Source organism: Enoplosus armatus, chromosome 6 (genome assembly GCF_043641665.1).
Source record: "Enoplosus armatus isolate fEnoArm2 chromosome 6, fEnoArm2.hap1, whole genome shotgun sequence".
NCBI lineage: Eukaryota > Metazoa > Chordata > Actinopteri > Centrarchiformes > Enoplosidae > Enoplosus > Enoplosus armatus.
Genome location: NC_092185.1, coordinates 3,567,001 through 3,711,179, shown reverse-complemented (window position 1 = coordinate 3,711,179; position 144,179 = coordinate 3,567,001). Strand labels below are relative to the sequence as shown.

Here is a 144,179-nt window from a genome sequence, read left to right as displayed (position 1 = left end):
CAGCATAAAGCGCCTCACACATCACCAACTGGCACTGCTCACTTCAGCCTTATAATAAAAATCTGAGTGCAGCCACAAAACCAGCGAGCGTCCATTTAATTTTTCCACAGCTACAAATTTTAAAGTGGACCCACTCTGCTCCAGTTTCCAGAACTTTGATTGAGACTAAATGAGGGCCTTCTGCAGGGAGGCACAAACACAACCACAGTAGGATGGTGGAGATTGTTGACTTCATAAAGTGAAGCTGTTTGGTGCTTTTTTACTTTCCACGGTTTTAGTTTTCTAAATACTGTTCTGTCTGCAACATTATGGGTTACCTGAGGTTACCTTCAGGTTCAATTTGTCTCAGTTTGTTGGATTGTTTTGCTTCTTCAGACTTCAGAGGGTTGTTTTTGTTTCTAGAAATGTTCATTTACTCCCGTGGTAAAGAGACAAAGACTTTTGTACAATATGGTCAACAGCGAGGATGTAAGGATGTTTTTGACAGAAGTCCACAATTTCAGGCAATAATTGAATCAAGAAATTCAATAATGATGACCAATTATAAGCATCTACGGCATAAAAAGCATTTAAAGTTATACTGGGTCAAAATGTGGACCTCAGTGGTCCAATCAGAGGTTTGACATGGAACAATGGAGTCTCGGGGTCAGCATGTGACCAGTCGGCAAGGCAACTGTATTATTGAGTAAATAAGGCGATGTGCTATTTCCAGAGCTCTATCTTCAGGCTGTCAACTACGCTTGAATAGACAAAGTGGGTCTCTGGAGGAGAAGGTCAGAGTGTGGCACATTAATGGACTCTTTTGTTGGTTTGAGGACTTTGGTAGTCAGGGCAAATGTTTGGTTTGGTTCAGGAGAGAGATTAGGATGATTGGCAGCGTAGACATACTGTATGTGACCAACAGGCACAGACTGCAGGCTCATTTCACAAATTTAAAAAGGACTTGTTTTGCATCAAAAAATAGTTTGAATATAGTGTACTTTTGATTTAGAAACATCTTCACAAAATAATGAAGTGACCACAAGTTTATATATCTTGTATTAAAGCTCTGAATGAATGAATGAATTCAACACATTACCCTGTTAGCTAATTTTTTCATTTAAGATACTTTTTGCTTATGTATTTCTCTGATATCATAAAACTACTTCAGTTGAACTTCACATAAACTCCTCTATAAAAAGCCTAATTTCAAGTTTTAGTAAGAACTAACTTGCCAAATATCTAATCGATTTTAATTAATCTGTAAAAAAAACAACTTTCTTGGATGCTTTCTTTGTGTGCTGCGACCCCCGTTTTGCATATATTATTTGTGATATATCCATAGTTTTGTTGAATTTGCATGACATTTGGATGGAAACAAATCCCAGTGCACTGACAGAGTTTCACAAGCGCCAGATGTCTCAACCCACAGAGGAGTGTGTAATCGTTTAGTTGTGATAAAAGCACAGAAATTGTCAAAACTGGAGGCGTGAGATTTTCACACAACAGTGACAATACATCTCTGATCAGATAAACATCCCAGAATGAGGTGGTCAAGTGTGATCAAGAGTCCACCAATCGCTGGCTTTGCAGTCCCAGAGGGAGTGTTCCATTCCTTTCAGTCTGACCTTCAGGACTTTGGATCTGCTGTCGGAGGTCAAACTTCTCTCAACTCCCTCTCAAAAATTGTCTCCAGTGGGGGCATTTTCTCTCCACTGACCTCCTCCTCTCTGCTATATAAAGACCCACAAATTCTCCAGAAGCAAAAACTCTTGCCGGGCAGAGTCCACATGCACGTCAGTGATGGAACTTGTTTGATGTGGCCAGGTGATTGAGGCCAGCTGCAGCAGTTACAGGAGAACAGCTTGTATTCCTTTGATTACAAGAATGCAGTGTGTGTGTGTGTGTGTGCGTGTGTGTCCGCATATACGCTACATGCAGTATGTCTGCATGCACAGTACACACATTTACGTGAGAGCACTGTACGTGGGGGTGTGTGTGGTCACGGTGGATTGCAGAGTGAGGGTTGCTGGAAGGGATTCCCCGCCTGTGCTTTTCATTGGGGCACACTAAACACACGCTTCCACTTGGCAGAACTGTTTCATTGACCTCAAAGCACCTCCGATCCGCAGTGCACTGTAAAAACGACAGGCTCATCAGAGTTTATTCTGAAATCCAGAGGGAAGCAGTGAGCACCTTTAGGTTCCTCACCGTAGAAAATAACGTATTTCTCTACGTGTGTCAGAGGTTCCTCCAAACTATCCGGGTTCGTTAAGTCGGTATGAAGGGACATTGATTGTTTTTCAAAATAGTTCAGAGCAGTGGTGGATGAAGTATTCAGAGCCCCTACTTAAGTAAAAGTGACAGCAGCACAATGTAAACACAGTCCTACATTCAAAATGTTATGTATTATCAGAAAAGATGCTCTTAAAGTATCAAAAGAACGGCATAGTGTCATATTGTTAGCAAATATAAGGTTGGATTGTCATTCATCATGCATTATGATGTAAGTAGCACTTAATGTTGTAGCTGGCTGAGGGTTTTTACAGTGTAGGCGCATGTGATTTCAGATAATTTCCCCAGAAGTCTGTTGAGTTGATTAGAGAGAGGCGGGACAATCATAAAGTTGCATTCTATTCTGAGACTGGAGGGAGAGTCTGACTCACTGTCACAGCGGAGGAGAAGTGGGAGGGAGAGACAGCAGGGGTGGTAGAAGACGTGGAGACAGAAGCAGAAAACAGGAAAAGTACAGCTTGAAGTTCATTTCCTTATAGAACTCAAAAGATTTTTTTATAATTTTCTTTATTCAAACTGTTGATGTGGTAGAACTGCAAGAAGGACATCTACCTGCCGGTCAGAGGCAACACATCCTCCGTGAAGCACTTCTACCTTCTTTTTTCCATAATCCAAAGCACCAAACGTCCCTTCTTTCACTTTATTTGTCACATTGATCACATTATGACACACGCGAAGCCACAGACATTTGACAAGTGACACACTCCCGAGTTAAAGGAACATGTGATTTGCAGACATCTGAAAAGTCACATTCACTTGCAAAAATGTGAATCTCACATGTGCTCTTCCTTCTCATTCTGACGACTTCTCACTTTAAGCGTCATCAGGAATTATTTCATATATGTACCTTTTTGTTTTTAGAGGATGTATTTACTTTGGTTTTGATCAGAACTTCACACTAATAAAGCTTAATTGAATTGAAATTAGCACAATCAGCACATTTTTAATCACCGGATAGTAAGAGGTTAAGAATCATTTGTCCAATCAACAAATGTCAAATTGTCAGTTATCATTTGGAACCTGACAGCAGCCTATAAAAAGCACATGGATATCTGCTTCTCTGACGCAACTAGGGGCATGTAGGGAGGAGGGGGGGAGGAGAGGACTAGAATGGGAGGAAAGAAGGGAGGAGAGATGGGGAGTGGTAAGGGATATCCCCTCAGACTAACCAGCTACTTGGGTGTTTCCCTGTTTTAACAAGGCAGAGTTCAGGCATTTCAAAGAGCTGACCCCTCCTGTCTCATGCAGCGAGCCGTTTGACCCCACTCTTGTGAAAAAAACTGTCCCAGCTGGAGAGGAGGGCGGCCGGCTCAGACAGCTGCTGCTCCCCGCTACCACACAGACGCGTCAGGTGGCTTCCAGCGCGCCACTCCTCTGCTGCTACAGCCTCTTCTCCCTCTGCTAACTCCTTTAAACAATAAACACTCCGGCTGCTCTCTTATGGAAAGAATTCTACTTTCCCAACAGCAAGGCGTGTGCAACAACAACTGTGGGAAATGTGTGTTCCAACAACAGGAAATTCGTAATGTTTCCTCTGTTGGAGCGAGGATGTTCAAGTTTTCAAGTCCGCTGCTTGTGCGGACGCGCAACATTTACACATGTGGATAACTTGCCATTGTATCGCCTCCAGGAGCTTTAATACCTCAGCAAAGCTACTTCCTAATAGGGGAAAGTCACTGAGGGGGAACACTGCTGGAACCACAGCGCGCAGTAAGGCGCGCAGAAGAACTGCCGTGCGCAACTGACGCGCACATCCGCAGATAACAGCTCCTAAACTTCGGCTCAGTTTCCCACAGTTTATTTCAGTTTACAGTGATTGTCAGATGGCTCCACTGAGCAGAAGTAAAGTGCAAACTCCTGCAGCAGGTATTCTGGTGAAGTTATGGTTTATGGAGAGAACGCTCACAGCAGCTGCACGTTTAACCCCAAATATAAAGCTGAAAGTTAACAGCCCTCCAGGTTTGACTCACCTTGACAACGTCGTCGTTAATGCGCTTTGGGTCCCGGTTGACCAGGTCGATCTCTTTGGTGTGGACATCCTCCATCGTCTTCTCGTTCAGACTGTCGTTGTCCATGTCTTTGTTGTTAGGTTTGTATATGTTCCCTTGTTTTCGGATGAACGGCGAATGCAGAAACTCCTGTCAGGATCCGGAGGAGGCAGAGAAAGAAGAGAGTGAAGAGGAGGAGGGATAGTGTGCAGTGCGCTGAGAGGGAGAGAGACTGGAGCTGCGACTCACCAGCCTGCCCCACAAACAGGGATGGGTTTAAATGAATAGAAAGTGAAGCACCACACCCCTCGATCCAGCCGCAAGGGGTCCTCACCACCCGGACAGAAATGTAGTACCCTGATCTGACATACAGTTGATTCAATGTGTGCCTGTGAGCATGGCACCATTTTAAAGACATGCGTAAAAGCGCATATTCCAAATATGAAATAATTCTCTCTTAAGTAGGCTTTTCTAAAGATATTTTGGATATCATTGAACAAATAGCGGTTATAAACTATATTTGACTTGTGAATATATGGACTCATTTATGTAAAGTATGTATAAACACGTGCTTCCGTGTCCATCGCTTTAGAAACGGAGTGCGTAAAGACCCCTGTTGTCCCCACAATCCTACTATGTCCTTTGTGAATCTTTTAAGCACATTCTCATTTATACAAACAACCACATGGCTTCGTGTGTTAGTGTTAAAGCATGTGCATGATGTATGATTGAAATCTTATATTAGAAAATGGTTGTGGATTTACTCTCTTTTGCGTTTTTACGCACGGAAATGTAAACTTTCATGGTTGATGCGTAAAAACCATAATCGGTTGTTCTGTTAATAAGTGTTTTAGCAGGTAAAATCTCACACCCGCATGGTAATGTAGACGCAATAGCCCTTCACATTCCCTCAGCGCGTGTTGGAGAAGCGTTCATGACTAGGTGCCAGAAAAAAAGATAAGGATTGAGACATAGCGCTCTGGATTTGGAAATACATCAACATTTCCTTCATGACTGCAAATTATGAGCGAGTGTAATCAGCTCCTCGATGAAGAAAAACCCAGTCAGCTAAAAGCTTTCAACTAAAAGTAGTGGCGGCGGTAAATGAGAGCCATACTGTACCTCGTCTGTGTCGCCGTCCTTCAGTCCTCCTGTCATGCTGTCCTCAAGTTTGAACAGATTAGTGAGGTGAAACAGACAAGAAGACAATATAGGAAGCCGTGTGGGAGGCGTGGAGGCAAACTGGGAGGACTGGGGCTCTTCTCAAGGACCTGTATAGCGGTTTAATTCCTGCCCTTTTCGCCGAACGTGACTAGAATTTAATGCCAGAGCTCTGAGGGATACCTCCTCTGTTTCTTCGGATCCCGCAGAGCGCGTCTTCGCGCCCGGGAGTCACCTGTGAGCAGAGACAGGAGAGCCACCGTGTAACCTGCCCGGCTGCAGGAGAGACTGACGTGATCTCAAACTAAAGGGGAGTTGTAACTGGCGTGGAATTACTTTAGTTGGGTATCAAGGCAGAGGATAATAACCTTTCTGTTCGGTGAAATGTGGGCGTTAATTGGGATTGGCAAGGTGTGGATTTATGCCATACCTTCGCCCGGGGGAGACAAATTCAAGTGGTAATGGATGGAACAGTTTTCAGAACTAATCAGAAGTGATGAAGCCTGACTGTCATCACGTGCTTCACCTTCCCTGCGTTTATACTCACATGTACACGTTTGATTGACCCGCATTTGGTGAATTGACAACAACAGTTGTTGTTCTCGGCTTTACAAGGCTGAGAAGGGTTGCTGGTCACTCTGGTTTGTTTACATTCCTGTATCAACTCACCTTGGAGTGACACCAGCTGACACACTCAGCTGTTTCAGCCAGTTTTGGGTGTGTCTGATGGGAGTAGCACTGAAATAAAGTGGCACTTAATGTTGTTTTCACATCTTTTAGAGGTATTTAAGAGCAGCATGCGTGTATTGTGTATTATGTTGAGCATTTTATTTGTTAACAAGCGTGGGTTGTCCTGTGGCTCTTGTGGACATCCTTCACTAGATTGATCACTGTGTTGTAGTTGCTATGGGGATGCTGATCTTTCGCTGATAAAGCAATGTGCCTTCCTGCCACAAGGAACAATGTAGGTCATTTTGTGGCAATTTCTAATAAGCCAACAATCCTGCAATTGTTAATGTCAATAAATTAGTAATAAATGGATTGTAGTCAAAAAGCAAGTGTCATGCTGAACACCCACTGAAGGGATTTTTAATAACCTGGGAACCCAAAGTTGTCCATATAAATGGCTTATAACTAATCCAAGACACATTGGAAAATGATTTACTGACCATTAATAAAGCCAATAGTTCAGACTTTGTGCGTATGTGCAGAGTACCGGAGGGATTTTTCATGATGAGAATTTGACACATTTCTGACATGTGGTGACACTGCCCCGCTACATCTTATGTCTACATGTTACCACACCTTCTCTTTGGAAATCTGCTTCATCTTTCCTATCTGTGTTTTTAATCGTCAGCTTCCTCAGTTATTCTTCTGCTGTCTGTAAGTAAACAGACAGCAACACTAAAAGGTTTAAAAGACTCTTATTGTTTGCATTTAACTTCTTTTTCTTTGTGAACCAGTTTGCTCTGTTTTGACATCAGTGATTTCGTCGATTTTTGATGCAACAATTGTGTGCAAATCTGCTCTGGAAAGGTGATGTACAGATACACGTACTTACTCAAATATTAGCATGCTCTGAAACACTCTGTATCTGTTAACGGCTCTAAAGTATGAGAAATATTGTTTTTGCAGAATATGAACAGCTTTCAGGATGCAAAATTGAGGAAAAGTAAAGATGATCATTTGATGTCAAAGTTGTAAGCAGGCATGGCTTGAGATGCAAAAACATTGCCAACAGTCAGGCTACGTGATGTAGAAAGTGCTGTCAGCTGCTGCGAGCTCTCCTGAGGCCTCCGCCATCCCGACACAACCACTTCATAATGGGAGCGAATCATAGTTCAATGGCAGAACAGGATGTGTGGCAATTTTTACGCTGAGGCAGTTTAGGTTTATAGACTATCCAAAACATGTAAATGTGTCAGCCAGAGCGGTGACAGAACAGGTTGTTAAACAGCCGGTTATGCCCCAGCACCAGTGGTGTTCTCGGTCAGGAGGGTGGTGCTGGAAGTGCTGCGTGATCACAGTGAACGCTCGACATCAGGATGAACTTTGTGACCTTGAAAAGTGGATGTCTGCTCTTTTAAAACAAGCGGTAGCTCAAGAGTGAAATAAATCAACCTTTGAAGGGATAGCAATGAGTCTGTCCAGCGTGATGAAGGTCTCAGACTGGATTCTTTACAGGCTTATGATGACGTTAACTACAGGGAAATGTGGTTAACTCACTGACTAAAACAAACACAACAGAGACAAAGTAAGAGCTGACGCCGTAGAAGGCACGTGATTTCTTGTCAGGTGAGTTTTTACCAACACACGGGATATGACTTACCTATCACAGGTGCTATGTTTAGCTCATTGAACTGTATTGCCTGTATTAATAATTTAGCAACAAAGGCACCAGTGAGTAAAGTACAGCTGGACAGTGCAATGGGAGGAGTTGCAGTAATAGAAGTCATTTTGGAGTAGCAGTGAAACAACAAGAAGCTGTTATTCCCCCCATATAACCACAGTGGTAGTGGTAGCAGTAAAAACTGTATAGTAGCAGTAAAATAAAATGAGTACAGCTGTAATAATAAAAACAGTTTACAATGTAGTACTGGTGGTAGAAACAAAATACTACAAATAGCAGCAGCAGCAACAGTAGTAGTAGTAACAGTAGTATAAGTACTCTCTAAGTTGCTCTAACTATATTCCAGTCAGAGCAGCTGAGCTTCACAGGGCAAAGCTGCACACTGAGCATGTTTCCCTTGTTTTATTTTAAAAAGAAAGTCAGTGACAGTAAATACTTTATCTTGGGGCTTGACATACAGTGGGGAATTTATGCCCTCATTTTAGCCTCTCAGGCAGCGCGTCCTCCCAGCTCGTGTGCCTGTGATTCTCGAGTCCGAACTGAACACCACTGAAGATGATATTGGGAATTTAGTGCTGACGGACATTGCAGCAGGGTATTAGTTGTAGTAAACAGCAGCATCAGTGGTCGTAGTGTCACAGCACTCTTAAAACATGGAGTAGGGAACATCACAAACTTACAGAAACACACAAAACCCTGCTGTTTAATGAATATTCTGTGCAGTGAAGTAGTGTAAGTGTAACAGGTAGAAATGCTGTGCAGGCCTGCAGGTCTAACAGCGGAGCCTCGGGCCATGTTCCATCAACCCACAGCTCATCTTTGTATTGGAAAGTGTCTTATGCAATCTCAGCAAAGTGATTTACGAGAGCTCTCTGGCACTCAGCTGCATGTCCCAACCACACTCATCTCCTGTGACAGAAGAAGAAACCACACACAGAAACATTCACTTGAGAAATAACTTTTTATTTTGGTCATGAAGAACACATTTGGCGTGTTACAGCAAAAGTTCCAAAACGAGTATATAACAGTAAAAATGATAAAGAAAATGAAACGCAAACAAATAAAAGGAGGATTTTTTTTTTCTTTTCTTTACTGACAGATGCATGTCACATTGTGATTTGTCTAAAATGGATGTCTAACTTTTGAGGAACAGCTGGGCTGAGCTGAGGTTGATTAGTGCTACATGGTATTGCTGAGAGAAAAAGCTTCAGCCACACACCTGTGGCTTCCACTGTTGCACAACCTACCTTGAATTGAAAAACGTAACACAAACATATTGGCTCGCAGCTTGTCAGCAGTCCAACATCAGCGAAAGGATTAAAAAGCTCTGACAGGACTGCCGGCCTTCAGTCGTCAGCTGGAAACAAAACATCACGTCACCTGAACCTGTGTGACTGATTCTGTCTGATCTGGTTTAGATGTTCAGCAGGTTAGCTCGCTAGCTTACAGCGCAATGTTGAGTAACAAGTTGTGATTGTCAAAAACGTAAATGTAACTGTTATTTACAGCTACAATCCCACTAGATGTGCTCCCTTTTCCCTGGAAAATCTGGCTGTATACTGTCTTCAACAGGCTTATTGGTTCATATGGCCGCTCTGTGACAATCTGTATCCTTTACTTAATGAAATCATAGAAGTTTGTCCACTTTACCATGGGGAGGATGCCCCGGCGCAACACATGGAGACACATATTGTAATGTAAAAGGTGTCGCTTGCAGTGATGAACCCACAGAGAATTACCAGCCAAGTCTGCAGCTCAACTGGGTCCTTTTTAGCTGCTTTTAGTTCATTGTTTTGGTTTAAGGGCACGGCCGCTGTACGTTTTGGTCACTGCAAACTCTCATCAACCACGTTTCAAGAAGCAGAAAACAAAAGTTAGCAACTAGCTTCAAATAAAAGTGGCACATCTGGCAAACTAGCAACTAAACAGCCAGATGTTTTTCTCAGGAGTAGAAAGCGAGACAGAAACACTCCACGTGAAATGTTGCTTTGTGTCTGCCGGATGTGGAAAAAGGAAGCTGTTTGCTAACATGTTGTATGTGTCTGTTCATCGGAGGTGGGTTCGCACTCACAGTAGACATCAGTGTAAGCATGTACCTGACACTCAGCTCCTTAACTGTTACACCGATTCTCTCTATGTCGCCTTCTAAATTTGAGATTGTGCGGCTCCTAGCGAGTGGGAACTGTGCAGGCTTGTACCTAAAACTCAACTTTATCAAATCCACTGAAAAAAACAAAATGGTAAAAATCATGTCGCCGTCTGATTCCTTCTGGCTGTAGAAGGATTTCAAAAACCCTGTTCACTAACTAGCCGTGCTGTAGAAAAACAACAACCTCTAAATTAAATATGTTTGTACCGAAGTCTCAGCTCAACCAAGGCTTCAACCAAACACAGTACGAACCGTGGTTCGCCCCCCCTCCACCGCCAAATGTCTGTGTTTGCCAATCAAGAATTGGTCGTTGCATAAATAATAAATTAGAAAGCCAGCGCTCGGATCGCATCTAATCCCGTTTTTTGACATAGTTCAGTAACATGTTATAACAACTCTATTGCGTATAGCTTAGGTCCATAAAAAAAGCAAATGCCCAATATTATTGCCGATGCTCTGTAAAATCAACACAGCAGTTACAGTAAAATAAGCCTGAAAATGTGCAACAAGCTGCATCTTAGCATTTAATATTCATATGAAGTTCTCTCAGACTGTCTGCTCTGATTCAGTTCATTACATTCAACTTCAAGCTGAATTATTTTTGCAATATATACAAAATATAAAGTGATGGAATGACAAGAATATTCTTTTGGTCACAATCAGCAAAGCAATTCCATTTTGGGTGGTGCACATGAGCTTTTCATAAAGTCCCAAATGGTATCACAACCGATTATTTTCCTGTAGTGACGCGACTAATGAATCTTAAATGCCCGTGTGCATTGATGTATTGATTTGCAGGTTAGATTACATCAAGGCATCTGGGCTAAAACTGCTGTGGATTTGTTTTAATGTGTGTTGTTTTAACAGCATTTAATGACTATACTTCAATATATGTCCGGCCCTAACCAGCCGTGAAATATTCTCGATTAAGTACTTTGAGCAGGACTCTTCGGGATTTCATATTTGACTTTATAAACAGCTCATGTATTCCACTACAAGCGTCGCTCACTCTTCTTTTCTTTGACTGCAATCGGTCCTACATTTCACGAATCAGTTCTCGGTGGTCTTCACTTGAATGAAGGACAGGCTCTTCCCCATGCTGTGGAAGAGCGGTGTTATGAACATGTCCGTCAGACTCCTCCACACCACCTGGACTGATGGTAAGAGCATCATGAAGCTCTGGATCACCGGCATCACCAACCTGCAGGGAAAAGGTCAAAAAAGTCACTTGAGAACAGATGCTGATAAATGGTGCTTTCAGAAAGTGCAATGAATGATCAGAGATCTAAATCTCCTTGTGCCCATGAAACCATCAGTCTCACTCCTAATTATATCTGTTGGAGGAAGACTGAGGCTCAGCTCTGCAGGTTTTTATTGGGTACCATCAGTGTTCAGTGGACACTGTTTTCACCTGACCAAATGATTTTGAGCAGTAGTTGAGATATAAAGAAGGAGAAAGACGAAGATTACACACAACTTTTATCCTGGGAATCCAAATCAACCTTTCCATCTAAAGCTTATCATTCTAAAGATTTTGTTATTAATAAAGTCATAACGCTGATTTGAATATTTGAATATTTTTAAACCATTTTCCAGTCCGTTAGATGGTTTTATGTGATGTTTTGACACATATTTGGCATATTTGTCTATAACCACGTTACCAATGAATGTCTGGTATTTCGTGTTATCTCCCAGCTACTGTTATTGTCTTATCTGCAAGGTGGTTTGTCTCTCTGTTGAGAGCCGTATCCTATTGTTACATTCCTGCAGCGGGTGATCTTCACTCCATATATAAAAAAGGTGTGTTGTGTGAGCTGAGTTCTCCTTTGAAGCAGCACCCCTCTGTGTGATCTCCCTTCCTGACGTTCCACATGCACCGACCGGGTCAGCGTCACCGCTCGGCCCTGCGCCGTTAAATACCTGCGTTGACTTCCTACTTCGAATGCTGCAGTCAAAGTAATCATCCTGTACTTGTGACCTCACTTAGGTGAAAGGTCATGCGAAAGTAACTTTGCAGCGCTCTATCTGCATCTGAAGAATGTCCCACTCAGGTCTGCAAATAGACCTATATTGCTGCTAGAATGCCAGTGATCTGGCAAAGGGCATGGGGCGTTTTTTTCCCCCCCAACTACTGGTGGAACTCAACTTTCCTCCCAACTTTCCATAGAGCGCTTACTTCTGGGCATAAAATGTTGTTTCATCAAGTGTTAATAAATGGACTCTTTGGGTTGTGGTTGGGAACGTATGTATTGCCGGGGGCACCTGGTTTAAGTTGATATGACATAAGCATGACATAATTATCCAAATAAAATTATAAAAACAAAATGCTGGTGTTTTAATGTTATTCTGCGTGTGACGTTGACTGTAAAAATAACTTGGGTCAGTGTTTTCCTAAAGAGGCAGAACAAGCATGCTGGCTAGCAGCAGTGGCCCCCGAGGAGAAGTCACATAATGTTCCTGTAATGTTTTTGTTTCTCAAAACAGACTTTAAGTGATGTTATCTTACTTCATTAGTATGTTTGCATCACTATAATACTTTTATAGCTTTATGATGCTCTTTAGATCTTTTGTATCACCACATTATAATGTGTTTATTTGACCTTTTAATCTCTTTGGAGTGCTTATACGTTTATCTTTTAACCCTTATCTTTTCCAAATAGACAACTGTAATATAAAGTATTTTATGTCCCATGGCATCACTCTAATATGATGTTTCTCTGCTATTTTCTGAAGAAACAAAAATCACAATTATTTTGGGCAACATTTGGCACCGCGCCAGATAACCCAGACTAAAAACAGCGCTAAACAGAAACCTGCAGGTTGAGGTCTTCCTACCAGATGTGGATGCAGCTGAGCAACCCGAAGACCACTCCGAGGAGGAAAGCCATGGGCACGGCCAGCAGCGTGGTCAGCAGGCGGTAAAAGATGAATTTGACCAGCTCAAACGCGGCGTGGCTTCCTATCCACACTCTGTCGAAGCTCTGCGTGGAGACGGGCTCCGCGATGACATCTTCAAAACCAACCTGCCAGGTCACACAAGTCAGGGGCACACAATGAGCTCTCTGCATAATCAGCACTGGCAGTGAAGTCTTGGGTGATGGATTGACGCGCAGCCAGCGACTTCCAGGTATTCACGCTGCAGATGACTAATGTCACACTTTGTTACATGAAAACAATGCGGTTTTATATTACTTGATAACGAGATCATTCAACCTGACAACCGCCACCTTGTGTAGTTTCACTTTCAAAGAGCAACTCCGCACATTGTACAGACTTTACCTTCAAGTGCGCGTTGATATCGTTTGGATCTCGGTCCGGCGCCGCCGCGTACACCTTCCCCTTCTTCGACAGGATGGGTTCTATCGACCTGTTGAACTCGTCTTCGTCCATAATTATACTGGTGTCCGATTTCTCCTTTTCCAGACCCATGTTGTTCAGTCAGACGGCCAGACGGTGCAGGGAGAGCAGCTGGTGACGGTGCGCTCTGCGCTGTGCGCCGGACTGAGCGGCACCCCGCCCCGTATGGAAAGCAGCGCAGCGTGGGGCAGAGGAGACACAACAAGCTCAAAGTCACTTCCCCAGACCGTTTCAAGACACTACTGTGCAGTGTGCTGGCCCCCAGTCATGAGCCATGGCGACCCAGGAGTCCTCAGGGTTTAATGCCAGCTGAATGCACCATGTGATCAGAACAACAGAGCCTCTTTTTACAAGTGAAGGACTCATCTTTCTAAAAAAGTGTTTAGTTGAGCGCAGCCATTTCTTTTTCTAACATAAATAGTGATGTTTTGGAAAATGTAACCACCTGTACTTTTGAATTATGGTGCAGAAAACATCAGTTAACAATCCCCCCCCAGGCTTTGTGTTTTGGAAAGAAACACCCTCATGTTTACCCACATACACCTTTGTAACTATAAAAGCCTGGTTGTTATTGTTGTTGTAGCTGAGCACATTCTTCTACCTGTTGAGTTGATTTACCACAACTTTTCTTTTCAGTCTGTGTGATTTTATGACTCTCTGGCTGTTTCATACTCTGAACGCAGCAACCAACATTGTTAGAATAACTGCAGGTCCTCAGATGTCTAAACAGGAACCACAACAGGAAGACATTTTCCTCCAGTGTTTCACATGGAGATGAATTCGTTTCTGAGGTTTGATCTGACCCCACGAACCCTCTGCAACGTATATGTTTGATATATGTTGCTTGAATATAAGTATGTCTGAAAATGAGACACATGTAGATGTAGGTCTATGTGTGCGTACACATCACATCTTTCATCATCTTCCAAAACCCTTTACTCAAAATGTCAACGTGGCATCAAACTGTGTTTTCAGAGTTCCTGAAAAGTGAATATTTTGGAGATTTATACTGTGCAACCGTCTACAAAATCACAAACAAACAAAGTGTTCAAACTGCAGAGCTGCAATGAAAAAGAAAAGGAATTCTCCTCAAAATATAATACAAATAAAAAACGACATTTTCATTTATTCACGTCAAGCAACAAAATGAACGAAAGAGAAGGTTTGGCTTCTCTGAACATGGATTGTCAGATGGGCTACCAAGCTAAGCTAACAGGCTAGATTACATTATTCAAGAGTTCTGAAGAGTTTGAAGGCTGCATTATATCGACCCCCTCCTCTCTTACTTGTTTTTCTCACTAATATTACACAACCATAAAGTCAGAAAAGCTGCAGTTCCTTGGTTTAAGCTTAACTTGACTGGTAAAATGTTTGTCTCACTAAAAGGCCAACCTGCTTGCAGTCCTCTCCACTTTGCATCTCATTTGTTGATGCAGCAGGCCCAGCATCCTGCCTATTGATGGGCAATCCGTAAACAACACCCTCTTTTGTTTAGACACCATAGCCTGGACATAACACACAGAGACAAAAAAAAAAGAAAAAAAGTAGGCCAGGACAGTGAGTGACAGCAAAGCAGAAACACAGCAGGCAGAACAGAGGCAGGCTGGGCATTCAGAGCGATCAGGGCGATCCCAATACAACGCCACAATACTCCTGGATTAACGCACAGAGAACCATTCTGACAGACAAGCATCAGCGAGGGGAGACCTGGCTGGCTGGCCTGAGGGTGAGGTGGGGGGGAGAGGACAGTGTTGACAGGAGAGTATGCGAGTGTGTGAAAGAGAGCGAGAGCAGCTGAGGAAGTTATTACCTTTGGTTTGTGTTACAGCTTGGATACCAACGGTGTGATGAGGTCATAAGAAGAGTTTTGTGCGGCCAGTGGCAGAGCCTAACAAGGATGCAGCTGGTTGTCAGTCAGTCTGTCCAAACGTTTCGGCCAGAACAAGACATTTGAACAAATACTGACAAGACTGACATTGAAGACATTTAGCTCAAGGCAAAACTTCCCCTCAACCGACACAAGGTCAAGCAGGAGACAGCACTGCACATCACAGAGGACCTTTATGCTCCCAAAGAAATGAACCATTTGAATTAATAACCCCAAGTCTCTTGACAGCCTTTACATTTTAGTCTCACTGTCTCACAGTCTCGATTATGAAGGTCTTAAGAATTGCATCGCACAGAATTAGCACCTGTTACTTTGTCTACCTCACTTACTTCTTACGCTATAATGCAACACAATACAATGACGTTACAAAATACAGCCTCAGGACTTCCATATAAAATTTACACCTCGCAAAATAGGTTATAAACACACAACATTATCGCATCACTCAGGTGGTATTTGTTGCAGGGCTATTATAGTTGTTATAAAAAACATTTCACAGGTGTTGATGTTTTTGTGTCCACTTCCTGTAGATAAACCTGAATATTTCAATGTTTCATGGTGTCCGACTAAGGAGGAGGGAAACGTCCGACTTGCAGTTGACTGAATTTCCAAGTTCAAACCACAGTGCTGCGATAAAAACACCCTTTGCATGCTTTATCAAGATCAGTGTGGTTGATCCCAGTATCTGCAGTTTGTATGAATATTCTACAAACACTAGAATAACCTCCTGCCCTCTTTGATGTGTTGCTTTTGAATGAGCTTCATTCTCATGGGCCAAGTCACCAATCTCACGTATCCTTGATTGCAAGCAAACCTCCAGGAACTTAAACCATCTTCTGTCTGCAGTGAAGAAGGTAGAATGACCTCTGCCACCGCTTGGACCTCGAAGACCCGCTGTTGTCCGAATGCTGCAGCAGCTCCACTACAGGTGTCACCGGCTGACCTTCCTCTGGCCTGCGAGCCTCTCGATCCTGCAGGTTAATATTTAATGAATTAACCAAACAGCCACATTCCAGGACGTCCCGGCCCGCATTCCCTTGAGGATCTGCGTCCTGATGGGGAACGGCGTGGAAAGTTTCCTCTGGTTTCATGGGGAACAAATGGATATTTGTCCAGGAGTTTCCAGGGGGAACAATGATATCAGCGCACCCGCAGCGCACAGGGATTTCCTGTTACACCCAAAGGACCCTCATCTCTAAGGTCTGAAACACACATCAGTTTAAGGACAGCGAGGGGAAGGGTGTGTGTGTACCTTTACTTGTGTGAATACTACAAGTGCTTATGTACAGTGGCGTGCTTGCCTTCACACATGGATGTATGTCTATGTATGTATGTGTGCATGTGTGTGTGTGTGCTGTTGAAAGGAAACACCCAAACTCAAATGTATTGAAAGTGTTCTGACTTAATCTCAGATTTGATCGTACAATAGTCTCAGAGGAATAAAAACAAACAAAAGATAGAACAGAAAAGAATAATACAAAATAGAATAGAAGCAATTCCATCACAGAAAACAACAGATCACAGCTACAAAACTTGCCAGCCTATGGCGTATTTTATGTTACTGTTATGTAACTGTTACCTAAAGCATGCATTCCCCAGATAATGAAGGGAATCACTTCTAGCTTTTGAAATCTCAAACTTAAATCAAGAGGATGTATGCTTCATGATAACTTTGTACGCAATAAATCAAGGATTTCTCTCAGATTTGAGCCAAACCAGAAACGCTGTGCGTGAAAACATATAATAAATGAGACCCAGAGCGCCGTATATATAAAAACTCAAACATTTCACCACTGTGAAAAATGAATACACAGCATGTCAGTTCAGGCTTTTATTGATGGAGCAGGTTTGTCTTACAGAGCAGCAAAGGTTGCAAATACAGACGTAGAGATAAAAGCAGCGCTTGTGTGATGGTCTGTGAATAAATACGTGTGTGTGTGTCTATATTTGTGTGGGAGCACACACACACGTGGTATATGCAGTGTATTTATCTTCACCCGTGCAGTGTTTGTATGAGGTTGTCTGTTTAATGTAAATTCTGCCGTGATTCTGTTTGTGAACGCCTGCAGAGCGGTATGCATGTGTTCTGCGTGTATTTACTTCTGTCGGTTCAGGCCCTTCTGGGCTGATACGTGGACAGCAGTGTCTGTTTTGGAGAGGGTTGCTGACTGTCCTGTACCACGAGAGTCACAAGTTTGATCCCAGCGTGATAGTGATAATCTGCAGTTTTCTCTGGTTAAATCAGATCAGCCCCTAAAATGTTTTGGGGTTTTTTTTGGGCAAGAGGGGGCGGGGTGAACCAGCCTGGCGTCTGGCATACCCAATGGCCATTTTCTCTCTGATGCTGCCGTCTCTGCGAGTGACTCATTCAAAATTCTTTCCAGTAATAATGAATATTGCTTTCTGGCAGAGAGCAGCTGGTAAAGAATTGGGTCTGTTAAATGAAGAAAATGACCCTAACTAAATCAAACCAAGGCCTTGTGTGCATCCGTCCCCCACAGAGACGTAACATTCAAATAGCATCAAGGACTCCTGACGTCTAATTTAGATAGCTGGGAAATACACAGAAGAAACAAAGCAGCAGTGATGTATAAAAGGAAATAAAAGCACGGACTTGCATGAAGACACTGGAATAACATGCACAGGCCTGTAATACAGTAACTCCATGACATGCATATGAGGCCAGTTTCTCACTGTTAAAGAACTCCTGTGTTTCCTGGAAAGTTAACAAACAATAACTAAAATCGTAAACCTGTCGAGTTGAGTCTCTTCATTAAGGCCGCCACGCCTCTCATCACTTGAGGAAGGCAACCTGAGAAAAGAGGATGTTCATCCTTCTTGAGGCAGATAAACACTGAATGCGCACTGTAAATCAAATTTGCTTAATATTTCACAAGATATAATGCAACACTGCTGTGTGTGCATGTTGAAATGTGACTTAGCTGCTTAATAAGAGACAGACAGACACTGATCATTTCCATACAGTGCAGTGCATACATACTTCAGTGGTACACTGAACACACGGAGCTCCCCGGATTCAGGATCAAAAATAGAAGTACATGTAGTATTTATATCGTTGTTTCTGCCCCTCTCCCCCTGCTCAGCCTTCAGATGTGGTGCATGGATGCAGAGATGAGAGGGGGAGAGGAGGGATGTCGGAGGGAGGAATGTCCTGACAGGCCCCGGCATCCTGAGGCCCTGACTATCACATTTGTTCTTGGCAGTGGAAAAATTTCACAACAAGCTTGAAAGCCCCTCAAACCATTTTCCAAAATAGCCCAGATCTGTCTCGCAATATATTGGAAAGCCATCTGTAAACTTTGTCACCTGTCCCTCTGTGACTTTTATATAGTCAAAGACAGGTTTTGCCACATTTGCAATACAAAAAAACTTGGAAATGGATTATGATATAAACACTGTCATTCACACATATTGGGGCGAGGGGGAGGCGAAGAAGTTTCAGTCGTAGTAAAAACAACACAAGAAATACGCAAAAGTCGAAATATTGCAAAAACGTTTTTACGCTTGGCTGATGTGGAGAAGTTGATGTATCGATAGAAACAGAAAAGAGGGATGGAAACACACTCAGCCAATAAATCATGACACAAAACGTGACTTAAATCTCACTGTGGAGTGATGAGGAGACTCTAACCTTCCTCATACATGAAATAAACATAATGTTTCCTGCACATTTTCAGATTTGACGGGCCACTCTTCCACATCTTCTCGTTACGCCGTCTTCTTAGAAGTTTAATGGCGCCGACTGTTTATCTTGATGTGCCCCAACACCTAATATTCCCTTAACACTAACATATGGAAACATTAATTCGCATTTTCTTCACTACTTTTCCGGAAATTTGGTTCTAAAATTTGCCCTACATTTAGATGGAAACCTGACTTGTGAGATCTTATTAATTCAAAGATAATGATTAGATTTGCTTTCAATAATAGAATCTATAAAATATGGTATTCTTGTGTCCCAGAAGCTTCATTGGTTCTCTTGGTGACATAATTTCCTGTTGTTTTGTAGGAAGTGAGCCGGCACCATCTGCTGCCATGACGAGTACAAAACAAACATCATAAAAGCTGATGGGAGCAGTTCTCTGTTGCATTATATATTTTTGATAAACCTGCATGTGTGTGCTTGTCACACAGGAAGTGAGCATCTGTAGCCCTCTGCCCTCAGTGTGAGAGGTTGGTTTATGGTTGGAGTGAAGGTAGCCCAAGTCAGCCAGAGCTGATTCATGTTTAACCATCGGTGTCATCACCCTCGGGCCTCCATCATGTGTCTCTGAGTGTGATCAAATGCATGTTGTTGGTTTATAGAGAAGGCACTTTCTCCCATAGGGACTGTGAGGTTTTTAGACATTTTCACACTTGGACTGATCCCAGAGGTTGTTTTTTTTTTCCCCCCCTGAGAGTTTGGTATGTTTGTTGAAGCTGTTGGGGAACTCAGGTGCAGCCCAGAAAAGCCTCTGGTCCAACTCAAAACATCAGTCTGGGGTTTGTCATATTAGTGTCATCTGTCACCTTCACAGTGTGAATGCTGCACTGACAAAACATCTGGTAACAGCTACAGAGTGTCTACCATGTTTAAAAAGGTCATGTGCTTCATGAATGTGACACAGAGTAGATAAAGTGTTGCTTTAGATGCATGTCGCGCCCTTGATCTGGATTCTCGTGTGTGAAAACAAACTGACAAACTGACAAACTATTGTGTGGAGCTGTGAATGAAACCATCTACCAAACCGCACTATAGGAGAGTCAGCATTGTAGCTTTGATCGCATAGAAAACAATTGCTGCCAGGAAAACATTTGAATAGGTCTTTGATCACCTTTCAGTTTGCCACCGATTGGGCTGGGAGCATTACGTGTATAACTGCTTATGTCATCACTCTAAAAATGGAAAATATTACCTCACGCGTGCACCTGTCACTGCTTTTTTCTCCTTTGCTGAAATATAAACAACCAAATCTGCAGGGACCCCGGGGGGGGAAATGATCACTCATGTCTTTGGTTGTTCGGGTTATTATGCTCCTATTTAGTGAAACTACAAAGTCACTAATGCAGCATGTATCTCAAAGACAAAATAGCAACAACATCATTTGCCCTGCATTCCCTCTAATCTTTTGGTAACACCCTGTCATCCCAGGACTGATAGAGATTTCACGCCTTGTGCCAAAGGGATGTAATTTCCTCTCACGGATGGCAGACAAAGAATTACTCTCTTAAGTGATGAGTGTTGGCTCCAACCAGGTGGGAGACACTGATGTTTTTCTCCCTCGTTGAAAGTGATTTTGTGGCTGCGGATCACGTGAACCTGAAGGATGACAGCACTGGAAGGTATGCAGAGCAGCTGTCGGGTCATGCACAGTACCACACTGGTACAATGTTTCTTGAGTCAGTCAGAGCTGACAGATAAACTGAACAAGTGGTAGCTCTTTCTTTTTTTTTTGGCCGTTTTGGAGAAAGGCATTTAGGCATGAAAACAAACTACAACAGTGTAGCTTCACGTTGGAGTGTCCACTTTCATTCCAGTAAACCTGAGATATTGATCAGATATGAGATTTTTGAGGAGGTGCTGAAAACAACGCGACCACCAAAACAGAGGTGAAACCTAAATCAATGCAGCCTCTCTGCAGCATTTTAATGTTGTGGCTGGTCCACATGGTGCCAAACTACAAAACTAGTATATTTTAGGTTGTTTAGCATATGTTTAGTATGTAAACATTCAATATACAGCGTAACTATATTTGACAAGTACATGCAGTATTGTAAAAAGTACAACATCTCATGTGAAAGGAGATGTTGTAGAGCAGAAGTATAAAATTGCATAAAAGTAGAAAAACCCAACAGAAAGTATCTCAAATGTATTAAATTTCCAAGTTCTGTAAGAGTGTTGCACATCTTTATCTTTATCATCTTTCAAGTCATGCTCTGAAATATGATCTAACTTGTTTTTCAGTGAAGAAGCCGTCATGTCTGGAGGTCAGACATCACAGTCAAACCTTTGTGCAACTTGAGTTAAAGGTGAAAATGTTTCTGAAATCACTCACTGGTGCAGCTGCAGCTTTTCACAATACAAGGGACTTAAATGGTGCCAGGTTTCTTCACCCTTGTTCCTTATCACTTATTTTCTCCACGTTTGCCAAAAGATACACTGCACGAGCTCTACTGCCCCTAGTCTGTCCTTGTCTGGCACAAAAGGTCTTAGTAGGTATTACATAATATGTTAATTCAAGACATCTCACACTTCAGGATTGGAAATAAATCGGCTATCGGTGGACCCACACTAAAACTTGTGTTTACTTGTGTTGCCTATGGAGTTTAACACTTAAAGGTATCTTTCATTACATGTCTTATTCAACGTTTGTTCAGGTTTTATCAGCGTGAGTTATGATATAACAAATGAGTCAAACCATTACTTGGGTTGTTTATTTGCGATGCCCTCCGTTTCTTTGGTCTTTTTTTTAGTCACATTTGTAAAACTCTTTGAAATGGGATCATCAGATCATGTTGGCCCGTTGTGGTGGTGGTGGACATGGCAACTGTAACTTCACATGATCTGATGATCAGTAGCCTCGCAGAAATAAATGAAGATATCTGTGATATCCTTGTCTGAGCGTGGCCTTTGGATTAGTGTTGGGAACAAACGCAAAGGGACACATGGGCTGACCAGAAGGGCATTTGGAGCGCACTTTGCCCACTGAAGTGCTGCTGTGCCATGTAATAACAGGGCTGACAGGATGCATGAACCTTGTTTATGTCACATGTGGGCCAGTTTGAATAAAAAGGGGGGGAAAAAAATCACATAATATCAAATCTAACATTTATAATACATAATAATGTGTCACAGTGTAGATTTTCCAGGAATAAGGATTATATAAGCTCCATCGCTCAGGAGGTTCCCGCTTCGTCTAACCATAAAGTCTTACTCATGCTTTCAACCCTGACACAAATACGGGCTGGGCTGGACACACCCAGCTCCTCCATGAGAATCAGCACATCCTCATCCACACACACTCACACACACACACACATCTGCACCAGCCCACATATCCCAAACCACAGCAGCTCTGACTGGAAGCTCTGAATAACTGTTTAAAGATGTCTGCTTCTTTCTTTCTTTTTTTTCTTTCTTCTTTCTTTGTGCTCTATCGCCCTCCATCAGGCAGAGGAATGCGAGGGCTTGGCCTTTACTTGGCAAAAACAAGATTTGCGAAACTATGCAACTGACAAAAATAGCAAACACATCAGAATGATCTACCGGACAGATGTGTTGTCATTCTGCTCATTTATGCGCGGCGTGTGGTTGTTTACTTCGGATCGAATATCCACAATAGAACATAACAGAACGGCAGACAAGAGGAGCAAAGAAGAGAATTGTTTTCTATACAACACAATATCGCTCTATTGATATGCTGCTCGTCCTGTTCAGGGTCATGAGAGGCTGGAGATGGGAGACTTCATGGACAGGTGTATCACATACATACATACATACATAGACAAAGACATTCACACCTGTGGGCAGAACATAAATGCGCATATAAGGTGTTTTTTCCCCACTCACTTGTGGCTATGTGTCATTTCATGTTTATGTACTTTATCTTTACAGATACCCCCCCTCCCCCCATTCAGTTTAACCTCTGATATGATTAAAAGGCATGAGAGCAACTGTGGATATGTAAACTGTGGGCTTGTGCTGGTAATTACACCCAGAATATCAGTAAAGCCACTGAAGACCAGACAAATCACAGCCAATGTTTTCTTTATTCTTTCAGAATAAAACCTCAATTCTCTTAGAATATTTGATTTGTGATTGTAACACTGCCACAAAAGTACACTCCAAGTACAATGAAGACGAATGGGGACATTTGACAGGTGTGCTGCTGTAAATCACAGTGATGTCAGTCATAGCTGAAATTGCTTATGTTGACAAATTGCACAGTTTAGCCCGGCTAGCTCAACCCTACTGGAAGACAAGAACATCAATGCTGGACGATTCTTCAAAACCTCGGAGTAAGTGTTATATATATATGTTATATAAATTTCCAATGCCAACTGTTTGTACCGTATTTCTCACTTTTTACACTCTCTGTGTGTACCAACTACTATATGGTTAAGGTAAGGGAAAGACAATGGTTATGAAACGCTACATGCTACATGCTACACACCCAACCACCACCTCAACATCCATGCTCTACCTCTCTACCTTGCTACATGTAGGCCACACTACTGCCTAGGGATACTGGACTGGCTTGCAAAATGTTAGATGTGAAATAAAGACCCAATTTCTATCTCCACTTTGTCATCTGTGCTATAAAATTAAAGAATTACTCTAGAATAAGAAGAAAGATGAAAATGGGGGGGAAAAATATTTGCAGATTTGAATGGCTAGAACTGTTCCCGGGTCAGTAGTTTGACAGCCTTGTGTTAGAAAGATAAAGCTGCAGATAAACCTTTAAAAACGCAGACTGCAGTGACTGAATGAGGTTCTCTGTTGCCTCTGTAAGTAACATCACCCTAAACATAACAAACGTATTGAGTTACTAAGTATTAGGCTTTTGTGTTGCCATTGTGACAAGCTGCTGTGGTGATAATAAAGGGATCAGAGGGCCTTACTGGGTCAATAAATTTGCAGATAAATCTTTACAAATGCTGACTGTACTGTCTTCTCTGTTGCCTTTGTAAGCAACATCACTGTTGTGCAGCTAAAAGGAGATATTAACGAGACCAATGCTGCAGATAACATATGGACACATGGAGTGTCTTACTGGGTCAATAAACCAGATAAACCTTTAAAAACACATTCTTTATTGACTGTGTAAGGTTCCCTGCTCTCAGTGTGCTGAGGTATTCTCATTCCTGAGGTACTTCCACACCTGACACACACATGGAGGGTGTGGTGAACTGAGGAGCCACGAGCCAATAGACACATTGGCTCGCTGACACACACGCAGTGCCTCCCCGGTAGTTTTCCACAGAAATCTAAGCCCGGGACGTGAATGATGCTTTCACACAAAATGGCCACCGCTGGACGGCTTTCAAAACGGCACAAAGCCTTCTTTGAACATGGCGGGGGGAAATCTCCGGTTTTAATGATGCTACTTTGTGGCAGGGTTTCCCCCTCAAGACAGAGCATGCGGCCCAGTCCACTTTCACAAATACAGCGCTGCATTGTCTGTAGCTGTCTGCGCCTACTTATCCTCTGTACTTCGCTTCTTTAATGGTAGATATATTCTGAGGTGTTTGCTTTGATTCTCATCCACTCAATCCATGTGCAGGAATTTGTCTTGGTGGCGTTGATCCAAAGACACATTTCACAGAGCTTTCAATACATTCATGGTATGGAAAGAGTTCCTGGAGACCTCGACAACTCTTGACAGTTTGTGGATGTTGGGGGAAAAAAAATAAGGCCTTAAAGGTTTGTGGAAATGAACGGAGAGCCTTGAGTCTGTGTGATTACTTTTCTTTTTTTATTGAACTTCAGCACTTCTCTTCATCCAAATATCACACTTCACCTTCTGGGAAAAACATTCTGATAGAGGTTTGAGTTGATACAGCAGCGATGTGAAAATAAAGGACTAAAATAAAAGATTAAATAGGAACAAATCCCTGTAGTGTGAGACGGCTGTGCAGTTTACGCTGCTCGGACTATAAGCTGGTGTTTTACACACAACATTTTCAGGCTTTGTACAGTTTATGGATGCAGAGGAAAAAACAAAAAGGTCTGAAAAGTGAAAATGAATGAATGGCCTTAAAATTTTTAATCAGACACCAAGATTCACTCAATAAATGTACTGTACTTTTGACTTTTCCTCATACTATTATCAACACTTTACATCCTGAGGAAAACACTGTGATGGAGGTTTGAGCTGCTGCAACAGCAATATGAAAATGAATGATAAAAATGAAGTTCATACGAGTCACGAGTGAAAGTTGAAGATGACCTTCATCCCCAAACATTCCAAATATAAGCTGCTGAATGGCACCAAACAATATCTGGAGTTTCATTCGTCAAGGATATCGCATACAGTGCATCAGGACTGGTTATACTTTGGTTGTTATCGTCTGTCAGCACTTCTAAGTTTTGTATATTTGAATGGCAGGCCCAGCCGGTTGCCATGGGAACGCTGATGATAAGGATAAAGTATCTGGTTCCCATTTAATCGAAATGATACGTTGTGCTGAGGAATCTCCCTGTGGCGGACAAGTGGAAGGAGTGGTTGCTATGCTGTGAACAGGCGGTTGCCATGTTGGGAAGCAACCACAGGGCCAGTCAAACAAACATCCCTTCTCTGAGTCACAGGCAGCCCTCCCCCCCCTCCCTCCCCCTCCTCTCTCCAGTCCACGGAGTTCCCTCGCTAAAATCATCCTGACTTGCCATTAGTCTGTAATTACGCCTGATTTCTCACTCGCTCACTTTCAGTTCCTCTCTTATCCTTCTCTCTCTACTTTTCTCTCACTCTCTCTCTTCAACCTCGCCATCCCAGCCCAGACACTGCCCACTCTGTTACCTTCTCTCTGCCTTTTCCTGTTCCCTCCACTCGCACGTCGCTTTGACAAAACAGCTCCTGGACGATATTTTTAGGGGGTCGCCCCCTCCCATTTTCTTTCCACCTTGTTCCACAAACAAGCACTCCACTCCACTTCTGGAGGAGGAAAACTCAATCCGCTCACTCATTACGGCCTCATCTGGCATGCATAGTTCAGCCCGCTGACCAAGCGCAGCTGTTTGTTTTGCCTTCTTCGTCAACAGACGACAAGATGAAGACCAGATCAGAGCAGAGTGGTGCCATGCTGGAAGAGAATCTGCTGCCTTCAAGACTGAATTTGCTTCTTACTTTTACGCTCTGTCAGAGATCCACTTGAGTGTCAGTAACTGTAGAAACTTAGGCAACAAGACACGAGGAGAGCAAAGGTCAACCTGCCCTGATAGGAGATTATAATAGATGAGACTAAAGGAGTTTCATGCATCCACATCCATCTATCGGGCGTGATAGAGACATTTTCCATTGAACCCCATTTGATAAGGCTTCAGGCCAAAGACTTCTTTCAATGCAAAGAAGCAATATCGCAGTGTAAACATATTTGATTTAGAAGTCCTGCATTTAAAATGTTATTCAAGTAAATATTCATAAATATTATCAGCAAAATGCACCTGAATATTAAAAGTAAAATGATGCATTGCTTCTTTAAGAGTTGAATATTGTAGCTGGTCGAGATAGAAATCATTTTAACTACTTTTTACACTTTGCCTGAGGTGTTGTTTTCTCTGCTATGTTCCTTTTGTGGTTTGTTCGGGTTTTAACAGAAAAAAATACTTCATGTACTTTTGGGTAGTTTTATTTATAACAAGGCTGCCATGCTATAGATTGCTTTGTCAAGGCACCACATATTATTAGCTGATCTTTTTTTTTATTTTTATAAATATTAATCTAATAATATCTGCTTTGTTACTAGTAACTACTGGTTTCAAAGACATTTTGTAGAAGATAAAACATTATTAAATGTAGTAAAGTAGATGTATTAAGTAAATAAAATGAAAATACTGAAGTAAAAGTACCTAAATGTTAGATTTCAAGTTTTTTGTAAGAGAACAAAAGACAAATGTGCAGTTATGTCATCGTTATCGAACAGAAGTGTTATGATTCTGTGCAACCACAGAATGAGGATAACTAATCTTATAAGTGTCAGATGTTCAGGATGAACTGGTTACATTCATTTTAACCCCAGTCAAAGGTCATGGGTTAAACTGTTTTGCACACAGCCAGTGTTCCACCTCACTGTCATCCAACCTTTGTGTTTGAGGGCGTGGCTCTGGCCTTTTGGGTCTCATTGTTACGTCCACGTAGCCAAGGAACATTCTTGGAAAAACAGGAGTGTAGAGAGAGCAGCAGATATCGGACCGCACATTTCCTCTGTTTAGGAACGCAACCTGCAGCGCTGGTGGGAGGATGGGATCGGCTCAGAGTTCAAAGGCCGCACCCGGTGAAAATATGGAGGAGAAGGAGGAGGAGATGGAGCGGTTGCTGTAGAGGAGCAGCGGGTCAGGGGTGCGCAAGGTGTCTGGAGAGAGAAGCTGGAGATAAGAAAGAGACAAATGGAAAAGACAAAGACAAGGACAAGACATGGAGTTGCTCCAAAATGACACATCCGCATAAAGTATGGAAGTCCATTCATGCCAGGACAAGAAAAAAAACGTTGAATTTCAATTTTGACTTATGTCATAGTTTTGACATGTTTCTTTTCCTGGCAGAAATTCTTCCATAATATAGCACAAAGCAAAAAGGATTGAGTCCACTGCTTAGAAGTCGTGGTTTGATGATAACACTTTGAGAGTTGATTCTCTTCATATCAAAGATGAATCAATGCAGAGAGTTTTTGGACTTGAACGCATCACACAGTAAGCTCCTCAGTCTTTGTGGTCTGATTTTGCAGTAAGTTGATTATCTTCAACTCAACTATTAAATATTCTGTATGCATTTTACATTTCTGGCCTTGTCAAACAGCAGCGGGACTTCTTGTGTGACAGTGGAATAAGCTTCATCTCCTAAATCATCAAAAAATCAGAGTCATGGCAGCCGAACAAAAACTCCTGGTACAGTCAGGTAGGAGAACTAAATGCCGGGCAAAGAGAGATGAAAGGATGAGGGTGAGATCAGGAAGGATTAAATCAATGTTTTCTATTTTCCTGCCCCTCAAAAGCCTCACGGGAAGCTTTGTTGTGTCGGCACGTCTCATTGGTTTTGAATGAAGGTATGACACAGTGGTTGAGCCTTATGAGGGGAAAAATCATTGCCTGAGGACATGGGCAAGTTGGAGGAACTGTGCTGACAAGTTGGCAGAGAAGTGCTGACAAACTGAGTGAAAACCTAAAGGAAGGGCGTGAACCTAAACTTACTTTAGGAGTGGCACACAGGGTGGGGTCATTTACATAGAGGGTTTTCAAGGAGCACAACTGCACCACAGGCTGATATCTAGATGCTTGTGAATATGTAGATAATTGCAGTTCATAAAAAAAAAGATTTTATTTAAGCACTACCTGAAATACTAAAAATGATGACTTTATATGATTACTAATAATACCTTGGAGTGTTTGTTATTTAAATATATACTGCCATGTACACTCAGCAGCACTACAACCAGTCACACTCCATAACGTACCTTATAGCTTTTGTTCATCTTACATAATAAGACATAATTTTATATATATATATATATATATATATATATATATATATTTGTACAATAATGTATTATAAAATATTGTTTTTGTATCGACCATTAGGTGTTAAAATGACTTTGTTTGCATGATGATGTTCTGGTGGTGCTGAGTTACGAATGGACACGGACGCTCTGTGCTGTACATAAACCCCACAGAAGATCATTTGACCAACTCACTACCTTTGCATGATATACACTTGCTAAATATAAATCTGGACTGACATCATCATGGTGTACCATGGAAACTATGTTGCCATACTCATAAATGGAAGAAAACCACTTTTATACCACACGCAGCTGCTGGAAATAACCAAATCTCTATTAAATGAACATTAAGTATATAATATGATGGCTGGTTATCAGACAAATCTGCTGGACGAGGGGGAAAAATTGCTGCGGCAGGCTGTTTATTTCCCATGTGAAATTATATCCCATCCCATCTTCTGAGTTTATCAGGAGTGAATTACTGTCAGAGGTTTGTATGTGACGTAAACAGCGCCTCTAGTGGAGAAAAACTAGAGAGAAACATCTGCTGGCAACATGAGCAGAGAGAGGGAGAGAATCTGTAACCTGTTTGGATTGAAAACATTTGTTTCCTCCTCAGGTTTATCCTTGCATGTGAGTGTGTGTGCCTTTGTGAGGGATAGACCTTGATAGTGCATTTAGATAGAATTAAGTAAAGGTTAAGGTAAGAAAATAGGGGCGAGGGGGCACAGGGGTAAGGGTGGTTAAGGTCAGGTATGGAGGTGGGGCTGTGGTTAGGGTTAGGGTAGCTGATATGGGATAAGGGATAAAACAATGATCCCAGCCTGGGTTATAGTTCGGATTAGTTGAGGCGGTTAAAGGATAAGGCTGGTCACATTCCATATTCTTCTTTGGGGTGTTAAGTACAGAACCCTGCATGTCCTTGTGTATGAAGTATCTGATGCAAATATAAGTTTTCCCTGACTTGAAATAGACGGAAAAGAGAACCTGCTGACCTCTGCTCATCACAGCCAGGCTGTTTGACCGACAGCTTTTCCTCACACAGGTTTGTCTTTGGACTGTGTTTCAGTGTCTACTGGCGCAGCGAGTGCAGCGAGTGCAGCGAGTGCAGCGCTGCCACACTGCGTAACGTCGCTGACGCCTGGAAACTGTCAAGCTGATTAGACGCAGCCATTTGTCCTGACACGAGTAGCACCTTACTGCAATTTGTACATGCGAGTGTTTGAGCATGTTGACATTTTATGTGTATACATGTGGGCGTTTGTCATCAAAGCCAATTTGTCTCAGTTAGCTTTCAGACTTTCTTTGAAACTTTGTTGAAAACTTTCATTTCATAATGGAATAAAAGGGCATGAGCAACACGATACTTAGAGCGAAAAGGTATATTTTAATTTCATCATGTACCTACATGCACCCATCACAAACAAATTACCCCTCTGCTTCTAATTTCCTCCTCTCAGTGTTTTGTTAAACAGTTGGTGAGTCATTATTCAAAGGGATGATCGCACTCTGACGAGCAGATGTAAAATGGCAGCAAACTAAAACATTCAGCTCCTTTTATAGAAGGCATTCTTTATACCTTCGTCATACGAAAAATTAACTCCGGCAGACACGTTGCACATGGACTCTGACATTCTGCTTCAAACTGTGTGTGAGAGAGTGTTTATTTTGAGTGTCAGCTATTTTTAGAGCAAATGCACTTGTCTCAAATTAAGTTCCACTTTTAACCCAAAAGGTCAAAACAGAGAGAGAGAGAGAGAGAGAGAGAGAGAGAGAGAGAAAATATATTGGCTGCTGGGAGAAGAAACACAATCTGTCATTTTCTGGGCAGATGAGACAAAAACACACTGGTTCACGTCCAAAGACTTCCAAAACTTACAAGACTGTCCAACTGGAATCTTTCATGTAAATTGATGATTTTCCTCCACATTGCACACATTTCAGACCAAAGGATAAGTATCTCTGGGAGTGTTTTGAGCTTTTCATCTGTTGTTTAGCTGACAAGGCTCCATGGACTGGATATTTAATGTTAGCCACCAGTACATCAGAACAAACATTTTTGCCTGAATGTGATTAGTTTTCCTGCTGGAATTCCAACCTCTTTTGGAAAATATCAAACCTTTTTTGGTTTTCTCATGGCACTTTGGGTCTGTCAGCTTCAATCCTATCATGTTTGGCTTCATTGCTCCCAACAGACAGATCATAAAGGCACACTGTGTTACTTATGAAATCATAAGCAGAACTATTTGTGACTGTAGGGACTGAATGCTAGTCTTTCAACACAAGGCTGCCCTGCTGCTGTCAGCAAGTACTCCACGTTATTTTGCAAAGAACATGAACGAGTTTCATGCCAAAATGAAATGTTTGTGATTTCATGAGTGGTACCTCCTGACACAATACTGATGGTACTGAAAAAGCCTCAAAAAGAACAATCACAGCATTTTTGAAATGATAGTAAGTAAGCCACTAATACATTATGACAAGTTAGTAATAATGCACAAAAGGCGTCCTGATGTACAAAAATGATGTAAACAACTCTGGAGGTGTTTGTTTTCCACACTAAATGAATGCGTCAGTGGACAGAAACAATTAGGCTAAGCTAAAGAGCTTAGAGGTGGTGTTATTTGTGTAACTGACAGACCAAAACCACACAGAAAATGAGAAGATGTGGAGGTGTCACAGGTGAAAGCGTGAGAGGAAATGGGTTCTGTTTATCACTGCTGTGTTACGCTCAGGATTTGAGAGCAATCAGTGAAATGTACTTGATTTTAACCTTTTTTAAGGAATTCTGAGGTACAGACGCTGTATTTCATGATATTTAAAACAGTAAAGCAAAAGCAAATGTTAGTTATACGAGTAAATGAACGTGTGAGATTTTGAATTTGATTGCAGTTGCCATTGAAGGTATATGCAGGGTAATGCCCTCTGACTGTAATAGACCACTGATTTAGAACCGTTATCAAACTGTTGACCAAATCTTTGTTTGATGTCCTGTTTTACAGTTTTAGCAGACAGCTGCCAGCCAATCAGAAAGAAGTATTTGCCTGATGAACTTGAATGAATGGATGGAACCCATTTTGAAAATGAACAGAGCAAAGTGTCTGAAAATGATCCCTTATGAAAATATAATAAAGGATCATCACCATCCACAGTTGTTCATTTGGAATTTAAAGTTTAAAACACACAAAACATATAGAGATATTTGAATTTCTCTCTCGCAGCTCTCTCGTATGTCATCTTGGCTGTTGTAATATGAAACTGATGCCAGTAACAGCTGCAAATCAGCATCACCACTGTACACAGTTAATTTGCTCCAGTTCAGTTAGGCACTTAAAACACTCTAAGCCTCGGATGAGCTCACTCTTCAGGAATCTCACCTCTTCTCTTTCAATCTGTCTCGCTCTCAAACAGAAACACACACACACACACACACACACACACACACAGAGCACCTCGCTGTGGGATATCAACATCGTGCCAGAGCGAGACAAGCCTTCCTCAACATTCCACTCAGGAAGTGGTGTAAAGCAGATAACAAGCGAATGGGAAGGGAGAGCAGTGTGTAGTTGAGTGTGCACGTATTTGTATCTGTGTGCACATCGGCCATTAAATCTTGGACAAGCAACACAAGCGGCCAAGCGAAAGGCTAATTAATAACAACCAGGAAGTGTGAGATTTGTTTTCTTTGTGCGGCTGAACATGAAATTAGAGGCGTTATCTCGGCCCCTCAGGAGCCTGGTCGTCATTTTTTAATTGATCCCTGTAGGAAAACTCAGGGTCAGAGGTCAGGCTGTGGAACAACAGCTGTGGAGCTGGTAGAGGTCTTGATGAAGGGCACTTCAGTTGGACAGGAGAGCTATAACCGTGGTTTAAGTTAGGCAGTTGAAAAGCTCCATCTTGATCTTCAACATGAAGTTGTTGGATCAGCCGCTACCCAAATTTCACATTTGTTCAGCAGTTCAAATGGGAAGCTTTCTACAGCTCTGTGGGCGGGAGCATGGGGACATAATGCCCCATCTTAGCTAGCTAGCTACGTAGCCACATCCATTACGAATTAAGACAGAAAATGGCCCCAAAAATGGTGACAAGCGTAGAAGAGATTGACAAGGCTGTACAAGATCGACTTACAGAAATAAAAACTCTAGAATATCTAGCTAACTAGCTAACTAGCCGGATATTTTCCTCAGGAGGTGGTGGAGACTATCCAGAACTCCGGATTAAATACTGAACTTACATCCATCCGGTGGCCAGAATCACCTGATGCTGAATGTGTAACGCTAACTGCTTGCTCACATGTTAGCATAACTTAAGATGAAAAAACGCCAAGGCTGTCAGCTTGTTTTGACAATCCTCTGCCCTCTAATGGCCAGAAATATATGGATGCAGCAATCCCATACATATTCATCTTTTTAAGAAAACGGAATAAGAAATGTTCATGGCTTATTTTAGCGTAATGCAAGTTGTCTTGTCTTGAAGCAATGTGGCCGTGGGTGGTGGGGGGTCAGGTAGTCTCACTCACCCATGGGTGGTTGAGGGACAGTAATGGCCCTCCATGTTTTTCTTTGTGCAGCCTGTCAGTCTGTGCTTCATTAACTGTCAATCTGTCTCTGCAGTTGTTTTGTTCTTCTGTCACTTTAAAGCCTCATTGCTCTGCTCTCCATCCTGTCACCTCTCCATTTCTGTCTCTCATCACCCTTTCTTTCACACACTCGCTTTTTGTTTCCCCCCCTCCCCCCACATTTTAAAAAATATCTCTCATTCCATCTTCATGTCCTGTTAGCGTTTAGCCACTAACATCAGCACACCGAGGTATAGCTGCATAGAAGTGTCTGTATAAAGTCCCCCCCCCCCCTTCCCACAATCCTCTCTGCCTCTGCAGCCTAACCGACCGACGCAGAGTTTCCTGGCCTCGGTTCAGGAAATTGTCGCTCCAAAGAAGGAGGAGGAAAAGGAGGAGGAGGAGGATGGAAACTTAGAGACGGCTGCTTTGCCTTGGATACAATAATAAAACACCCACAAACACACACACACACACACACTCACGCACACACTCAGACAGGGAAAGAGAAATGCACACTCGGCCTGCCTTTGTAATCAAGCAAACTATCTGGATGTCTCTGTTATCAGGACACAGTGTGGGGAAACCTATGAAGATCAAATGAACAAGGGAAGCAAAGGCAACATGTTGGAGGTGTTTGTCTCTTTTTATCCCTTCTTCACTCTGTGTTGCCCTCCTACCTAATTCTTGCTCTTCTTCCCTTCAACACTCTTCTCTCCAGCCCTTTTCATACACGAATCCTTCAACATTTCCGGCTCCACCTATCTGTTGAAGTAATGGCTCATGGCATTACAACATAGGCCTCCTCTATGTAAATGTTCCGTAACGGCTCTATTTCAACTGACTGGAGATTTACGGATATAGAGCTACAATGCTAGTGCAATATTTGGCACCTGGTGTGCGAGAGGGAGCAGTAGCACTGTTGGAAGAGTTGGAAAGTAAAAATATCAAGAATTAGGTCTCAGCTCAGCTTATTAACGCAAGCGGTTAAACACCTATTATGCCCACGAGGGATGCTTGCCCCTGCTTCTCATTTGTTTTACCAACCCAGATACAGAAATACATTTCATCATCAATGTTCCAATGACAAGATCTTCCATCCCTTTCTCCTTTATTTCTTACAGTAACTTTCTTTGTTGCTTCTTTCACACATCTCAGTCTTCTGTTTGTCTTCTGTTGTATTAACGGGGTCTCTCTCTCTCTCTCTCTCTCTCGTCTCCTTCCCTCTCTGCCCAACTTTTCTTTCTCATAGCCCTGTGGTCCTCAACGCTGAAAGAAGAATTGTGTATTTTCCTCTCTGGTGTTCCTCAGTGCTGGTGACTCAGTCTTGCCTTTGAATAACAGAGTTCCCTTCTTCCTTTCTGTAAAAACCGGCCAATACAGTATGTGTTTTTCAGTGTGTGCACACACTAACTCCAGATCCCTTCAACAAAGAGAGAAAAACAGAGGGCAGCGTGCGACGGAGGCTTTACTTTATATTATATTATATATACGATTCGTGATTGTTTGTTTCTTAAGATTTCTGGGGAGAAGTCTGACCTTCACCTTGGACATCAAATAACCGTGATTCTTGTCAATGGTCATCTTTGTACTAATGATTTGATCTTGGAGAGTTGTTTTGAAATGATGGATTCACAAAACTGTGGCTACAAGAGGTTGAAACTACTATAATTTTCTTTATGAACAGGGAGGGCTTTGGTGATGCTGGTTTACTGGAAGTGTCCTTCAACCAGGCATCCAGCAGCAGACATCTCTGGCTCTCGGTCCTCATCTCCTGATGCCAACTGGGCTTCCTCACTCCCCACGCCACGAAACCACAAGGCCTCGGTCCAAAAAACTCTGTCACACACAACCAACGCGTAGCAAGTCTGTATACACACATTCTCTCCGATATACACATAAAACTATAGCCGAATGTACTCACACACAAGACGTGTTTGCTAAACCCCTCAATGAGCAACCAACTTGCCAGATGCCCCCACACACACACACACTCACAAAGCTCACGTACACACATACTGACACGATCACTGTGAAACCACAACGCAGCGAGCCAGAATAGTCTGCAGATGACGTACGTCCTGCGCTGCCACGAATACCTCTCTGAGCTCCATTTTCTGTCAACACTGGTGTCTCCCCTTTTTCCTCTAGTTGTAACTTGTTGGCGGCGGGTTGCTATGACAACACTGGGTTGCCATGTCAACAGTGGTGAGGAGGTTACATAACCGAGGGACTGAGGGATGACCCCCCCCCCCCCCCCCCCCCCCCCCCCCGGCTATTCTGCGGGTTCGGAGGCAGGGTGGGTTTGGATACTGTACTGGGCTCTGGGACAACATGGGACAACTCACGCCAGAAGGATCGAGTGATCCAAAATAAATCATCAGAGGGGAAAGAAAACAGCTGTTTTATAGTTTACAGGCTTGATTCAAACTGTCCTGGATGGTATTTTTAACAAAGGTTGATTCCAAAATGAGAAATGTGTGACGGTTGTAAACCAGATAGACCAAAGCAGTGATGGTGCAGAGACTTCCAGCGGTATGGGAGTGGATTTTAGACGATGTCTGCAATAGATGAGTGTGAAAATGTATTCACTATATTGTGCCCTCAGAGAGTACATGGCATGTGCACTATTTTTACTAACTCGCTCCACATTTTATAGATGTGAAAATGACCTTTGTGCGACTAACAGTTGTCAGTAAATGATCAAAATCTCAAGTTACTCCTCACTATGGAGTTTTTATAGGGAGTAATAAATGAGTGAATGAGGGACTGGTTTGGGCCCAAGTTAACAGAACTACATGTTTGCCTTGCAGAGAGAGCCTAAATCATTCAAGCTCTGACTTTACAATGAGATAGTATTCTGGAAAACATCCACTGAGAATCAGCAGCTGGAAGGAGTGTCTTTACATGAATTTTAAGTTGGAACTGAACTCACTGCCTCATAACTCTACCTTGGGAACTACTTAAAAGTACTTAAAGCAGACAAGGCAGTTCATAGAGCTAGAGTCAAGCATACATTAGCAACAGCTTGGCATATATCTCAGCCCAAATGTATACAAAAGTGGATTTTTCTGAATGGTACAATTTATCAGCCTTCTCAACAGCCACAACTCCAACTTGAGAACCTCAAATGAGTCACCATCCAGTGAGTAGTGTGTTCGTCAAGAGGTTCATCACAAGAACATTTCATGATGATGCTTCAGCTAAGCTTTCAAGTCAAGAGTCAGCTGGTTAAAGAGTGATCCAGTTACAAATTACTTTTGGTTGCAGCTTATTTAATTTGCCTTGAAATACCCAATGGGGGTCTACCGGACCACGATGAGCAAAGTGAAATGTGTAGGGTAGCATAATGAGGCAAGTTGTAGCCTTCATTTTGAGCCATTATTAAAACTGCCACAAACCCGTGAAGCCTTCACAGAAATAGCCTACATTTTATACAAAATTCGTACAAATGCTTTATAATGAACACTGGAAGACAGTAAGGTAAGCTATTGGTTAGCATCACAAAGCAAGGTGCTTACTGTAACAGCACTGTCCTTACAGCACAAAGTGAGGCTTTCATTAACTAATAGAGAAGAGAGACTAATGAATGAACCAGCTTCTGAAACAGAACTAAAAGGTTTAATGTTTTTTGTTATTTAGTTTGAAAATATTGTATTCATAAGTAATGAGTCAGATCCTCTGAAGGGCACTTAAGGAAAGAATTCAGGATCCTTGTATATCAGGAACTCCACAGGAAAAAGGCAAGAGGCGGGAAAGACTAGCGATGCCGTCTGCCACATGTGAGGGAATTCCGTAGGATGTAGGGGAGTTTGTCAAACGCCTGACAGGGAAACCCTATCATCCCATGAAATTCCTTCCAAAGCCTCTCACCACACACACACACACACACACACACACAGAGGCATACACATGCAGACACACACACACACACGCTGAAACGTACAAAGATATGCATTCAGGAGGCCTCACACACATACTCACACACTCTTACACGTACACACAATAGAATTCAAATGAACCACATGCTAGGCAGTGGATGTAAGGGGGGAAAACCCATGGGAAAAAAAAGACCAGATAGCGGCAGTCGCTCAGCAAATGGCAACGTCAGCATCCCTGCATGTCTGAGGACACCCCTGTGGCCACGTGGTGCAGTCCAGATGGGCGAGTGAGCTGTGTGATGGAATATATTTTGTGTGGCTGGACATGTACGGGTCGGGAGCAGGGATTTCCTCTGCCTGTTAGTGGAACGCTGCTCTGCTAATGGGGCTTCAGCTGATGTGTGTAAATCTGGTCCACACCCTCATCCTCCGGCTCAGATTGTCCCATGTCAGAGTATTGTATGCCGCCTGGTAGCAGCGAGGATATGACGGCATGTTTTGGAGCTCTGGATGTGAAAACGATACTCCAGAGAGTGTTCTCTTGTTACCCAAATAGACCTTAGCTGGCTGCTTCCGTGTATTGTCACCACAGGAGGGGGATGGGGGGGTTACAGTAGAGAGGCTTGGCAAGGACTCCCCCGATGGATTCTCTTCAACAACTTAATCAGAAGGGAAAATATCAAAACATGGTGGGGGGGGATGATCCCAGAGGGTGTAAACTACACTGTGTACTTTTTCCTTTGAGCTGACAGAGGAAGCTGTGTCATGGATTGCAAAGAAAAGGTTTGATGTGATTGGACAGGCTTTCTTTGTGCCTGAAAACAGTCATCACAGAACAATCTGTGTCCTAATGACTGAAAGCTGAAGCCTTGCAGGGTTTCCCCTGAAGGGCTCTGTAGATGTAGTCGAATGAACCTTTTGGTTTGGGATCCATACCTGCGAGGTCCATTTGGTTCATTTATTGCAAGTAAGGCTCATCATTTCATTTCACTCATTTTAGTAAAATGAGTGCTCAAAAAAATGATGATGTGTTTTTTTCCAACCACGTCGGAAGGAAAAAGGTGTTTATAGCTGTTCCAAATGGCCATGCTCGAAGGAGGAGTGAAGAACTGGCCGTCTGTGGATGATGGTGCACACTTTCTGAGTCTTTCCTGGAAGGCATTCATAGTGTTGCAATCGGTTACACGTGTCGCATGTAAAGTGACAGAAATTGTTGTGAAAACAATGAAAAGAAAGAGCTTGCGAGAGAAGTTCAAAAACCTGCTTACTTTCTCACCTCCACATAACTGGCCAATCACTGTGAGAAGTGGGCGTGCTGGTCAGATTGTTGGTTTCGGTAAACGCACCTAATTTCGACATCAGAAAAATGTTTCAGACGCTGTTGATCATCCGACAAGCGTTTCTATTGGAGTATACTGACATCTTAAGGTTCATCCTACACTCAGTAGCTATCAGCCAAACGTTTAACCTCGTAAACAATCTGGAAGTGCAACAGAAAGTATGCGCACCTGAAATGTTGGTTGTTTATTGCATTGTTGCATGGAAAAACTGTGTATCCGCGCAACTACGCTAAGTGAAAGTTGAACCTGGAGGTCAATATGCAAAAAATCTAATGGACATTTCCAATAGCCAGCAAAGATTGTTTGTGTTGGCCATTGTTTCCTCCTAAAAATACGTTTGGTAAAACTGAGCGTTTGTGTAAAACCTGTCAGATCGTCTGGCTGCTCATGTTTCTTCCAGTGTCATCACTTCCCAGATTGAAGGAATAAAGACCAAAACTCAAAAATAAAAGGAAAAAATATGTTTTTTTTCAGCATCTAGAGCTACAGCCGACAGCTGGACAGCCAGTATCAAGCTCTAAATGACTGTGCTGTAGCGGTCATCTGATTAAATAACAGCTGAATACTTAAAATTGTATAACTATCAAGAAGGATGTAGCTGTAAGAACATACAGTGAATTTTCCCTGGATGAGTTAAAAACAAGAGCTGGGAGCCAGTCCATGATATGGGTGTACCCACATGTGGTCTAGGTCTTCTCTCTCTCTCTTGTTAGTGGGGTAGCTGGCCCCCGGCCCAGATCGCTCTTGGTTTCTAATTAATGCACTTACTGGGTTAATCTTGTTCTGCTTATGATCAAAGTGTGGCCTACTGTCCCCAGTTGACCTGCTCATTCACCAAATGTTCCTCCACAGCTAACGATCAAACTTCTGGAGTTAATTTGGAGGTTTCCATAGCTGGGTAATGTCTGCTTTCTCTGTTGCGTAAGTACAGAGTATAGGAAATGAAAAGCATCGCCTTTCTGCTACCATAAGTCAAACCATGAGTTAAGATCCGGCTATATGGAACTGTTATTCTCAGTCATGGCTAAACAGCCTCTGTGAATAATTTACTCTGGGCTTTTGAGTTGGAGTGAACCAAACACACAGAACTTTGTGCATTTTGTAGGTTTGCAGTTACACTGTGACTTGTAGACTAAAAGTAGGATGAATATTAGGTGTTTAACAGAACTTTAGAGCTGACATAAAATAAATGTATTTATTTTCTGAATGTTTTTAACATTTTTAAACTGTGTCCTACACCATTTCTACGCATATAACACAGCCATTACATGTCTCAGCCATGTATGAATGCTGGTTTGTTATTTTAGACTTACAGTTTGCAAACATGCTGCTGACGTATAAAATATATATTTAAAGATCATTATGCATTGATTTCTGTATCAAATTTCATTCATCCACTAGTTTTGGAGATACTTCTGTTTGAATTTATAGCTGCTAACTTGGCTAAAAATGTCAAACCTCAATCCTACCAAAAACGCTAACAGAAGAACTGAAGCTAAATATAAAGTATAGCTACCAAACCCAAATTAAAACAAACTAACTGATGTTAAAAATTGAAGACCACTCTAAAACAAAATAATACAATAAAATAGAAAAAAATCCATATCAGTAATGTCCTGTGACTGATCTTTGTCATGCATCTATTATGTTATGACACTATTATACACATGTAAGGAGTCCCCTGGAGGTTTATTGGTGGGGGGGACAGTGGAGCAGCTGTCAGACAGTGTAAACCCTCCGTGTTAAATGAGCAAACATATCTGACACGAACCTTATGCGGTGGAATGCAGAGAATGCTGTCAACAGGCAAAAGTATAAACAGCTGAAACAATAAGAGCGGAGATAATGTCATGGAAGACACCAGCTTCAGTCTGCTGGGTTCATCTGGAAAGCTTGGCGTGGCACAAACACACACACACACACACATGCACACAATAGGTGTCAACACAGATTGAGAGTTTTAGTCTGAGCAGCCGGAGCACCACAGTCAGAAGCATGCACGGCCTCAGTGACCGCAGGAAGAGCTATGAGCCCTAATTCCTTCCACGGCTCCATGGTGCTGCGCATTGTGAGCAGATACGATTTATTACGGCGAGAGGGGCCGAGTGTATTCACCATCAGCCACACAGAAACAGTGAGGCTCCTGTTCATGTGTCCTGCTAGAAGAGAAATGGTGGGGGCTTTACAGTGGAGCTAATAACAATCCCATCACACGAGCACACATCGTGGGAAAAACACAGGGTGAGAGACCATCACACAAACAGTGGTAAGAAGTTATGTAATTGTTTCCACTAAAGATAGGCAGGAATGGATGTCATCCCTTGTCAAATGTCAAATTTGTTGGGTTATACTATATGCGTTGAAGTTACTCATGGATGACTGTTGAAGACTAGACACTAGCTCTGACTGAAGTGAATGCTAAAACAGCCAGTGTTGTTTTTCCCCAAAGAAGATAAACTTTTAACGCCAAATTCTACTTCTAATGTGTGAACAGTGGTGATTGTTTGATTGTGAAGATATCAGGATCTACACAGCCGTGGTGCACACACAAAGGTGTCTCGTATTTTGCCTGATTAGCAGAGCTTTGCCTGTCTGGAACTGGAATAAATGAAAACACCTGTGTGCATGTTTGCAGTTACTCTGCAGGACCTTCAGATAAGGTTATGTTGGTGATGTGTTTGCTTGATTATCTTAAGGGGTGTTCAGACTGACAGCAAGGCAGATTTTAGAGGATAAGATGGGTGATTTCACACAGACTCTGAATGCAGCTTACTTGGAGAGTCTTTGCTTTTCTGAGAGGCATCTTCCTCCTCTTTTCTCTGCAGTTGCAGCTCTTCATGCTCTTTTCCCCAATAACCTCTGATGTTTGAACAAATTAACCACTGTAGTGGCGAGTGACATTGATACTACTGTACGGCTGTATTGATAAACCTACAGCTTAATGTAAAACAGAAGTTCTGTGGAAGACACGGTTTACAATAAGAAATGTAAATGTCTTTGCTTACAGACAGTTATTTCATAAAAACACTCCATCCTGTACACTGAATATACCCATACCAAAAGTATCAGAGCGATCTGCTCATTAGTCCACACAGTCAAACAACAGCTGCACCTCGTCATAACCACAGCTGTCCACCTAGTGATAGTGATATGTTAGTACGTTCCCAATCTGCCCAGGCCATCCCTGAACCAGGACCTGGAACATACAGTACCACCTGGAGACAGCGGGAGGAGAGAGGGGGCAACCTAATAGCATGGTGGGGGTGTTAAATTCCTCAGTATTGACGATATTCTGTATGCGTATGGATTATGTTTTGTTTTAAATGCATGAGTACATCTGGGGAATACCTTTTCGTACAGTCAGAGGGATTACAGAAGAATTTTCCAGTGACCTGACTGTTGAACTAATTCAGCACGTTCCAGCACAAAACACTAGTTATCTCTGAATCACCAGGTCAATGTGTGTATTGTGTGGAGCCAAAGCACACCAGTAATTCACCAAGCATACTGCAAAACGTGGAAATTCTACAGTGACTGCATTTGTCTGCTTGTGTGTGTGTGTAATGGCTCAACATATGCACACATTATACTACTCTTGGTGTACATGTGTGATTTCCATACTCCTGGGGCTGTGCTTTCACGCCTCAGTGGCTTTAATTGAGTCCAATCATGGAGGGAGAGCCCCACTTTGACATGAATTAGTCCATGACATTGTGGAAAGTGTGTTGGTTGGCTCAATAGACGACTGTTTTCAGGGACACCGGGGGGTTGTAACAGGCCTAAGAGCGCTGTCTGTCTGTCTGGACGGCTGGTTGGGAAACACATGACCCAGTCAGTGCAGGAGCCTGCCAGGGTCGCCGTAACGCTGATCTGGGCTGCAGATCAACATGTGAAGCAATTTGTCAAGTTGAGTGAGATCTATTTAGAAAGAGGAAACATTTTTTTTAAGTGTTTTTTTAAACTTGGGTCTTATTTGTGTAGTTCTGGCCTTTATTTTTATTTCATACGCAATTCTAATCCTGACCCTTACCTTTTTAAACACATTTCCAGTTGAACCCAATTATCTTAACCACAGAGTGTATACGAATGGTCCATTAACATTGTCCATTGCCCAGTAAAACTGCATGAACTATTATTCATGAAGTTGTTCTTAAGAAATTCTTGCCTGTCTGTGATGCTTTTCTTCAATAGTCACGTTTAGCAGATCTACCTGAATTTCCCAATATTTCCAAAATTTATCATAACTGATTGTAGTAATGGGCAAAACTACAAAAACAAGTAGTAGAAAAACAGCAGAAAATACTTTAAGAATAAAATGAATAATGTTTTGGTAGCAGCAGTTCTTCATATAATCAAGAGTAACATGCTGGGAACCTCAGACTCATCTATTGTCATTCAAAAAGCATTACCTAAACTCTTAATATACTTTAAGTATGATCTGTTTCCCTTGTCAGTACTACTACAACTAAATGAAGAGTTAAAGCTCTCTCTCGATGCCTTGAGGAAGTTATGCAGCGGAGAAAACCGAAAAGAAGAGGCAAGCTCAGTTCTGCCCATCAAGCCTGAATGTGTCCTGACGATTACCTAACTCACAAAGAACGAGAGGTGGGCGAAAAATCGCTGCCAAGAGAAAGCTTTTGATACGTCTCACCTTTATCAGAAAAATAACAACTCTCAAGACACTGCCAGGGAGATCAAAGCGGGTCTAGTCTCTGCAGAGCCTCAAGGATTAACCAACAAGGAGTGTTTTTTTGTTTGTGATGTACAAAAACTAAAATACACTTTCCTGATGTATCTTGCCTCTTTGCGGGAAGGTCAGAGGTCAGACTCAGCTTTACATCAGCACCCCCATGCACTACAAAACCCTGCTTTCACCCCTGAGAGCTCCATCATACCTCCTCCTTGAGTATGAAAGCTATGCAAGAGGAAGCCAGCGTTTGGCATCGCGGCGCTGACAGATGATGTAGAGCAGGTTGGTCCAGATCTACAGAGAGCCAGAGCTCATTACGTCGATGTGTAAGACACCATGTAAACATGAGAGGCATGCTAAGAATGGGAACTGAGAAAACAAGTGCTGCACATTCAGTTACATTTACCTTGTGTAGGTTACTTTTGTATTATTTGTGTGTTTATAGTTTATGATAATATCTTTTCAGTAAATGTTACTCTCATATTTACTTTAAATTTCATAAAGTTAGTTTATTCTACCTGACAGTGTTTCGACCACAAAGGGTCTCCCCCAGGTAAAGGTGGGTGTTTGTAACGATGCAAACTAAAACAATGTTGAAAATAACATAGAAGTTCAAACTTTGAGTTTATTATCATCATGATCCAGTTGATCATGAGAGAGCTCAACCTGTCTCAGCTGGTCAAAAAGCAGGTTTGGTAACAGAGAGATTGAGGGGTTGAGTCCTTTATGCAGCCTGCAGTATTTGATTTTTAGATATATATAATTTTTTTTTGCAATTGATTCAAAAGAGATTTGATACCACATTTCCATCATTTCATACCAGCCTATGGTTTTATTATGACCATTGATGTAATGCGACAAGAGTGAAGATGTTTAAATCTTAAAAAAGGCCCAACCTAACCAAAGTGATAAACAAGTTAATAAGTTCACATAGGCTAAGACAGCGAAAGAATTTGCACCAAATAGCTACAAATTGTGCATCCTTTTGTCTGATTCACATTTGCTAGTTTCCTTTTTTCTCTTTTTGGTCATGTGAGTATGGTCAGTCCCTTATTATAGTTTACATCAGAAAGGGTCAGGTTTTGTATTATTGATGGAGCATTAGTTTGCATTCCCACTGGTTTACCATCCTGAATCTCCATCACATACAGTACAGTAGATAAGACCATCCATCCAAAAGTCACACAGATTTTTACTCCTGTCAAGACAAGATGAGCTATGACATCCACTTCTACAGTACTTATTGAGGGTCGAAGTTCAAGGATCCTCGTTCAATTTCCTTGCTTTGGTTCTTCGTTTCCCTGATATTTTCTATGAAAGGAAAGGCCGAAGTGTGCAATAACAACATTCCCCTGAACACATTCTTTCAACAAGTATCGACCGGCGCACCAAAAAGCACACAGAACGAGTCAGACGCAGACGCTGGTGTTTGCTGGGAGTCACGAAGATAAGCAGTGTTGAAACAAGGCGATCATTTTAATGGGATAATGTCTCGGGATTACATCAGTGAGATGTTCAGCTAGCAGTCATGTAATTATGGAAAATTAATCTCTGACATAGACGTTAATTTAGACCCTGTACTCATGCCAGGAAAACCAGCCGGCCCACAGGGATATATGAAGTAATTAGAGTTTCCTTCAAGGGTTGAGTAAGATAAGAGTTTAATCTATGTCTTCTTATCTGTGTCTACATTTCTCCCCATGTGCCAACAAATCATTGATGAATGAATGAAGTATTGTACATTTGTTTTCTTTGACTCCGTGTATATGTATGTGAGTTTCCCGCAGCTATCCATCAAAGGCAGCGACGCAGGGTTCTCCATGGAAAGGTTCCCTCACTCAAACAGGAGAAGTGTGGATTTTGGCACTGACCTGTGGCTAGGAAGGTGGGTGGTCAAGGGTCAGAGATCATAAGGTGACAGCCGGGCCAGGGCTGACACCAAACCTCGCAGTTCACTCATGGAATTTGTGAGAGAGTGTGGAGGGATGAAAGAAAGTTTGTCTAATCTTTCTCTCTTCCGTTTTTGCTTTATTTCTGCTTAATCAAATAAAGGATGGATGTATCTGTAATAATTAAAGCAAGGAGGGTGGTAATGGATGCTTCAGCAGTTTACTTTAATCAACCCTAAAGGATCATTTCCACAGTAAGCATTAAAACAATGCACATACACTTTACAGTAAATAGAGAGTTTCTAAAAATGCAATAGCATTCCCGTTAACACATGACCTGTCTTTATAGACACTGTACAAGTGTTTCCTACGCATTTAAATAACCTTTTTATAAATGTTTATGCCACATTTTGGTGGGTTTCATGCTTTCAGAAAAAAAGTACATGCTCCTCCATAGGCAGAAAAAATCACAATCTGTTGGAGAAAAACCAAAAATAGATCATTATCAAGGTAAAATGTGTGCTTGACTTGATTCCAAAGAAGATTACATTATCAGTCCACATGGGTTTACACCTGAAAAACACAGAAATCACACAAAAAAGCTCCCTTATACTGTATGTAAAACACGCCCCTATGTGCACAAGCAGTTGCTTTAACATAGAAATTCTTCATCAGTGTCATCAAATGAATAGTTTCCTATGAGAAGGTGGGGGATGAATGAATTTGTATTTGCATTTGTACACTAACAGAGAGCTGTCCAAATCCACTATTCATCCAAGTCTGCAGACACATAGCCTGTTGCCCGATCCACATAGCAATACGGAGGTTATGAAGAAAAAAACATTAATGATGTATAAGCTTATTTACATGGTGAAGCTCACACACGACTTGTCAATGTGAATTCTGTTTAGAAATGTCTCATCGCACATTTTATCCACGTCCTGATTCTGCCAATGACAAAGTGTGTCACGGCTTGACTGTAAGGTTTTAGAGAGGATGGACTTAGTTTCAGGTAAGGTTTTAGTTCTCACGGTTAAAGTTAAGGTAAAGGGCTAAAGGGATGATTATAGTCTACAAAAAAGTCCCGATGAGGGGAGTGAGAAAGCAGATGAGTAAGAAAGGTTCAGAACAATGATCTGGGACAGATCTGTAAACATCACACCCTCCTTACCACCGGGCTTGCTGCCACACATACTGCACATACCCGGGGTTAAAAGGCTTGGCCTGGGACCAGATGCAGCTACTCACTGATCTGTGGGAGGGTTGATGAGGCACGTTAAGACGTTTGTTACAGAGAACAAGACTGAAAGCGCGTGTGTTCCTGAATTTGTCCGTATGTAAATACACACAGGCTTTGTTTGTTGCTGAGTCCAAACCAGAGATTGACTGTTACCCATCTCTCTAGTCCCTCTGGTGTGCCTTCACACGCGTTTACTACTGTTTCCATTCGTAGCGTCTTTTATCAAAGTGCTGTGTTACTACTGTTGCCAGGAAACGATTGGGGGCAAAACAACCAACGTGCAGGTGAGCGGAGCCAGGTGAGCCAGTGAACTGTCTGCACAGGCCTCGAGCCTTACTATGTGGAGTCTAGTTAAGTATTATTTTCTGCTTGTACATCTGTGAGGCATTTTAGGTCTCTGCTAATGATGTTGTCAGGACGTGAACGTGTTCGGACTGCACACAAACAGTTGCACAGGTCGCTGCAACTGACCACCTTGTTCAGGTGTACTTTAGAGGTGCTCTGCTGACGTGAATCATTTTGTCACTTTTCAGCGCTCAATCAATCAATAAATGACCACATATCACAGTTTAAAAGGCTGGGATGTTAATGGCTGCTTCTGACTACTGTCTTCAGTTCACGCTTGGATTGTAATTTAGTTGTTTATCTCTTACTGGTTAAAACGGTTCCAGTACTTTCAGTTCAAAACTAGGCCCCAAAAATGACTTTTTTTATGAGGTCATTAGCTCTGTGTTATCTCAAAGAGGTAACTACTGCTGTATATCACCACAGAGCTGGTTACAGTCACCAGTGAGGGGCACTCAAATGCAAAAGTGAATCATTTAGTCAGTGAGCGTCACAAAACCACCAAAAGCTGGCAGAGTTAGCTGGCTTGCTACAAGTTAACTAACAATTAGGAGCTAACGCAATTAAGTAAACAACAGGGTGACCATATTTTCAAACTGGGACTCTCAAGTGTACCGCACGGTCTTGTGAACTGAAGGGTCACGTGTGTGCACTTATGCACGCACCATAGGCCTTTTCATCAGGATGGGGGACAAGTATTTCAGCGCTTGGCACACCTACCGAGCGCATGACAGCTAACCGTTAGCATACTGATGGTTCTGTCAGAAAGAGCCGCAAGCTGTTATGACTCAGCCTAGCAACAGCCTTGACAACGACACATTGATTGACTGACACAAATAGACAAATTAGTGTGGTGTGTAGTTTGTGTTTTTAGGTGATAATGAGTGGGACAGAACATGATAAATGTCCATGTGAGTGCTGAAAATAAGTAAAATAATATAATTCTCATTTTACAATTTGGCAGTGAATATTGAAAACTGGGACATTTTAGTGTTTTACAGATATTTGACGGGACTCGGGACACCCAGCTTGAAACCGAGACAACACCGGACAAACCGGGCCATCTGGTCCCTGCAGTTAACAAGAGCAGTAAGGCTCTTTATACCGCTGACTGCTGTCTCGTGCCTTGCAGACCACGTTGCACCTGTGTTGGGGAGCACCCGGCAGAGCAGGGTTATATAACATTTCTTCAACTCTTCCTCCATTTTGGACTGTCTGGCTATCCTTTGTTCAGCTTGAGGATTCGTGTTCTAGATTTGTGGACTTGATTCTGCTTAAACCAACCACTCCTAATCCACACCTAAGCCGAAACAGCCTAGTTTTTGGCTTGTTTCAGAAGAAGATAAAGGAACCCCCCCTTTATCTTCACCGGCTACTCCACTTCCCTGCCTCTACCCCCTCCTTCTGTACTCCTCTGTGAAAGTGTATCAAAACCAGACTAGACCCTCAGAGGGGGAAAAAAAGAGACATGAGTGAGTATAAAAAAAGAACCGGCAGTCAATTCTTATGACCATACAAGGCAGCCATTCTTGCCTCGGACATTTACAGGCTCTTAAACTTTGTTACTGGTGCTTACCAAAACTCTGGGGAGGAATTCTTATCTAGCTACAGTAGATGAGACATTTATTTATTTATTCTTTTTACTATATGGAGGGAGTTATGGGAGCATGATGAGTGGTGGAGGGAGGGATGCGTGCATGTAAAAGGTTAATGGGAACAAACAAAGGGAGGAGAGAAAATGAGGTCAAATGGATATATGGGGGTGTGAGTCTGGAATGAGAGGTTTCCTCCTAAAGGCCTGCTGACTCTGAGTGACTGATTGGATTCTGTGGAAACATGATGGATGTGTATAGACGATGGTATGTATCTATGGAAACAGTACAAATGTTGTGGGAATTTGGGTTTGGAGAAGAAGGATTTTCTCAAAGGTCTGCAGACACATTTGGACTGGATTTGAGCACATAAAAAGTATTGAAATTGGTATTATAGTTGAGTTTTAATGATATGACTGAGTTTATATTGGCTGGTGTACAAATCCCACAAATCTTGATATCATCCAGACAAGATTATTACACCTCCCTGATCAAAGCATCTTCATTTCCCACATTTAAAATGTTCTCTTTCCCATGAAAATAACTCTTAATTTAGGAGGGACCACTTTCTTCTGGGCTCACACACATGTTAGTTGTGTGTGTGTTTTTTTTATTTATATTATGTCAAAAAGGTCATGATTTCATATATGCAGGTCAGTAGGTTAATCCATGTTAGTTTTGAGAGAGACACTGGTATGTCAGTTTAAACTCCCACACACCCACACACACACACCTAACACACACACACACACGCACACACCTCTTCTGTATGAGTGCTGTTCCATGTCATGAGTTGAGAGTCTCTTCTGTGTGTATGTGAATGATTTTCCACTGCTCTGTTCTGCTCTGCCTGGCACAGCAGTGGAATCCCCTCATTAAAACCAGATGTAGAAAAAAGACAAATCTAACAGGCTTTTGTACTGAAACACACACATGAAAGCATTTATGTGTGAAACTGGCGTGCAGGTATGCACCTACAGATGAAACACACACACACTTATATGTATCTAAGCATGAACACACGGTCACAAACATTCTTACTATTGACCATAAATGCCTGGTTAGACCTCTTCTCAGGACTGTGTGGGTGTGTTCAGCCTCTGGTTGATTGACATCTCTTTCGCTCTCCTGTTGCACCTGTTAAGGCAAGACAATTTACACTTGACGTTATATTTAGTTTGTTTCGACCTTCTGTAAAGCCAGCGTAGGTCCTGTGTGGATATGCAGAGCCTTTAGTTACCTTCAGTGCTTAGTATTCCTTAATGTTACACCACTGCCTGCTTCCCAGTAAATTTAAGCACCTCTAATCAATATTTGTTCTATGTTAAGAATTGATCAAACTGACCTTGGAGTGTAAACAGTGTTGCTCTTAGTGAGTTTTCTCCCAACACAGAAACTCTACAGAGATTTTTTTTAGCCTCTTTTAGCTCATTGTTTTGGTTTTATGGCACATTTACTGTTCAGTCTCATCATTCTCATGAACCTGCGCCAAACAGCAGAATTACAGTTGGTGACTAGCTGGTGAAGAAAATGGAAAATCTGGTAGCTAAGGAGACAGATATTTTTCTCCGGACAGTGAACTTACATTAGTCAAGTGGACAGAAATCTGACTTAATAATGTTGCTCTTTTAGCGTCTACATGGACGGTTGTTTGCCAACGTGTTGTTAAACCTGCATTAGCTGGTATTGTTTTGGCCACTTGGGGAAACAGCACAAACTGACATTTAATTTTTTTATCTTTTCACTGAAAACAGCTGCCTGTTGCGGCCGATAAAGACACAATGAGAACGGTGAGACTGAACTTAAACCAACCCAACGTTTAAGTTGAAGCTGAAACTCACTGTGAAGCTCTGTAAAGCCGAGGGGAGCTGCAGATTCAGGGGATAACTCTCTGCAGAAGTGCATCACTAGGGGCGACCCCTTTCACATTGTTTTCACATTGTTATTGTAAAAATATAAATTATAGATGTTATAACTTAATAAAGCAATAATATGTCTACGGTGTGTGTTTGACATGGAGTTGTTCTGCCTCCAAGTGGCCAAAAGGATGCGTTAATGCAGTGTTAAACGTTGGTTTAGACTAGGAGCTTTGTGAGCTCAGGAACAGTCTTTGTCAAGGTTGCTCATACATTCTCCGGAGAAGCACATGAGCAGAGCCGCGAAGCTAAACCCATGTGTACTTTACTGTTCCAATAAATGGTTTAAAGCTTGAGGTTTGCTGAGGAAATAAGGAAACACAGCAATCAGATTGGATGTTGTTAAGGCTGATGATCACAGAGTGTTCGGTCATAGCCAGATTTCCTCAGCTGACAAGCTTGTTGACCATCAGCAGCAGCCAAAAACTTAAATGGTCATTCAGCTCTATGGGAAATGAATGAACTTCTGATGACTTGTATCATGTTGCTGGCACTGTGCGTGGAGCATCAAGAAAATAAAGGAAGAGATATAGATTTTGGGGATATGCTGTTTTTCTCTGACACACTTAGAATTGCAAACAAATGGTATGCGTCCAGCATATGTGACTATTAAGGTGGGAAAAGTCAAGATTCTTAACTCAAGTTCTGCTACTTCAACTACTCAAGTCAGAGCACAAGTAAAAGACAAAAAGTCATTGTTGTGTCACAGTGAATATGAGGACATTTTGTGCATGCTTGCAGTTCTTTACAAATGAAAAAGCAAAGTACTCACTTGTGAGATGTAATTGCCAACCCTTCCAATCACTCCTCACTTCACTTATTGGTATATAGGGTCCACAATGAAATTGTAGATACTTATGAAACTGAAACAAAACTTAATAAATACACTAAAAACCAATGCTTTTATGAGAATCAACTGCTTTTCATTTTGAGCAAACTGCTACTTTGAACTGAGTTAAAATGCAGTGTTGGGGGGAAAATATTGTTGGAATGAGTCATGCACATAAAGTAATGATGCATTCAGGACCAGATACTACTCCCTTTGTTCTCGGACTGCCGCTGTTGTTATTCCACAGTGAATTAGAAATTCCACGAGGATATTTAGTAATTACAAAATGGGTGCATACATAAAAGTCAAACCCACATGGAAATATTGTTACTGTTGTTGTGGAAAAAAGATATGTAACGCTCTACAATTAGACCTTTTTAAATAATCATTCTGCTGCGTGCCCTCTAATCCAGATACCAGAGTATCACCATCATCATGTCATCATTTTGTACTGTAACCTTGAGTGGAGCACTGATTACCTCTGTGAGAATTCAGCTGCAGCTCTTTCCAGCTTACAGCGTTAAAAGAGGAAGAGTGTGGTTGACAATGGCAGGAAAGGGAAACTTGTAATGAGAAATTTGGCTGTAGCCATGACGTGAGCAGTCAGGACAGCGTAGGTAGTAGGAAAAAATATTTGCACATTTGCACAGACAGTGCAGGCTTATTCTTGATAACATAAAACATTTGGACACCATGCAAATATACTGTAAGTGCAGCTTTTTAAATGTGTACTTTAGTGCTGGTGGTAATAGTAGTACTTTCAGTAGTATGTCTGATTATATACCTGATTCTTTGTTGCTGCAATTATGCAGTTTCTGCAGGTATCATTAAATTCAGTTGAATCTAAATTAACGTAGTTCAAATTGGCAACAACTTTCATATTTAATTGTACATTGCCCTGTTGAAAATGCAATGAGAACAAAATAATAGTATTTTTTGAGGTAAAAACTGTCAAACTACTGTGTATAATGCCCTCGTATGACTTTATATGATTTTATTTTAAGTACATGCACAGTCACCCAGCTATGTCAACATCCTCAACCTGTCTGAATTGTTTCCACAGCAACCTGTTGCTCTCTCCAGGAGCACTTACACCCTGCTTTACGACATGCTGAGGTCACATGTACTTGACTTCATGGACGGCTGAGCTTATCTCAGCATGAGATATAAGTTCAGTCAAGGGAACTAGGGAAACTCTGAAGTTAATCGCAGTCACTGTTAGGGGTTTCATTCTGTGTGGAGTGACTACAGCGAGGCACTAGAGGTAAAAAAAAAACAATGCAAAGAGGTCTGTATGCATGTTTCAGAGTCATGCCAGGATGTCTAACTGAAACAAACATTGCCATCTGTAAGACAGAGTCATTAACTGGTGACGTTATCATGAAATGCAAACAGTAACCAGGAGAACCAGAGTCAATATGAAGAAGGTCAGGTTGATAAAATACTGCTAAAACCATTGAGGGTCTGCTATTGTCAACATTAAGCTCTATGTAAATATTTCTAGATGAGAATCTTTCGGTAGAACTGGATCCTGGACTGGTTCACGTGCCTGTCTCCACCTGCTCGTCCTATAGACTTTACATTGAGGTGATGTCACTTTTGCTCAGCATCACAATTTATTGATCATACTGACGTTTCAGTCCCTCTGGACCTTCGTCAAGAGTGTTTTAACATATTTAAGATCAGTGCTTAAAAACACTCGTCTTTTCCTGAAGACTGAAGCCATTGTTGACATGGTCCTGTAATGTCCAACGAGACATTGGGTTATATACAAGTAAACGTGACTTGACATTAGCCGCTGCAGGGTTCGGACATAAGATCCTTCAGTAACTGAATGTTCTCTGAGCACTAATCTGCCCTTCCACAAGTAAACACAATCAAGATGTCTGGGCCTGTCTGAGCTGCTATGGCAACAGCAGCTTCCTGGCAAACGGCGTAGTTTGGATTCCTCAATCAAGGGTGCTGACTAATTGATGAATGCTAACAAATAATGACCTGAAAAACAGTGGAGACTCCACTCTGTCTAAACTTACATCATCAGCGCTGAATTGTTGGACAAAGTGAAAACTGGAAGGAAAACATGATTAATTTGTAAGGTTTTAATGTTGTTGCCATCTGCCATTTTTGAAATGTGGGCAATGAAATATTTTTTTCATTCTCAAAATGGACACAGAACGGACGTCCTCAGTCAGTACGGGAAAATACGGACAGGCAGGACTATAGGAAGAGCTGTAAAGACGAAGATCTGTTAGACATTTGCTTAACAGGTGCTTCCACACTGTCAGGTAGACGTTTTTAAACCCTCAAATCCTTCCTACAGACTTAGAGAAGGGAGAGGGAAGACTGACTCCTACTGGATGTATCAAAAACTTCCCAAAGTTTTCATGGACCCCACAAACTCTCATTTACTAAGAAGTTGCATGACGAAGCCCCAAAGAAAGACATTTTTGCATTTAGATATAACATTATGGGTCATATGTCATATGTTGGTATGGATGAGCAGAGATGCAGACTGCCTTAGGCACTGCTTATGTTTTACTTATACACTCTTTTTGAAGGTTGCAGTTACTTTGTAGTTGTAGTGGGTGTTTTCCCCCCACAAGGGACAATGAGTCCATTTAACACTCGAAATGAACCCAACCTGCGCTACGAAGGTGAGATTTATACTTTATCTGTCGTGTTTTCAAGCTCTTTTGCAGTCACTTTGCAGACTTTAGACTTGAGATAAGCTTATAAAATATTGTTGTTATCTATCTTTATTTCCTTTTCTTCATTCCTGTCTTTGTCTCCCTCCCTATTTTCTATTTCTCCTTACTTCTTCAGTTTCTAGTTGTTTTCTTCGTTCCCATGCTTTCGTCCGTCTGTCTTTAATTCTTTCCTTCAGTCTATTTATTTGTCTTGTGTTTTGCTTCTTTTACTGATATAAAAGCATGACCGTCTCCAAAGTTTAAACAAGAATTGAAGAAGATTCTTATATACAGTATTTGTCTTTTATTACATTATGTGACTAACTTGCAGGAATTGTAGGTTTCGTTTAGTATCACTTTTGAAGAATTTGGGGTTCAATGGATTCACCTATGAAATCACAGCGATCAGTCGACACAGGTTGCAAAACATAAGTAAATATGTATCTCTGCTAGCATTGCCTTTATGTAATATCAACATTTTGTCGGCCCGAGACAGATCATAATGTCAAAACTGGGATCACGATTTTCTGTTGGCCTCAACTCAGCATGAAGAAGAAAGTAAAAATCTGGATGCCACATGATCCACAGCTGGCACCTCAATCCTTTCCTGTCAAGTATCTGTCAGAGCCTTTGGGCACTGACAGGGAGATCAGAGAGGCCGAAAGCTACACATGGAGTGGGAGAAAACAAGTCGTTTCAGAAAGGAGGTAATGCTGCTGAAGGGTGAAAAACAACAAGGTGAAAGGATGGATGAGGATGAAGAGGATGGAGTGGAGGGAGGATCATAAAAAGGTGTAGGGGGGAGGATGATGAAGGATCTCACCACAGCGAAGAGGGAGTAGGAGGAGGGATGATGAAGAGGCTAAGGGAGATTTAGAGGTTGGATGAAGATGATCAGAAAGGAGGAGGACCTTAAGAGACAAGAAGAGAGCGATGACGGATGGAAAGTAAAGATGAAGACAGGAGGATGCAGAAGGAGAAGAAAAAAGAACTTTACCAAGAAGGACTTGGTGGAAGTGAAGAAGAAAGCAGTCGACATCACTGCTCAAACTCTTTTACACCAAGTCTTACAGTGAAATGAACAACCAAAAAGTCCTCCTCAGTTACCTGAACCGAGTCCTCTCTGAGACCCTCTGAGGAACGAGCAAATGCAGCATTTCAGTAATTATTATGTGGCAGCTCTTGAAACCAGCAAAGCAGCTTCAAAATTACATCCTGCTTCGAGTCATAACTGAAGCAAATAAAGTACAGTGGCTGCACTTAAAAGAGAAAGGAGGGTTACCCCAGAACAGCTTCAGTGTTCCTTTCTGAAAGATATCGCCTTGTTGTGTTGCCTCACATAGGTGTCCTCTCAAGCCAGTTTCCCCAACCAAGTAGTCTTTGTGCCTTAACCAAAGCAGAGACAAATATCCCTTCTGCATGGCTAAATCACGTGACAATATTAGACATTTATGTTTCTTGGGTGACCTGACCCTTTAACCTGTAAAGAGGACTGGCAATCGTCCACCGCAGTTCTGGAAAAGTACAATAGTTACACTGAATTTGTGAGCCACACATGCACACAGCTTGTCTGGCTGTATCTTTGAACATGATTGCTCCTGTAATGCCAGGCCTCCTTTATAATGGCATTCCATAAAAATGAATCGCTCCTGTTCACTTCCTCCTCCCTCTCTGTAGGAATGTGGGTGGTGAGTTAACGGAGTTTCAGAGACCTGGCATTTATACCAGTTGTGTCAAGACGCCTGCCATGGCTGATGTTTCTTAGTCGGGGAAAGTTTTTCAGATTCCATCGTGCAGTACGTCTATGTTTAACCCAAAGAGCCAGAACTGGATGTACTTCTTAGCGAGGAAGTATGAAGCCCTCATCTTAACCTGCCATTTGTGGAATCTGAAAAACATTTAACATTTTGATTGTAACCTTGTCAATAACTTGTTTCTTATAATGAATATTTGCAGTTTTCCCCAAAGTTGAGATAGCTGTTGTAGTTATGTCGTCATGGGCGCGTGTGTGGAGAAAAGTAACTATGCTTTTGAATGTCTGAGCACCATTTTAACATCACATTTTACTACCTCACTGCAACCCCCTTGTGCACCGCAATACACAGAAAGCTAGCAAAGCGTCAGCTAAATAACACTACCACAGCTAGCCATTGTGCATTTAAAAATGTACGTTACATACCTGGGACTCCTGTAATTGCTGCCACCCTCTTCATTTTTTTTTGTTGTCAGATGTTTTGGGGGTCATTTTTCCTGACCCGTATTCCCCTGGTCAGTGGTTCATGAGGCAGTGGTTGGTGATCAGGGCAGCAGTGGTCTGATATTTAGACAAACTTGTGATCAAGATATTTATAAGATCACAAGTTTCAAACTGTCGGCCAGTCAGAACAATCTGGTGAACAAAACAGAGGTCAATGTTTTGTCTCCTCCTCAACCCACATCTGTAGTATCTCCACTCTGATGCCAGCAGCAGACGATTCTGATAAGCAAATTCAGATATGATTCCATGTAATCCCCGCCCTGCAGCCTTTACTGTAAGAATGTGTTTATACAGTATTTATACTGCACATCTATCGATGGTCTTTGTCACAGGACTAAGACAATCTCCTATCATGAAACTGAGCAAATATAGATGCTTCAAAGTAAAATCAGTTTGTGTCCTAGAGTTCTGATCAACAGAACATTGTGTTGTACTCAGAGCACAAAACCATGACACAGACTTCTGTGTTTGCTGTGATGTTGCTGTGATGCTGCAGGCACAAAACTCAAATTCCAAATAATCTACTAAATATCATATTGATTTAATCTCTCATCTCTCTTCGTGTGACTCTGACTCACTGCTTACACATTGGGTACAGTTTGCGTAGATGCTGCCCTACATTCACGCTTTTATGACTGCAATTTACGACATGGATTTTCTGAGTGCAAGCTCCGAGCATGATTTATGAAGATCAGGCCTTCTGCAGACTTGACTCACAGAGAGTGTCTCCACCGGATACTTTAGACTTTCATATGACTTTTTTTTCTAGGCAACAACTCTGAGTTGGACAGAGTTTGAACTTATCAGGTGACATACAACGATGGCAAACTGTTGCCATGCCACTGCGTTGCTACAGATGTTGTGGGAGGTGAAGCTTGTTGCAGGAATAGCTCTGTGGAGCACAAAGCGAATACTTCCCCAAGGATGCACAACCTTCTAGATTGTTTCATGTGGTGAAGATTAGGTGAAATATCTTGAACCAAGGACATTTTTGCAACTACACCTCACTGTTTGAGCGATGTGGGCTAAAAAAGTGCTTAAAAATAGCAGAACTCTCTGCACCAAAAACGAATCTGTTCTTCTTTGGCACATGGCCTAGCTTTTCAAATTTCACTGAAATCTGTAACTAACAGACAAAAGTACAAATGGACTCGAAAAACGGCAACGGTCACCTCACTGACTCCCCTGTGACAGTTTCTTTCCAAGTACTTTGTGGAGTTACCCACGTCTAGTACAACTGATGTTTCGACTGTTAAGAGGAGGATGCATGGAAGGCCAAGAACGCTGCTCTCGTCTGTCATCCAGGCCGATCAGTTCTCTGCTACACATAAGCATCGTCCAGCTCCCTCAGGAGAACCAGCAACATTAATCATAATTTGGTGTTGGTGAGGTAAACCGCAAGCCAATCAACACTTCAGCATCTCCACTGCTCCGTGAGAAAGCGTGGAGCCGAAGAGCAAAACAAGTTTCCCTCTACCGAGGAGCCCGGCACAGGAGGTGTGTGATGGAGTCAAGGCAGGATTCAAGTCAACTTTGACACGATGCAAATTCCAGTGAGAAGTGAAGCACAATGCAAATTCCTATGTTAAACTGCAGCACAAAGCAAATTCAAATATGAAACTAATAACATGCAAATTCCAACAAGCACAAAATATTACAGGAAGAACACCCCACCCCCATCTACACTGCTTTCATGGCACTCAACTCTATCATATGTCTTCAGAAAACAAAAGCTTTAATTCTTAGATCAACACTGCAAGTCAAGTAAAGCCCAAAATGCCCTGACTTCCTGTGAAAGCAAGGAATTTGTGACACAAGAAAATTAGAGAAAGGACACAGGAGGATGTTGGAGAGGGGTTACGACTGGGTGATCCTGGAGCTGGCCAGGCGATTCGGTCACATCAGGTCTAGTAGAGTTGTGGTAGAAAGAGGGGAAATAGCAGCAGCGCAGCTTTGGGCCGACTGCCATTAAAGACAATGGGGCTTCTCAGAGATGGAGCTTCCTTGAATTGTGCACTGTTTCCACATAGTGAATGAAAACACGAGACCCTCAGAGGTGGTTTTTCCATCATGGCCGGCCGGCTGCAGAGTTCCCATCAGAGTGTAACAGTTGATACGTCAGAGAGAGAGCTCACCCTGAGCTGTACTGGTAATTAAAAAGGTAAAGCAAGGACAAAAAAGGAGCCGCTCACAGGTGCATAAAATAAGAACAAAACAAAAAAAGTATATGGAAAAACATCTCGCTTACTCTTTAATTAGCTGTGGCATTTTAGAGTTTTAGCTTAACTGCCGTCTGCTGGCGCAACTCTTGCATCATTTCCTGTTCCTCTACAGAAACGGTGATGCACATTGCTCAGTCTGTACACCATACAGAACACATTAGTGTTCACCACATGTGTATATATAATGGACTTGTGACACAGCTTATTTCTCAATTAGCATCCACCCAGATGTTTTCAGTTACACTGATTAGATCTCAGGTTGAAGCCATGATTACATGAGGTCACCACACTAAATGCAGAAAAGAGACTCCTTTCACGTAAGACATGTCATGGTAGGAAGAGCACAGGTGTAATTAATAACATTACTGAGGCTGCATTCAATTTAAGTAACCCTGCTCCAGTGTCCTGGTATTTTGCAAGTCGAATACATAACTTAAAGTGCAGTTTATTGCATGAAAGGGAAAGCACACGGTACAAAAATAGTGACACAAAACGGTTTTATGTGAAGAAATTTCCAGTGTTTTTCCTGAATTCATACCTACCTGGATTGCCATTATTCCTACACAACAACTTTACAGTGTTTATATCCATCAGAAGCCCCATGGATGATCTAAGTACATGTGGATGAAAACGTCCATGTATTAATCCTAAGTAATTACAGAGGGAGAGTATATTTTCATACATACATTTTCTGCGCTCTGATTGGTTGGCCCAACTTTTTCCTGCTATTTACACTGAATGATATATATTTGTTTTTGAATTTTATTTGTAATAGTAATTTATTTATTTTAAATCTATATTTATGTGGACCTAAGACTAGAGACCACTTGGTAAAGGCTAATGGAGATCTAAATAGAGACTAAACAATGAAAGAAACACCTGTCCAATCAAATGGAATTTAATACAATGGATGGGTGTTTAATTAGTTCTCAGCATTTTCTGAGGATATAGTTTGAGGTGTTCTTGTATTGGATTGAACTGCATTACACAGGGTTTCCACTTCATTAGATAAAAGCTAATGCAATCCAACCTGCTTGCAATAATCCATTTGTGTTACTGTGTAACATTCACAAGAGCGACAACGTTAGAAATACCCGTCATACGTTATCTATATACCACCATTTAATTGCAGGGCTGCTGTTTGGATAGCAAACAATCTAGATATAGATATAAAAGTATACCACATCAACTGGTAACTGGTGATGTATACTGGAAGGTTTTCACATTGTTTTGTTCCCCTAAAATACTATGAAAATGCTACTATACACCTCATTGGACGATATGCAATAAAACAACCACAGCGAGCAGCTGCTTGTGGCCAAATACATAGTTATCAGACAGTCGAGGCAATTTACTCACCTCAATTCAGGAAGTTGAAATTCTTAAACCAAAGAAAGAAAACGGCTACATAATGATTTGATAATAATATTATTATTTCATTTCAGTCAGATCTGGAATATAGTGCACTGGAAGCAAATCAACCCCAAACCTGGCAAATATTGCTTGTCATATTGCTGCATAGAGGAGAGTGAATATCAGTAGTTTTTTTTACATTAAATCAAAAGTGGGTTCTTTAGGGCACAACGGTGCTAATACCATTAAACAGACACAGGTTTAAAGTAAAAAAAAACTGCATCGTCACCTCCAGCCAATACAAAATGAATCTCATCAGTAAGAAAAAAAAAAAAATGTGCAAGAAAAGCAACAAAAATAATCTACTTGTTGAAAGAAAACTGCTGACTTTAAGGCCGAAGACAAACTGGAAGGCAGACGTTTAGGTGTCTAGTTGAGACACATTTATCAATACTGTGGTCTTCCACTGACAGACTGAAAAGAGCACCTGAATGCAAATGGAATCACTCTTCCTGTAGATCTCTATATTAAAAAAGGTAACAGGCACTTTTTTTTTTGTTAACACAACCGCAGTCCAACATCTCTGCCCTCATCCAGCTGCACCAGTGTTTGTTTTCCCTGCTCTGGTTCTAGTCTAAGCTCAGTCTGTCCTGGTTTCACAAGTGGTTGTGGAGAAGATGGAGGGAGTTGTTTTGGCCCTCTAAGCCATGGTTTTCTTCTTGCACTCCGCAGAGCAGAAGAGGAAGCCCTGAACTGCCATGAAGCGCTGGCCGATCAGGCACTTGGAGCATCCGGAGCACTTGAAGCACTGCGGCTCGGCGTGCCAGTGGTGCTCCCCGTAGGAAACCCTCTGGGCCTCGGGCTCCACCGCATTCTGGCATGATGCGCATTTCTGGGATCAGGGAGGATATAATGATGTCAAGGCACATAGTCTGCTTTTCACTTCGATATTTTACTTTTCCACCATTCATTTTCATATTGTTATTCAAACTTTCCATTTAGGTTTTAGTCATTTTTCCTTTTCTAAGTACACTTATAAACTATTTAAAACACCTCGATGTGCTCAGAAACCCCAGAGGATTGTCTACCTTTAAATACTTACAGGCAGCAGATAGATCTTAACTTTTATAATGACACAATCAGAAGTGAATGCAAGCATTGCGTTACATAAAAACAGTGGCTTTGCAGGGGATTATATCGGATAAATCATGTAAACACTCGCTGTGTGCTTCACATTTTTGGGTTTGGGTGGCCAGTGTTCATTTACAATCATTCCTTTATATCAGTTTTAGGTCGAGGTCTGTTGTTCAACCTGCATGAGATCCTTTTACACCAAACCTAATGACCTGGAATACCCTGTGTCAAACTAGTTAAACACAATGCAGGCACAAGAGGAGGGGGTGTAGGACTGGTCAACGTTGGAAATCAAATCCTACATATGATGACATTCATATTAAGGACAAATCCACACATATAACCTTGCCTTGCAGGTCAGAACAGGACTTGCATTAGGGTTGGGGGTGTGACCCTCGTTAGGGCCAGTCAAGCTAAAAAAAGTATGCACTGTGGTTCAGATTAACAGCTTCCAACATAACACAACACAATACTAAAATGTCAACTATTTAAACAAACAGAAACCCAGAGAAAGCAAGTCTGTCTTACCACAGCGTAGTTCTTCATGTAGCAGGGCTGACAGACAGGCTTGTCATTCTCCATAACATACGTCTCTCCGGCAAGGATGCAGTCGCAGTCAAAACAGCAGAAGTGCTTCAGATGCCAGTTCTGGCCCTCAGCCTGAGTGTACTCATTACTGAAGATCAGCTGTGGACAGACACAAAAAAAAAAACCAGACTGAATAGTGCTAAAAACCTCAAAACTACAGAGGAACTGATGCGTGCACAATAAATCTTTCGCTTCCAAAATCACACAGTAATAGCTTCCAAAATACTTTAAATAATTGACATGATCGTATCCTCTCACCTCATCACAGCCGCCACAGCGCGGCTTCTCGCTGTCTCCATAGTGGCGTCCACAGAACAGCTTTCCTTTCTTCCAGAAGTAGATCATGTCCACCAGTAGTTCGTTGCAGGTACAACACACGAAGCACGCCGGGTGCCACATCTTGTCATAGCCGGCCCGCTCAGCATACACAGCTGGCTCGCCCAGAAGCATGGGCTGCTGGCAGTGACGGCATGACTGGAAGGGAAAGAGGAGAAGGAGAGATGGTTGGTATGGTGGTGGATTTGGATTTTTATTACCAACATCAAGTGATGTAAAACTCAACAAGTTGTCCAGTTCAGTTTTGTTCTTTAATAGTTTATAAATGGGCTGCAACTAATGATGATCTTTGTCCTCAATAACCTGAGGATTATTTTTCAGTGAATCATTTAGACTATAAAATGCCCATTGTTAGTTAGTTAGTATACGGATGAACGTTATATGTGTGAAACAATCCTGTATTAGAACAGTCAGTTACATCCTGTCCTGGAAATATTTCTTACAGCCCCTTCAGTTCTACAAACAATTATTATGTACTTCCAGCACTTATCAATAGGTTTACACAAAGGGTAATATCCTTCTCTTTGAGTCCATTTCAAAGTCAAACTCCTTTGATCTGACAAAGGAAGCATTTGAACATTTTGCCTTGGATCACAGTACTCCCTGAATGACACATTTTACTGCAGAAAACACAGAGGCCTAGCCACGGTGACCTGGCCCTGATGACTGCTGCTGGAGGTAGAGATAAGACAGTGTGCAGCCATGGAAAAATAAGAACAACATAGGAACATGAAAAATACAAGTTTGTAATAAAAGAGAAGGAAGACAGCAACGTGGAGAAAAATACAATAAAAAAAAGTAATGACTTATGCCCTCACTTCAACACTGTTACTCTTCCATAACCACTGCTGTTTCTTGTTTCAGTATCAAAGCCCTTCTTCATACATGAGTCACAGTACAACTAAAAGCAGGAATACATCACAAGACTCCACACAGCAAGAAATAAGTGACTGCACATGGCGATGATGAGACCTTAAAAAAAAGTTTTTATTCATGACCCACTGTGAATTAAGTATAATTCAATCACTATAGATGATCCTGAATGGCGAGGGCTGAGTCAGAGTTGGTCTTATGGGGCCACCTAGTGTCCCTTCCAGGAGTTACACAGTGGGGTTTTTATAATTATTACTGACTGTAATGCAGTCATGAATTTGACCCAAACTATGGACTTAATAGAGTTTACGTGATTAACTGGTGTAATGGCAGGAGTTAACCACATCTTAAAGAAACACTTTACAACCGTGGCCCCCCGCCTGGAGGCAGGGACCTCCCCAAGGGGTCACCAGATAAATCTGAGGGGTTGTGAGATGATTAAAAAATGTTGTTCTGCTACATCAATTTACTTTCCTTTTTATCTCACTTTTAAAATCATTAACTTTTAAAATCACGGATGGAAAAATCCCTCTTTGGTGGATGTATAAAATCTGTCAATCTGCTTAATTATATGAGATCACAAGCCAAAATTGTTGAGAACCAGTCAAGGCAATTTTAGTTATATAGCCCAATATCACAAATCACAAATTTGCCTCAGGGGACTTTACAGGAGACTTTACAGGAGACTTTACAGGGGACTTTACAGGAGACTTTACAGGAGACTTCACAGGGGACTTTACAGGAGACTTCACAGGAGACTTTACAGGAGACTTTACAGGAGACTTGTCTGTAGAGCACACGACGCCCTCTCTCCTTAGATGATGAGGAAAAACTCCCCAAAAACACCTTTTTAACTGGGAAAAAAAGCAGAGGGATCTCTTTCTCCCAGGACATGCAATAGATGGAATGAAGGATGCCGTCCGTAGCCAGTAGCATTATCCTATTGCATCACATTAAAGCAATACTCTGTGTAATCAGTTCTGTGCCTGGTGCAAGAGCAGCAACAGTCCGGCAGCAGTTTTGGTTGATGTAATGTGTAACAGTGAAACAGTTCTTTGCTTTGAAAATGTGTTTTTTTTTTTTTTGCACTTATTTGTCATATTGCTTTGTATATCAATATCAGGAAATATCCTTTTTAATTTGTGATAATTTCACAGTGGATGCCAATAGAGTGTAGATGTGCAGGAGTGCGACAGACTGATAGATAAATAAATAAAAACAGCTTACAAAGTTCTGTTGTGGTAGTCCGGCTTGTTGAGCTCCAGGGACACCGATGGCTCCAGCAGTGGCAGCAGTACCCATGGCTCCTCCAGCTGGCCCAAAGCCAGCAGACAGTCCAGCCCCAGGACCTGAAAGTGGTCCAGCACCACCAGCTCCAGCTCCGCTACCCCTTGCTCCAGGTCCAAAGCCAGCACCAACTCCAGCACCAACTCCAGCCCCAGCCATAGGCCCAACACCAGGGCCAGCAGTCCCTGACACAGAGCCAGCTCCAGCAGCACCAACTCCACCACCGGCTCCAGCACCAACACCAGCTCCACCTCCTGCCTGAGCTAGAGCAATCTCTTCAGGCAGCATAACATCTCCGACCCCCAAGGCCTCATCCTTGTACTTGCGGACGTACTGCTCCATTTGCTTGACCTCGGCGGGGCTCAGCTCATGGCACTTGGACGGGTCCTGGTCGTGCTCGGGCAGCTGGCAGGCCATCTGCTGCCGACGGTAAGCAGCCCCCTCCGTACCGGCCACCGGACGTTTCTCTGGAGGGAGCAGCTCAATGTAACGCACCGCCTGGAAGTCAGAGGAAACATTTGAAGAGTTCAGCTCAGATGAGATAAAGAAAGATTGTGTGAAGGACAGAGATGAGAAGACAGCACAGAGAGACATTAAGGACCAATCAGACAGAGAGGAAGGAGAACAGAAAAGAGGCTTGTGGTGAGAAAGACACGCACAACAAGGGTCCTACAGATACAGCACTAGACTAAACAAACCAAGTTTTAAAGTTCTGGTAGTAAGTCCAAGCAGGAGACGAGGGAAACGGTTAGAGTTGCGGACATAAAAAACAGACACCCCCTTTTTAATCATCATGAATAATCTTAACAAATCCAAGTTATATATCTGGACTAAACTGACTGTTCTTGTGGACCTCTTGTGGACAAAGGCCTTCATGAGAATCACGGTGCTGCTCAGTGGAAACAGACCCTGTAAACTCCAGGTAAGACAAAGCCGTGTCATAGATGGCCATGATATGTATCTGTGATATTAATGTCCTACAGTTCAAAGTTCAAAGCCAAAGTAAAATACCTGCTGGCTTAAGTTAACATTTGAAGGGTTTTTCCATGTTTTTTGAGGTTATTTTGCAGACAGCCTGAGGTGACGTCTTGTTTACTCTGACTAACAGTCTACGAGCCAAAGACATTTCATTTACAATGATACAAAACAGAAAAAGAAGCAAATCATCACATTTGAGAAGCTTGATCCAGAGAATATTTGGCATTTTGTTTGATAAATGACTGAAAAGTTATTCCTAAATTTAAAATAAAATCGACTTTGTTACAATCATTTTAGCACTAGTTAACTACTAACTCTTACCAGATACTTATTGGCTACTGGTGGTGCCCACTCATAGGTGACAGACTTCATTGGCACATCTTTGGGGACTGGTACCACACAGGCTGATGTGGTGCTGACAGCAACCGGCAATTTGTTAGCCTTGACAGGAGTGACGCTTGCTGATGCAGCCTGAGCCTGAGCCTGAGCCTGAGCCTGAGCCTGAGCCTCAGCCTGAGCCTGAGCCTGAGCCTGAGCCTGAGCCCTGCTGGGTGCTGTACCTGCAGCAGCTCCAGCAGGCTGTACAGAACCAGCTGTGGCAGAGGGGGGCACCACAGTGGAAGAAGCACTCGGTGGTACAATATAAGCACTGGCAGGGCTGGGCAGAGTGATGGTTATCATGTTGCCCTTGTAGCTGGGGATGCCGTCCGTCTTCAGCTTGGCGATGAGGCCGGTGTACTTGGTGTCCTCGAACAGCTTGCCTACCTTCTTGTTCTCCTCCGAGTTCATCTGCACGTTGTGCTCTGTGAGGCCACATTTACAGTTTCTGCAGATTTTTCTGCAGAGGAGAAGGAGAGGAAAACATTTAGGACTTGGATTTTCCAAAGATTTCCAAATATAAAAAGCTTTTTAGTGTGAGAGACTAAAGATTGTGCCTGTAGGTGCTTTAATGTTTGAATTCCTAAAAGTGATTTATATCATTTCATTGGAACAATATCTTTAGTTTTGCAATTGCATATTCTACATGTTACATATACATACTGTATATCATGTTGCTTTGGAAATGTCTTGAATAAGCCAATAAACAAACTTGCTTTTCTTTTGGATTTTTTCTTACTACAACAATTACAATCTGCTAAAACTTTGTTACAATACTAAACAAATACAACAAGCTCAGTGTTAAATTCAAATAGCTGCACTTTCCACATGCCTCAACACGACTCGCTTCATATTTGTAGAATAACTATGACATAATTTATGACTGCCACGCATGCTTCAGCATGACCAGGCCCACAGATTTCCCTCAGCAGTGTCAAGCTGTTAAACCCAGTTGGATTCTTACAGGTGAGCAAACAAACAACAATAATGAAAGTGTTTCTCTTCAAGAAAAGTCTTATAAACTATACAAGTGACAAAAACAGCTCCATGGCGCACTTGAGGTCTAAAACTCCTCAAGAAACCTTTTAATGGTAATGAAATATATTCAAATTATGAATGAATGTGCAGCATAGTTTTCTTTTAAGTTTTGGAGCTGAGGAAGCTTTAAATTAGCTACAAAAGCAAGTACAGCATGCAAACAAGGCTATCCCTACAGCTCCAACATGGCGTAAGTAAGGCCCCCGTCTGACTGTAACAGTACAACATTCCTGGCTGAACGTCAGACACATTAAAGCCACCACCACAGAGCCGTGGTGGGCCTTTGTGCTGGTGCTGCGGTGGACATCAGGGCACCTGGTGCTGTCTTCAGGAAAACTAGCCAAGTGTGAATGATTGTCCAGACAGATCAGTATTTCATGAGTCACTGGTCCAAATAAATGATATACTTTGACAGACAGGGGAAGCAAGGCAGAGGACCCTGGGTAGTCAGGCTGCCCGTAAACTGTTTAAACAACACAGTGTCTACGCTATAACTTATGTGAGCATCTTTGTAGAGGTGTGGATGGGAGGGGCCGTTCTAAGCCTCCAATTACAGTTACTTTGTTGATCAGAGGAACCCATGAAGGCTCCACCCCCCCCCCACTCTCCCACTAATTAGACCTAAAGTCATCTACTGTAAACTCACAGTGGCCTGATATTTCCACTTTCTCCATCGTTTCTGTTAACATTAAGCTAATTGGAGGTGGGACTCAAAGACAAACGAGCGGCTGCGCTCAGGAACAGCATGTTCCTCTTTATTAGGCCATGACTCCTGCTGCTATCAAGAGTATTTTTAATTCAACAGTCTGGCCCATGAATAGAAGTTTTATTTGCTCATCTTTAAATCAATTATTCCAGAAACAATGTCTGACTTGCAACTGTCAAACCTGTTCTGTGATGGTTCTATGCTGCTTGACAAAAGCTGTACAAACCTCCAGAAATGCAGCTCGAAGCCTTCGCACTTGTCCTTGCATTTCAAACAGGACGCTCCAGCGCCAAACTCGTGCCCGAGGGTCATCTGTAACCAGAGCACATGAGGGGGATTACAAGTGTTATCACAAGTGTTTTGTTTTGACTGCTCAACCACTGAAAGGAAATGCTGAGCTTCAGCATTTCAGCAGGGTCATAAAAATACACATTTCAAGACGCTGTTAGTTGCTCTTGGAGGAATTGCAAACTAATGAATAAGCTGTTCTGGTGCTGCACACTGTAGACCGACATCACATTGGGGATTCTCAGGGGCCCCACTTTTTGATGTTCAACTCTGGACTGCAAATGGTTTATAATAACATCTGGACGCACTATTCAGGATTAATAAACTAAATCATTTTTGACAATATAACCCTTGGGGGGGGGGGGGGGGGGGGGTTTGTTGTATTTAAAGTCACTGTAAGCCTTCACGCCAGAGTTCAGATGATTTGTGATCCAAGCAAAGCCGTTTTCTTTTTGCCTTTAGAAATATTTCAGCAACATTTCCAGTTTTCTGGCTGGTGACTCTGTGCTGCTCTTCTCTCCTTAACATTTGAATCCTTTCCCCTGGCTTCAGTGTCAAACAATGACCACCTTAAGCCATTACCGCTGTTTATGACCATATATGGCCAACTATTCAATGTTGTTGGAAGCCTTGTGGGATCCCAGCAGGCACCCCTTTTGTCAGAGAGATGTTTTTGACCCAAAAGACACTCACGACTGAGGAATGCAGACAGTGACTCCTGTTTTTTAACGGCAGAGTCGTGATGCCAATATTTTAACTTCCATTACATTTTCCAGAGTAGTGAGACTTCATCCCCCGAGAGGAGCCGAAGAATGGAGTTTAGCAGTGTGATCTGTTATGATGATTAAAGTGGCAAACACAATCTCAGTGAAGTAACACAAGCAACTTAAGATTCTTATACTTTCACTTTTGCAGGCAGCATGAACAGGAGTACATACATGGAGTACATTTCAGGAGTAAATGTTCAGCTCAGTTCATTCTAGTCACACAGTGAAGGATTGTCAAACTGGTCTTGAAAACAAAAATCTACTTTAATACAGTGAATCCAGTTAAAATCCAGGTTAAAAACCTTCTGCTCTTCCCTGACTTTGACTGAACCTTAAGCACACATTATTATCCACTTTCATCCTGATTTATTTCTTTAAAATGGATTATATAAAATCAAATATACTGTATGTTTTACACTCTTATGCTGCATTTTGTATAATGTTTTAATCCATTACATAAAGCACTAATATACGGAATGTGCTGCATAAATTCAATTACACTGCCTTTCAGTATGCTGATAAAAGCGGAGGCACATTGAACGCTGTTAAACAACATTCTGTAAACAAGAAATACATTTAAAAAAAGATTAGAAATCTGAGCAGAGATTCAACAGCAACTTTAAAAAACACATTGCAGTCAGACGCCTTAACTCTTCTCAGAGTGAACTACACACCTGCACTCCATCTCGCTAAATACCTCAAATGTAAAAGTAAGTGTTGGGATTTAAAGCAAACCAAGTTAAGTGGTCACTACTTGTAGAATTCTCTTTTTGGCTGAGGTCACTCAGTGTGTGTGACTTTCCTTGGAACACAGTTTCAGTCGATCAGTGACTTTGTATTATGACTAAGCCTGCAGGGTGATTAATTCTGGTGACAGCACTCTGCCAAGAGGTTGTTCAGACACAAAGTATACAGTTCAGGTCTGATGAGTCATATTCATGAGTCATTTGGTTGCAGCAGGCCTGAACTGCAGACCAGCGGCAGCTGTAAGGACGGTAGTCACGGGCTATGGAGCCCTTTTAATGTCAGCAGGCCACCTCCTCTGAGACCACGACATCTTGTTTCTGCAACATTAATAAGAAGCCAAAACACACATTTAAAACTCTTAAATTTGAATTGTTATTTGAGGTATGTCTACAGTATTTCATTCATAGTTTGTGCAACAAAATGCCTGCAGTTGCATTTCACAATACTAAATATCATGTAATATAACAACTCACACTCCTCTGACCAAAACTTCCTTCTTTTGAGTATCTGGGTGGGGTGAAGATTATGAATGTAGTCAAGTCAATTTTATTCATATAGCCCAAATCAAATGTTTGCCTCAGGGGCTTTACAATCTGTACAGCATACAACACCCTCTGTCCTAAGAACCAGCCAGAGCAACAGAGGAGGGATGCCTCTCCCAGGACGGCCAGAGATGCAATAGATGTTGTGTGTGCAGAATAGATTCACAATATATTCAGCTATCTCATATAATCAAAAATGTCACTTTTTGGAGACAGTTTTCGGTATTTATCTACAACACTATCACACCCTTTTGTTGCAGTTTTTTCCTCAAACGTCTTGCCTATTGCGACTTCAACAACCATTTAGGTGTTTAGAGAAGAACATGACTCAAAATGAGGTCAGAGCCTCAGAGAAGGACAACTTTAATTTAACAGAATTGCAGTGATGATGATTTTCCAGGCAGTAAACAGTACCCTCGTAGTCATAACTTATTACCTCAGCTGTCGTTTTGGAAGATTGCGTGAGCTTAATTGAGCACAATATTATCTAAACACATGGGTTGCTTCTCTTGAAAAGGGCAGTTACAGTTTGACAGTAATTACAGAAGCCTCTTGCTGACTGAGGCGCTCCCAGCAACCTGCAGCCGCTGCAGACTTATCTCCTCCAGGGATTAAAAGCAGATGTCAGACTGGGTCTGTCTGGGTCACCCAGCTGCTCGAATCCACTCTCTAGCAGCAGCTTACTGTATACACTGTATAAATGGGTTTCCTGCACTTTAATGGAGTTTGGACTACCTGACTAGCAACAAGGAAATTGATCTGCAAACAGGGTAGAGAATTGCCACCAGCCACATGAATACATTTCAGCTTTATAACAGGCTGGTGAATTCCTTCTCTGTAGCAAACAAAAAGAATCAAATAAGACCTTGTAGAAACACAGCTTGGTGATCTGGGAATAGTACACATTGTGGGTAGCAAAGTATACATTCGTTTTCATGCCATGCATGAAGTATGGGCATCATCATGTGCTTCAACTAATTTTAATTGACAGTGTGGAAACATACTGGTGTTTGGTACACACAGACCAATACAGACAAGATTTCTACTGTATTTTAATGTGACTTACGTTCAGTTAACTGAAGCCAAAGTCATGACAAATTAACGTTGCATCTTATTGAGTGATTGATGCTGCAGCTTCACTGCTTCACACATCACATGACTTTTTTTTTCCCAGAATACAGAACTTGATATCTTATAAGCACTACTGAGATTATATCTAAAATTCAGCAGCTGTATAATTCAAACAGCAACACTTACTCTTTGGTGAATTAACTTTTGCAACTGGTTTGCAATTTACTGTCACAATAATTTTGGCCCTCGAAAATAGAGTTGCTTTTGGTACAGAGCAATAGGCACTTACACTAAAACATCAATATTGTATAAACTAGAACTGTTTCGTGTACAATATCCATGCCGAACATTGCAATGACTTCTATTGTTTAGCTAAATAATTGGCAGTATGTTATAGAGCTTGTGAGTTTTGTTGATTCGCGGGTTGACCTTATGTTGTCAAAGTTTTAAACGCAGTTTGGCGTTAAGTGCTTTCAGATGGGAACACATTCTTAAAGGGAAGTAACTTCAGAAAGAAACGTACCAATCAACAGACAAGTGCTTGTTAATGTCTGTCAGCTAGCTATCGATGAGAAGTTAGCTGGTATATTTTATACACTTTAATTACCATTTAATCAAAGAAAACGCAACAAAAACATGACTCTGAAACACGTTAGAAATGAAAGCCGAGAGGCAAACGAGAACTTCTGCCTGTGAAACTGTAACTTTGGTCGCCACCTGCCCCGTGTTCGCAACACCTTTTCAGGGCGTTCCCCGGTCAGTCCGAGATACCGAGTACACCGGGGGGAAAGCTTACCTTCTTAACTTCCTTCTCTATCTCCATTTTTGTGTCTGTGAGCGCGGAGTTTAGTCGGTCCAGACGAAGCGAACAGAGGAACCGCCTCTAAAACAACTGTCAAACCCAAAGACTGATAGAAAACGGACCAGAATAGTGCAACAACCCGGTTCACACTCTGTTTTCTCCTCGGAGGTCCTGCTCCGCACATCCGTCAGGTTAAACAAAATCAACGCAGTCGTTTCCGGTCACTACTTTCAAAATAAAATCCGGGTTCGCAGGGTTTACAGGTAAAATACTAATAAAAATATGAATAGCAAATTCTAAAAAAAAGTTTCCAAAGACTAGAAATTCAAGTCACTACAAGATTCAGTGATGTTAAAGCTACTATGATGGTGTAATAGTTACACATTACATACGTTTGATCCACATAAAACTGACCACATGAATCAAATTAGTTTAAAGAAATAATTGTCTAGACATCTGCCATAACATCATAAAAATAGCACTGCTCCACAGTCAGAAACAGGAGTCCGCAGCTTAAAAAATGTGCAATGAAAAACAATACAAATGAACATTGCATTTATGGAGGAGCAGAAATACAGTTGAGTTGCGACCATTTTTGCCTTTTATTTTGAAGATACAGTTTCCTCACTTCCGGTGACATGTTTACGTGCTCTCTCTAGCTTGACGGGACTTTCACGCTGGAGGTCCCGTTCACTTTTCATTGATTTTTAAGGCGGCACTTCCGCTATGATAGATCTTCATCTTCACCAATAGGAATAGGAAACGGGGACACTCCAGCGCAGGACGACCAATCAGAGAGCAGCAGGGGCGTCTTCTTGTCATAACAAAGGATAATATGATAGTAATTTGACAGATTCAACCTTCTGTAATTCTGATTCTAAATGCACTCCTTTGTCTTCAAGAGTTTCCTTTTTATTATCAGTATCGTGACGTTTTGAGTTTTTTTAAAAAAAAAAAAAGCATGTTAGAAATATGTCCTTAAATGTGGTGAAATTTGTCTTTGTTTAAAAAAGACATACATTTTTGAATGCAGTAGTACACATTGGAATAAGCCTTGGACACACACACACACACACACACGGAGACACAAACCACAGCTGGTTTGTTTTGTTTGTTTGTGTTATCTGATGTTTGGTGGTTCGTACTGAGACGCCTATCAAACAGCTGCAACGTTGCCTCAGTGACAGGAAACAATGTGGTTAGCAACTTCCTCTGTGAACTGCTGCTGGCCTTTTCATAGGAAACAACACTATCACACCCTGACAGGTCAGAGGGAACCGGGTTTGATGAGTGTGGATGCTGTTTTTCAGCAACACTCTGCTTCACTGTGATGTCTGATCTATGTCGTCTGGTATGAACATCTGTAATACAATAGCATCTGTAATAGCGTCTATAAACTGTCAGGCAGATGTTTTCCCCCTTTCCCAGAGATGTCGTCATTTCTTCTGCTGCGTCCAAAATTGAATACAACCTCAACATGTGTTATGAACCTGGACAGGGTTATTTAGAAAGTGGGCAGATGAATTAAAGGGCATTTTAAAGTTACACTTAACATCAATGATATGATGCCTAAAAATACACCCACCTTATCAGCTTGAATAACACAAAGCGTGGCTGCAGCTGTATGAGTGTACTGACAGCAGACACTGTGGATTTCCATCATTTGACAGGCTGTGCAGTCAGGAAGTCTTTTCCACAAATTAAAAACAGAAAGGTAAAATCTGTACTTTTCAGATGAACATATTATTATTTTATCGATCTGTATGATGGAGGTTGGTATAACAAGAAAAGTGCCATGGTCTTCATGTGCTGATTTAGAAATGTTGATAAGTATTTTTTTCTCCTCACACCTGTCAGGTGACAGTGCTCACTGGTGGCTGTAGGTGGCACCTTAGGCCAGATCTGAAAATGTATCTGGGTGTACAAAGCTCAACTACAGGGATTCACATCACATCCCCTACCATCACGTATCCTTCAACCATAACTACAATATTTCCCTATATTGTTTTCACATAAAAACAAGTAGTGCTGGTGTTTTTTGTCCAGCAGATCAACAAAACACTTCATGGGTCATTCTGGAGCTCACTGAGCATCTATTTCTATGAGATATGTAGTGAGGACTTGTTCAATCACACACTCACACAGTGAACATCAGAATCAGAAATCAGGGAAACTGTACAGTACCGGTGCTCCCATTCAAGAGTAGAAAGCAGCGTACATTTAGAAATAAAAGTATGTACAAAATATAAAAAATATAAAATAAAATATACACATTTACAATATTTAAGTGAAAAATAAAAGTAAGAAATATATACAATAGCTATGTATATGTATATATATGTATTGCACTATTGTGTATGACTATATATGTATTGCACTGACATTTAAGAAATAAAGGAATAAAGGAGAAAAGTAAGAACACAAGCAGCAGCGACTGTAACAGGTTGCATGCGCACTACAAGACTTCATGGTGCTGCATTATGCCTCACATGTTGCTGGTGAAGCCGGGACCTCTCGCACCGTAAGTGAAAATCATATTCCTACACCAACGAGATACAATAATTTGGAGGATGCGGGCATCGATCCCGCTACCTCTCGCATGCTAAGCGAGCGCTCTACCATTTGAGCTAATCCCCCGTTAGACCTACTGTCGGCTATTTGCGGTGGTGTTTGACTCCATCCCTTTGATAAATAATGTGCTTTTTCACACATTTACCAACAGCAAAACAATAAAAGACTTTCCCAATCATTAGATTCTCCATCATTTTTGCCAATATCCTAGTTTTAATGTTTTAAACTTATGGATTGCACATTTAAAGCATAACTGTGGTCACTTTCAAGCTGGACCATATTTACCACCATTGTTCATCCAACAAAATAGTATTACTAAAACCTGAGCCTAGATATAATTCAGCCAAAATCAGTAGCAATTATATCATGGCATCTATTAACTGCTTCTGTCAAAATATTAGTTGTTACGTCCCAGAAAACAGTATATAATTACCTCGCTGTGTATCACGAGGGACATACAGAAGTGACTACCCTTCTCATGCAACAAATATTTCTTGACCACACGTTTCAACAGAAAAGAAGACATCAAAGTGAGGAAGTTACATATTCTCAAAATGCTGTTTCACTGTCACAGAAACATTCAGACACGTCTGTAGCTGATGTCTTCAGGAGCTCAGTGTCCTTCAGCAGGACACTTCAGCAGGACACATGGATGTGGACGAGCACACTGTCTGCTTCACTGTAAGTCTCTGTGAATCAGGAACCTTCCAGCAGGTGTTTTCCACACCTGACTCCGTCTCGGGTTCTGTCTCTTTACTTTTCCTCTGCGATGTCCTTATCAGCTGGGTTGCATAACACAAACTTGCAGATTCTGGGACATGTACAGTGGAGAGAAGTCGAAGAAGTGAGTAATGTAAAGGATTTTTACTTTACTATCATGTGAACTGGCTTTAAATAATTACATTCTCAAACGTGTGGTCAATATTTTGTGTTAAGGACATAAGAAGGGATCTATATGAGGAAATCATTGGATTTTAGTGTCATTCAGAAATGCTGAAAACCTTATCTGATGTCCATTGTTCAATGTTTAAACATTCCCGATGACTATACCCACTAAAATGTGATGGTTTTAGAAGAAGAAGACAAAAGCTGAGTGTTGCTTTGCTACAGGTTTCCTGTTTGTTAGTGCTGATGTCACATTTTGTTTGGCAGATGTCTCATGAAACCCTGCGAAAGCACCAGATGTGAATTTTTGCACTCTGACATCTCAAGTTGTCTGGAAGTGTTTCTCTGCTAACATGTACAGCTCACAGTACATGTATACCAGCAGCTGGTTTAAATTGAGCTCATTGAAGCTGCAGTCTTGCCCCAACAGTAACAAAGAGGAAGCTGAAATACACAGTAGACGGCCGCGGCTTCCTGTTGAGCAGCGAGATTCCATCTTGAGCTGTAAACTGAATTTAGACCAGCACTTCATGCCAAAACTGATAGTGGACGATGACGTACTATTGTTTCATTGTATTGTCTCTTCATTTTCTGTAGAAACTGTAGTTATTCACATAATAACAGGAAAAAGTGACGAGGACACATTATTGAGATAAAGACATATTGTGTGAATGTCACATGACATGAAACAAACAGAATCAATACAAAAGTAAGGGCCACATTGACTGAGTTGATTGGGTTGGGTTGTTAAATAAGAAATGACAGCCAGCTGTTATGTATATAAAATATATGAAATGTTCTTTAGTTCCAGCCCCTCAAATGTGAGTTGTTTTTTTTTACTGCTTTTCTCTGTTTTATGTCATCGTAAACTGAATACATTTTGAGTTTTGGACAAAGCAAGAACTTTGGCCTGTAAACTTGTGAGGGTAGGGTGACATCTTAAAGACTAAACGGTGAAACAATTCAGCCAAAAATAACTGACAGATGAATTGATAAAAACTAAACTTCAGCCCCGGTTTTTACTCTTTATGAGTCTTTATTGTGCTCTAAATCTAGTTGTGTGTATAACATGTATATGTAATTAAGCCCTTGAACAACCTTATTCTTACTTTGTAAACTGAACACAACTGCGTTCATGTCAAACACACATGACATCATCTCTAGGCTAGCGTGGGAAAGGGACCAGCCGCTGACAACGCCTCCATCACCTTAAGCAAGGTCGTGGTTTGGACACATGACCTGACGCACTCAGCCATAAAAGCCTGTGTTCTGCCCTGCCAGGTTCACACTGTTGGGCATGATGAGGGGGCTGCTCGTACTCACCGCGCTGGTTGTGGCCGTACTCGGCAAGGAGACCTTTGAGGGGTAAGTGGGCCGGCCAGAGCCTCTCACTGCTGTGTAGGGTGAACCTGATCTGTGTATGTGTGCATAAATGGGAAATGATAATGAATCAATATGTATTGCCTATAGCAACACTTCTCTGTTTATTGTCCCTTTTTTAACTGAATGCATCCAGTTGATGCCCGCCAATAAAAACTGGTTCAGATACCTGAAGTGATCATTCCACTTTCACAATAAATGCAACAGCTTTTATTTTTCTGAGGAAGTTTACCATCACAGTACGCAATGCACACACAATGCACACTGTGACTCTTTAAAGGGTCACCCAAAATTACCCTTAGTGGTTTGTGTCTGGTTTGAATTTTCAACAAAAACCTTTAAAGATACACTGAGTTTCATCATCATGCTAGAATCTTTCCCTCTCACCGACCTCCGCAATCTCTTCCTTTATTGCTGCTAATGATTTTTAAAAGCGTGCAAAGGGTGTTATAACCAATTAATATTTAGTGTCAGGTATTTGCACTGGTGGAACATTTTATCTGAAAAGACAGATCAATGCGCCATCCGTCGAGAGACAGCTGAACTCACTCATGGTGGTTAAACCATGGACATTTGGACATGGTTTGTGTCAACTTCTGCATACGCAAAACCAGCCAGCCTTAACCCATAAATCTTACTTCACCCGTTTGCCAACGTCTCTCTGGGTGTCCACTGTAGGATCTCTGAGTTGAGCAAAAGGATGTAAAACATTGTGGTTCTCTTCTTGCAGGCATCAGGTGCTTCGCATTGTTGCGAAGGATGAGGTCCAGCTGTCTCTTATCAAGGACATGGAGGACATGATTGAGTTCGAGGTCATTTATCATCCACAATCACTTAAAATAAATTCAAAAGAACAAAGCTTCATACCTCTCTGGTCCAAGCACTTAGTGAATACATTGAAATTTGGTTGGACTTCATTTGTTGTATGATATCTTTTTCTTTCAGCTGGACTTCTGGATGGGGGTGACTGATGTGGCCTCTCCTGTGGATGTCAGAGTTCCCTTCCACAGCCTGCAGTCTGTCAAAATTTACCTGGAGACACAGGACATTGAGTACTCCATCATGATTGAAGACCTGCAGGTAAGAGACCTGCAAACAGCCCGGATTCTCAAGACCAGGCTTCTACAGCAGCAACTATTTAATAGTAACTGAATTTATTGCATTTGGTTTTTCAGAAGTTTGAGTTGATTCTCGGCCAATCTGAGTGAATAATGGATTTTTTTTAAATAAACTTGTTGACCTCTAACTCCGATATGATGATGTCATTGTCCTGCAGGTGATGCTGGATGAAGAGCAGGAGGAGATGGAGTCGGCTGCTCGTGTCGCTGAGCCCAGAAACACCGACAGCTTCGACTTCGCCAGGTACCACAGCCTCAGCGAGGTTAGTACACAGTAAAAGCATTATCACCATGTTATTCATACATTAGATATTAATCATTTGCTGTAGTGTCTGGTATAAACATGGATGGATGTTTTGATTATGTTGAACAAATAAAGACCTTTTTGAGTCCCTATTTTACTAATAACATGCTTTTTTTTTTTTTGTAAAGTCAAGTGTACCAATTGACTTATCCCTTAAATGTGTCAATATCCCTGTAACTACTATAGTTTCACAAAAGTCAATCCATCCACGGTCTGATGAAGCCAACAGAATCTGCAAAGAAGCAATTCTAAGATCCCCAAACCAGACACTCTCCTCCCCCCAGCTGCGCCTTGAGGTCCCATTCATGAAAATCACAAACAGAATCGGTGACAAGGGACAACACCCCCTGAAAAAATGTTGGACTTCCTGTAAGAATATGGACACAGCTCTCACTCCAGTTATATAAGGACCAGATGACTTGTAGCTCCCACAGTTCTCCCCACGAGACTCCCCGTGGGATGCGATTGTGAGCCTTCTCCAAGTCCACAAATCACATTGATTATTATGTTGTAACCAAAAATCATAGCAATACACAACTGATATAAACTCACTCAAGACAGTCAGTGCTATGGAGAATGATTTCATCAACCGAGACTCGTGAATAAAGACCAGGATTTTGTCTTTATTTTAGATCTACAGTTTCCAGGACATGCTGGTGGCCGAGAATCCTAACATGGTCAGCAAGATCGTGATCGGTCAGAGCTACGAGGGTCGTCCCCTGAATGTGCTCAAGGTAAATAAAACAAAGAAGCAGATGAAGACTATGTTTATAAAAAATAATTTAACATCTGAAGTATGTTTACTCATTTATTCTTTGCATGGACTTTTGTTGGACTGCTCCTTCCTTTTGCTGTGTCTTAGTTCAGCACCGGTGGAACCAACCGTCCCGCCATCTGGATCGACACTGGAATCCATTCCAGAGAGTGGGTCACTCAGGCCAGTGGCACCTGGTTTGCTAAAAAGGTGCTTTGGTAATTCACACTTTATTTTTGGTCTGTCTCCGCTGCAACTTCTGACCACTAACCTGCAGCACTTTTTTATTGTGTTCTCTACATTTCTGGGGAGTAGATTGTGACTGATTATGGACGTGACCCCGCTGTCACCGCCATCCTCAACAAGATGGACATCTTCCTGGAGACTGTGACCAATCCTGATGGCTACTACTACACCCACACCAAGGCGAGTTAGCTAGAACTAACCTTTAGAATCATTTCCTACCACAATGAATATTGACAATGTTCCTTCATGGTGTCTTTTAACGGCTTCTACAGGGTTTCTCAACCCTGTTTAGGTTCCAAAGTTGTCATGACGGACATATTACGGACAATTAGTTGTCTAATTCTCATGTGAATTTGAACATGGCTTATGTTTCCTATTCCGTTTTCAAGGACATGAGTACAAACAAGTTCAATTAATGAGTTGTATACTGTAGAGGATACTAGAACCTTTCCGGGGTTGGAAATGAGTGGACAGGATGATACAACACATCTAATGTTAATGTGTCTGTCTCAATCAAAGAAACCGTAGATAAATAAATCAGGAGTTACGTAAACAGAAAAGAAGGTATGAACCCAAATGACAAATGTGACAAATTGTGATGAGTTTTACTCACGTTGATACTGATGTTTCCAGAACCGTATGTGGCGTAAGACCAGGAAGCCCAACACCGGCTCCAGCTGTATGGGAGTCGATCCCAACAGGAACTGGGATGCTGGTTTTGGAGGTAACGTCTTTCCAAGGCACCACATGTCATTCTGAAGACTCATTTTTTAAAACTCCAAACCTATCGTCTAAAGCAGTGGTTCCCAACCTGGGGGTCCCGACCCCCATCATGGGTTGCCAAAACTCCACGGGGGGTCGTGAAGCCCTCTTGATTTTAAGGGTGTAAGAATTTTTTTGTATATAAAATATAATATACATGCATTTAATTTAATTTCTGTGATGAAGACAGCTAAAGTTAAGGGTTATTGTAGACATTTATATCTTAATTTATTTATTACAAAGCCAGGCTGCTTGGACTATTAAAACGTATGTATGAAACTGAAATTAAAAGAAAACCATCTATCTACAGACGTAGAATTGAGTTCCTAAAAATATATGGAAAACCGTCTGATACATACACAAACTTCCTGCAGGTATTAAGTTATTAAGTAATTCTTCTGTGCTGTTATTTAGTTATTTTATGTAATGAATATAATGAAATATACATAAAGATATTTCAAAAGACGTAGGCTACTTTCCCCCTTTTTTTTATAATAGCATGCAGGTGGCTGCAAGGGTGTTTATAGGCAGCAGTGGCGTCCATTTTGTTGCCGTTTCTCTGACTCTATTGTCATCCCTGTGTAGGACCTGGTGCCAGCGGCAACCCCTGCTCTGAGACCTACCGTGGACCCAGGGCTCACTCTGAGTCTGAGGTCAAGTCCATTGTGGACTTTGTGAAGTCCCATGGTAACTTCAAGGCCTTTGTCTCCATCCATTCCTACTCCCAGATGCTCCTGTATCCCTACGGCTACACCAGGACTCCAGTCAAGGACCAAACTGAGCTGGTAAAAATCACAGTCCTTGCCTTTTATGACCTCTTTACCCAGAACATTTTTGTCTTTCATGATCAAACTGGGAAAAACTGATTGTAGATCTCTTCTCTGGGCTCATCAGTTTTGATGTGCCTGTGAAGGTTTGCTGGATTATGTCAGAAATATAATATATGAGGAATGTGATCATGGTGATCTCTTCCCACAGCACAGTCTGGCTAAGAAGGCTATCACTGACCTGGCCTCCCTGTACGGTACTCGCTACAGATACGGCAGCATCATCAACACCATCTGTAAGTTTCTGCAAGACTGCATATAATATAAATTATATAGAGAATATAGTACTTTAATCCCTTATTTAACATGATAATGACACATATTACTTATTCATTATTTACTGCTTTTAAAGCTTTGAAATTGGGTCATAAATCCTTATACAGTAGTAACACATCAGCAACTGTTAGGAAGGTATGTATTTTTTCCTACTACCACCAGGGGACACCAAAGTCAGAAATATTTAAATTCTACATTCTGGTTTTAACAGTGAAATAAACTCTACCCATCAGAAGATTGTAGTAATTGCACATTAAGAAATCAGATTCTGACAGCCTCCATTATGGCTGCCACCTGAAATACCCTGAGCAATGTACCTGTTTCAATTGTAGACCAAGCTAGCGGTGGCACCATTGACTGGACCTACAACCAGGGTATCAAGTACTCCTACACCTTTGAGCTGAGGGACACTGGCCGCTACGGCTTCATCCTGCCAGCCAATCAGATCATCCCCACTGCCAAGGAGACTTGGCTGGCTCTGATGGCTATCATGGATCACACCTTCAAGAACCCCTACTAATGTGTGTGTGTGAGTGTGTGTAAATGTCATCTTTAAGACCAATATCACCATCATCAGCATCCTTCATGGCTCTGTAGACATAGTGAAAACCACAAACAGACAAATAAATGAGAACACTGGAAAACTGCTGTTTCCATGTCTGATCTTAAAGCCTTTTAAATTGGACGCACATAATGTTTGCTCTTCTGCATTACCATAAATAGATAAATACATAGCGAACATTTGGGCACTGAGTGAAACTTCATTTCTGTTGTGTTTAATCCCAATGTATTTCTTCCTATCTCATCCTGATCCTGTCACATTTTGTACTAATCTTAGTTTGTGTTTTCACTCTGGGCTGCTGGGATATTTAAATGTGTCCTTTTCTCATCCAGTGAACTACAACAGCAGATTATTCAAGTAGATTTAATCAAAAGTTATAGAACAAATTAAATCATGTAGCCACTTTTGCTATCTGTACTTTCACAACTGCCTTGTTAGGACAAGGAAACACTTCTGATACAGCAAACAATTATACACTTTATTTGACATTCAGAGTAGTCCATATTTTCATTAAAAGCACTTCATAGGAGACTGCGTGAGTGTATTTAGGGAAAGTTGACCAAGAACCATGCAAGTCACAACCATGCCAACAAAACAAAAGGCCACAAATTAGCAATACTGTTTTTCAAATGCACCTGTGGGTACTGAAGTGCTGCTTGTAAGTTTGTTACAGCCATGACAAAATGCCTGCACACACACACACACACACACAGTCACATCAGTCAAGTAACAGCATACGCGGATAAAGAAGTTGCACATCTGTCAGTTTAGGAATCACAATAAGACATCGTGAACAATATGGAGAAGAGTACAAAAATACAGAAAACGTTTTGTTAATTTTGCAAAATGGATCAAGCTCTGTAACATTATTTATATAAATTACATCTTATGTAATACATAGATTCCCAGCATACCCTTCATGTCTTATCAACATTCAATTATTCTGTCTACAGCAAAACATTTTATTTTGGTGGCTGTCATACTGATGGAGCTGGTTTTGGACACAAGAGCTAATCTGTACAGGTTCATCAACTGGTGAAAAATGGATGAGAAGAGTGTTACATGAAAAATTAATCTGAGTGCAAAAAGATCCGTCAGCTTTCAGGCAAATATTCAAATATTTATGAAATACAAAGAAAATAACATTAAGGGGAAAATGCTACAGTCTGACTTTAATCTCCAGAGGAGAAGATGAAGAGTGCAACATTACACTGGTTACCGAGGAGTCTGACATAACTTTGTTCTGTAAATGTCACACTGTTGTCTTAATTAGAGTTTAAATTATTTGGTCATCGTTTTAATTACTTTCCAAATAATCCTCCAGTATCGTGGAGGATTATTTTGCAGAGCAAAGGTGTGTTTCTTTACAGTTATGGTGCGGAGACATGTGACCTGAAATAAATGGACTTTGTGTTGGAGGTATGTTTGTTTCTGTTTATCTGTGTGGTTAAGGTGGGGTGGTGTTATTTCCAGGGTCTACTGCTCTGAACCCGGGCGCTGTCCCTCCCAGCTGCAGAGGAACTCTGTTGACTCCGAGCGCTGGACGCTTTAGACTGGGAGCTGCTGGTCGACATGCGGCTGGACATGCGGCCTGCGGTGAACACACATGCAAACAATACTGAAGGGTGGCGAAGTGATGAGACGGGGCAAAAGAACACGAGAGTCTAACTAGGTGAAATCTCTTAAGTTTGATTCATGACTCTCAATCTCCTTGATAACAGAATTTCATGAAGCAACAATATTTGATCACAATCAGGAGGATCACTCTGAACTATCCCAGCAACATTACAGACCAGTCTTATCTAGACGGTAATGCTTTCTTTTACTGGTCTCATATTTTCCTATAATTCCCTAGAAAGGCATGCAACTTCAAATTCATGAGAAAGTTTCTCAAAGTGATTATGTAATATGGTATCAATTAAAAAAATGGAAAATGGGGAAAAAAAGAATGGCGGAAGTGTCCAATTGATGCACTTTCAATGAATTCAATCCAATTAATTGTTAGTCTTTGTGCACAGCAGGTCAGCTCGAGCATACAATCCATCACATGTGGAGAACAATGTTTCCAATAATTCATGAATTTACTTGTTTGAATTGAGTAGTTTTTTCAAGGAAAATTTCAATTCCTCTGGAAATCAACAGCTGCTAAAATCACAACTGACAGAAATAACTGAGGAACTTTGCCTCTATTCTCTCTCCATACTTGGTACCAAATTTCCACCAAGGGAAATTTTATTTCTTTTAGAAATGATCTTACTGTTGCAGTTACTGGGGATGAGTATCTCCTCCAGCTCCTCCTGGACTCTGGTCAGCTCGTCCGATGTAAACCGCCACCTCTTCTCTGCTGCCTGCGACGGCTGCTGCGGCGCAGAGCTCTTCTTCGCCTTCGATGCTGTGGGAGAGGACAGGCAAGAGGTGGGGAGGGAGCCCGTCGTCAGCCCTTCTGGAAGTTTCTGCGCGATGACCTTGAGACCTGGGAGAGGGCAGCAGAGTGGGACGAAATACAAACATGGAATTTGCAACAGTGCTGGCTTGAAATATTCTATCGTTTTTTTTTTAAGATTAGTTTGACATTACGGAAGCAACATGCATGTTGCATGACTTGACTAACTTTAAATTATGTCACATTCAGTTTCATCACATTTTCGGTCAACTAGTTTCAAAGTGGAAATTTTAAGCAGCATCATGGACATTTATTTCTCCTCAAAATCCTTTCCTGGGATACTCCATCAGTCAGATGCACAAACATTAGCTCTAGCCCCCCTCATAGCTACAACAGTGATATATATATATGATACATGAGATGCAACTTCACAGTGGATTAGATAACTAGACAACTTGAGCGATACCTTACCTCCCGACAGCATAAACAGATTCTCAAATCCTCGTTCACACATGGTGGTGGCTGCCTGGCTGGCTATCCTCTCATCCTCATCATACACGATGATGATCTTCCCTGCTGCATTTTTCTTCACAGTTTGTGGGTTAAGTTCAATGTCAGGAGTCAATAGTCCATTGCAACTGTGTTTCAAAAAGTCTTGACATCGATGCTGTTACATGTTGAAGGATACATATTCCAGCACTTCTCTGGTGTAGGGGTTCATTGTTCGGGATAGCATGGCAACGGGGAAACTGTGTGCTGTAGAAGAGAGAGATTAAAACAACGATACACATTTTTGGCATAAGAAGCTTGAGGACCTAGCTTCATGTTCTTGCCACCCACCGCTGATGATGTGGCAGCGGTCGTATTGGTCACGGTCCCGTACGTCCAGCAGCAGGTACGGACAGTCGGGGTAGGGTCTGTCAGCCGGCTCGGGGCTGAACACAGACTCATTCTCCATCTTCTGATTGTTCCTGTCGAGGTTCAACTCTCCCACACCGCTGATAACACTGCGCAAGGTAAAAGGTTAAAGGCTAAAGGCTGCAATGCCTGTCACAGACTGTGTCAAGAATACAGGACTATATGTAATGTGTTTTAATACATTTATCCATACATTTTTTTTTGGACAACTTATGTTATTATTTTCTTTTAAAATACATATTTTTCAGTACAGGACAGTACTGATTTTGTTTCTTAAAGCGGAGGTTGATCTGGAAACGTTTTGAACCAGTTAATGTGAAACCAGAGCCGAAAGGAAAAAGACTCACTGCAGCAAAAGTAAGTGTGGAGCTGAGCCAAACAACTCTGTAGAAGCACACCACTTTCCCCCTTGTGTAGGTTTGCCCCAGCACTGCCCTACTTTCTCTCTCCATCTGTCCTCCCCACAAGGTGAAGGTGACCAAAAAGCTCTGTCATTACAGAGGCCCAGTCTGTGGCCCCCAGAGAGACCACAGATAGAGTTTCACTCCTGGGGTTCCTGTTCAAGCTGGAGAAGTGAGAGGAGGGGACGCTAAGAACATATTGAGGGAGGTTATTTTGTGGTATACACGAGGGTGGGGGTGCGGGATAGGCATCTGCTGCTTTTTGTCTTAAGGGACAAAAAGTGGAAAAGGCTATGCATGTTTATGAGAGTGGCAGCTGCCCTCCCTCTCCATGCTGGCTGCCGCTGTATTTACATTGAAAACAATGGAGGCAGCGGTGTCAACTGTACTCTACACCAGAGACAGTTCTCTGCAGTGCAAACGCACACTTAAGTACTTGTCTTCATAATTATACGAGGTGCTTTGCATAAAGATTGTCCAGCAAACCATTAGTAATATGGTGTGTTGTGTAGAGGCTTTACAGGGTGCTGATCTGCACAGTACCTGAGCAGCGTTGACCTGGCAGAGTAGCAGATTTCCCTGGAGTCTCCTGCATCCTGGTGATATGAATGAGGTGACGCCTGTGGGGAGCCATTGGTGTGTTCAGACAGACACTCTAGGTCTGCATCAGACGCCACTGACAGACCATCTGCAATCAGCAGGAGTGGGAAATCAACAGACTGTCACCTACAGTACAGTTACAGACTTAAATCCATTTAACATGCTGTACATTACAGTATAACATGTACAAGTAATGTTATTGGCCCAAGTTAAATTTGTTTTATAATGATAATGACTCATTTGGTATGAAGCTGGAGACGAATAAAGTTTCACAGTGTTAAGTGAATAAGTAATTTTGCGTTACCTTCTGGGCCGTGTGATTCACCGTCATCACTTTCATTCAGGTCTGATACGGAGGCTACCTGAAGTATCTGGTGTGAAAAACAAGTTTGGAAATGAAAGATGCTTGTACTAGGAAGAAAAACTGCAAAGAAACTGGAAGTAAAAGTGCAAAGACAATGAAACATTCAAACATAAAAGCCAAACATCACTTTCAAAGTTTAACAATCCCGGTGCTGATTTGTGAGTGCAGTTTTCACGGGCCAATCAGAGAAGCTGATACTGCGTCACTTCTCCTTCAGAACAGTTGATTATGATATGGCTAGCTAAAAGTGCAAAGAGAATGGTATCCTGGAGTCTGTCAATTAATAAGCACCGTAAATGGATCAGACTTTCGCGATACATTCATTCTGTCATCTCCAAAATATAGGCCACGAAAGTAACAGTTGGCTGGATTTTCCATTGAGTACGACATAAATCATGCAGGACATTACAGTGTTGCAAGGAAACAAACACTAATGCTTACCAATTGTGCAAACGTGGTCACCTTTAACCGCTTGAAGATTTCATCTTTTCGATACCTGTAATCTGAAAAACAAACAAAAGAACAAATACTAAGAAACGTTATAGGAGGAAGATACTAACTTTGCGCATTCAGTCAAAAAGTCAAACCACTGGTCTAATCACTTTGATGGATAATTGCATAATCTAGTAAAACAACTGTGATAATTACTTTAGCCAATGCAGGCAGCCTCACCTGGGTCTTGCACTACCTTCCTCTCCTCATCCCCCTCTAATGCTTCACTAAACCTCGGCTCTACCCTCTCCGTTCCCATGCTACCTTCCAGCCAAAGCTGCCACTACTACACCCAAATCAGGCTGCTCACACAGATTTATCTGTGCTATTGATACTGGTATTATCCACAGAGTGACCTCACTAGCTCACACTTTCACAAAGACCCCTGCTGGCACCAGACCAGCATGTCCCCACAGTCGGTGTCCAGTCACATAGAGGAATAATTGTGGACAGCAGTACAATCCTCCATTGGAGAGTGAAGGAATCAGTGTCACTTATCCCTGAGAAATCAACGGACGTGTCAACACAAAATGTCCATGGCCCACAAAGACTTATTTAACTTGGAAATATCAGTGGGTTAGAACTTCTCCGGTTTACCTCTTGAAGTAGACAGACAAACAGAGAAGAGAAACCCACAGATCCTTGGGGAAATTAAGTGCCAAGTTGGCAAATCTTACCTTAAGTGTACAGCAAATAGTTCTCATCCATCCACATTACATTACATTAAGAAAAAGACCCGTAGGAGGGCTTATTTTGCTGTAATTGGATCATGTGTGAGTTTCACACAATCCTGCCAAACTGGGCTATTTGATCCACCTACGCACATTTAGGCATGGAAAGTGTCTACAAGACACCAATGGACTGAACTAATGTCATGGGTCCAACAGTGTCGGGCAGCAATCTAGTAGCCCAGTGGACAGAGGCACTACTCTTTTCTTACTGGGTCAAACCTGTGATCCAAGCTGCTACATGTGTCCTTGTTATAAGTCCTTTACGAAGACGTTGAAGCTTATCCTATTTATAAAGGAACCCACTGTGAATTGTGAATCTCAGACAAGTAAGTTAAAATTTAAAGACTTGGAAATGGTGGTTTGGTAATACGAAAAATCCAGTCATCTTTATATACCTGTTTCAAAGATATCCCATAATCAATAATAATCTTCCTGCTGATTCAAGTGTAAAGTTTACGTTTTCGTCGTGACTATTCTGAAAAATACAGTGGAAATGAAACCTTTTTTCTCCAGAAGCTGGATTTAAGAAGTGACAAAACGCCAGACAAAACATAAAACATCTGAGATGTATGAGTGCATCAAACAAAGTGCATATGGTAAAGTAGAAAGATAAAAACATGATAAACATATGTACAATTACTTGCCAGGACTGATTCCTCTTCAAATGAGTTACTCACTTTTTTTAATCTCCTCCAGTTTTTCCATATACTTTGTTAGGCTGCATCCTATTATATAAAAACGACAGTAACATTCTTAACAAAGAGGCAGAAAGAGCATTAGCAATGAATTATTTTAGTCATAACAAATGGCACTCGTTTATAACATTGTACATCTGTACATGGGCAAGATACCTGTGTCCAGCCTTGTTTTGACATGTTGATACTTAGCGTTTTTAGGTATCCTTTTTTTCATGTACTAGAAAGAAAAGACAACAATAGGTTTTTGTTAGCTGTATGACCAAATAGAAAAGTTCACTGGGTGGCAGCTAACGATAGTTAAGCTAGCCTGTGAGTATGGGAGCTTTTAGAAACGTCATAATTCTTACAGGTGCATTGCCGTTGATATGGTAACTTAACACTGAACATAGCTAACTAGCTAGCTTGCTAGGATAGCTACACTTGTTTTCCTTGGCCCACGCTGTATTCACAGTACAATATATTATCAATATTGCAATATTACCAGTTAGCGGATAAATAAAATAAGTAATGCTGTCATTTAATCAACATTACCTCCACACTGCCGATGCCCCGATTGAGCGACATCTTTTCAAACATAAATGCCAAACATCAATTTCCAAGTTTAACAATCTCGGCGCTGATTTGTCAGTGTAGTTTCACGGGCCAATCAGAGAAGCTGATACTGCGTCACTTCTCCTTCGGAGCAGTTTCTTGTGATATCGCTGGCTAGTTGCTTAGCAGCGGAAGACGCTCCACCTTAATGACATGCTGCATTCACGACACATAGAAATAACCGTTACGTTTTTGAGTTATAACAATGCAAGCAGCATTGAATCGCAACACTTTGGCGGTGTTCACACATTATACCCTTGATCGCTAAAAGTCACCAAGCACTTACGTAATATTCATGTTTTGTTCTGTTTATTTTGTTTATATTTAATGTCCACTGTTTTTGGCTGCGGACCTGTCGTTCTGAATCAGTATGGAGAGCCTTGATTAATTCAATGTACAGCCAAACTCTGAATTCCCCAGTAGGCCGCCATTCGTATTTACAAATTGATGTAAATTAATTTTACAAGTTTTATTTTCAAGTTGTGAATGAATGCAACACCACTCTCTTACTTGCCACAAGATCAAGCAGCAGGTGGCTAGGCGTTTAGCTGTAGAAATAACGGGTGTTCTTTTGCTGCTTGGGCAAACAAAAAAACAAGAACTCTGTTTTCAATTAGAGTTCATAAAATTCAACATAAAAGGTCGCTAAAAGACAGTCGAACAGAACGCCGCATTATCTGAGTTCGACAGGTCAGGTCTGAGACAGTTGCCGAAGGCGCACTGTTTGACAGTCATGGAAGTAACGTTACAGAGCAGCGGGGCGGTTCAACTTTCCCTCTGACAACATTAGCTCTTTTAGCAAATGCCCACAATGGCGTCTGTTTTGGTAAGTATATTTGTTAACACTTTCCTAAAGGCTACTACTTTGATAACATACACTGGTGCTCGTGTTAGCTGAGTCGGCAAGTTCGCTAGCTGCTTCTCTGCTAAGAGGATTTGTTGAGTGGGGCTGTCAAACACACCCTGGGTCCCCTCTGTTAGTTATAACATAATAGATTTGCTTGTTGCTAAATAACGTTCTTCAGCTCTTGGTGTTCTTGCTAATGTGTCTTTACTGCCTCCCCTAAAGGCAACCATGCTGTCGGTGCTCTGTAGGGAGCTCCTGCCCGGTCCTCCACTACTAGCAACAGCCTAGACTTCCGTCTATAGAGCTCTTTCACTATTGTATTTTCAGTGTTCTGACAGAGAAAGTGAAGTGAGTTGATGTAGTAGGGTTTAGTTTGAAGTTCTGTTTGGGAAAACTGCCTCCTTCACAGCACCATATCCAAATTCTTGTGAAACAGAAAAAAAGAGCAAACTAATGCTTAGTTATAACTACAGAGGAAATGCAGTTTTCCCTGACTGACTGTGTATTGTCATTGCAGGAGGATCCAACCCTAGAGAGACACTTCAAGGGGCATAAAGACGCTGTCACCTGTGCAGACTTCAATCCAAACCGCAAACAACTGGGTACTTTCTGCCGCCACTATAAGCTTTACAAATTCACAGATGCTATCCAGGTGTTCTTTGGCAGTATGCAGATAGTTTCCAGTAATCATATGTCATGCCTTTGGCTCCCAAAAGTGATAACATATTGGTTTAACATCACTGTTTAAACAACTGAAACAGTTAAATTGATTTACAATTATGTATTAGAGTAATCTTGACCACAATATCTAGTAAAATAATCACTATCAGATCTTTAGTAAGCTACTTTATGCTTACTTTATGCACCAACTGACATACAGCAGATTGGCTTTTTTGAGCTTTGATTTTCTGATGTTTGACATATTAGTCAGAAAACCTACTTTTTTCTTAGGATGGGCATTTTGGTTTCTATCACAATGATGTGTTCTCGTGGCACTTTGGCAACTAAAGGTTAACAATACAAATGGAGCTTGCTTTATTCACTGTAGTAACCTCTATAAATACCAGTAAAAGTATTAAAACTACTGCAGTTCTCCAGCAGGAAATCTCTACTGTGTATTGTGTAAGTCTTGGCTGTATTTTCTCCATTCATCTTTCTTTTGTCTCCCTCTAGCCTCGGGGTCAGTGGATAAGAGCCTGATGATTTGGAATCTGGCTCCCAAGGCGAGGGCTTTCCGTTTTGTAGGCCACCGAGACGTCATCACTGGTGTGCAGTTCTCCCCCTCTGGTAACCTGGTGGCTACTTCCTCCAAGGACAGAACGGTCCGACTGTGGACACCTTCCATGTAGGCTCCAGTCATTTTTGCCGTTTTAATCACCTTTTTGTTAACTAAGTAAGATAAGTGGAATGTAATGTGAAATATAAAACAAATGGTCTGGGTCAGTTGTATTTGTTCTCATGTGTCTGTGTATCGTAGGAAAGGAGAGTCAACAGTGTTCAAAGCCCACACGGCTGCTGTACGCAGTGTTGACTTCTCTCATGATGGCCAGAGACTGGTGACAGCGTCTGACGACAAGTCGGTCAAAGTGTGGAGCGTTCACCGGCAGTGCTTCGTCTATTCTCTCAACCAGCACACCAACTGGGTGCGCTGTGCCAGGTACCCGGCAGCACCACATCCTCCGTAACTTCTCTTGCTGTAGCGCGTTACACTTTTCTAAACATTTGTCACTCGACTTGTCTTGTTTTGAACATCTGACGAGTAGATAAAATTCAGTGGTCATGATTGGCTTCTGTGTGTACTGTAAGTGTGTGTAACTGTATGAGCGTGAAGCAGGGAATTGCTGAAAAAGTAATTTTCTCCTTACTTGGTATAAGTGTAATTTTTTGTCTTTTCCTTACGGCAGGTTTTCTCCAGATGGGCGGCTGATAGCTTCCTGTGGAGACGACCGTGCCGTCCGGCTGTGGGACACGTCCACCAAACACTGCATCAACTGTTTCACTGACTATGAGGGGTAAGTCCTAAATAACTTGGCTTATGGAGGTGGAGAATGTAGATTCTGATGTTAGACGAAAAGCCAAAACATTGCTGAATATATTATTGAAGTCATTGCTTTGTCTCTCCCATAGATGGCGTTGTTGTGTATTATTTACGCACCAGACTGTTAAACTACTGCAGGTCACTAACTCCACAGAGTGTTTCTTTTATTCCAGACCAGCAACGTTTGTTGATTTCAACTCAAGCGGCACCTGTGTTGCATCCTCAGGAGCTGACAGTTCACTGAAAATCTGGGATCTACGGACCAACAAGCTGATTCAGCATTATCAAGGTACGTGAAAATGTCAGAGCTATTATAATGCTATATATCCTGTTTAGAAAATGAAGTAAATACCTGAAATATCCTCGCCAGTATCTGTGTTATATTTGTAGAAGACTGTAATTCTACTCCCAGTTTGTCAGCTGAGGAATTAGCTTACCCATTATCCTGCAGGGTACTAAAGTACTTGGATCTCCTGTCTTTGTGTGAATTGCTGTTAATGTGTTTTTTTTTTGTGTAACTTTTGGATCAGTCCACAGTGCAGGAATCAACAGCTTTTCCTTCCACCCGTCCAACAACTACCTGATCAGCGGCTCCAGTGACAGCACTGTTAAGATCCTAGACCTGCTGGAGGGACGCCTCATTTACACCCTCCGTGGTCACAAGGTGATACTACAGCACAGCTCAGTTCACCCACAGACATCAGACACCATCAGCCACTATAGGCAGTCTGAGCAGCGTTATTCCAGTTCCATTATTTCCCTGAATTAGTCCTTGATGGTGTTTGTTATGGTAAGTTTTTTTTTAATTCACTGATATTGTTTACTTTGTTTTTCAGGGCGCTGTACTCACAGTAGCCTTTTCCAGGGCTGGAGATCTCTTTGCCTCGGGGGGAGCTGATGGTCAGGTTGGTGTTTCATGATTACATAATGACCCTGTGTTCCCCATACTCTCAATAGCTTATAACTTCAAGGTTATACTTTTACCTTCTGTAGTAGAAAACTTGAGGAACTTGAGTTTTAGAAGTTGTGCTGGTCCCTCGATCCCCTAGGTGCTGATGTGGAGGACAAACTTTGACACCAAATCCTACCAGGACGTCCTGCAACAACACAGCCGGAGGTCCACACCCGATCCCCCACCCCACCTTACTGACATCCACCCCAAAGGACCCCACCTTCACCACCCGCAGTCAACAGCCATTCAGGTAAGTTCAGTTTGACCTAACCTCATATGCAAATTATGTCTGTATGTCTGTGCATATCTGTACAAAGTAACTAAGAAGGTAAGACTCGACAAGACCAGGAATAAAATCAAGAAATTGTCATAGCAAAAAAGCATTAGGCTACCGAACATCACCTGGTCAGATAGCAGTTCCATGGCCTACAAACCAATGTTCAAACATTACAACTACTCAAATCCCTTTACTGCACAGAGGAGAAATATCCAGTGAAAGCGACCTGGTCCACAGTTCACATTCCACACATAACATCTGTGTGTTCAGTAATTGATTCAGGTGAGAAATCAAGAGATAAGTTGTAAAGGTTAAAAGGGGAGCAGCCATATATGACTTTTCTTTCTCTCCACAGATCAGTCCAACAGTGGCAGACACTCGGTCCACTGATCCGCACGTCGTAGAGTTGGGCCAAGCTGTTCACAGCACCACGGTAAGCTGGCATAGTAAATCCACAGTCGCACAGACACAAAAAAACAGGCCACATCCCAAATCACACTTAGGGTATGTGTCATTTAAAAGGAGAAAATGACCACCAGGTGGCAGTGCAGACCAGTCTTCAGTATTGCCATCCTGCAGCAGTACTGATAACTTCCTCAAAGGACATCAGACACAGAGATGCAGTGATGCAGCAGCATCATGTTACATCATAACACTACTCTAATCATACAATTCTGCACATTCACACATCAGAGCTGCAGAGCACAACTACAATTCTGTTTTGGTTTTCTTTAAATGTGAATGCAGCTGAAATGAAGTTTTCCTTATGCTGAAAGCTGCAGTTCAGTAAGAGTTACATTCATGGGTCAAATTGAAATGTCCCTGTTCAACATTTGTCCTTGAATAATCCTTGTGTATCTACTTTCAATTTGTGTAAAGTGTATAAAAGCACACTTTGTCAGACTTTGAAATGACTTTTTCTTGACCTATGTGAGTTTAGATTTTGTCAGTATTGCCAAGTACAGCCACAGCTGGCCACTGAGCATCTCTGTCGGAGCAGCGGGAATATATTTCTTATATTTTTCTTCCCAACAACTTTGTGAATGCCATGTTGTGTTTTCCAGATAATTTCTTTCTGTAGTTGTTATGGTTGCTGGGGGCCCGTCTGGGGCGGCAGGGCAGTGACCTAGCCTTGAACTTGAGTGGAAAGTTCACCTTATGTTGCAAGGTAAAATCCTGGATGTGAATTAGTGCTATCCGCTTACCCCACGATTGCTGATCCTGGATAAACAGGTAGAAACATGAGATCGATGCAGGTGGGTCTTAATGTACAGGTTTAATGAGTATTAGGAAAACAGCATGCTTTGACAGAAGGGAGGCTGACTGGTTTAGATGTAAGGTTGCATGGTGAAATATCGTATGCACTGCCATGTTAAAGACCACAGAGATCTAGGTCATTCATCTGCTCATGGTTGCTGTAAACCACGCCAGAGTTTGTTGTGTATTTCTACCAGGAGAGTTCACTGGCATGACATTTTGTTTCTAGCCTGGCTTCTAAGAAAACGTCTCATCCTGATTTCTAAAAAGGCATTTATTACAACATCACAGTTAGCATGATACAGGTCCCGAGGGTGGTCCCTGAGTAGAGGGAGTAGGATCAGCAGCCTGTGCCCCTTTACACAGCCTCCCAGAGAAGTTACAGGTAATCACTGCCCCCTACTGTTTTAAAGAAAGAATCACAGGGCATTAAACGATAAGTCTGGAGGGGTCACAAAATAGGCTTTTATGAAGACAAACAACATACTCGTGTATATGTTTGGCCAACTCTGGTCATGATTTAGTAGTGTGAATTGAATGTTGATATTGAGACATAGCCAGCCATCACTCACGCAACTAGCTTTAAACCTCCATCCACTTATACAGTGAAGAAACCATAAATAAACTGCTTAATAAATGATAAAAAGGAAATATTTTACGTTCAAACCCTCATGCACACACAGATGTGCTCTTGTTTGTTCGTGTATATTCATAAGCAGATGAATGTGAGTTTGAATAAAAAGTGACTTTGACTGAATAACCACAAATATAAACATAACCCTTAAAGTTTGCATGAATTGTAGCTCCTATCGCAGCAGTAGTAATTTTTCTTTAGCACGCTGCCCAACCTCTCTTAGTGTCTCCTTCCCTGCTGTTGGCTGCTGTGTGGGAGGAAAGCCATGAATGGACCAAGCCAAGTGGAAGTCATTTAGAGTCAGGACGACCAAGTCAGATAAGTGGTTTTGGTTCAAGACACCAGTAAATACATAACTGCAGAACAGCCGTTCACGTCTTGACAAGTTCTGATGTTAACATGGAACTGTGCAGATGAATGGGCAGAGGAAGTTACTAGTTTTAACCTGCATGCAGCGTCAGATTTCTGGTAAGTTGTCAAATGTAGGAAAGTCATTAAATGGACCGTTTAAAGTCAATATCCATAAAATATGTATTCCAACGTATGTTTCTCTATTATTTAGTCGTGATTAATGTAACGCATTAGTAATTCAACATACACACAATACATGAATGAAACACAAAATATTTGAGTGTCACAGTGTTCATATTTGACACTGTTTGACCTGAGACTACTGTGCAGTCAACAGCAGGGTCTCTCTCAGATGGCTCCTTCTCTTCCTTGTCCTATCTGTGTCTTCCTCCTCTTCCTCCTCTTCTTCCTTCTCTGTGTTGCTGAAGGAGCTCGTCTTTGCTCCCTGTATGAATCGCCCAAGCGTGCCTGAATGGAAAGGCCCGTGAGAGATCAGAGAGAGAGAGAGAGAGAGAGAGATGGGAAGGAATAGAGATCAGAGAGATGGGGAGAGAGCAGGAATCCACGTGCCGGTGCCCTGGCCCCCGGGGGCCCCAACCATGGAGCAGCAGCAGCAGCCGCAGCTCTAATAATAGACTAGCTGGAGTTCTGCCTGCCCGTTTAACTCACTGACTAAGTCGCTGCACCCTGGTGTCACACACATTTCATACATATACATCAGTTTTATCCTTGCCACAAATAGCAAGCTGAATGCTGGATCCTCACATGCTTTGTCACTGTTAGTGCGTCACCTAAATGTTTTCAAATTTTGAATACACACATTCACAGCTACTGAGCCATTCATACACATCCATCCCTTCTCCGTGCCTCCTGCAGCTTGTCGTAGCCTCTGTGTGCGTATGTATGCGACTGCAGTCAGTGGGCATGTGAATGAGTGAACAAGCCTGCATGTGTGTTCACGTAGTGTGTACATGTGTCAGCAGATATGCAAATTTGCCAAGTTATATACTTGGGGTCTGTTTGTGTACTTACATGAGTATTGGAGTTTGAATGTGTGTATGTGAGAGTCATTCCTGTTTAGATCGGTTCAGAGGAGGGAGCCCCCAGTGCTACTCCTCCTGTCAGCTCTGATTTCCATCACTGAGGAACTCTCTCTCCTCTTCTCCTCTGGTCATTTCCTACTCCTTTCCTCCTTCTTCCGCCGTTGTTGATGTCCTCAGAGTGCTTTCCCTTCCGCCCTGCGTCCGTGTTTCCCCCTCATCGCTCTAATGGGTCCAAGCGTAGGCGGAAACGGAGAGAGAGGGAAGGGACGGGAGATGCAAATGGCCTGAGGTGGGTACGTGGGTGGGTGGCTGGATGGGGAGGTTCCTGCACTCACAGTTCCTGCTGCCATTGGTGACCTTCGTGTCCTTAATTTAGGGCCATCTCCTCTCATCACTTATGCATGGTTTTTGTTTCACTTTTTAGTTTGACTTCAGTGGCACTGAAGTCTGTTCTCACAATGTTGTGCATGTGTTGTAATGTGTTCAAATGTCCATATATGTTTGGCCATGAAGTTTAGCTTGGTGGTACAAGCTCCACATTGACATCAGGACAGCAGAAACTCTACACGTCTTCCATCACAGACTGAAAATGAATCTATTCAGACTGCCCCTTGGGCCATTAACCCCCCCCCCATTTTCTAAATGTAGCACTTGACGCAGTTAAACATATTTGATGAAGTTGATGTACTTTTACAAATTTTGTTTTGCATCCACATGGTTGAATGCACTTATTGTAAGTTGATTTGGATAAAAGTGTCAGCTACATAAATGTAATGTAATGCATCAGCTGTGGCTCTCTCTCTCTCTCTCTCTCTCTCTCTCTCTCCCTCTCTCTGCATTGGCCATTAAGCTTTGTAGTGAGCTAGAGGCAGTAGCAGGGCTCAGTGCTTCTGAATGGAGTGTTATCAGCAAACACTACGTCATTACAGAGCAGACAGAGGCCCAGGGTGGTGCCCTCACTCTCCATTGACATTACAGAGCTTTGATAGACACACCAGTAGCCATAAAGTGACGTATCTCGTCCACGCCACCAGCCATAGCTGCTGTCTCTGTGTCCTTGAGCACTGAACCCTTTCATTCTCTGTCCTTGTAATCTGGATAACATCAACCTACAAGCATATATATCTCACATATTTTGTATTATTTAAATGGTAGCAATGTGATATTATTCAGTTTCTCTTTGACACAAACTACCTTTCATTCATGTCTCTGTGACAGTGGCCCCAGAGGTCATTGAGGGGCCTCTTGATTGCATCAGATGAGGTTTGTTTTAATAAAAGGGCTTCCAGAGCACCAGCTGCTAGCTAAATAGTTGTGGCTAGCAACTACTTTTTCATCTAAATGTCACTAATTGTATTTCCATGTAACATTTTTAAATAAGTTGAACTGGGGTGAAAATGTGTCCTTTTACTAAAAGTAGTTTGTTGGGTACTGCTAACACTGTGGTAGTGTAAACAAGTAATTTTGTTGAATTGTGTGACTGGGTGTCTCTCAAAATGTACTACAGGCTGCTTCAGTCTGTCCTCTGGTTGAGTGGCAGCAGAGACTCGGCGACGACACGGAGAGTGTCAAACCCATTGCACTGCACAGATATCAAGTTGGCTGTGAAACACATGAAGAATGGCAAGCGTGAAATGAGGCCAAGGAAGACAGCAGAGTGTTATAATAATAAGTGTGTGTGTGTGTGCATGGTGTACCTGTCTTTATAAGGACTGCAATGTCCTGCAATAAAGGAGAGCAGGTTGCTAGTTGCAACTTCTACAAAGGGTGGAAGTTAAATTTGTTGTGCAACAGTTTGGGTTAGTTCAGTTTAAAACACATTTAGTTTAGTTTAGAGTCAAAGGATCAGATTGAGGCTAAGCATCTAGTTAATGTTCAGGTTAGCTATATAGTGTTGGCGCTAAAGGTTTTTTAATAATACTGCTGATAAATGGTCCTCAAAGCTTTAGCAGTGCAAGTGTGTGTTTGTGTTTGTGTGTGTGCATTTAAGAGGTGATTAGATAGCAGAAGGTTAGATTTGGTTACTTACGCCATCTCTCGTGTCCTTGCAGACGTTAGCTGTGACGCCAGTTTGACCAGACAAGGTGTCCTCTACTGACAGGCCTCCTGTCACAGACCTCTGTGTGTGCATTTGTGTGTATTTGTGGTTATATGTCCTTCCATCGTGTGTGAATGAGAGTATAATCTTTATCATGTGTGAATGTAGTAAATGTACTGTGCTCTGCATCATATTCAGGTGCGTCGTGAATATGTAAGGCCACGTATGCTCGTGTTATTGCAGTCCACATTTACACAAATGCCCCACCCCCACTCCTCCCTACTCCTCACAGGAAGCTTCCTGTGCAGGGGAAGTACAGGATATTGGATGGCCCGGAGGTTTAGATACCAGATTTAAGTGCTGTAGAGGAGAACACGAGTGACAAGACAAGACGGAAATGAGCTAAAGATAGTAACAGCTCCGGGGGGGAGGGGGTTTCACTTTCCACTGCATAACACCCTCACACTCATACACACACTTGCACACACAAACATACACTGTTACACTCAGGCAAAGACGCCCGTGCAAACTGAGTGGAAGCACAATCAAACACGTTCATTCATGTATGTATTCTCTCACGCACTGTTAAAATCACACTCTTAGTCACATACTGACTCTTTATCAGACCTAATGCTTCAAGTGATTACTTTTATAATAACATTGAGTCAAATTACTGTGAAGGGATCAGTCGTAGTGCTGGACACACTGAGAATCAACATCCAGTTTTTTAGGTCTGCGCAACTTTTAGCCTCTTAGCTTATTGTTTTGGCTTCACAGCTTGCACGTAGACAGCGTTAAGACCTAAGATAGCACTGTGGTGTGGGTGTGTTGCTACAGGTGCACTTGCAAGTATTTGATTGGGCAGCGCAATGTGTTGCCAGATGATATTGCATTACATTGTGGCAAAAGTTGAGCCAGCAAAAGTTTTGGCCAAACTTATTGCCAGATGACCCGACATTTCTTGCTGGAGCCCTCTGCACTATGGATGCCAGAAAGGTCAGTCCAGCACAAAACAGCGAGATCAGGAAGTAAAACAGTGAAAAAGGTCAAGCATTTAGCTAGACAGATATTTTTCTCTGGAGTGGTGGAGTCCAAACCAGAGCTCAAAGCCCTCACATCTCCAGTGGGATGCTCATGTAGCTCTGTGTCTGCTGGATGTGTAAATAGCCTGTCGTTTGCATGAGGTTAGGTCAGGTGAGATCCTCCTTCAAGTGGGAAGAAAGCACTCAATGCAGCTGTAAGTATTTGGAATATTACATGACGATTGTCCCAGTGACGGCGTGCACGTCCCATAATGCTGTGTTTTCCTGCGAGACTCCCTGTGGCGGCTCCAGTCTCCTAGGCGCTGGCATGCAAGTGTTCAAAAACTTGATCTTCCTCATCAAAAATACAAGAGGAGGGCAAACCTTATTATTAATTCAAGAGGATTCTCTCTTCGGATTCCCATCCGTCCTTCTCCCCCTCACCTCTCTCACCCTTCCTGTCTCACCCCTTTCTCTCCTCTTGTAACTCTTGTCTTTTATCTTAACCTTATGCAACCCTCACTTACAGGAAGTGGGTGGTTACTTGAGGGCCATGTAGTTGCACTTTGTTAAAAAAAAAGTGTTATAATTGTAAATGACATATGTTTGGGTTTTGTAATGTTGGACAGAATAAATAATTTGAAAATGTCATCTTGGACTTTGGGGAATTGTGAGAGGGAAACATGTTTTCTTCCTTTCTGACATTTTAAAGACTAAATAAGTCATTGGTTTATTTAAAAAGGCATTAACAAAGTAATCAATAATGAAAAGAATGATTCTTTGCAGACCTACTAAATCGAACGTAAAGACTAATATACAGTATGGTATTTTACAGTGTTCAAGGACATTGGAGTCCCTCATTTTACATGCTGTTTTGTTTTACATATGTAGAATGAAGGTAACACATGTGGAAGCAGGTGACTGGATGCCAGTATGGTAATTGTGCGATCTGGATCAGGATCTGTTTTTAAAGGGATCGTTTTTCAAAGTGAAAAACCAACCAGAACAAAACTAGGCCAGGGATCTGGAGTAAAATTCATGTGATGGGTAAATTCATAAGATGTCCGTAATAATCCTACCATAATATAGTTTCATGTTTAATACAGTTTTTCTGAGGGCTTCCCTCTGTCCATGTCACCTCCGCCATCCATCCACATCCAGCCAGCCCCCAGCCCTCTGGATGTGCTCTCTCAAGGGTACAGTTTGTATCCTCAGGGGCCTCGACTGGGAACGTGCTGACACTCAGTCCATGCAGGAGGCTAAATATAGCCAGGCAGGTCTATTACAGGTACCAGGGACACCTGAAAGGCAAATGATGATGTGTTGTGTTTTCTTCCCCACTTGCCGTTATCCCTGCCCGGTGAAATGGGAGGAGGCTGGGATGAGAAATGAAAATAGAACTGGGATAAGATGAGAAAACAAAAAAACAAAAGAGGAGACACAAGATTTGATTATGTTGTTTTCATCTTTCCTGTAAGCTCCGGGTAAGGAGAGAGAGAGAGAGGGAGAGAGAGAGGGAAAAGTCATCCAAAAACATTCGTGGAAATCTGCCTTCCCTTGTGATCAGTTCATGTTTTTAATGATTCCCGTCTTGGTTGAGTCTTTGAGTTTGGAGATGTTCTTCTCTATCTGCCTTTTCCATTCTCTCAAATGTATTTCTATAAAGAATACAAGAGATTTATTGTCTTTACTTGTAAGATTAATGGTGCTTTATAAACAAACTAACTACCACCCCGTCAAGTGTGCCAAAACAAGGAAAACATCTTGTGTGAAGATTTCTATATTTGCCATTAGGGCAACATTAAACCAAAAGATGTTTGGCGTTTTTCCTGTTCTGTCCTGTTGGCAAAACATATGAGTTGCCATTTATGGTTTTCCACAGTATAGTAGTTGCTCTATTTAGAAATGATGTTTATTTGGATATTTGTACTAAGACTAATGGGCAGTTTTAGATTGTCTGTAACTGAAAATGTAGTTTTTAAGGTGAACCGGCTAACATATTACGGCCAAATGATTGTATTCACTGTATTTAAGTTAATTAAGTGTGGTTGCAGCTTCACTAATATAAGGTTATTTCCATAGCGGTTCACTAGTGTGTATGTGTGTAGAAATAACAGGCTACCTTAATATCAGGCAGTGTTGCTCACTGATGCTATTTTCTCCCTGAGTGGAGGCAGAGAGGATGTGGCCCGGTGAACTGCGTAGGCAGATCAGACGCCTCATGGCTCTGTTGCCGGCCGGGCTTATTTCTGTACAGCTCTTCCAGGCTCACAGAAAAACAAGTTATTGATTTTCCTGAACATTTCTTTTTCTGTGTTTTCTTTTTTCCTCCCATTGAGAGGCATCTACCTGCAGACCTTGAGTGACTGGTGCGAAGGTTAGCTTAGACAGAACTATGCTTTTAGTGGACTTTCAGTACATTTAGGAATGGAATTTTTTTTAATGCCATTTTTAGCTGGTGGTGGGATGAGAATAGTTGTGTCTGTCACATCTGTTTGCCACAGGGAGAAGCACTGGCTCATTTATCTCTTTATCTGTGTTCGAGATGTTTGTGTTCAATAGATTATTCTGCCAGGGATAGTTATATGAAACCCCCAAATCCATATTTTATGCTTAAGAATGTGCTTGAGCATTTTAGTCTTTGTGTGAGGCAAAAAGTGTCTGTACGTTTGTCTTCTTTGCACACGTGTGCATGTGTGTCACGCTGTATGTGTGAATCCTAAAGCTTGTCTACACACCCATATGTGTGTCTGTGAAGGGAGGATTACTGGGAGAGGGCTAGGAAAACAAATCCATTTCCTGTGAGTAGAGAAAGCCACGGGGTCATGGTTTCTCTCCGGAGGTGCAGCTGTAACCCAACACTGCCTCAGTCCCAGGTTAAACCCCAGCTCTTCTCGCTGCTACCCCCCTCCTGTTAAGCTCATAGTCCACCTGTTAGGAAGTCATTCATCTCTCTGTTCCCCGGAGAGGGATAACTGGATCCCCCACCTCTGACCACAGTGGCACTGATGGATGGCTTTAATGGGCTTTTATTGTTTGATGTATCCACTCTCTTGCTCTTTTTTTCCAAATCGAATCTGCTCTCTTCATATCTCATTACCCTATCTGCTCTGACTTACCTTTTTTTTTACTTCATTTTCTCCTTTGTGTTTATCTTCCATTTCCGTTCCACATATGCAGCATTACAATGAGACATGGTTCTGTTGCAGCAATAAATACGACTTTAGTTTTTAGTTCAAAGAGGGTCTCGGCTCGCCTTGACTTCTATCCAGTCACAAAAAGTTGAAGAGCAGAAATTCTTTGGTCACCCACAATACAAGCCACTACATACAGAAGTGCTAGAACCAGGGGTGACCTGAAAGTAATTCATAAACTACAGAATTGAACTGGTGTTGGGAAGAAAATGACGATGACTATTTCTTCTCAGAGAACTACTCTCCAGTTCAGAGTAAAACCTCTGGAGGGTCAAACTTCTTTCCCAAAGGTCTTCCAGGATCTGGGGCCTTATTACAGTGTCTCATATTGTAAATAAAGCAACAAAGATGATCCTAACTCGACCTTAGCTGTAGTCCAACATCAACTGGCTTCACACTACGTTGGCCGGTCAGATACATGCAAGCAAACGTTCCCAGGTACACTTTATCGGAGGTTGTTAACACATCCTTACATTAACCAGCTGCCCATGTGGGTCAGTTTATGCCATTTCATCAATTGTTGAGGATTTTAATACAGTAGCCACTGTGCACACAGCATTAGATTGTTTGGCTCTTTGTTTCTGGACTTTGCTGAAACCTTTTTGATCTTTTGAGAAGGTCTTGTCTTAATCAGATATAGACTTACCCAGCAAAGAAATGCAGTTTTTATGCCAAAAGCTGTGATTATTCTCTAATTCTCTATGCAAAGTATTTGAGTGCTAATAGCCTTTTGTTGCATTATTATTGTTTTTTGTTTGATTGTTTGTCAAAGTTTGGGTGAATGTTCTGGTATAAAGACGCTTAAGTGTTTTGTGGTGGCCATGAGCCCAGTATGTGTGGGAACATGGGAAAGGTTAGCTAGCATAGTCTGAGAGGGGGATCAGGGCTAGCCTTGAGCTTACATTGTCTTACAGTGGAACAATTAGCAATTAGCAGTGGGGTTATTCTGAATGGCAAATGAGTTTCCCACAGGTACTTTGCAGTCCTTTTGGTATTAGCTTAAGTGCTAAAGCTGATTAGCAGGCATTTGTGTGGCAATGCAGCTCAATCTAATCTCCCTTATGGACACTCGCCTGCTTTGGCAATTTCCTTTGAGAGCCACTGCCTTTGAAATGGTAGGTTACATTTTTGTGTGAAGATGTTGCTGGTTATATTGCATGTAGTGCTCTCTTTTTGTACTTTTATGTTCTACCATAAGCGAGGACGCAGCAGATGAACTTCAAAGTTCAACTTCAAATTTACAGAAACATTTGACTTGTATATGACATTGTTTGCTGTTGGTCATTATTTCTTTTTTATATACATTTATATATATATATACACCTATTTCCACCTACTTGTATGTACATAATAGTTCTTTTTTTATTGTTACCCTTCTATCTTTGTCCTGCTTTGTTGTCCTATGTCTGTTTCTATCTTCTATCTTACATTGAGAGCAACTTAATACTGGAGTCAAATTCCTTGTATGTGTACACATGCTTGGCCAATAAATCAGATTTTGATAGTACAGGATTTTCCATGACACTACATCCTCTCTCTCACTCCTTCTCTCCCTGAGTGTCTACCTGTCCAGTAATCTCCAGGTTGGCTTTCTCAGAGGTAAAAGGATATGAGTCATGCTTATGGTTGGATGTGTGTCAAGATTACATGGAAAGATTAACCTCCTGCTGTCCTACATTCACCTGAGCCTCCATATGGCAACACTTTTCTTCCTTGAATGGAAATCCTGATTGTTTTTTAGTTCAGCTTTAGTTTAAATTATAAAATGAAATGATTGCAAGAGGGTAGGGAAACAAAGGTTTAAAGAGAGCACCAAAAACTTGTGATAAAACAATTCTCATCTCAAAAGACAGAAAGATAAAGATAAAACATCTTAAAATGTGTAGCTTCTTTATGCTACGCTACTTTACTTTCTTCTCAGGTATTTCTCTGTATCCTGTCTTCCACCCATGTTTATTGTTCTTGGTCACGAGAGGGTTATTTAAGTATTAACTCTCTGTCTATGTGCACAGCATGATGTAACCGTCATTCATAGGAACAACTTGTGAATGGTCTGTGTAACAGTTGGCTGCTTGTTACGACAGTTTACACATGAATGTAATGTTGCAGGGAAATCTGTTATACATTAATGAAAGATGCTTAAATGGTCAGTTTGCAGACTTTGTAGCAGGATTGCACTTTCGTTTTGTTTGATTTCAGTAGAATATAATTAGCCAGAAATAGAAGGGCCTCATAGCAAGGGTTGGCTGTTGAGACCTGGATCTGAATTAATATTGGTTAAAATTAAGCAGGACTTATTGAGAAATGTGCTTTTGGTTTCCACAGATTGATTTATATAAGTTAAAGCAAGGGCCTATTGTGTAAAGCTTGTGATGCAGCTGAATCTGATCTTTTGCAAAAACAATTTTATTCAAAGGAGAAAATCCATCTTACGTGACCAAGCATTTTCTGCTGCATGTTATCAGAACACAGCATTTTTGATTCCCAGAGTCAGTTAATGTTCCCACGTCCAGCTCATGTAAAAACACGTGTAAACGTTCATATAACCAAAATGCCTTTTCGTGTATGACAAATTAATGTTTGTGGCAGCTTGAATCTGCTGAAAAGGTTTTTGATTTCAACAGGTTTTGGTTTCTTTTTGAAAATTCACTTCACATTCAATAATCTGTACCAGGAATCCATAAAAAAACAGACTATGTTAAGGACTATCAGAGTTGAAATCATGTTCTATAAAAGAGTAGTAGAGTAATTCAAAGTATAATTTCTGGCATTACATTTGAGTGAACGAAGGTGACCTATCAGATGAAATAATGTGAAGATTAACATTGCTTCTCGAAGTGCATCTATGAAATGCCTTCAATTTCGAACCATTAACATTGAACTATGAATAAGCTGTGACAGACTGCTGTTTTACAAAAGCTGAATAAATGGAACAAACTCAGCATAAATGTCCTCACGCTGATCCACCACAGTTCTCTTTGTGGATATGTCCACATGCCACCTTTGTGCCGCAAGTCCCCTTGTGACCAGCTATATTTGAACACTTAAGTGAGCCTAATGAAAGGAAGTCACCCATTTATTTCCCTCTCTACAGTTAGTTATTCTTAGAAAAGTCCCTTTGCTGCTCTGATGAATCAGTTGCACCACGGCACCAACGGCCTCGGTCTGAACTGACAGCCATGGCCCTTGTCAAGAAACATCCAGTAATCTTGTGTCACAGGAGCTATGTTTGGAATGGCTCATGTGAGGGAAATTGACAAGAGGTCTGGTCAACAAGTGACACATTCATGTCGCTGAATTTGGCATGGATCAGTTGGATTAGGTGTCAGAAATCCAGTTACTCTACATTTTTGAATTCAGATGGTGTCATACTATGTTTCTGAAGAGCAGCATTTGGTAGAAATTTATTTCATATTCAGGAAATAGTTTAGCAGATGGTGACATTAGCATGCAGTACAGTTATAATAAATTATTTGCATGAAGGCAACCACCAAGTTTTTTGTTTTTTTTTGGCAGTTTGAGTGTTCAGACTCGTTTCATTCTAGATTTAGTGCAATTTGAAAAACCTTAAGTAGAGACACCCTCACACAAAGACAGTCCAACAGTCATATTTGTATGACTAAAGCGAGGTGAAAAGTCACTTGGTGTTCAGTCTAAATGCACCTTTCGGGAACTTGGGTTGGGATGGGAATGGTTGCTGATTTGGGGCTATACACGAGAGATACCTGCATGTTTTACACAAAGATTTCTTGAGCATTTTAATTGTAGGCCTTTATCCAAAATTTGCACCCAGAATGAAATTAGCAGGTAGGGATTCTGATGCCTTGCATGAGGTTACTTTGACAGAACCACCTGAAAGCTCAAGCAAGTAACCTTCCGGTTATAATATGGTTTTCCAAACCTGTAATCTTGCTGCCGCTCCTACAGTACACACTCAACCAAACCCTCTCTCCTACTGTCTGTGGTCTGAAGCACTTTGCTGCCTTGATGATGGACCACATTTCCTGTCTTCCTACCACTCGTTGTAGAGCACAATAGCCTTGGTGTTTGGAAGTGCGCAGGAGGAAACACTTGACAGTCTGTTGATACACCTGTTTCAGGACAGAGTGGGCTTGGTGCAAGGTTTGGCTTGTTTGACGTTAACCCCTGGCCCTTGCGGAGGTGGTACAATAAGAATGACAAAAAGGGCTCCACTGTTTAAGATGTTTTTGTTGTCTCAAATTTTTCATCTGGTTCTCAGACGTTTGCCCAGTAGGACCTCTCCTACCTCTGGAGTCTTTCCCCTCCTCTGCAAAATCTTCTTTAAATCTGTGGTATGCATTTCTCCCATGAATACATGATCCCCCCCAACCCCCACCACCACCAACACAAACACACCAATGCGCCTGAACACAGCTGAAATTGTTTTTTCAGGATGCGTTCGGGTGCACACTGTCTTCTTACGTCTTCTCACTTCTTAAACCTTTCCAGTGTACATATATGTATGTAATTAAACAACTGACAGTATGCATTGAAACACCGGTTCAGCTATAGACATGCTGGTTGTATAGCTGATTCAATCAGGTTTGTTATCATCAAAACAAGGTGTGAATGTAAAGTGACTCTCAGCATTGCTGCAGAAATGGATCAATGTAGAATCAGATTTTTTAAGATGTGTCTACTCTGACTGAGTGGGGCAGATGAGGATGATGCATGTGATGGATTGTTCTCCGATAGTCAAAGCTACTTCAGAAGGAAAGGAACAAGATAACCTGGAAATAACTTGATCCTGTCGTAGTCCTGTAGTGTCCGCTGTGCACATAAGTCAAAGACAGGTATAGTATTATATTTTGAGTTACATACACTTTTAGTATTTAAAGTAAAAGTGTTTGAAACAGAGCCTTATTCAGGAAGTATTTTGGACTGGCTAATTCATTAGCATTCTTTGGACGCCTCAAAGGAGCAATTTGGCCTGCAAATAATATAATTTTTATTAGTGCCAAGGCCAAGATTTGCACAAAACCAGGCAAACTCTGAGAACCTGGACACCCTCTTGTCCAGGCCTTGAAGGCAGAAATGAATGAGATATTTTAGCAATATACACAGAATCTGATGTAACCATCCCTTGTGCTATTTGGACGGAACGCCTACATAGAAACCTGGCTTTGATGTTAGAGGGGGTGGGTGAGTGCAGGCATGTCACTGGGGTTACCAGAAAAACATCTCCTCTGCCAGCTAATCTCATCACATCTCCAGAAATTCAAAAAGTAGAATCCTCTTCCTCAGAAGCACCCACCTCCACCGCCCACTTCCAGCTCTGCTCGGCTCTGAGCTCACCTATACAATCGTCTACACAACCCTGACTCTGCCTCTACTTTTGACTGATTAGTACATAACTCACTCCATGGTTAGTTTTGAGTGATATTTGAGTGGTATTGTCAATTCCTGAGTCCTAGTCTGGATGGTGGCAATGTTGCTGCTTAGAGAAATGGGCCGAACATGGCTTTTGCCATTTGGATTTAATCAGCTTTTGGCTACACTAAACACTAAATTGCTGATCTCTTTGTTTTTGGCAGTCGTGTAAAGCACATAGTATGCAGGCTTACCAGTTTGCAGACAGGATTTCCTTTAAAATTACAGACAAATTAATCAGGAACAAATCCTTAAATGTTGTTAAACATCTCAGAGCAGGAACTTTATTCAAAACTAAGGTCTGCAGCTTAAAGGTTTGCAGGAATGGATTTTAGGTCACAGTGTGTCTGATTAGTCAGAAATGTAGTGCCCATTGTATTTCACATATTAACATAACTTTTAAAACTCCTGTTTGCATTAATCCTGTACTTAGGTTTGTATTTTCAGTGTGTCCATTGCAGTTTCTGTGAATACCGGCTTATACACACACACACACGCACACACGCCCACTCTACATGGTACTTCCTGTTCTCAGAAAATCTATCATAGTCCTCATGCATCCCATTGTTTGATGCGTAAGGTCTTTGCAGCGGATGTCAGCCTAATTTAGCTCCTCCAGCTGAGGTTAACTCTGACCCCTCAGTGCTGCCATCAGAGTAGGATGTTCAAGAGAATGAGGCTCAAAATGAGGAGAACGAACAAAATATCGAAACCTTCTTTCAGACATTGTAGTAGTAAATGTGCCACCAATTCTTTAAGATGGTGTTATATTTCCAGAGTTGCTCTATCAAAGTGTGCCTCCTATCAAAGTGTCAGGAAAGGCAAGTACAAGATTACAACGCTCTTATGTGGGACAACCGATGTGAACCATCACGATAGATGAGGAAGTGACTCTTTATGTGCTGCATTTAGGTTTGACCCTGACCACCGCTGTACTACCTTTGTGGAAATAGCTGAAAGTTGGTCCGATGCTGAAATTAGAGAACTGCTCTCCCTCCACACCAAGGATGAAATAACAAGACAGCAAAGTGGCATGTTGTAGTAAACGGTAACAACATTCCTGTATTGTCTTAGCTCACATGTCAAATTTCAGAAATCAACACCATCGTCTTCTAACATTAATAGGAGCACAGCTGTGGCGATGAGCACATGCCTACATACTGTACATGTGGTCACACATGGACAGATAAGCCTGTTTGTTGTTTGTGGGGCTGAGAGGCAGCTTGATGCTACAGGACCCATGATGACAAACCACAAAGCCCACCTGTGGCTGCCAGGGCCTGGGGCAGCTCTCTCTGCTCCCTCCTGCCTGTGCTGTGAAGGGCAGAGGCACAGCATGACCTCTAACCCCCCACTGCTCCAGCTGCCAATCAAGCAGCCCAGTAACCTGCTTGAAAAAGTGAATGATGACAGTGCTAGCTGCTTCCTCTTTGAGGGCCTCTCTAGCCCAATCAGCTGGCCTTTCTTGTCATTCATTTAGCCACCTGCTATCAGTGTTTCCCGCAGGTTGGCATTTTGGAGGGGGGCTGCAGAGTGTTAGAGTTGTCTGTGGATCGTTGTTGACATTTCATTTAGCAAACCCAATATGTCATTTTCACCCGTGATAGATGAAGATAGCTTTCGCTCAATTGCTGCAGCATTAACCATTACACTCTCATCTAGTGCTGCTTCTGCTTTGGTGAAGTGGAACAGACTGCCAGTTAATTTCCTCAACAAAGCATTTACACAAATGCTTGTGTGGGCAAAGTGGCTAATTCAATTTTTGTAATCTTTGCAACCTGTATTTGGTCAATAATGTCATGTGGTTGGTTGTTGACTGGATATTTTCTGTTCACTATACTACTTTTAGTATACATCTATGTAAACTTCTTGTTTTAAGGAAATTGGAAGTCATGGCCACAACCCCTGTGGCACATAATCTCCTCCATATGGCGTGGTCAAACATATAAACCTAGGCCTCTAATTTTCTAAAATTGCTAATTGCTAATGCAGACTTGTGTGGCAAGCGCATGTGTGTGGTTTCCAATGGGTCAAGCACAACCCTGGTGCAGAATGGCACCAACTGAAAAGGGGGCTGGGTGAACACATGAATACGTTAAAGGAATGCCATAGCAGCAGGTGGAGTTGATTGGCGGAGTTAGGTTAGGAGTAATGCTAATACTAAATCACATCAGCTCCTCTTGTCCCCTTTTAAAGGCAGCAAACTGTTAATGGGTTAGGAAGAGAGTCTGGGCCGGCCTCTCTGGAGTTTTTCTCAAAATCCCAAACACACAAATATACATCAACCAACTTTAATACAATATCCTTATCCTTAGCCAGGAAGCATATATTCAGACATCCATAGGTGTCCGGGTTAAAGCTTGGCTGAATTTGGTAAAAGTTTCTGAGATGTTAAGGTTTCATATAGCCATTGTTTTAACAGAATTTAATTTGCTATATTTCAACATTTAGTTATGACTTGCTTCACATAGTTATGCTGTATTTCCTTTACACGTCAAGTTTGCTTAAACTAAAGAGAATGGCCCCTGACTTAATGGGAAATATGTATGCGGAGTATGACCATGTATGCGGAGTATGACCATGCAGAGCCGTGCTTGTGCACCTGGCTCACCCTCACCTTCATGTTTTTGCACTCGTGCATTCTATGTTTCTGCATGTTAAGATTTTTGCATGTTACATACTTTTTGTGTGTTCATGCTCACTCATCCAAACAGGTATAACACCTTTATGTATTTTCCCCATTTCAATGATTTCAATGCTCTCATTGTATCTGCACAATACTTATACTTGAGTGAGGTCAATGAACCTTGAAATTTCTTCCCTTGCATTAAGCCTCCTGCCGCCTTATTTCATTGCCACGGATTTTGATTTTAGCCAGCATGTGTATGTGTGGGTGGGAATGTCCATTAAAATGTGAATAATGTGGGTAAATCTTACTAAGGGGCTTTAAAATGGGCTAATCCCATGCAAAGCCACAATGACGCTCATTCACTTCCTCACTGTGAAAGGATTCGCCTCCACTTGAGACTTTGGTGGGAAAGAAACTGAAGAAAAACCTCTGGTTGGGATATGAGTTACTGAACTTCTCAGGGAAAGCCTCATTTCCTCTCTAACAAGAGTCTTTTCTCAGGAACCTCTGCTGTGTGATGTCAATCCATTCAAAGCTCATTTAAAAGAATGCTATACGTGAGCTCTGGGTGTAAATCATCAACTCTGATATTGTTCAGATTGATTAAATACCAAGTGGTTTTCCTGTGTTTGTCCTTTACTTTACAGATTTCCTTTCTTAACACAGTTAAACCACTCAGACTTTGTTTTCCTTTTTCATGAACAAAACCTGAGAGATAGTGGTGCCTTTGAAACATCAAGACACTCACCACAAAACTCGGCTTGTTACCCCAACATGAAACATAAAAAGTTTGCAGTTCCATCAAGATGGCAAGAAGCTTACCGTGAAACTCGAAACGTAACTTCGAGTGTAGTGTAATGAATCATAGCACACATGGATTTTGCAACTTTCTAAATATGGTTTCACTTTGTTGCGATGACAATAACCAAACAACAGACATTAACCACAAACGCTGTCTTCCCATTTTTGTGTCTGGGCTGCTTAGTCAGAGCATTAGCAAATGGGTATTGTAGGGTGTACCCATAGATACAGGGAATCAGATAACATACAGAGCCACGGCCACTTGGCACGTAACCGAGAGAAAAGTGGAAGTATAAAGAGGAAGTATCGTAGAAGAGAGAGGGGAATAAAATGAAGGAGTGATGAAACAAGAGGAACCAGAGTTGCTGACTGACTCATAGGATGTACAAAGAAAGAAAGGAACAGAAAGTTACAGCAAATAGAAAAGAAATAACCTTGTTCTCCGGTGTCTGGGTTGATGACCGAAACTGCTGGTCTGCATTTGCTTTTGTTAAATGTGTGTGCCTGAAGTCAGGCTCTGCTCTTTGTAGGCTTTGTAGGTTAGTTCACGTTTTGGCAGAAAGGTCGCTTTTAAATCTTATCCACATGTGCAATATTGATTACATCTATCCACCAACAAGTGAACTCGGAGAGCCACGTTTCATGTTCAAGTCCCCATGACGGTAAACATCCTGCAGAAGTGTCCTTGAGCAAAACACTGATTATTTCATGGGTACTGTTCTGCTGCTGACCCTGACCTCTGACCTCCCTGCGGAGCAGTTACAAGAAAAAAAGAATTTCCCCTTTCCAAACCATTTCGTAGCCACATAAAGGCCATTGATGGATGTTGATGGCCATGTTGGGCTGTCATTGAGCGTCTGCCACTGTTGGCACGAGTCGCCCCTTATTAGTGGCTTTTTGTTAAATTGAGCATGTTAAATTGATGGTGGAGGCAACTGGTTGTAGTTGCCTAAATACTGTTCTGCCTAGCAAATCATTGACTTATACCCCATGTCTACCGTGGGGACATTTCCAGGAACCTTAGCTGAGCTTCCACCGGAGGAATCAGGGTCTACGTTTTTTTTTTTTTTCTTCTGCCACAGTTCCTGGTCCCCAAAAAGTACTTCTGATGGCCCAGGAACTATCGGGTCAGAGGTTATTGTACAGAACATCGCTGACTGCTCGAACACAAGCCTCAGGCTGCTACAACTTGAGAGCAGCTTCATTCAAGCACTGGATGCCACTTGTACCTTGTAATGTTTATTGACGTCAAAAACAAAAACTGAGTTTGGAACTGAGTTATGTTTTTCACTTCCACCTGATGCCGCTTGCAACTAAACGTATGCCATTTATATTATTATATTGCGTAATGAGAGTGTTTCATCAGATAAACAGTGCATTAAAATTGCAGGTGAGTCTTTGTTTTTTGATGGCAGTCCTTCAGTTTTTATTTTGTGTCATTCAGGAACACAACATTCAGTATGTACTCGCTATAATCTTGGGAGTGTGTTCACAACTAACCAATTTATACATGAAAATTGGATGTGACAAAAATGTTTGATTGGTCAGCCTTTGCAGGGCTTCTTCTTTGAGGTTGGTTTGGTATGTCAGGGCCTTAATATGCAGGAGGATATGGGTTCATTCGGGGTAGAGGATGTTGCACAGGACTCCACACTCTGAAATATAGACTTATTGAAGGCAGAGGCAGTTCCTCTTGGTCATGGCAGCAGCACAATATAACAGGTGAAGGGAAGTATGCAAATAAAAAAAAAAAACCTGGCTTACGTTAAACACATTAAACAGTGGCTCTGGTAAACACAATTAACGGCATCAGGACAAGGGCTACAATTGTGTGTGGGTGTATTTGCATGGGTGTGATCATGTATGTGTGTGTACACTAACTAAAGGTGCAACTGTGTGTGATAGTGTATGTGTGCATCCGTTGGGGTTAAGGCCTCCAAAGCACACGTCCACTTATGGATGAGTGTATTTGTTCGGTGGGTATTTGCAGCGTGAAATACAGCCTAGTCAGGAAAACGCGTTTCTGCCATCTCAACCATACTTAAATGCCAGTCTTACTTTTCTCCGTCTCCCTCCCTTGCCTTTGCTTTTTCTTCATCCGTCTCTCTGATGATAGCGAGACCCTTACCTTAACTCGTAGTGACGCTACAATTATCATCTGATAATTCAGATCAAAGTAAAATCTGGAGATGGACCCGGAGTTTTTTCACAGCTGACCTACTTCTTATGACCTTGACTCGGTACATTTAATCTTACGTAAAATCATCACCTTGTTTGATGTAGACATTTCAGTGCCCTTTTATTGTCCTCGTCATAATCCAGGTGAGTGTAAGGTTATGTTCCCTGTGTCCTCTTATCTGGGTGTAAAGAAAGTCGTGACAGGACCTGAGTGCTGCTCGGCGCTAATGATCAACAAGCTTTGTGTCAGGTAATACTTACTGTCAGCGAGGGAGACCTGCTGCAAAGTATGTCTGACCTTTGCTGGAGCTACATAATTGTGGTTTCATACATTTTCAGAGGTAAAGTGATCATTATGATGTATTTTAGTCTTAATGATTTCAGGAGCAAAGTTATTGTACTGTTCTTCAGATGTGTATTACATCGTCCATTTTCACAAGTGAATGATACAAGAGTTTACAATATTACTGATATACCTGTATTTAAAAGTTAATTGTGAGTAATACAATTTTGGTACACAATTATACATCATTAATTATGCAGCCTTATGTGTGAAATCGCCACATCATGTGTCTTTATGTTCATCACAGCCTCAAAACTCATTAGTTTTAATGCAGTTAGTTGAAGCAGGAGACGGCGCCTTTTTGCCGCCACTCAGGAGAAACACAGTGAAAACCACACTAGGCCACCAATGGTGTCAGCCAGCAGGCTTGGTAGCTGAGTCTTTTTGTTCTGCATATCTAGAGTAAACAACAGATCTCCCAAGTTTATTTCACTCGTCACACTGTATGAACCATTTGCCATGTGCGTGTCCAGTTCAGCGAAGCATGCTAAAACTTTAGTTTTAGTTCCATAAAGAGGGAAAAACAACCAGCCCTCAAAGCTGAGTGACGAGTCTGTGCTGTCTACAAATGTAGAGAACATGGAATATTCGAGTGGAAAATATATAGGAGCACAGGAGCTGTGGAAAGCCATAATAATCAATTACCCATCACAAGGGAGGGCTGGGACATAACCTTCTCAGAGGCAGCCAAATTTAATTTCCTGCCCCTTGTTGTTCTGGTAATGCCATGTTAATAGCTTCCTGTCCTCGTGCATTATAGGCACACTGCCACACATGCTTGTTTATTTCCTCCTGCCTGCCTAACCTCACTGTTACACGAATGACCTGTTATCAACACTGAAATGTGCACACAACCTAACAAACATACATGCAAACACACCATTCATATGGTTCAGTTGTAATCATTGACCAGATTACCACCTTTTGGGTGCACGCAAAATTAAATTAAAGGCGAACATGAAGTTACCAACCAAACTGCATTTTGCAAATCTACTTTGTAGTTCAAGTTTGACCTTCTGCGTGTACTGTAGTTGTGTGCTTGCAGTTTTACAGTGGAAAGGATGATTATAGTGAACATGTAGGCACCTTCGGCTTTGTTGTCGCCTCCACAAAAGGGGTGTAGATGAACAGCTTTTCAGTGTTTCTCACCATAAAGCATTCTGTGTATAATTGAGGCCTAACTAGTGTGATGAATGCATGTTCTTCATCATAAAACATTTACAAAGCCAATAAAAAAAAAATAGAAACCTGCATTGTTTATATTGGCTAGCAGTCTTCTTTCCTTACGTTTGCTGGCACATTGCAGCGTTTCTCGGCACGTCTCCGTCATTAATTAGAACAGTGTGTAACTGAGTTATATATAGTTATATATAAAAACTCCTGGAACGGTGGTAGTATTAATGACAATTTGTTGTCATACGTTTCAACTTACGGCTTTCATCTGGAGCTGAAACGTGCTGTCCTGATAATAATACGACAGGTGTTGCTGGAATTTTGACCCATTTAAGTCTTGGACCCTTTAAGAAGGAACGCTTTCCCTTTTTCAATGCTCCTTGCAAGTACGCGACGTTGTGCCAGAAGCATCCACTCTAATAGTGTGATGCCAAGACATTGCCTTCCTTTCCTGATAAACATGGTCAGTCTCTGAGGTAAATGCCAGTTTTGTTTACCTTTACATCAGGGGATTTGACATAACTGGCAGCCGACGATGCTCCACATACTTACATGACCACGCTGTCCTGTTTGTAAGAATGTGCGTCACATCACCTGCATACCCGTGCGCAGGCTATTAGAACACAAAATACAAACAAAATGGGGACCTGCTTATCACAACATGGCTCCATAGTATCACTGGTGTTCCACACGGTACCTTAGAGAGTAAGTCAACTGTTGTTATAACCTAAACCAATGATGTGCGGAAATACAGCCCTGGCTTTAAAAAATGATTCTTTGACACGTAAAGTAGCACAATAGTAAAATATGTGTTTTGCAACAAAACTGCTGCTTCTCATCTGACTTGTGTGTGTGGGAGTGTGTTCATGTGCCTTTCTGTGTTTGTGGGTGTGTGTTTGTCTGTGCAGGTGTGTCTGCGTCCTTGTATCTGAGCATGTTTTCTGTTGCATCCCGAACATGAAAACATTGCTGTTTTTCATGGGAGCTGCAGGAAGCTTAACCTCCGCGTCCCATGACGATGACTCATCTTTGGCATGATGTTATTATATAAACGGATAGAGTGTCCTCTTAAAGCGGGGCACAGGGACACCAGATCATGGGCAGACACTTTTTCACAAAGGCAGGCGAGCTGGACAACTTGCATAAACACCTGGCTGACTGTAACTGAGATCTGATTACAGATTCACTAGACCACCTGCACATATTCAGTTGCAATCTGCGCTGCGTACAATTATGATTGTTTTATTAACAATTGTTTTTTTTTTTACATCATGCCTTTGAGTCCCACGAGTTTATGATTTAAACATTACCAAAGGAGTGCATCTTACCACCGCCTCTTTCACAAGTCTTCTCTCCCTCATTTGGACATTTGTAGCCGTTGCAAACTCTCAACAAAACCTTTTTGTGTCTTGAATTTAACTAATCAAGGGTTTGTAGTCCATTCATCATGAACATTAGCCTGTTGTTTTTGAGCCAGACCACTGGTGATAATGAGGGCTTTTCAACAGGCAGTGGTCCAGATCACGACTTGCACTCTGGTGTGACTCATTCCTCTTGAAGGGGAGGGATACATTTGAAGGCATCTTCAGACCACAAGCGGGACATGAAGAGAGGGTGGAATAGCTGTTGCTGTCTCGTGATCCCAAAACAATCTACTTCATGGCCAACAAAGCCTGTTTCCACACCAACACTGCAAGTGCTTGACCATATTTAATGAACACTGAGCAACCTTTTTGTGGAGGATGCTTTCAACTAAAGCTCTCTATTGTCAACACTGCGTCTATTTTTAGCATGAGTGGGAACCTATAACCCTATCAATGTAAGTGCTCTGTTCTATCCATTTCATTGTCTCCAACTTCCAAATGACAACATGTTTGCAATATTTAATATTTGTTATTGGTGATATTTATAGTTTGCAAAGCCTTATGCGGCTCTTTGCACAGGAGACAAGCGTCATTTGTTAAAATTGTTTTTCAGTGTTACCTTGTTTAAAATATTGATTATTGTTGGAATATAAAAATAGCGTCCCCGAGGGTCATTTGAGATCTCAGTTATTTTGCAGGATACATTTACATTTATTTTGTTTTGGCAGCAAAACAAGCTGTAAGCACAGTGTTGAAATAATGTCACGTTATTTCGCAAAGACTTGCCAATTTAGAAATCCAGCTGACACAGAGCAACATTAGCATTCATTTGGAGTCATTGTTTTTGTCCACCTGATGAATGTCAGTCCAATGTTCACTCTCTTTTTGGCTCTGTTTTGTCTTTACCAATTCCTGAGGGAAATCTGACTCCAGAACTGTGAGCTCTGTGACAATTCTCTGTGGATCAGAGCAGCTTTAAAGAGCCTGATAGCTCTTTAGTAGGAGCAATGTGATGATGCTGATTAGTGTTTTCTGATTTTTCAGAGGGTGCCACCTATCCGCACTTTCAGCATTTCCTCTGATGAAGTTTCTCTGTTTCTTCATTATGTCTCTCTCCACCTTTCTCTCTGTGAGCTAAGCAATGCTGGACGATGAGTCATCTTCATTCTTGGGGGATTCTGTGACAGATGCTCATTCATTCAACCTGCAGAAGTGGGTCAGAGTGCCAAGTTCATCTTCATACTAATATACAGCATTCCTCCTCTTTCTCCGTCTCTTTCAATTGCTTTATTTCTTCGTCCTCTCACGCTGTTTCGCTCAGATCAGTATCTTATATCCTGATAGACAACCAATAAAAACACTGGAGATGTTTTTACACTTAAATCCTGCATCTCCAGTGCATTTGAAGTGACCACAGTGATTGGACTCCATTGATCAACAGCACACGTTAACCCCAGCTAATACAATTCATTACTTTACCTTTAATCAGGCAAAACCACCCCTAGTGGCCTGATACGTGTTTGCATCATTTTACTCAAGGGATGTCTTGATCAAGTCTTTTTGGCCCCTGATCCCGATCCGAAGTAACAGATGTATCCTACTTAATCTGAGACACCTTATCTTTCACAAACTATTAGATCCAAATACTGAAGGTTCTGATTCAAAACCATAAAGTTGATGAGCTTAAATGATTGATATGATACGGATAAAAGTTTAACTGGGACAATGTGACTGAAATTGACGCGTCGTGATCCACTAGAAAGAAGATGTATCACTCTTGTTTGAACTACAAAAACACTCCACACTCCATGTGCAGTTGCACAGCGGTGTTAAGAGTGATGCGTCTTTTATCTCTAAACAGTATATACACCAGGCTGCGGTTAGCACTTTAACCTCAGTTTTATTTTGGCCTGCCATCAAGTTACTCACAGAATTAACGCCAATTGGTTAAAGCGCTGTGTAAAAAGATGAGAAGCTGTTTTGTACGCTGCTCTTTGCTGATGAGGATGAGAGAGGAGAAATAACAGCTTCGTTATCGTCGGAGCTTAGCCAATTTCGCCAACCTGGGTGTCAGAACTGACTCAATCAGACTCAGAACCTCAATCATTATTTTTCACATTCACACATTCTAATTTTCAGTGAAATGCTGGCAGTGTAGAGCCCAGCTGTCATTAAGGAGAGCAGTGCGGCAACACTAACAGGCTATTAATTAAATTATTTATTGTTTGGGTTTAGAATACGAGTTATATGTATTTCTTTATTCATTATATAATAAAACTCCCTCCCTCTCTGGCGGTGTTCACACGTTTTCAGAAATACGTCTTGAATCCACACCTTCTGTCCAAAAGCGGCATTTATGCATATCTTATCAAATAAAGGCTGACACTGTGGTTCAATAGCACAGCCAATGAGGACCCTTGTTACATAAAGCCTCAGAGTGAGGAGCCTTTGTTGTGAATGAATGGCTGCATTCATTCAATAGACTTGTATTGAATTATTGTTTGTCTGTGTGTTTTGGCTTGGACGTGGAATATTTCTCATGATATGAGAATGGCTTACTTGTGTGTGCCCTTGTAATGTGTGTGTAACTATTCTTGGGTGGACTTGTGTTTGTTGTGTGTTTCTGTAAAGGTGTGTGTGAGTGTGATTTCAGGCTCCTATGTATGCAGAGTTGTGGTGTTGCAGTGTTACAGTACGTGTTACTATGAGTGCAAATGTGTTGTACTGAGAGAGGAGATGCAGTATGTAGTCTGCTTTCACGCACGATCGATGTGTGTTTTAATGTTGATAATTGTTTAAAATGGCTTTTACTGTGTGTGTTTGTGTGTGTGTACATGTTTGTACACCAGTGCTAGAGATATCCGGCTCAGCTGCTGTTGAACCAAGGCAGGACAGTGGTGGGTTGTTTTTATTGCCTGTGGTCGAGGTGTTTACTGTCCCCATTCATGTGTGTGTGATGTGGTCAGAAAACACACTGTATTTAATGGCAATCCGCCGCCGAGCAGGATATTTTCGTCTGAGTGTGTGGGTGGCTGCTGTGCGGATGTCAGAGACAGACAGATAGAGAGAAGGGGGGGGGGGAGAAATAAAGAGGATGTATCCACTTCCTCAAAGCCACATGAACCTCCTCTCGGCTTCCTGCTCGTCTTTCAGCTCAGGCTTTAAAACAAAACATCAACGTTGCTGCACCTCTGACAAAGATCCTGTTAGATCAGATCAGTGGTTCCAGCTAAATCATAGTTACGTGGTGACTTTTATCTGCGTTCATGTGAATGTGTGCATGCCTGTTTTTCTAGTCTGCGTGTGTCTGTGTCAGTTTGTGTCCGTATGTGGGTGAGAACATCCTTAACTGTGTGTGTGTGTTTTGTTTGAAGAGCTACGATGCCATGGTGCGGGTGTGGATAGAGCACCTGGGTACATGACAATTAGGTGTGACAGAGATGAATGGAAAATGAATCCTCTGATGTGGTGTCTTGGCAATACTGACAGGAAAGCGAGCCTTCAGACGCTTTAGATCTCCTGCCAGTTCCACCTGCCACCTGACTTCCTGTGAAAGGTCAAAGGTCAGGTACGCAGGGTGTTGTCTGTGTTTCTGTTCATTACCACACAGGAGACAGGTTACTTTTTCAAGACAGTTGTATTTGATTCCACTTTTAGCAGTCAGCCTGTACATAGAGTACTAATGCTGCTGCTACTACTGCTATTAGTACTACTAGTCCTAGCACTACTGCTACTTTTGCCGCCATTACTAAGTACCATTGTTTCTGCTCCTTCTGCTGCAAACAATTATACTACTACTGCAACTGAAACTGTTACTTCTACTGGTACTGTTGCTACTGCTAATACTAATACTACTATTGTTAAGTGGGCATTCAGACCAAAAACAGTCCTGCATTAAATAAATTCAAGGGGCTGTATTGGTTGGGGCATATTGTTTCAGGTACCAGTGCAGTCACAATAATTTTATCTTTCGTCATGACAATCGTGAGGAAACAGCAGAATATAGCATTCATGTTACAAAGTAATCTACCAGGAATGTGTGCTTGCACATATTTCAGTGGCCAACGCAGAGCCTTTCTGGAGGATGTTGCATTTCCTTGTGGCAAAAGTCGAGCGAGGTTCAAGTTCCCAGGGACGCTATGTTGGCACCCTTGTTGCATCAATGGTGTGGCCCCATTCGAACGGATGAGGGTACTGCATTCTTCATGTGGGGCTAATGCTGGTCTGAACACTGGCTTAAAACTGCTGCAGCTGCCTCTCCAACTACAACCACAAACTGACTGCAATCCACTGTTTTCTTGTAATTTCTGTAATTTCATACAGCGGTTGCCTGAAGGGATTATTTTAGTTTTTGTTCTACATCTGTAATGCAGTTTGTCAGTCAGTTTGCCACCCTCAAAGCAGGGGCCCTGGCTAACTGACTTTTGCTTACAGAAGCTGACTTCTGGGACGTGTAATGCCACTTTTCTGGGTGACAAGCTGGAGCAAGTATGGGAGGTGGAGGGATACCTACGAGAAATACTTTTTCAGACAGAACCCGTTCGGGAACTGCTTTTTCCAATGCAGAGGTTGATTGCTGACATGATAGGAGTTGATAAAGAGTTGAGTTTGGTGTCTGATAAGCTTTCGCACTCATGAAGGTATTTGTCAAACTGGCCACCCTGGACTGTATTTCTGGACTGCCCACACCAGTTTCAGCCACTTTTTTAATGCCAGTGCCTTTTTTCTGTCTTGACACCAGCGTGAACGAGTCTCACCGAGTTCAAGCGGGTCGCCTCTATGTGACTTTGTGTCGAGAAGAGTAGGGCCCTGACTGCTGTTAATAATCAAGGGGTCTGGAGGGATCTGGAGATTGACTCCAGCTGTGTGAGTTGTGTTTGGGTGTGTGGTGGCAGTTGTTGAGTGAATAATTGTTTGCGTGTGTGCCTGTCTTTTGGTACGGATGGCAGCCAATAGTACGCGTGTGTACTTGACACCATTAATGTTTGTTTGGCATGCATGTGTGTTAGTGTCCAGGGCAACCATTTGCTTGCGTGTGTGTTGATCTGCAAAATAGAAAAGTGAAACCAGGGCAGAGGGTCAGGGCCAGCTCCTCTGACTCTTAACAAGGATTTCCTCCCTCCGTGGAGCCTGCTTTATTACATGGCATCCTGTGACCAGGAAACGCTTCCTTACCATCACAGGACCAATTTCAGTACCACGCCAACCGTCTAATACAGGACAGGAGTGGCGAGGTTACTCACTTTTCCATCATAATTAGTTCAAGACATTACAATAAAATAGTGCTTCCTCACACTGCTTACTCACCGCCATGCTGAGGGACAAAACACTTCTTTTTACATCTTTTCGAATTGAATTAAGATTCACTTTTATTTCCTCTCTCACGATTCATAGCCTCCCAGATAAAGCCATGCTGCCATGTCATCAAGACATACTGGATAAAAGGCTCAGGAGGAAGTGGTTTGTTTACCCCTCTCGATGGAGCTCGACAGTTGCTAGTGCACCACAGCGAGTGACACAGTGAACCACCCGCCGACCTGTTTGATTGGCTGATTATTTGAAGCACTCACACTACTCTGCTGAAAGAGCTCACAAATATTACTAATTGGACTGTGTTTGTGTGTATTCCCACTGTTAAGAAAGAGCTGAGGTATGTGTATGTGCGTTTCTGCCTGTGGGAGTTTGTGTATTCCTGTTTTTAATGAGTGAAATGAGTGAGACTGGGACGCTACCACAAGACCAGTGTTTCAATAACATGCCAGAAAAAGCCCAGAAATACTGGTGCCTCACCAACTAGTCATGGAGTTATAGAAATCAACCAGTGGCCATGGAAAGTATTCAGATCCCTTGCTTTTGTAAGTGAGAGAGTTCACTTTTTGATTTTAAATGCATTTGCAATAAGATTTGTTTTGTTATTATTGGTTATTGTGTGTAGAATTGATTGCCCAAAGTGAGCTTCATCCATTCTGAATTGAAAGTGAAGTCTGAAGCCTCTGTACATTATTGTTATTTAGTGCTATGGAATAGTGAATTGTATGTGTTACTCCTTTTTAATAAAGACCAGTCAAAACATATGTATCCCAACTACATTTCACTGGGGGTGTCATGGTGGCTCAGCCCATTATTACACTGGTTATACTGGTAAAGAGGCCAGCTCTAAACCAAGAATTCATGACAACAATGTCCAATTTATACACCCTTTACATGGTTTTTGGCCTTTGGGCTGCTCAGAAGCACTGATTGCGGATTTCTAAAAACATAAAAAAATAAATCACTTAACCCTAATCTACCCCTCCAATGTCCAGCCAAGCTACAGTCATCTACCGATGACTTGCTTGCCAGTTATCCGAGACAAGATGATTCCTGTTTTGGTATTCAGCATGACTTTTCCCTCTCAGTGTTTCCTGCTGATGATGATAAAGTTACACTAACAAACACCTGAAAGTTTCTGTAGCGGGTAGCGTTTGTTATCGCCTGCCCCCGCGTCTGTCTAGCTAGACTTTTAGCTGCACGTCATCTTTACACAATTTCAACCTCGAACTGCTGTTATTGCAAGAGATTATTTTTGTTCATAATTTCCATTTGAAAGCATCCATTAACCCCACGTCCCATACATTATTTCAGAAGTGTCACTTTGTAGAATTTGTGCAGTCACGCTCTCACCTCAAGGAGTGCTCATAATGTTTGTCGCATTATGGTCAGCATGTAAACATGAGGGCGGGCAGCTCAGTGTGGATACTAAACGATCACGATGCTTGAGAGTCCATCTGTGTCCTCTCCAGACCACCTTACGAGGGGGGGCTCACCCTGATTTACATTTACAATTTAGCCATTTAGTGTCATTCAAAAAGCGAACCTGACCTGCTGCAATGGAGCATAAAATATGTATTTAATATATTATATATATGAGTGCTGAGAATATTTCTGAAAATTGATTGATTGATGATTTTTATTAACTAAAGCTTCATTCCAAAATAAAATGTACACCATTTTCAGTCATTTTTAAATGATGTTAACATCTGACAGAATGATTATTGGTGAAAAAGTGTAATTTAAGTAATAAGCATTGGAAGATCTTTGCTTGCTATCTTGAGGAGGATTTTCAGCGCAAAGTAATAAACATCAGGCAGTTTTTTGAAGATGAGTATGTGGCTTCAGGTAGAGGGGAGGCAGTGAAGGGAGGGGCAACATCAGAGAGGCCCTTCAATTAAGATCAAACAGCTTTATGTAAGGGTCACAGTGTCTGAGGTTTCCTGCCAAAAGAGAGAGCGCCGCTAATTCTGGCGCTCATGGTAATCATGTTTTTGATCAGACATCTGTGATTTGATTTAGAAATGGAGAGGAGGCTATTTTTGACCTGTTTTCTCTTGAGGATCCTTTTGATCGTAAACATCACAGCTACTGTTAACATTTTAACATGGGCTGCTCCTCTGATGACATTGCCATGTTAGGTAAATCTGCTGCACTCACGTGAACTTATCAACAATATTAGCAAGGAAAAGTCATCGATTAGCGCCTCTCGCTTTACATCTGATTATCAGTCGTGAAGTACTTGACTTATTACACAAAGCATTCCCATTATATTGAAGTTTTTACTCCACCAGCACCCCTCATGACCTTTCAGCACCGAGCTTCTGTATCCCACAGAATATACAACAGCCCTTCGTTCCCAACGCCACGTAGAGACAACGTGGACATTGTTGCCTCACTATCATCACTGGGGCACTGTCACTCCCACTGCCCCCTTATCATCACAGCGGCTAGTTTCTGCTCTGCTGTGCTGTGCCACCCCGGCCTAACCACCCACTCATCTCCCATCGCACAAAAAAACCCCGGCTGGCAGCACGCCATCACCACATTCCCGCCACTACTGACCGCGGTTACTGCGAGCCGTGACCCCTAACATTCCACAGAGCTTAGCAGATGATTTTATCTCAGAAATGACCCCTCTTGTTTTAGATATCATGCTTTAGCTCTTTGTGACTTGAAAGTATTCTAATTAATCTCCTGTTATACTTTTACGTTATAGTTTTGGCACACTGTCCTTACAGAGCTTCTGTCTAATTTTCCAGAAGTAATGGGCCGTTAGTCAGTACATTTGATCAAGTGAACTAGTATCACTGTAGATCTGCATGTTCTTATGATTTTGCACGTTCTTCTGTAGACCTGATGGTGTAAATAGCTACCAAGTAGCACTTTAAATGCTTCTAACTTGTGAATATCTTGTATTTTTATATATTTGTTGCATAATTCTCAATATTTTTCTGTAATCACGTTACATTTCCTTTGAATACTCTTTATTTGCCCAGTTCTCTGCTGCAGGGATCATTAGTTTCATATAATCTACAGTGTGTGTGCTTTCATGCGTTTGAATATGCTTGTGTGTGCGCGCATTGATTTGACACTGAGGCCAGCCGGGGTACCCTTCCTGTTAAATGTTTGATTGCACCCAAACTTCCTGGCGGAGGGGCGGGGGGTGCAGAGGGATGGAGGTCTGCATCTGCTGAGCGTAAATGCGCTGAGCAGATGTTGGCCAGATGTGGCCAAGGAGGAGGGGGTGGAGGGATAAAGAGGGAAGAAAGTAAAACGAGCAGAGATGGCAAAAGAGACGTACCATCCACACACTGACAGCTTTGTTCACCTCCACTCAGGAGTCAAGAGTAATCCTCCATCCTCCTTTCTTTACATACACACTCATACACTCCTCCTCTCCTCCCTCCACCCCCCCTTCCTCTCATGCCTCCCTCCACGCTCTCTTTGAAGTGAGGACAGTGCGCAGGAAGCAAGCCGGAATCGATTGCTCCATGCATTAGGCCAGGAATGTGTGACACCCTCCTCCTCTTCACCCTCCTCTTCCTTCCTCCTCCATCTTCCTGACACATCCCTCATTTATGTCCCCCCCCTTCTGCTCCCCTTCGAGCTCTCCGTACACCAACTGTCCCCGTCCACCTTTCACACAAGACCCTGCTATTATTTTGGAAGAAAGCCCAACTTTTCGTCACTTGGTGCTGTTTATGAGTAGAGTCTAGACACTGATCTGAGTACAGCTGCTTAAAGTGTCATGGTTTTCGCTGTGTGTGTGTGTGTGTGTGTGTGTGTGTGAGTGCTGATCTGAAGCAAATGCAGATATCTTGAAGAGTGTTGAAATGATGACGTGATTAATGGATCATTCATTTGACATAAAATTACTCTGTAGTAATTTTGTAACTGATCAATGAAGTCATTTATCAACCAAAAATGCCAAACATTTGCCGGGTCCAGCTTCTCAAAAGTGAGGATTTGTTGCTTTTCTCTCTAATTTTAAATAGAATATTACTCTCAGTTAAGTCCGTCTCTAGTTTGAATGGCAAACCCAACAACACTAAGTGCTTCAGAAGAGCTTCTCAGCAGCCACCAGTAGAGTACTGTGTGTGCATGTACTGTGAAGCTACTGTTGTGCATGTGTGAAACTATTTAAATGTGAAGTCATGCTTAGTTGTCTGCCCGGATAAATGATGAACGAGGAAAATGTGTCCCTCGTGAAACTGAACATAATGTTCTCTCTCTCTCTCTTTGTTCACTCTCCCTTGCCATGTGTGTTTTTTTTTCTGTACTTATGAGAAGTAGAATCATTTTGTCCAGAACACTCTCAATAAAAGTAAAGGTCAAATAAAAATGAAGCCGATTGTCTGTTGTGCTCTGTGGCTGTAGTCCCTGCCTTATAAGCAAATAAGCTTGTGAACTCTTCTTTAACCACTAAGTCAGTCAGTCAGTCAGTCAGCCACGGTGTCTGTCAGTAGCGTGAGTCATCCACCTCCTTCTGTCTGCCAAGTCACAACAGGCTCAAGGCCTACTCCACTGACAGAACAATGAGACAGGAAGGATGTTGGCTAACGTTGCACAGCATTATGTATCCCTATATCATATTAGCCAGGCTAATTAATAGTCCTATGATTTATTCTCCCTCCCGCTTTGATTCCTGTACATTTCAAACAGGGCAATAAAGCAGGCTAGACAGTTAGCGCTACATTCATGGTGTGTTATTAGTGTTATTAACAACTGACACTTTAATACTATTTAGTGCTTACACCTCCATTCAATTTCAACTCCATTCAGTACGCTTCAACTGAGATTTCAATTCGTCTTCGATATTAAACTTCTACCTTCACTTTGACTTAATTGCGTGCTTACACATCAACTGACACTTCAATTTTTATGCAGTGTTTACGCTTTACTTGGTTAGACGTCAACTGACACTTCAAGTCCTTTCAAACATTTAAAAAATTTTTGCATGTACACTTCAGCTGATACGACAGCTCATTTTAGCACTTACACTGTGTCAAACTCCTTTTAGAAGTGAATTTGAAAGTGACTCTTCAACTCCTTTCAGCACTTATACCTCAACTGAAACTTAAATTACATTCAGCACTTTGACTGTAGGAGTCACTTCATCTTCTTTCAGTGCTCCAACAGTTCCCCTCATCAATCCCTTCAACTTCAGTTGTTAAACACATTTCAAATGAATCAACATTTTAAGACATTTAAGCTGTTTCAAACGTTTCAACAGCAGTTTAACTGAAATCTTCTTTTGCCCTTTTCTTTTCTCACTGTTTGCTTCGTGTTCATTTCCAGCAGGGTGTTGAAGCAGGCTGGACACGTAGGGTCGCCTCTAATGGGTTATTATTTTGAGAGCCCAATTGTTTTCAGTGGCATGTCCTCAATTAAATGTCAGGGTGTCACAATGGTGATTTGATTTAGTGTGGGTTTCTTCTGGAACACAATGCATTTGATGAGGGCACAATTCACGGCTGACCTGAGCACAGCACTTACGTCAAAGAAAACAAAATATAGGAGAGCACAATGCACTGAAAGTCAATCAGCTTGAAGACAAGTTTGTCTCTCACTTTCATCTCCAGCTCTTAAATGGTCGGACACACTTGACGCCCACGCAGGCCGGCGCCGACAGTCACCACTCCAACGGTTTACCCCCGCGTCACGTGGGCAGTTCAAGAGCGGAAGGATGGATGGGAGACAAAAGTGCCGGTAGCGAAGGTGCGGCTGCTTGGAGCCAGACTGGGGCCGGCAGGAGAGGAGGAGGAGGAGGAGGAGGAAGGAGAGAGGAAGAGGAAGAGGAGAGAGGGCAGACGCACCCACTGGAAGTTCTCTCCGGTCATCCAGTGAGTCTGGACTCTACCCTGCGACACATTGTTCAACAGTTGGATATTCTCACGCAGGTCAGTTATTAGTCAACTCAAGATACTGGCAGGATGTGAAATCCCAAAGACATCATGAAAATGGAACATTGTATATGAAAGTGTGGGAGGTGGGGCCAACAGGTTACTGTTGAAAGTTAATAATCCTCCGCCTGACGGGTTTAATCCCAGTGTCAGGTCACATTAACCAAGTAAAATTATGCAAAATCTAGGTTGCAATCTGCTATGTTTTTCTTAATGAGTAAGTCAGTTGAAGCAGGTTATTAATCTCCTCCGTCAGACCTGCAGCCTCTTTTCATCTGAGGCCAACTCAAACAAAGACACAAAAAAACAGCCAAAGCCAGGAGGAGCTTTTATGGTTTACCTGTGTCACGAGTAGCTGAACAGAGACACAGCAGGCTAATGATTCAGCTTGCTGAAGCAGTGTTTGTGACTGGAGGATTCATGTGTTTTTCGTATTTAATCTCTTCATATGTTTTATTTGACAATTATTTTTTTATTATAATCTTTATTATTATATTATTATTATTATATATATTTGATATATTTTGTTAACTTTTTACGTTGAAAACAAATGAATTTACACAGAGTTAACAGTGCAGATCAACGGTTGTGTCACTGAATTTGACATCACCAAAAAAGTTGATGCTATTCACGTTTTCCCAATATCACATCTTGCATCAGCAAATGAAAACCCGTCAGAAAGGTGTGTACGCATTTCGGGGTTGCTGTGCATTTTTCACATAAAAGCATCTCCAGAAAACGCAAGATCACATCAGTTTGCTGCTGAAACTGTTTTGTATTTGAGACAAAGTGGCTGACCATAAGAAATATCATTCATTCATGAAAAATGAAACCTAACGAACAGTGAAACAATCATTATGACATTATAAATTTATATTTTTAAAAAGGCTTTTACCCCCTTGGTAGAGTTGTATAAGCTGTGCTGACGAGCTGCATCACGGCCTAAAAGGCCTCTTCTGTCTCTCTTCAGCTCTTTTCTTATTTTTCTATAATGGCGACAGGGTTGATTTCAAGGCACTCTGCGACAGCTTTATAATTATTGTACCACCTCCTCGAACACACAGACTGTTTCGGTGCTGGAGGAGCGTCTCACCCTGACCGAGGACAAGCTGAAGGAGTGTCTCCTCCACCAATCCCACATTCTCAAGGACGTGCGATCATCAGGAGAGAGGCGGAGGACAGAGAGCGAGGGGACAGATGGATCGCCTGTCCGTTTCACTTGAGGACGGGCTTGTCCTCCTTCAGACTGTAGCACAAACACACAGACCGAGTCGTATGTATGTATGTAACCTCAACACTGTGTGTGTGTGTGTGAGTCTATACATCTGTGTGTGATTCTAAATGTCCACCTTGGTGGTCTCTCTCAGGGGTCAGTGGGTTAATCAGGCTTTGGGCCTTGGTCGTAGTGAGGTTTTTGTGTGTCTTTGTGTGTGTGTGTGTGTGTGTGTGTGTGTGTGTGTGTGTGTGTGTGTGTGTGTGAAATACCATCTTTCTTCACCTCTTAAGGATATCCAGCTGTACAGCCAAGCACAGTCTGGCTGGGACATTCCACTGTGTGTGTGTGTGTGTGTGTGTGTGTGTGTGTGTGTGTGTGTGTGTGTGTGTGTGTGTGTGTGTGTGTGTGTGTGTGTGTGATATGGATGTTACATCCAATCGGGACAGCTGCAGCTATGAAAACAGACGGTGCTTGTATGCTGTATGACCTCTCTGTATGTGTGTGTGTGTGTATTTACATGTGTATATTTGTGTATTAGCACATGTTTTAGCAGTTTGTTGCTTCTGCAATAACATCTTTCCTTGTAATCGGTTTGCACCTTTGCATAACGCCATGTCATTTTGAACCGAGTCGTGCTGCATATTGCCTCGAACACGCATCATATATATATATATATACTTTCTATGAATAAATGATGTGCTATATTGCACTAATTGGTATTGTCTGTATCTCTGTCCAGACAACCCCTTACACACACAGTGTTTTATTTTGATAAGAACTTATGAAAATAGGGTGTCAAGTGCAAGACTAAGATATCTACAATCTGAACTTAGACCCTTTAATTTTGAGCTCAGTGAAATTGCACATAATTCCTTCATTTTAAGCCCTCCTCTTATTTTCATGTCTTATATATCTTATATCTTATTTATAGATAAAAACCAGTTAAAAGAGATTACATTTGAACTGGTCGCTGTATGGAATCCCAATACTGCCAGGAACATTTGAAACAATGTGAAAACTTGGGAGTGGTAATTGGAAATGTTTTTACTTGCCAATTAAAAACGAACTTTTTCCTTTCTAAGTCAAACATTTGAGATACCACAGTAATTTTAAATGATGATAGTAGTAAGTGTGTATTTTATGAGACACTGTACATTGTTAGAACTTAGTTTCTCATAAGATATCATTCAGTCAACATTATGACTTACTCAATATCTCATAACCCTGACCTAGTAAGTCAAGTCAAGCTTTTTACTTATCATCTTTTTTGACTAAGTGCCTCATAGTTGACATGGAAAGTCAATGGCAACATTGTAAATTACTATCTAGAGATTTTGACTTAATATGTGACTTTAATCCCAAGTATTTACATTTTCCCCATCCCTAGTTTATCATCTGTATTTTATTCTGCAGGTGGTCGTGGGCTTCCTTACAGCCGTGTATCTCTTGCTTGTTGCCTGGTGAAGCTTGTTGATGTGATACGTGTCATTGAGCCTCTTGTTTCTGCCAGTGGCTGTGAAATGTTTTGGCTTGCTCTCGCCCAGCGTGGAGACTTTAGCTGTTTATGTTTTTCCAGCGGCGGAGATGTGGTGAGCGATGCGGCCGGGTCGGCAGGAAGCAGTAAAAAAGCCACACAAAGGGGGAGCTCTTCGCTGGCTGCTGTTTGCTCTCCCCACCACATCCTTCGCTTCCTCTCTGGCTTTACTGGTTGTCCTCCTCCTACATCCTTTTTCTCTCAGCGGTGCGACCTGCTGTGAGAAGGGACGAAATCCAGGAGACTGTTGGGATGGTGGAAGACCTGGGGTTTCATGCGACATTAAAAAGACCAGATGCATAAATGGGTATAAAGTACAAAAACAGAAACGTTTTTCAATTTCAAAAGAAAAATCTGAATAAGTTTAGACCAGCATCCGCCTGTTTCCACGTCTGATATCCACAAAGCACGCTCACATTTTTCTTCCTATACTTGGGAGATCCCCATTGACAGTTCTTTCAATACATGCACTACCACTAGACAAGAAATTAATCTCAGTTTCCACTAATTTCTGATGCTGTCATAAGCTTTATATCTCAAAATATTATTGATTATGTTCCTGAATGTTGGTCGAATTTATATGGTTAGAAAACTGCAGATTGGACTTCTAACACTAGTAAAAGGCAGCTATTGGTCATGTGCCTCACATATCTGGGTCTGTTTGTTTTACGGTATGTGTTTTTTTTGTGTTGCATGTGGACAACACGCCTGATGTGAATGTGACATCATGTCCACATGTTTGATAGCTTTAAATGTTTCAGATATGCTGAAACATCAATGGTAAATTGTCCAATAAAATATTGAAATAATAATAAATCTAAAAAGACAGCATGTCTCTGCATGTGCAGGACTATATTCTCATAGAAGGGCAGAGGCTCCACCAACAGAAGTAGATAATACATTCAAATGCAACGCAGCTGCAAGACATCAGTATTCATTTCTCTGTCTGCATGATGATCAGCTGAATTAGAAACAAAACTCTTCACTCTTCACTAAAGTAGCTAATTGTTTTAACATTAAACAGTTTACTTGGAGTCAGATGATACATTTCTTCCTATTTTCTAGTTTCTAAGTAATCTGGGAAATGTAGGAAATAACCATTTTAAGATTTGTTATTGTAACCTTTATTTAAAAAAACTGAACTGAAACCAAAAGTGACTCCTTGAAGCGACGAGAGTCCGTCAAAATGTCCCCTGAAGGCCTCAAACAAGTGGAAACACAAGAACACACAAACTCAGTTGCAAAACCTTTTGTGTACAAAAGCAGGAGAGCGAGTCACAAGCAAACATTTAACGACCGGTTTCCACCTTCACTTCCACTTCGATCTTATTAAGTGCACACTGGCCTTGTTTTACAGTTAACACACACGCGGTGTAAAGCCGTTTTGAGAACATGATCCCATAACCTGTTAATAGCTTCCTGGAGGAGGGGCTTCCTGTTGATATTGAGGACGGAGCCGGGGCTGTTGACTTGCCACCGGGCGAACGCATGCTCCCAGTTTACTGCTGAACAGTGTGTATCTGTGTGCTTGTATTTATTTGTTTGTCCTTGAGGCTGTGGAAGTATTTGTGGAAGCAATGTTCTGAAATCTGCCAGCGTCAGACAGACTTATATTGATTTGTCAAGCTGATATTGACCTCTTATCAGATATTTGCGTGAAACAAATTTACCATGAGCATGGACATTTGAATCTTTTTCATATTTGTTTGTTCATTTTAAAGGGTCACATCACCCAAATTACAAAAAAAACATGTTCTCTCTTTGCCTCTGGGGCATCTAGCCATGCAGACACAATGGAGGTGATTGGAAATTTGTTTCCAGAATCAATATTCCATTGGAACTACCTGGAAAATGAAATTGTCCCCAATACAAACTGTTGTCAATGTAAAATGTAGTTATTTGGGTGAACTAGCCCTTTCACCGTTCAGCAACGTTTAGGGTTTAAAAGTTCCCCTGCAGACAAAGCAATCGGTCAGATAAGTCACCCTCCTTTTAAAAACAGTAATTCTAGAAGAATTGTATTCGTCTGCGCTTCAGTGGAAAGTGTCAGTGTCCTCTGGGGTTCTTGATGCTGTTCCTGACAAGAAGACAATTCTGGCTTCTGACTGCTTCAATACAAAAATATTTCTGTCTGCTTTCAGAATCTAATAATTGGCCACAACCTTTGTATGAATACCATCATTTTACCCCACATGGTAAAGTCGTTGCCTCATAGCCGGCACTAGACGGAAGGTAAACATTATCTTTTGCTCCCAACTGAATCAACAGACCCTTTTCTTCTCCTCGTCTTCCTCCTCTTCTCTTTTCTGGGGCTTCCTGTCTGTCTCTGAAAAACAGGAGGATTATCTTTTCGGAAATTCCCCCCTAGCCCCCTTCAGGGGATGAGGCGATAAACGGTGGCCAGGGACAAAGGAGGAGGGGGTAGAAAGAAGAAGAAGAAGAGGAGGAAGACCCTGCACCCACGCCTATTGAGTTACAGTGACTCTCACTCTGAACTCAGGATATGGCCAGTAATTGATTGTAGTTTATCTAATGTGCACACACACACACACACACACACACACACACACACACACACAGTGACACCTGTTCAAATAGGTGCAGGCGGGGACAGGTAAATAGTGAAACCTGCACGCTGTTCAACTAGTGGCTCCTCTGTTTGTTTTTTACATCCCTGTTTGACTTTTCCTCGGCTGGAAAAAAAGGCCGCCTGTTTGCCAGAAGGTTTTAACAACCTGCTTCCGTTGCCTCGCTCATAAAAAAGAAAACAGGTTCTCATTTTTACATGATTGGCAGTTAAAGGTTTTACTGCTGATCTGGTCTTTTGGTGCAAATTGTAACCGTTAAAACACAGTATTTTATGCGATGCATCCGGAACTGGAGAGAAACCGTGAGCAAATGTGCGTTTGACATTTGACCTGTGTGCAGCATCCGAGCACTCAAATTTTGCCGTCACATTTACTTGAAAAAAGCAAAAAACCCTAAACTGCTGTTTGTGATATGGACTATAGCATGTAGTCAGACATTCAGTTGGTAGTGTCAATACAAATAGCTTTGAAAACGTAGACGTAACAGTTGAACTCATAGTAATATTATTATTGTCTTGGAGATGTAGATGTGCCAACCTTTTGGGCCTCTCAAAACAAAGCTATGTCTACTTGCGATCATTGTGACAGTGCAAACTGCATGTCTTTGGGTTGTGGCCGGTTCCACCACAGAGGAATTTCAGTTCCTATGTTTGATATTTTTATTCGGTAAAACTCTGTCAATCCAGTAATTTGAAAGAAAAAAAGATTGGAAAAACATAAAAAAATACTACATAGTAATAATACATAACTTGTGTAGCAGAAATGTTTTTCCTCTGCTTTCATATCGTGTTAATGATCTTGTGTTGAGACCTTAATGGGACTTGAAACCACTGATATACTGATAGAGCATTTTGATAACTGATTGTGGACTAGTAAGTAAGTAATCTACCTCGCTACCTGCTTGTGACCTTCTCAATCATGTCGGGCTCTTCATTAGTCAACTTCGTATGCTGCATTTTCCCCATAGTAATTGCTGAGCAGCAGCAGCCTGATGCAGCGTAGCATGCTGGGACATCTTTGCAGACTGGTCTCAGCTTAAACACTCGTGGCCTGTTTTTACAGGGCTTAGCGTGTTGAAAGCTTATCTCCGGTGAAAAGGGGGGAGCAGTGGATAAAAAAAAAAGTGAGGGGAAAGAGAGAGCGAGCACAGGAAAAAAAAAAAAAGCTGACTTCCGCACGGGGAAGGTTCAAAGGGACCTCCGCTCCCGCATGATCTGTTTGTTGTCATTTGATCCCTGAGTTGATTTTCTGTCTCTCTCTCTTTCTGCCTTCCTGTTCCTCTCTTTCACTCACAGGAAACAGAGGGATGCATGTACACAAGGCCTCTGGCAGCAGGTTCACCCTCTTCCCTTCCTTTGTGGGCCAATAAAATGTTATTTGTTTCTTCTCAAACTTCCTGTATCCTGGACACACAGTGTACTGAACCCTAAATAGTTTTACTTCCATGCTAATGTTCATAACCGACTTACAGAAGAGTGCTTTTTACTAATGCCAGTCATTTTCCAGGAAAAGCGAATTAACTGTGTTAAGCACTGGATGTTTTTTCATACTTGCATACCTTTGATTAAGATATTTACGTAACCGGTCCAGTGGCCATGAAATGTTTTCTGTATGTGTTTTGCAGTCCGCCCTGTCAGCAAACAGTTTGTCAACCTACAGAGACCAAACAGCTATCTTAACTACCTCAGAGCACTTGATTTGCATCAGTAAAAGAGGGGATGGTAAGCATTGATTTGGTGATTTACAGGTCAAAGGATATTCATATGTACTGGCTACATTTGGTTGAAAATGGCCATTTCAACTAGATGTGTCAAAAACTTTCACTTTACAAACAAAAATGAGCCTGGATTGCATTGTGACTTGCGGTGCTAAGACGGAGCCCCCTAACCCACTTCTTAACTTGTTCCCAGGAAACAACACAAAAGAGAAAATAATCACGAATCCTTCCCATAAATGCTGCCGGGCTTCCGACGTGGCTCCGTTTTCAGTTGTTTTATCTGGTTCCTTTTTCTCTGGATAAGGGGGCCAAACATGGGAACAGTCTCCGTTGCTCAGATAAGGAAGTGGTGGACTTCCTGGCAACCTTAGCGTGTTATTGGTCCAGAGCCATATAGGTCGAAGGTCACTCTAATGGATCACACATTCTTCCTTCCTGGTCATCCACAACCTGTTTGGTGAGTGGGACTCCTGTCATGGCCTCCAATCTCTATTCATTTTGTGAGACAGGACTTCAATATTCCTAAAACCTCACAAGTCAAGGTCAAGGTACATTTATTTGTCATTCTACAACACACAGGGCTGCACAGAACACATATACACATATTCAAAATTAGAATAGAATAAAAATAAGAACAATATTTGAAGACATTTTTTGTTTATTTGCTCTGTATTTCTGGAGATTAGTTGGAATTTGCTGTAATCATCTCAATATGATCAAAGTTTTCTTGGAGGCAGCATCTAGTGGCCATTAGAGGAACAGCAGCTCATGAAACGGGTAAAGGGTAATTCCGGTATTTATAAACCCGGTGCCCCATTTTTTACATATTTTGGGCTTTTCGGCCGTTTCACGGCTGCCAGCTGAGGCGATCAACTGGATCAGTTCCAAAACTTTTGTAAGTAAATAAACAAATAGGACCCGTGTTTAAAAATACTGGAATTACCCTTTAAGCAGTGACTTCTCTCTTTAACTCACAGCATCAACCTGCTGCCAGTAAAAAGGTGTGTGTTTGTGTGTGTGTGTGTGTGTGTGTTTTGGCCCCAGTGGATCCTGAGGAACACAGATTTACAGGAAGTGCCATCTGGGTTGTGGTTACAGCTCTGACCGGCATATCCTATTTACCCTTCGCACACACACACACACACACACACGGTCAACATAATGCTCACCACTGCTGCTTTATGCGTAAAATGTATTCACTTGTTAGAAATGGTCCCTTTACGTTTCGAGTCTGTTGAACTTATTATCATGTTACATTCTAGACTTCCGTGAGCTCAGACTGTCACATGATACGTGCACAATAACGCAGCCAATACTGCGCCGACATTCTGCCTTTACCCACAATTTTACCTTAAATGGACACTGTCAAACTTCAGTGTTGTTTCTCTGTATTAGTCATTGGCATGGCATGTCTATAATATCTGCCAGTGTTTTCTGTAGCCAACTGAACCGGCCAGTTTACTTCCACCATGATGTGTTCTTCTGACGTCAATGCATGGCAGGGGAAGAGTTTCTTCTTCCCCCTCTCCTCCATCTACACAAAGGAAAATGAATTTGAAAATGCTTCTTAATTTATTTTGTTTGTAAGATTTTATATTTAAGATCAATAAAGTATTTCTGATTCTGATTTTACTTTGACTTTCAAATTGTACAACAAACATCATCCATACCCACCACATTACTCACTGTCGATACGAATATAGTACATTGACATAATGTTCTGTTATCTGCAGAATCGGTGAAATTAAAATAATAAAAAGGTAAGATGCAGCCCTAAACTAGTAAATGACAGAAGAACTTTCTTTCACTTGGCAGATGTGATAAGAAGCTCACCCAGTCAGGTAAGATTTCTTTTTCAGTCTTAAAAGAACCGTAGTTTTAATGAACTAGTCCAATCTGGATGTCAACAACAGACCTCTCACACCTCGTCTTCCGCCCTGTGATTGTGATTGACGGCCTGACAAATCCTGAAAGCGTGATACTCTCTCTCCTCATGTGAGTAACTGTGTCACTTGGATCATCTCTGTCCCTCTGTCTCGTCTTAGCTTTCTCCCGTCCCCTCCTTCCTCTCTCATCAGGCCTCCATGTGTCTGTTCAGTCATGTGTTTGGCTCCAGACTCAAGGAGCCTCTTCAGGTTAATGGTTTTTCTCTAAGCCTGCTTTCACAGCCTGTCCCTGAGCGGTCCTCCTCTGAGGTGAGGATAGCAAGGGATCACACATCGCAGTCACGGCGTGACTTTCACTACACACTCCTCGGATTTGCCCGCATGTTGAGGAATCAGAATTGCTCGATGATGTTTAAGATTTAAGGGCAGTAAGATGGAGGCAATTTCACTCAAGGTGGTTCCAGTTGACACTGGTGCCAAGGACATTACCAAAGGAAGTTCAAACACGAAGGAAAATTTCAAAATATGCATGTCTATTAAAGACATTTGTTCGGTTTTTAATTGTCCTAAAATGATGTAGCCAGGGAACTTCATTGACTTTACTGTTTTATTTGAATACAGGACATGAAGATGTTGTCACAATAAAACAAGAATCAAATGTTCTTGAGTTAAAAAATCTCATCATGCTGTGTTCTTCCAGGCACCTGTAAATATCTTCCCAAAGTGGATGAAAAACATGTAGTTGTGTTGTGCTATGTTATTAGTAGAAGTCTAAATATTAGAAAAAAAGAGAGAAAATGTAACTTACAAAATGGTTGACAGCAAAAATTTAAACACAATATATATTTTTTTACAACTTACAAGCAGTTAAAGGAGCATTTCTTTTTTTTCTACTCAAGTCCAATATTCACTCCTCTTTCAGTTCTGTTTTGGTCTCAAAACAATGAGCTAAAGGTGCTAAAGGTGCTAAAGGTGCAGGCCCAGACCTCCCAACTGCTCGGCACAGCAAAAGACTGTACTTGGATTTTTTTGTAGAGTTCTGAGTGAGGCAGGGCATCACTAAGATGCATACATGTTGAGTCAAAACAAGGAAAACCTTCTAACTTAAATGCTACAAGTGTGAGTTCAAATCTCAACTCCAAAGCAAAGAACTACATACGTTGTCACCAGCCATTATTTTGAAATCCTAAATAATATACAGTGAATATGGAATGCTTTTCTATGAGTCAACAAAAAATGTAATTGAAATATGACCAAACGATTATAACTTTGGAAACAAAATAAAAGCGTGTCAGAGGAAACAATCATCTTATTAGATACTAATAAATAAACATTAATTCTGATAAAAAATCAAGTATGGATTTTTTTATATGAATATATATTCTTTTTCCACCCAACATGAATATATAAAATATACAGTGTGTCATGGTAGTAGTATTTTACAACAACAGTCTGCAGTTGGAGATAATTCTGAATGGATGCTTCAGTTCAGTTTGTCCATTCTGGTACTTTCAGCACTGCACTAAGCCAAAGTCCTCTATTCAGCATTTTTGGGCCTCTGGGTCAGCTCCCACAATGCACCTCTGATAGCCCACTTCCCAGTATGTGACAGCAGAGTCTCCTGCCATCAAACTGCCCTGATCCGTTGTTTCTCTCACCTTCTCTCTTATCCTTCCATCCTCTTTACCTTCACTGATTGGATGGACAGGACACCTGCCTGCTTCCAGTCTGCTGCTCTCTCCTAAGCTGTTTCTACTCTTCTCTACTGTCTTCTTTTCTCCTCATGTTTCATTTCTCTACTGATGTGGTACAGTAAATAGAATTTGGTGTAAATTTGGGTTGAAGGAGGGTGAAGTCATTTTTCAACAAACCTACTGTACATCAATGGTTTTGGAGAGGTGTATATGGATGTTAATCCTCCAATTAGAAGTATAGAAAGAGCACAAAACATGGGTGCAACATGCATAATGTGCTCCAAAACTCTAACTCTAAAATTGTTAGCTATACTCTCCCAGTAGGCCTTTCCTTCCCATCGCTCAAAAAGAGAGCTGTAAGTCTCAAACACAGCTGTACAGCTCACCAGAATCTCTCTCCACCTTCTGCTTTAACTTGATGCAAAATGACAGAGTTTCGTGCTCAAGGGAAAGATTTTAACAAGCAAGGCTTTGGTGTCACAGCCACAGCTTGCTTCTTCCCGTCTCCCCAATGGTTTGTTGACCTTTCCACTGAATGTCAGGATAGGAGAGTCACTCCCAATCTTTTGCTGTAACCTGGAAAGCCCCCCCCCCCTCCTCCACCTGAATAACCTCATCTTCTCTCGACATCAAGCTCATGTCGACAGTTCCCAATCTTGCTAAAATTAGACACAGAACCATCAGGTGTTCCTAGTGGATCATTTGCTCCACAATGTTGAGCGGAAATATGCAACAACCATTGCAATTACAACTAAATGAAAATGTTAAATAAATACACGTATATTTGCAAAGCCGAGCATTTTGAATCCAGCATTGTTTACATCCATGTTTACTTGCTAGCAGTATCTTGGTGTGCTACCTCCACCTGTTGAAAACAACTTCCATATCCACACTGAAAACTAACTTTAACAACTCCTTAATATAAAAGAATTACATAGGAAAAAAATATCATCACCTAGAAATCCTTAATAATATATAGTGATGGTGTATGGTGTGCTGTTCCCACCAGAACCATCAGATGTTACTGATCATTTGCCCCACAATGTTAAATGGAATCTACCATTAGGCAATAATAGTGGTCGATTATACTCACATTTCTATATATTTTACTCCTCTGTGTCCAAAAACTATTGAAAACACATCAATGTGCCACACGGTTGCACTGGGTGACATTTTCCTTCATTACCACGAACACACGCTCTGTAGTTTATTTTGATTTAATCCCACATGCACCATCTTGCCTCCAGAAATACTCACTAGGACACCAAATGTGGATTAGACCACCACTGAAAATAGACCCCAGCAAATTTACTCTTGTTTGCTAAAACTACAGTGCCCAGCTATTTTAGGAAATCCAAAACCAACCTTTTTAAAAATGGAACTATATATTTGGGCGGTGTTTTTAAAAATGTATGTCTTTAGCCCAAATGGGCCCAGGCAGGGCGGGGAGGGATGGGCGAACACATTGTCGGTTTTGGGCCTTTCATGGGATTTGTTGACCAGAAAAATCTAGAATAACGTCAGCTTCATCCTATAATCAATCATTAAAAACAATAACCTTTCGTCACACTAGATCACCTTTAATAACCCTGATGTGTGTGTTTGTGTGTTTTTTGGAAAAGCCCCACTTCCTCAAAATCCACTCCAAGCCTCTAATCTCGTGACTTGCCAAAAAAGAAAAATAAAAAGTCTTTCCTCTAGAACAAAACAGAGCCCCCCAACTCCCACCCATCCTGCTCCCTATAATCCCCACCAGGTGTTGGCAAACTCGAGCTCGCACACTGCCCCCCCCCCCCCCCCCCCCCCCCCCCCCCTCCACCCTCTCAGCCTTTCTCTCCCTCCACCACTTCATCATCCCACCATTCCTGGAATCGGACAGGAGAAACACTTTGTATCTGGCATTGCTGTTGTTGTTCCCTCTCTTCTGGCTGCCTTCCCTCCAAGTCCACCCTTCTCACCCTCTTCTCCCTCTTTTCTGCACTCCTTCCACCCTCCCCACTCCTGAGTCCGGATCTCCTTGGACCATCTGTCAGCGCGTCTATCCCCAGACTGGAGAAAGGGAGGGGAGGGAGGAGAGGAAGGAGATGACAGACGAGAGAAAGCGAGTGGAGCAGCCGAAGGCCTCCTGCGGCCCTCTGTGTCAAAAATGGCTCCTATCTTCTCCCTGAAACGATGAACAGGGATTTTTATTTGTTCTAGAATTGAACACCCCATGTCAGGTGACTTGAACGCAGGAAAGGGCCTAAACACCTTGGTCCTTGCTTTGCCATCAACAGAAGACCCTGAACCTCCAGTCCTGCTTTCAACTGATGGTTTGCCTTTGTAGACGTAAACAGTTTTTCAAAGAGCTTTCGCATGAACGCATATTTTGGAGAAACAGTTATCTTCCCATCGGAAGATGAGAGTGTCTTCCCCTGTTTTCCCCCCCTGAGGCCTTGATTTCACGCATCATCAATCCTGACCTGTGTAACCCAATAGGAAGCCTTTGTTCTTTACATCAAAGAGGTCCCACCGGACCAGAGATCAATCAGCGACTGATAGCACAAAGCGGATTCCACCCGTTTGGGAAGCCATCAATACCGTGACCAAAGGAGGGGAATCCCTCTTCAGTGAATTGATTGATTTGATTAGGTCTCTTCCTCTCTGATTCCCAAGACAAGCGTATTCTTCCCCTGCTTTCACTGATCATCCATGTGGAGATTTTATTAATAGGATATCTTATTTCCATCTGGCTGTTTTATCCTTCATGAACTCTTATTCTGGTTTTCCAGAAACATATTTTGTCCTCAGCAACTTGTTTCATGACACCAACGTCTGTCTCTATAGTTGGTAATGAAACAGCAGGAGAGCGCAAGTTTTCCTTCATGTGATGAGATTCTATTCATTATCATACAAAGCATTTTCGAGCCACGTTGATGCTGTCATAGAAGCAAAAACATACAACTGAAAGACAGATTGTTGTTGTGTCTCCAGGTAGAATGTCAAGGAGGATTAGTGTGATGAACCTTTACCACAGACTCAGTTTCCTCCCTGTCTCTAATTAAAGACTTCTGAACTATTTGTTATTTTCTATCCAGGGACTCCGGTCCTGTCGTACTCCGAGTGCCTGGCCATGTCTCACCGTGCGCTGTCCCTCTTTGCTAAACAGGCTGTAACCTCGTGACCTTACAGCCGGTCTTCCTGAACAGAGGGGGGAAATGGGAACGGGGCCTGTGTTGTGGCTAAGTCATGATCAGGCGCCAGGAAGGCAGGAAGTGAATTTTTCACATAAACACTAAAGATTCAGCACTTTTAAGGAAGAACTGTTTGTTCACATGAAGCACACAAACATACACAATAATAACGATAAGCGTGTAACAGTGGCTGGCACTGTGAGTACGGTTGGTGAGCAAAAATGATAAAGAAACCAAATGCAGCACCCAGAACATCTGTCTTTCTGCTCTAATGTTTCAGTATCCATGTTTGTACACATGTGTAAGCAGTCCTACAGTAAATTTGTGAATGCATTCCTTTGTTTTTGGATTACATCTCTGGAGAGGAAATTCTGTTAACAAGGAAAATCCTTTGTACGCATCACTTCCCTTTGAGGGAGAAAATAAAGTTGAAACGGTAATCCAATAACAATTAATTCCTTTTGACCTTAACTCGGAAGTTTACATGGGCCTGAAAAAAAGAACAGAAAAACACAGACAGCAGGACCTCTGATCTCCTCAACATCACGTCCCATCGGCCTTCATCGTCTTGCTTTGCTCTCCTTCCTCTTGGCAGCATCCTATAGCCCATACAGTCGTCTCTGGCTGTGGTACAGTAACCCCCACCCCTCCTGTCCTGGCAGCTTGTTGTAGTATGCTGAGCGGGCAAAGGGCCAGCCAGCGAACAGCCGGTCGTGGGACGGTGACGTTTGATTTTCAGGGAGGCACCGCGAGTGCTCAACCTTCCTCGGCTGAAGCGCTTTGTGCTTAAGTGGCATTAGCAGCAGGGAGATCCTTTAAGACGCTGCAGCCGTGCACGAGACCTGTGGGCATCTGGCCCTGTGCAGGGCTGATGGGATTGAAGGAGCCAGGGAGTGCTGGCTACCCCAGGAGTCCGGTCGGACGGGGATATGTGAAGGCGAGGAAGTGGGGGGGGGGGGCAGGGTGTGCTGGCAAGACTTGGTATGTCAGCCCCGCCAGCTCTGGCCTGGTTCAAATCCCCGATATAACCGGTGCGGGGGTGGGGGCGGACATGGTGCGCCAACTCAAAGGATTAGGGTGTTTCTTTTCAGCTGCAGTGGGAATGGAAATATGTGTGTTGGGAGATGTGTGTGGGCAGGGGGGGTGCACGTGTGTCCTTGAATTGACGAATATGACGTATGGATGAGTATAAAGGGGGCTGTTTATCGAGTGGAATGAATGCTTGAGTGCACTATGAGCTGAATGTACGTAATGACGGCTGGTTGGTTTTATTCGACTGTGCACGTATTTGTGTGCGTGTGCCCACGTGCCGGCCCGTCTTGTGTGTGTGTGTGTGTGTGTGTCTGATGTGGCTCAGCGTGGTGACAGTTGGTGGCCCAGGTTGCCGAGCAGCGACAGTGATAATCGCTGCATCTCGGGCATTTGGCTAACGGCTGTCGACTCTGAGCGTAAAGCAGCCGTCTGCTCACTGTCGCTGTGTGTCACTGTCACAGCTGCTGGAGCGCTGAAGGAAAATCTGGTGTCAGTGGATTTAAACATGTACTGGAGGTCTCAATTGATAAAAGTGACACAAAGCAGGATTATTTTGCGGTCAGGTGACTTCAACTTGAGACATTAGGTAGTTTAGTGCAATTTATCGCAGTTTGATATAGTTTTGTGTCAATTAAGTGCAGTTTCATAAATGTATAAAAAGTTTTTGAGAGATTCGAACCCTGTTCATCGCTACACTAAAACTCGTGCTACAGCTGATCAAGCCATCAGGACATCCCAGTATTTCAGCAATAGTTGACAGAGACAGTTTTGGATTAGGCCTAAACCTTGATCAGCTTTCCTGTGAAAAGCATCAATTCATTTTCAAATTTCAATTTTTTCATGTAAATATTTTGATTTTGTTATACGAACAAACCAAGACCAAATGTTGTCACTCCTTAATTAACCATCCATGTTATAATATTCACATTCAACATGCTGTTGAAGTATGCAAACATCCGTCAACTGAAATATAGTGACACTAGTGCTGCTGGTTCGACTAATTCACGTTTTGCAACAGCAAAAGTAAAAAAAAACAAAAACAAAACATTAACGAACTCCCAACAAACACAAAACCAGCACTACCACAGAACAGGTTATGATTAAAGTGACAGCGTTCAGACGTCTTCCAATCTTTTATAACAGGATTTCCTCGAGAACATTGTTCCAGAGTTCAGCGGCTCTGACTGAACATGTGGGATCACCTTTTTGTCTTTGATCTCCACTTTGGAACAGTTAAACGGAGACCACATCCTCTTAGCTGAAGCATATTAACCACTCTCTTCAGAAACCCAAGTTATTGTCTGTCTCCAGAAGCGTGTAAGACTCCTGGCTTTGTGTCGAGTTCCTCGAAGCTCATTTCTTCCCCGCCGCTCAGTCGGTCAAAGGTCATCCCTTGTGCTAATTGTTCCAAAGGGGATGGAGTGGAGCGAGGCCTGTTCTCCTGGACCGACTCCAGACATCTGAACAATGGTGACCCACTGTGTGTGTGAGTGACTGACAGCCTGGGTGGCCCACAGTTACACTACGTTGGGGGGAGAGTCAAGCAGAGTCAGTTCTTGTTTTGCTGTATAGAGCAGACCCCCTACATTTTGCTAACATTTGCAGAGGGCCCAAAACCCTCCAGAGAGTTGTGTCAAGGGCACACTCACCGAGAATTCACCTTGCAGTTTGCTGAGCTTGAGATGTGAAAGGCATTCGAGGCTTGGAGTGGGGAGACGGGACCCTGAAGTAGACCGTATCGGACGTACTGTACATACTCATTCTCATTCAGTCACAAAGTCAAGTTTGTCTTTGATTGAGAGAGAGATCTTAAGTCTCCATAATGGATCATATGATGCAACAATATGGTGACATTTCACTGCCAAAACCTTAATGTTTTCAAGGTGTGTTTTGCTAAATGTCTTTAACCTGAAGACAAACACGGAAACTTCACCAGAGAATATAAAATATAATATAAATGTGCAATGGTGAGAGAAACTTTGATTTTACTATTTACAATACACGTCTCTGCTGGGATCCTGTGAGACACGAAGACTTTGATTTCCTTTCAAATTCATACACACACACACACACACTCTTCCAACTGCACTCAGTCCTCATGGAGGTTTTCCTCCTCTGGTTTGTCCCACCAACCAGATGCTCATAGTAATAACTGCCACAGCGGCCTAATTACAGGGGCCTCCTCACTTAAGGTCACACAACAACCAGCAAATCGGCAACAAACAACCACATAATGGCCCTCATCCTGCTCGCCATCCCATCATCCCCAGCTCTGGGGGGTCATTACCCACACTGCTTCGGGGCCGCCTTCCAAGTGTTTACCGCATTCCTCCCATACTTGTCAGCCTCGCTTGCATGGGAAGCTGCGCGCCATGCGAGGATGTCTGTGTGTCTACGTGAGTGCGTGGGACTGAAACAGCTGTCGAGGAGCGAGGGGTCGTGTCTGAACTCGAACGGCTCGACTCAATTCCTGACGTGCGGTCGCTGTTTTTGGGGGGCGGGGTGAGACGGCTGGTATGTTATGGAGGCTGAGGGAGGCCACGCGACGCCGGAATGCAACAAGCTCAGACCTCATCATCGGCCATCACGCGGAGTTTGTTGTCTTTTGTTCTGACTCTCAATACAGGCACCTATTTGTCCTCGTAGAGTTGCTTATAGACATCAGTTTGAGAGTAAATGGTAGCTCATTTCAAATGCATTTAGTGAAAATGTTATTGAGTTACATGTTGTCAGGTGCTGTATAATGATCAGGCCTTTCAATAGAGAGATGAAGTCAATGTATTTTCTCATACAAGTTTCTTTTTTCTGTCTTGTTAGAAAAGCTGAAACATGTCGATGGGTTTTTTCTGTCTACAATCTGAGCTAAACTGGTTTCTGCTTCTGTACTGGACAGTCAAATCCTCATCGGAGTTACATAAAAAGACAGGCCTCAAAAAAAGGGCAGATACACAAGAAAAGTATTACAACAATGGGTGCAATTGGACTTCTACCTGTTCATTTAGATTAATTTTGTTT

General features: G+C 41.9%; 6 protein-coding genes and 1 non-coding gene across 7 annotated transcripts in view; 2 read left to right on the top strand and 5 right to left on the bottom strand.

Annotated features, from left to right (window-relative positions):
* Positions 1–5,635, bottom strand: part of cav1 (caveolin 1) — an 8,752-nt gene extending 3,117 nt beyond the window's left edge. Inside the window, exons 1-2 of the mRNA XM_070907781.1 lie at positions 5,385–5,635; positions 4,245–4,412 (exon numbers count right to left, since the gene is read on the bottom strand). Of these exons, the coding sequence (XP_070763882.1) occupies positions 4,245–4,412; positions 5,385–5,420 (204 nt within the window). The 5' untranslated portion in view covers positions 5,421–5,635. The remainder of the gene's footprint in view (positions 1–4,244; positions 4,413–5,384) is intronic.
* Positions 5,636–8,774: 3,139 nt separating this feature from the next.
* Positions 8,775–13,393, bottom strand: cav2 (caveolin 2). Its single transcript, XM_070907446.1, has 3 exons — positions 13,202–13,393; positions 12,758–12,945; positions 8,775–11,123 (listed from the first exon to the last, which is right to left on the bottom strand). The coding sequence occupies exons 1-3, from the start codon at positions 13,349–13,351 to the stop codon at positions 10,973–10,975; spliced, it is 489 nt and encodes a 162-aa protein (XP_070763547.1). The 5' UTR covers positions 13,352–13,393; the 3' UTR covers positions 8,775–10,972.
* A 44,861-nt stretch (positions 13,394–58,254) lies between these two features.
* Positions 58,255–70,849, bottom strand: tes (testis derived transcript (3 LIM domains)). Its single transcript, XM_070907284.1, has 7 exons — positions 70,708–70,849; positions 66,723–66,808; positions 64,696–65,212; positions 63,337–63,894; positions 61,159–61,374; positions 60,841–60,999; positions 58,255–60,070 (listed from the first exon to the last, which is right to left on the bottom strand). Exons 1-7 carry the CDS (start codon positions 70,732–70,734, stop codon positions 59,879–59,881), a joined length of 1,755 nt encoding a protein of 584 aa, XP_070763385.1. The 5' UTR covers positions 70,735–70,849; the 3' UTR covers positions 58,255–59,878.
* Positions 70,850–73,277: 2,428 nt separating this feature from the next.
* On the bottom strand, positions 73,278–73,350 carry trnaa-agc (transfer RNA alanine (anticodon AGC)). Its single transcript has one exon. It is a non-coding gene; the product is annotated as a tRNA-Ala (tRNA).
* Positions 73,351–73,885: 535 nt separating this feature from the next.
* Positions 73,886–81,816, top strand: cpa5 (carboxypeptidase A5). Its single transcript, XM_070906961.1, has 12 exons — positions 73,886–73,965; positions 75,451–75,534; positions 76,280–76,361; positions 76,495–76,629; positions 76,826–76,930; positions 77,604–77,705; positions 77,834–77,935; positions 78,041–78,151; positions 78,605–78,695; positions 79,319–79,518; positions 79,712–79,796; positions 80,169–81,816. The coding sequence occupies exons 1-12, from the start codon at positions 73,937–73,939 to the stop codon at positions 80,354–80,356; spliced, it is 1,314 nt and encodes a 437-aa protein (XP_070763062.1). The 5' UTR covers positions 73,886–73,936; the 3' UTR covers positions 80,357–81,816.
* Positions 81,817–81,861: 45 nt separating this feature from the next.
* On the bottom strand, positions 81,862–87,561 carry cep41 (centrosomal protein 41). Its single transcript, XM_070907990.1, has 11 exons — positions 87,517–87,561; positions 87,139–87,202; positions 86,965–87,012; positions 85,506–85,567; positions 85,005–85,071; positions 84,644–84,788; positions 83,622–83,788; positions 83,470–83,537; positions 83,253–83,367; positions 82,656–82,871; positions 81,862–81,989 (listed from the first exon to the last, which is right to left on the bottom strand). Exons 1-11 carry the CDS (start codon positions 87,559–87,561, stop codon positions 81,862–81,864), a joined length of 1,125 nt encoding a protein of 374 aa, XP_070764091.1.
* Positions 87,562–88,378: 817 nt separating this feature from the next.
* On the top strand, positions 88,379–127,564 carry poc1b (POC1 centriolar protein B). The gene is made up of 12 exons (XM_070907599.1): positions 88,379–88,402; positions 88,941–89,025; positions 89,597–89,768; positions 89,901–90,080; positions 90,328–90,435; positions 90,635–90,750; positions 90,992–91,125; positions 91,298–91,366; positions 91,511–91,663; positions 92,046–92,123; positions 126,004–126,321; positions 127,389–127,564. The coding sequence occupies exons 1-12, from the start codon at positions 88,379–88,381 to the stop codon at positions 127,545–127,547; spliced, it is 1,596 nt and encodes a 531-aa protein (XP_070763700.1). The 3' UTR covers positions 127,548–127,564.
* The last annotated feature ends 16,615 nt before the right edge of the window (positions 127,565–144,179 follow it).

Excerpts from the sequence above, each read along its gene's own strand:
- cav2 (XM_070907446.1), bottom strand. The coding sequence starts at position 13,351 with ATGGGTCTGGAAAAGGAGAAATCGGACACCAGTATAATTATGGACGAA. Across the intron at positions 12,946-13,201 it reads ATATCAACGCGCACTTGAAG|GTTGGTTTTGAAGATGTCAT; the intron begins GTAAAGTCTGTA and ends GTGACCTGGCAG. Across the intron at positions 11,124-12,757 it reads CTCAGCTGCATCCACATCTG|GTTGGTGATGCCGGTGATCC; the intron begins GTAGGAAGACCT and ends TTTTCCCTGCAG.
- tes (XM_070907284.1), bottom strand. The coding sequence starts at position 70,734 with ATGGAGATAGAGAAGGAAGTTAAGAAG. Across the intron at positions 65,213-66,722 it reads TTCGAGCTGCATTTCTGGAG|AAAAATCTGCAGAAACTGTA; the intron begins GTTTGTACAGCT and ends TCTCCTCTGCAG. Across the intron at positions 61,000-61,158 it reads GCTGTGGCGGCTGTGATGAG|CTGATCTTCAGTAATGAGTA; the intron begins GTGAGAGGATAC and ends GTCTGTCCACAG.
- cpa5 (XM_070906961.1), top strand. The coding sequence starts at position 73,937 with ATGTGGACGAGCACACTGTCTGCTTCACT. Across the intron at positions 76,630-76,825 it reads TCATGATTGAAGACCTGCAG|GTGATGCTGGATGAAGAGCA; the intron begins GTAAGAGACCTG and ends ATTGTCCTGCAG. Across the intron at positions 79,797-80,168 it reads CAGCATCATCAACACCATCT|ACCAAGCTAGCGGTGGCACC; the intron begins GTAAGTTTCTGC and ends TTTCAATTGTAG.
- cep41 (XM_070907990.1), bottom strand. The coding sequence starts at position 87,561 with ATGTTTGAAAAGATGTCGCTCAATCGGGGCATCGGCAGTGTGGAG. Across the intron at positions 87,013-87,138 it reads CAAAACAAGGCTGGACACAG|GATGCAGCCTAACAAAGTAT; the intron begins GTATCTTGCCCA and ends TTTATATAATAG. Across the intron at positions 83,368-83,469 it reads CCAGAGAAGTGCTGGAATAT|AAAAATGCAGCAGGGAAGAT; the intron begins GTATCCTTCAAC and ends CAAACTGTGAAG.
- poc1b (XM_070907599.1), top strand. The coding sequence starts at position 88,379 with ATGCCCACAATGGCGTCTGTTTTG. Across the intron at positions 90,081-90,327 it reads AACTGGGTGCGCTGTGCCAG|GTTTTCTCCAGATGGGCGGC; the intron begins GTACCCGGCAGC and ends TCCTTACGGCAG. Across the intron at positions 90,751-90,991 it reads GCTGATTCAGCATTATCAAG|TCCACAGTGCAGGAATCAAC; the intron begins GTACGTGAAAAT and ends CTTTTGGATCAG.